General features: G+C 54.4%; 37 protein-coding genes across 37 annotated transcripts; 16 read left to right on the forward strand and 21 right to left on the reverse strand.

Moving 5' to 3' along the window:
- Positions 1-2,718: 2,718 nt before the first annotated feature.
- SPBR_03020 (uncharacterized protein) lies at positions 2,719-3,753 on the forward strand (the record flags this gene model as incomplete). The annotated part of the gene is made up of 3 exons (XM_040761323.1): positions 2,719-2,944; positions 3,219-3,339; positions 3,450-3,753. 3 exons carry the CDS (start codon positions 2,719-2,721, stop codon positions 3,751-3,753), a joined length of 651 nt encoding a protein of 216 aa, XP_040620731.1.
- A 2,607-nt stretch (positions 3,754-6,360) lies between these two features.
- Positions 6,361-9,733, forward strand: SPBR_02240 (La domain family protein; the record flags this gene model as incomplete). Its single annotated transcript, XM_040760543.1, has 2 exons — positions 6,361-7,836; positions 7,922-9,733. The coding sequence occupies 2 exons, from the start codon at positions 6,361-6,363 to the stop codon at positions 9,731-9,733; spliced, it is 3,288 nt and encodes a 1,095-aa protein (XP_040620732.1).
- A 1,587-nt stretch (positions 9,734-11,320) lies between these two features.
- Positions 11,321-11,948, reverse strand: SPBR_03255 (uncharacterized protein; the record flags this gene model as incomplete). Its single annotated transcript, XM_040761558.1, has 2 exons — positions 11,321-11,798; positions 11,857-11,948. 2 exons carry the CDS (start codon positions 11,946-11,948, stop codon positions 11,321-11,323), a joined length of 570 nt encoding a protein of 189 aa, XP_040620733.1.
- A 2,397-nt stretch (positions 11,949-14,345) lies between these two features.
- On the forward strand, positions 14,346-16,529 carry SPBR_02449 (uncharacterized protein; the record flags this gene model as incomplete). The annotated part of the gene is made up of 1 exon (XM_040760752.1): positions 14,346-16,529. The coding sequence occupies one exon, from the start codon at positions 14,346-14,348 to the stop codon at positions 16,527-16,529; it is 2,184 nt and encodes a 727-aa protein (XP_040620734.1).
- A 1,753-nt stretch (positions 16,530-18,282) lies between these two features.
- SPBR_02462 (glycyl-tRNA synthetase) lies at positions 18,283-20,415 on the reverse strand (the record flags this gene model as incomplete). Its single annotated transcript, XM_040760765.1, has 3 exons — positions 18,283-18,672; positions 18,738-19,850; positions 19,957-20,415. 3 exons carry the CDS (start codon positions 20,413-20,415, stop codon positions 18,283-18,285), a joined length of 1,962 nt encoding a protein of 653 aa, XP_040620735.1.
- Positions 20,416-22,570: 2,155 nt separating this feature from the next.
- SPBR_02410 (crooked neck) lies at positions 22,571-24,924 on the reverse strand (the record flags this gene model as incomplete). The annotated part of the gene is made up of 4 exons (XM_040760713.1): positions 22,571-24,248; positions 24,314-24,425; positions 24,510-24,786; positions 24,871-24,924. The coding sequence occupies 4 exons, from the start codon at positions 24,922-24,924 to the stop codon at positions 22,571-22,573; spliced, it is 2,121 nt and encodes a 706-aa protein (XP_040620736.1).
- Positions 24,925-25,325: 401 nt separating this feature from the next.
- On the forward strand, positions 25,326-27,299 carry SPBR_02525 (U4/U6 small nuclear ribonucleoprotein PRP31; the record flags this gene model as incomplete). The annotated part of the gene is made up of 2 exons (XM_040760828.1): positions 25,326-25,625; positions 25,788-27,299. 2 exons carry the CDS (start codon positions 25,326-25,328, stop codon positions 27,297-27,299), a joined length of 1,812 nt encoding a protein of 603 aa, XP_040620737.1.
- Positions 27,300-32,714: 5,415 nt separating this feature from the next.
- Positions 32,715-33,533, forward strand: SPBR_03157 (uncharacterized protein; the record flags this gene model as incomplete). The annotated part of the gene is made up of 1 exon (XM_040761460.1): positions 32,715-33,533. One exon carries the CDS (start codon positions 32,715-32,717, stop codon positions 33,531-33,533), a length of 819 nt encoding a protein of 272 aa, XP_040620738.1.
- Positions 33,534-34,089: 556 nt separating this feature from the next.
- On the reverse strand, positions 34,090-35,421 carry SPBR_02839 (acetate kinase; the record flags this gene model as incomplete). Its single annotated transcript, XM_040761142.1, has 1 exon — positions 34,090-35,421. One exon carries the CDS (start codon positions 35,419-35,421, stop codon positions 34,090-34,092), a length of 1,332 nt encoding a protein of 443 aa, XP_040620739.1.
- A 1,293-nt stretch (positions 35,422-36,714) lies between these two features.
- On the reverse strand, positions 36,715-37,685 carry SPBR_03065 (uncharacterized protein; the record flags this gene model as incomplete). Its single annotated transcript, XM_040761368.1, has 2 exons — positions 36,715-36,907; positions 37,012-37,685. The coding sequence occupies 2 exons, from the start codon at positions 37,683-37,685 to the stop codon at positions 36,715-36,717; spliced, it is 867 nt and encodes a 288-aa protein (XP_040620740.1).
- A 6,930-nt stretch (positions 37,686-44,615) lies between these two features.
- Positions 44,616-46,199, forward strand: SPBR_02717 (uncharacterized protein; the record flags this gene model as incomplete). Its single annotated transcript, XM_040761020.1, has 2 exons — positions 44,616-45,579; positions 45,730-46,199. 2 exons carry the CDS (start codon positions 44,616-44,618, stop codon positions 46,197-46,199), a joined length of 1,434 nt encoding a protein of 477 aa, XP_040620741.1.
- A 398-nt stretch (positions 46,200-46,597) lies between these two features.
- Positions 46,598-50,229, reverse strand: SPBR_02221 (uncharacterized protein; the record flags this gene model as incomplete). The annotated part of the gene is made up of 2 exons (XM_040760524.1): positions 46,598-47,197; positions 47,389-50,229. 2 exons carry the CDS (start codon positions 50,227-50,229, stop codon positions 46,598-46,600), a joined length of 3,441 nt encoding a protein of 1,146 aa, XP_040620742.1.
- A 676-nt stretch (positions 50,230-50,905) lies between these two features.
- On the forward strand, positions 50,906-52,360 carry SPBR_02780 (THO complex subunit 3; the record flags this gene model as incomplete). The annotated part of the gene is made up of 5 exons (XM_040761083.1): positions 50,906-51,090; positions 51,164-51,237; positions 51,302-51,934; positions 52,060-52,104; positions 52,194-52,360. 5 exons carry the CDS (start codon positions 50,906-50,908, stop codon positions 52,358-52,360), a joined length of 1,104 nt encoding a protein of 367 aa, XP_040620743.1.
- Positions 52,361-55,077: 2,717 nt separating this feature from the next.
- On the forward strand, positions 55,078-58,185 carry SPBR_02275 (c6 zinc finger domain containing protein; the record flags this gene model as incomplete). Its single annotated transcript, XM_040760578.1, has 4 exons — positions 55,078-55,874; positions 55,974-56,907; positions 56,994-57,236; positions 57,301-58,185. The coding sequence occupies 4 exons, from the start codon at positions 55,078-55,080 to the stop codon at positions 58,183-58,185; spliced, it is 2,859 nt and encodes a 952-aa protein (XP_040620744.1).
- Positions 58,186-59,281: 1,096 nt separating this feature from the next.
- SPBR_02266 (verprolin-like protein) lies at positions 59,282-62,470 on the reverse strand (the record flags this gene model as incomplete). Its single annotated transcript, XM_040760569.1, has 1 exon — positions 59,282-62,470. One exon carries the CDS (start codon positions 62,468-62,470, stop codon positions 59,282-59,284), a length of 3,189 nt encoding a protein of 1,062 aa, XP_040620745.1.
- Positions 62,471-65,088: 2,618 nt separating this feature from the next.
- Positions 65,089-66,001, forward strand: SPBR_03106 (RNA binding protein Tma22; the record flags this gene model as incomplete). Its single annotated transcript, XM_040761409.1, has 4 exons — positions 65,089-65,152; positions 65,249-65,268; positions 65,367-65,454; positions 65,550-66,001. 4 exons carry the CDS (start codon positions 65,089-65,091, stop codon positions 65,999-66,001), a joined length of 624 nt encoding a protein of 207 aa, XP_040620746.1.
- A 300-nt stretch (positions 66,002-66,301) lies between these two features.
- On the reverse strand, positions 66,302-67,688 carry SPBR_09124 (uncharacterized protein; the record flags this gene model as incomplete). Its single annotated transcript, XM_040767250.1, has 3 exons — positions 66,302-67,016; positions 67,086-67,389; positions 67,490-67,688. The coding sequence occupies 3 exons, from the start codon at positions 67,686-67,688 to the stop codon at positions 66,302-66,304; spliced, it is 1,218 nt and encodes a 405-aa protein (XP_040620747.1).
- Positions 67,689-68,298: 610 nt separating this feature from the next.
- SPBR_03021 (26S proteasome regulatory subunit N10) lies at positions 68,299-69,331 on the forward strand (the record flags this gene model as incomplete). Its single annotated transcript, XM_040761324.1, has 2 exons — positions 68,299-68,589; positions 68,681-69,331. 2 exons carry the CDS (start codon positions 68,299-68,301, stop codon positions 69,329-69,331), a joined length of 942 nt encoding a protein of 313 aa, XP_040620748.1.
- Positions 69,332-69,757: 426 nt separating this feature from the next.
- Positions 69,758-70,391, reverse strand: SPBR_03253 (sybindin-like family protein; the record flags this gene model as incomplete). The annotated part of the gene is made up of 2 exons (XM_040761556.1): positions 69,758-70,184; positions 70,258-70,391. The coding sequence occupies 2 exons, from the start codon at positions 70,389-70,391 to the stop codon at positions 69,758-69,760; spliced, it is 561 nt and encodes a 186-aa protein (XP_040620749.1).
- A 392-nt stretch (positions 70,392-70,783) lies between these two features.
- On the forward strand, positions 70,784-71,083 carry SPBR_03367 (uncharacterized protein; the record flags this gene model as incomplete). The annotated part of the gene is made up of 2 exons (XM_040761669.1): positions 70,784-70,913; positions 70,989-71,083. The coding sequence occupies 2 exons, from the start codon at positions 70,784-70,786 to the stop codon at positions 71,081-71,083; spliced, it is 225 nt and encodes a 74-aa protein (XP_040620750.1).
- Positions 71,084-71,244: 161 nt separating this feature from the next.
- Positions 71,245-71,761, forward strand: SPBR_03301 (DNA-directed RNA polymerase II subunit RPB4; the record flags this gene model as incomplete). The annotated part of the gene is made up of 2 exons (XM_040761604.1): positions 71,245-71,426; positions 71,515-71,761. 2 exons carry the CDS (start codon positions 71,245-71,247, stop codon positions 71,759-71,761), a joined length of 429 nt encoding a protein of 142 aa, XP_040620751.1.
- Positions 71,762-72,327: 566 nt separating this feature from the next.
- On the reverse strand, positions 72,328-73,827 carry SPBR_02753 (uncharacterized protein; the record flags this gene model as incomplete). Its single annotated transcript, XM_040761056.1, has 4 exons — positions 72,328-72,812; positions 72,894-73,408; positions 73,467-73,632; positions 73,680-73,827. 4 exons carry the CDS (start codon positions 73,825-73,827, stop codon positions 72,328-72,330), a joined length of 1,314 nt encoding a protein of 437 aa, XP_040620752.1.
- Positions 73,828-76,804: 2,977 nt separating this feature from the next.
- On the reverse strand, positions 76,805-78,981 carry SPBR_02452 (uncharacterized protein; the record flags this gene model as incomplete). Its single annotated transcript, XM_040760755.1, has 2 exons — positions 76,805-78,762; positions 78,855-78,981. 2 exons carry the CDS (start codon positions 78,979-78,981, stop codon positions 76,805-76,807), a joined length of 2,085 nt encoding a protein of 694 aa, XP_040620753.1.
- A 447-nt stretch (positions 78,982-79,428) lies between these two features.
- Positions 79,429-80,196, forward strand: SPBR_03185 (uncharacterized protein; the record flags this gene model as incomplete). The annotated part of the gene is made up of 1 exon (XM_040761488.1): positions 79,429-80,196. One exon carries the CDS (start codon positions 79,429-79,431, stop codon positions 80,194-80,196), a length of 768 nt encoding a protein of 255 aa, XP_040620754.1.
- Positions 80,197-80,671: 475 nt separating this feature from the next.
- On the reverse strand, positions 80,672-81,970 carry SPBR_02857 (TPR domain protein; the record flags this gene model as incomplete). Its single annotated transcript, XM_040761160.1, has 1 exon — positions 80,672-81,970. The coding sequence occupies one exon, from the start codon at positions 81,968-81,970 to the stop codon at positions 80,672-80,674; it is 1,299 nt and encodes a 432-aa protein (XP_040620755.1).
- An 810-nt stretch (positions 81,971-82,780) lies between these two features.
- On the reverse strand, positions 82,781-86,497 carry SPBR_02215 (uncharacterized protein; the record flags this gene model as incomplete). Its single annotated transcript, XM_040760518.1, has 1 exon — positions 82,781-86,497. The coding sequence occupies one exon, from the start codon at positions 86,495-86,497 to the stop codon at positions 82,781-82,783; it is 3,717 nt and encodes a 1,238-aa protein (XP_040620756.1).
- Positions 86,498-90,056: 3,559 nt separating this feature from the next.
- On the reverse strand, positions 90,057-91,790 carry SPBR_09120 (uncharacterized protein; the record flags this gene model as incomplete). The annotated part of the gene is made up of 1 exon (XM_040767246.1): positions 90,057-91,790. One exon carries the CDS (start codon positions 91,788-91,790, stop codon positions 90,057-90,059), a length of 1,734 nt encoding a protein of 577 aa, XP_040620757.1.
- A 138-nt stretch (positions 91,791-91,928) lies between these two features.
- Positions 91,929-92,345, reverse strand: SPBR_03339 (DNA mismatch repair protein mutl; the record flags this gene model as incomplete). Its single annotated transcript, XM_040761641.1, has 1 exon — positions 91,929-92,345. The coding sequence occupies one exon, from the start codon at positions 92,343-92,345 to the stop codon at positions 91,929-91,931; it is 417 nt and encodes a 138-aa protein (XP_040620758.1).
- Positions 92,346-93,199: 854 nt separating this feature from the next.
- Positions 93,200-93,952, forward strand: SPBR_03190 (6,7-dimethyl-8-ribityllumazine synthase; the record flags this gene model as incomplete). Its single annotated transcript, XM_040761493.1, has 2 exons — positions 93,200-93,402; positions 93,538-93,952. 2 exons carry the CDS (start codon positions 93,200-93,202, stop codon positions 93,950-93,952), a joined length of 618 nt encoding a protein of 205 aa, XP_040620759.1.
- An 886-nt stretch (positions 93,953-94,838) lies between these two features.
- On the reverse strand, positions 94,839-98,116 carry SPBR_02248 (uncharacterized protein; the record flags this gene model as incomplete). The annotated part of the gene is made up of 3 exons (XM_040760551.1): positions 94,839-97,707; positions 97,765-97,821; positions 97,875-98,116. 3 exons carry the CDS (start codon positions 98,114-98,116, stop codon positions 94,839-94,841), a joined length of 3,168 nt encoding a protein of 1,055 aa, XP_040620760.1.
- Positions 98,117-106,103: 7,987 nt separating this feature from the next.
- Positions 106,104-108,244, forward strand: SPBR_02459 (cation diffusion facilitator; the record flags this gene model as incomplete). The annotated part of the gene is made up of 5 exons (XM_040760762.1): positions 106,104-107,434; positions 107,505-107,603; positions 107,662-107,720; positions 107,794-107,940; positions 107,991-108,244. 5 exons carry the CDS (start codon positions 106,104-106,106, stop codon positions 108,242-108,244), a joined length of 1,890 nt encoding a protein of 629 aa, XP_040620761.1.
- Positions 108,245-108,798: 554 nt separating this feature from the next.
- SPBR_02518 (uncharacterized protein) lies at positions 108,799-110,789 on the reverse strand (the record flags this gene model as incomplete). The annotated part of the gene is made up of 3 exons (XM_040760821.1): positions 108,799-109,510; positions 109,622-110,353; positions 110,740-110,789. The coding sequence occupies 3 exons, from the start codon at positions 110,787-110,789 to the stop codon at positions 108,799-108,801; spliced, it is 1,494 nt and encodes a 497-aa protein (XP_040620762.1).
- A 1,013-nt stretch (positions 110,790-111,802) lies between these two features.
- SPBR_03002 (methyltransferase type 11) lies at positions 111,803-112,863 on the reverse strand (the record flags this gene model as incomplete). Its single annotated transcript, XM_040761305.1, has 3 exons — positions 111,803-112,245; positions 112,314-112,399; positions 112,475-112,863. The coding sequence occupies 3 exons, from the start codon at positions 112,861-112,863 to the stop codon at positions 111,803-111,805; spliced, it is 918 nt and encodes a 305-aa protein (XP_040620763.1).
- An 875-nt stretch (positions 112,864-113,738) lies between these two features.
- SPBR_03114 (uncharacterized protein) lies at positions 113,739-114,638 on the reverse strand (the record flags this gene model as incomplete). The annotated part of the gene is made up of 1 exon (XM_040761417.1): positions 113,739-114,638. The coding sequence occupies one exon, from the start codon at positions 114,636-114,638 to the stop codon at positions 113,739-113,741; it is 900 nt and encodes a 299-aa protein (XP_040620764.1).
- A 1,558-nt stretch (positions 114,639-116,196) lies between these two features.
- SPBR_02373 (uncharacterized protein) lies at positions 116,197-118,735 on the reverse strand (the record flags this gene model as incomplete). Its single annotated transcript, XM_040760676.1, has 3 exons — positions 116,197-116,904; positions 116,987-117,669; positions 118,111-118,735. The coding sequence occupies 3 exons, from the start codon at positions 118,733-118,735 to the stop codon at positions 116,197-116,199; spliced, it is 2,016 nt and encodes a 671-aa protein (XP_040620765.1).
- Positions 118,736-121,884: 3,149 nt separating this feature from the next.
- On the forward strand, positions 121,885-125,120 carry SPBR_02257 (COPI vesicle coat beta' subunit; the record flags this gene model as incomplete). The annotated part of the gene is made up of 8 exons (XM_040760560.1): positions 121,885-122,041; positions 122,122-122,209; positions 122,311-122,439; positions 122,535-122,721; positions 122,792-123,940; positions 124,022-124,192; positions 124,312-124,504; positions 124,579-125,120. 8 exons carry the CDS (start codon positions 121,885-121,887, stop codon positions 125,118-125,120), a joined length of 2,616 nt encoding a protein of 871 aa, XP_040620766.1.
- A 1,963-nt stretch (positions 125,121-127,083) lies between these two features.
- Positions 127,084-128,268, reverse strand: SPBR_02927 (uncharacterized protein; the record flags this gene model as incomplete). The annotated part of the gene is made up of 2 exons (XM_040761230.1): positions 127,084-127,404; positions 127,495-128,268. The coding sequence occupies 2 exons, from the start codon at positions 128,266-128,268 to the stop codon at positions 127,084-127,086; spliced, it is 1,095 nt and encodes a 364-aa protein (XP_040620767.1).
- Between the last annotated feature and the right edge of the window lie 6,249 nt (positions 128,269-134,517).

A 134,517-nucleotide genomic window follows, 5' to 3' on the forward strand; every position in this document is an offset into this window, starting at 1 on the left:
GGCTGCGTCTGTGAGATCTCCAACTTCAGTGCACACACCCTGTATAGACAATATACGGAGGTCTAATTTTGGGCGTGGCCAGTGGGGCGGCTGTCAGTAGTGGCGATCCGCGAGCTGACACGCGTGGCTACTATTGCGGAGAGGACGAAGAGAGAAAGAGAAGCGGGGAGAAAAGACGGAGAAGGCACAGAAGAAGGAAGATAGGAAAGGGACGAGAGGCAATATGGAAATAAATAGGGCAAGCAACACCGAAACTGGACGTCCGAGAGGCGAGCTGTATTGACGCGGGCTATTGGACACTTGCTGGATGCTGAGCCAATCGTCTGGTCTCTGTGCCCTGGTGGTTTCCCTTTCCTTTCGTTTGCAGGATTCTGGCAGACAGCAGGTCGTCTGGCCGGGTTACCAATTCTGGATTATCTGACTCTTCAGATAGGTAGGGGGGTTGGTTGATGTCGGATGTTGGCAAGAGGGTGGCCGCTTAATTAAGCAGGCGGGCTGTAGTACACAGTTCAACACACGGTGCGTCCGCCTGTGCTGGTTGTGCGCAGGGGCAGGAGCAAATGGCGCTGGAGAGGTGGGATGCGACAGTCTCTGCGTATGCGTATGTATGTAGTGTCTGTGTGGTGTACGACGTTTGTGTCTGTGTATGCGTGCTTGGGTCGGCTTCGCGTCTGTTTGGCTGGCGTGCTTGATGGTAAAGGGCAAGAGATGGTGATCATTGGTCGGCGCGCGCATGCGGCGCGAGGCAGATATTTATACCTTTTATTGTCGTCCTGCATGTCTCTCGCCATGTCGCCTTGTTAACTGCTCGAGATGTCCTTGTTTTGACTTTACGTCGTGTCTTCCTTAGGTGATGACAATAGGATAGGCTGGATATGAGCACGGCGAGTGCACTCCAACGACCCATCGCCCAGGCCTCGTTCGTGTCCTGTGTCTTCTGACCAAACTCCACCTGGGGAGGGTGTGCAGGCCAGACAGACAGTCCAGAACGAAAGAAAAGACATGGCAAAGCTTCGATGATACCTCGATATGTGGGAGTCACAACTACAGAAACCAGGCACACACCCTGGAGAATTGAGGGCGGGTTCCGATATCAAGACATTGACCGCGTCTTGTCTTGCTGTAGGAGAGCGAAACTAGGCCTCAAAAAAGGAGATAATAGCTACCGCGAGCCTCAACAAGCGACTGAGCAGGAGCACCGCTGTCTGGTCTTTTACTCTTCGCGGTTTGTCTGCACCCCGCCTGGTTCTCTCTGAAATTAATATTTCCTTCCCACCCATCGTCCGGTAGCTGCGCTCTTGCCAATGACCACGTTCTCCAATGCTCGTTGTTTCTTTCGTAAACGTGGGCTACAACGCGAGCCATCCGCACATTGGTCGTGACCTGCATCGGCATGCTTAAGTGAGACAGCGAGCCACACCGCAGCCTGGCCCTGCCACACCCTTTATTTGCTCCCTTTGTGGGAGTGACACACCGCAGCCTTTGCTCAGCAATTCTTAGCAACTCTTCTCTCCTTGCCTTGCCTCACTTGTGTATATTGTATGGCGTGCTGCGCCACAGCCTCGAGAAGAGGAGGGATAGACTGGACGATCATTTGCCGTCGTGTATCTTGTGTGTCTTGGTCTGTTTCTGGTTTTGCCCTTTGCGAATGCGTGCGCGCCGTGCGCGCGTGTGTGTGTATGTTTGAGGCAAAGGTGTCTACGACGTATGGCCTTGCCTGCACGGCGACCAATCAACGGCAGGCGCACAGACGCCTGCTGATGGAGAAGGTTCGGACCAATCATATCTGCAGGTGCTATTCGTAGGAGCCTGCTCTCCTCCTCACAATGCCCCGAGAGACGAGCAAAAGGCAGTATTTCGACCACCACACACCCCCTCTTCTTAGTTCATCCTGTCCGACGTCGTCACGTTGACCTTTTTCGACCGTGCTGCAGGCAGACATTATTCCGCACTGCACCCATCACCCCGTGGCCAGATTCTCGCCGCCCGCTACGATTGCACACGCGTCGACTTTACAGGCAAACCACCAAGCTTCCTACAAATTACCCCCGTCACTCTCCACAGGCCGCTCGATCCTTTTTCATCCCTATTGATATCGGAAGAGACCTTGCAACGACGACATACGTTGCCCACCCCGTTGCGCTGTCTCGACTAAGTCGTCAAACTCGTAGAGCGCACCGTCAACTAGGTACGCTTGCAAGCATTGTTGCTAGGCGCCTTGCCTGCCTGGTAGGCATATTCAGTTGTCAACTTGTGGGCGGCCTGCTAACAGTTTGCTTCTGCACCGATATAGTTCTGGCCCAATAACAGGATACGCTTTCCCGCGCCTTTCCTGTTCGTCCCGGCCCTCGCACCTGCCCTGGCCCGCGCCTGGGATACGTCCGTCTCCGTGTCGGGCCACACCCTTCTACAACAACCTGTCCTACCTCGACACCTTCGCGGCTCTCCATAGGTCACACGCCCACCCCTTTCCCACACACCCACTTCGAACACATCGCATCCCGAGACAGACCTTACTGGCACCTTTTCGTATCTTGTTTGTCAATTTCGGGACTCTGGGAGTGTTGTGTAGATCACATTCGCGCCCTCTGCTTCCTTCCAAATACCGACGTTCCAAATACCGACGTTCCAAATACCGACGTTCCCGCTCTCTCCCGGCGTGAAGAGAACTATCCTTCTCTCACTTTCTTTCGAGACTTCCCTCTAAGATTACCCGACATGACGTCACAGTCGTTTCGAGACTCTCTCAACTCGCTAGGCTGGTCACGGCGCGAAGCCGATGTGCCTATCAACACCACACAGCGTTCGGGTCTTTTGTCCTCGCTGCAGTCCCTGAATCCGTTTGGCGATGGCGGTGGCTATGTTAGCCTGCCTACAAGCGAGGGCGCCGGTGCCCCGCTGCCTGCGCCGACCAGGCGCGAAGAAGAAGAAGGCTGGTTTGCCTGTAAGTTTGTTGCATCTTGAGGAGCCCATTTCTCTCCCTGTTTCTATTGTCTTGTCGCCTCGCGCGCGTTTTCCTCTATGGCAACTGGTGGATCATGCATGCCCGTCGGGTGTGCCTGGATCTTGCATTTGACTCCCGTGCCTGCATGTTCATGAGATCAGCACGCCGTCCCGCTACCCTCTCCTCTAGCTCGTCCACCTATAAGACACATGTCCACGTGAATAGAAAGTTCTGTGATAGGCTGACCAGAACGGCACTTTGCCTCCATGCACAGTGAGTCGATGGGACCGACTGTTGATCTTCGGCGGCTGCAACCTTGGTGCCCTGGCGTGCTTTGTAATCTGCTTTGCTTTGTTTCCCATTGTCGCGACGCGCCCACGCAAGTTTGTTATCTTGTGAGTCTCCTCAGCTCTGGGATTGTCGCCTCTCAGCCTCCTTGGACCTCACGGGGTCTTCCATCTTAAAAGACCACAGTCTGCTGACCCTTTGCCTTCCCTTTGACTAGATGGACACTTGGGTCGATCCTTTTCTTGTCGTCGTTTGCGGCTATGATGGGCCCTTGGGCCTATGTGCAGCACCTGGCCTCAACGCCGCGGCTGCCATTCACCGCCGCCTACTTTGGCTCCATCACCCTGACGTTGTACTTCTCGCTTGGCCTTCACAGCACCATACTCACATTGATCTCGGCAATCATCCAACTTGCCTGCTTGTTGTGGTACCTCGTGAGCTATTTCCCGATGGGCTCAAGCGGTCTGCGACTGGCCACGACGTTCGGCGCCCGCCGGGCCACCGCTTGGATGACATCCTAAGGGCCGGCGACCGACGGAGGGAGATATTAAAGTGGCGCACTCGTCACAGCTTGATGGCTTGCTGTGTCCCAAGCGGCACACTTCCACTTCAAACGCCCCGTCACATATTACATACCTCACACCCCTACAACAGTGTTGAGCCTTTCCTGGGCTTTTCGTCTGGTGGATAAGCTCACATGTTTTTTCTCTCTCTGTTGTCTCTCATGTATAAATGTTGTAATTCTGAACTGCGTCCTTTTTGTTTTTGTTTGAATAAAAGGCATTTAGAAATCCTAATTTGCAAAAGGAGATTGGGCGGAGACCTAACAGACCAAGCGAGGGTGTATCCTACTTGTAAGTATTCCCGGTGAGCCGAGCCGCGGCTGTGATGGGGTGATATGAGCTAGCTGCAAGAGTCGCATAACTGCTGCAACGTCGTCACTTGCCGTGTCTTGGTTACATATGGAGGGCATCGTCTCAGCCTTCCCAAAGCACATTACGGTTGAAGGCACCAACGACAATTTACGAGCTTGACAGAACACTGTAAAGAGCATACATATATATTAGACTCTTAGGAAGAACACTGTTCATAAATAGTCGCTTTCGTTCGCTGCACTTGCGCCTCGGAAGTGACCTGCAATTAGGCGGGGCTGTCACGCTTGGCCAAGGTATTTATTTGTTAGTGCTTGGGCTCCACAATCTGCACTCCGAATCCGTGTTTTTCGACTGTTGTACGCACGACAGCGCGATTGCTACTACCAGCAAGCCGCAACTCCGCTACGACCAAAATTGCCGACTCATATTCGCGCACTGCACGGCAGGCACGAGGGATGTATGTTGTAGGAACAACTGCGCTCTGTAGCCCCCAAAATTGCTTTTCCTGTGACACGGCGCACGCCTTCCGTTGTTAGTCTGGCCAGGATCGCACCTGCTCTTCGTCCGCGTGCTCACAACGCTCCTGCCTCCACTTTGCTGCGTCCTTCTTTTGGTTCGATTGCGTTCTTTCGCTCGCTCCTGCCCCTCCGCGAATTAAGCTCACTGTCGCCTCCTCATCGGCACAACCCACACAATCAACCTACCCGCAAGCAACCACCGCATTCACTACAACGCACTGAGAGACACTACTCACTCAGCAGCGACCCGTTTTAAAAATTTAGTAGGGAAAAAAGTTTTACTTTGCACACACAAACCTGCCCTTGTTCTTTTCCCTCCACAATCCCTTGCCTCTCACACGCACACTCTCGGCTTGAGTCTTGTCTTTTTGCCTCGCGAGACCATACCTCGTGCATGCTTTTCTTTCTTCGTTCTTTTCGACCTCACCTCCGCATGCAATAGGAAGCTTTTGCTCTCGCCCCTCACAGCTTGCATTCCCATCTCGAATTGCGCATTTGCACACCATTTTCTTTTGTATTTGTTCTCGCCGACAGACGGCCATTGCCCTTTCATTACGCTTTTTCTTCTTTTCCTCTCGTCTCTGTCGGCCCTTCCAAAAGTTTTTTCCTCTTGTTTTTTTTAGTATTATTTTCGTTCGAAACAGCCGAGAAAAAAAATAAGGCAAACACATCTTTTCCGGAGCCCACCGCGTTTTCCGCCCTTTTCCTCCCTGCCTCTGCACCAACCATTTGCGTTTTGCATTTCGAACTCGCCATTTCCACTCCCAGGCAGCTTCGATTGCTAATGATTTCGCATCTGTTGCCTTTGTCACAGCGTTATTTCGATTAGCATTACACCTCACAACACCAGCACCCATCCAGCAAAACCTGTCGCGGTTTGACACACCCCACGCAACGTTCGACAACCGTCGTGTGCCATTGTGTTTGTTTTTTCAGACCCTGACGCACACTGTCTTCCTCCCCTGCCGTACATCTCGACGATTATTTGCATCGTGCTGCTGCCGTCTCGATTTTCGATACCGTTTGCTACTCGAAAGCACCTCCGGAGTGGCGTACTGACGAACCTCATTCGAACCGCATCTTTCCATCGACGGTCAATAACCAAAGGCAAGCACTGCTCAAAATACAAAACTCGCATCGTCGGACTCTCGGGGCGCATCAGGAAGAGCATAGTCGGTAATAGGCAACCACATCCGGGGCCTACAACCGCTTTGCTTTGTCACGCGTTTGGCCCTGGGTCGCGTTCCGATACTCGCATCCTTCTTCGTGCCTGGACGTATATTGGGGTCTAGTCAAAGACGCGGATACTACCTATGGACAACAGTTTTGCTAACTTTTCTCCTTTTTTTTTCGCAGCTGCCAAAACCAATCCGCTTCTCAGACACAACACCACACGTTCATAATCACCACTTGAGGCTGTTATTTGTGCCCACGACCGACCCGGCTGGCATCGGCATCACATCTCGTCTTGAATCCAGCAGACGTGTCGAGCACGAACCAACTTCTGGTACTCCTGCAGGACACACAACGATTGGCGGCTGTGCCCGGTCTCATATCGATTGGAGAGCTTCCAACATAGATAGCAAGCTGCGAGGCTGGCGGACAATCTAGGCCTCTAGTTTTTCAGGGCCAGCGCATCACGCAGTATTTGCTGAGCGTGCGCTCTGATTTCTCCTGTGTTGCTCCTCGCATCCTTGTTTTGATCACCTTGGCCATCACTCAACCCGCAGCCATTATGTCGGGTTTCTCATATGCCCAGGCCGCACGTGGCCAATCCACACCATCATCCCAAACGTCTGCTCCGACGTCGAATACGACGGCTGCTACTCCGCAAGCTACACCGGACAAAACTAACGAGAACGCCGCCTCCGTTGTACAAAATGGAACCACTGCCTCTTTGGCTCTCTCTACCACGACCGACTCCAGCAAGGCGTCCGCACAAACATTGAATCACGATGCCAATGCAAGCCCCTTGAAAGTCGGTTCCGAGGCTCCTTCATCTCCTGCAGCGTCGTCTACCTTGGCTGGCACGACCAACGAGTCCACGTCGAACTTCTCGCTCGACGATGCAACGGTCCTTGTGGCCTCCAGCGACAAGCCGAGTCGCGTTTCCACTCCCGGCACACGATCACCGGCTGTCGACGATGTGGCACGGAAAGGTGGCCGCAAGGGCAAGGCAACAGCCAAAGCCGCCGCTGACAAAGATGGTTCACAACTGGCCCAGGCCGAGGAAGCCGATAAGGGGAAAGAGCCCGTTAAGATCGAGCTGGCTCCCGCGCCACTCCCAACTGTGAACATCTGGAGCCAGCGGATGATTGAGCAGGCCGCAAAGGTCAAACAGAGCCCGCCTGTCGCGACAAGCGGCAAATCGACGACAGTAACCACGGCCACTACTAGTCAGGAGAAGACCAAGGATACACGCAAGCAAGGCAACGCGTCTTTAGGAGGCGACGCTGCCGTCGATGCCAACGGCACCGCATCTTCTGGGAATGCCAAGTCGCAGACAAGGCGGCTGAACGAGAGCACTCGTGTTGGTGGAAACGACCACGCACGCCGCAATGCACCTCGTGGTGCTAGATCTACGGACAGGGACGAGAAGCTCACTACGGCCACACGCGATTCCTTGCCCCCTGTTCGTGATGCTGTATCTTGGCCGACGCCTGACACGGCCACCGTCTCAGAAGAGCCCAAATCGAAGCTACCTCCGGTAGACACCAAAGTCGAGGCTCCAGTCGATACTTCCCAAGAGGATGCGGGTTCTGCAAAGTCCCGTAAGAAGGGCTGGACACCACTACCATTTGTCCCCACCGTTGCCTTCCAGACGCCCTTACCGAATGTACGCGGCTCCAAGCCGAAGGCAGGCAACCGAGCCAACCGTGAGACTTCATCGAAGTCCAGTGGCCACAACAACAACAACAACAACAACAACAGCGCCAGCGGTGCCGCTACGAACGGCACTGCGCCGACGGGCACCGAGAAGGCCTCTGCGACGACTACTGTATCTTCCCCTGCTCATAAAGCCGATTCTGATGCCCGCGAGACGACGAAAGAGACGAACGGAAGCACACTACCCAGTCGTCCATCAAACCACACGACAACCTCTCATAAACGCTTCTCGACTGATGCGTCGCACGCGCATCCTCGGGAACAACGTAAACCCTCCGCTTCCACACTGCCTGAGAAGCCTAAGGAGACTGCCGCCGACCACACTGTACGCAACCCTCGTATCCTCCTCGCGTTGTCTCATACGGTGTTTCACAAACAGTGCAATTTTTTTTACTGACATCTACATGTAGGCTACTGGCAAATCGGAATTTGCCCTCAAGGGCGCCCACCACAACAACACCCACACCACTGCTGCCAATGGTGACGCGAATGGACAGCACCACCAACCCACGCCCTCTGCGCATACTGATCGCCGCCCGCCGTACGCAGGGAAGAATACAAGTCATTTCAACTCTGCCGCGAAAGATTTCAACTCACAGGAGCACAAGGATCAACATGGCACGAACCACCGAGAACGAACCGAGCCGCGGGGAGAGCGTCCTGGACGTGGTGGTTTCCGCAGTGGGCGTGGCGGTGTGGCTGGCGGCGTCACGCAAAACAGCCAGCACATCGGTCACTCCACATACCAACCGAACGGACAGAGGCTGCCACCCAACTCCTACAATAGCAGTGCTGCCGTACTTCCACCCACAGCAGCCCCGTTCAACCCACTTCACCAGCAGTATTCATATGGGGGCCAGCATAACTCCGTGAGAATTGGAGGAAGAAACGCCTCGCGGGCTCAACTGGCCGCGCAAGGCCCGATGTCCTTCAACAGCCGCCTGCAGAATGGCGTGAGTAACAACCCGAGAATGCACGGCCACGCTACTCATGGTGTTATGAACGGCCCTACTGAGTTTCAGCCGCAGTATCCTATTCAGGCGTTCAGCCCCTACATGGATGTTGAATTGGTCCACGGGTTGACCTTGCAAGTTGAGTACTACTTTTCTCTTGATAACCTCGTCAAGGACGTTTTTCTGCGGAGAAAAATGAACGACCAGGGCTTTGTTCCACTGTCTGTGATTGCCAAGTTCAAGAGAATGTCGGAACTCGCTCCATCAATCGATTTCATTAGGGCCGCTTGTGAGCAGTCCGAGAACCTGGACTATGTTGTCGACCAGGAGCAAAACGAGTGGATTCGTTCACGGTACCTGTGGAGTGGATTTGTGATGCCCCACGAGGATCGCGATGAGGAAGCACGCAAGCCCGGCCCAGATCTTAGAACGGTCTTGTTCCGGTCGGTGAACCGCCCCAACCAATCACCCTACGTTCACCCCATGATGAACGGTGCCTATCCGGCGATGCCACAACAGCCCATGTTTTCGCCACCCGCGTACCCGGTGAACAGCAACGAGATGCTGTACCAATCTCATGACAACGGCGTTCACGACTACACGAGTCCCACCAGGGCCGGCAACACCGAACCGAACGGTCGGCCGACTCGCAGCGGTGAGATCCAGCTCTCTGCCACGGTGCCGGATTTCTCACCTAGCGGAAGCAGTGGAGCTCCGACGACGCTAGAGGACTACCAAACGTACCCGGACGAGCAGGTCGAGAAGCTGGTTGTTCTTGTCGGATCCGAGCTTGACTCAGCTGCCACTGGTGGGGAATTGTCTAACCAGCCACATGTGAACGGATCCGGTGCCAACGGCGCCAAGAGCTCGTCCGATGAGTCGTCGGACCAGCAGGCCACTGGTCGCAAGATCGGAGAGGAACCCTACCCCGACATGCGCGCGAGAGCTCTCGAGCAGCGGGCGAGTGCCAAGGACAACGAGGTCCCAGCAACGATGAAGCATCTGTATCGGTTTTGGTCGCACTGCCTTCCTGACAAGTTCAACGTGCGCATGTACGAGGACTTCCGTACCTTTGCGCTCGAGGACGCCCGGCGCGGCGCGCCGAATGACTTTGGTCTGAAGTGCCTCTTGCAGTACTATGACCGGGTGCTGTCCAGCTCTAGCAACGCAAAGGCCTATCCTGCCGTTTTCTTGCCGCACCAAGAGGAGGCCAAGAAACTTTCCGAATCTCAGACCTCTAAGCGAGCCAACGGTGACTCTCATGCTTAGGGTGCATATCCCAATATGGTGTAATGCTTTTATTCCGTCTCGGGACTAGACGATTTCATTCACAATTTCGCATTTTTTCAGCACTTCCTCACAGCATCGGTTCCTTGTTGTTTTGCCGACAGGGAACAAGGAGACCACGAGCAAAACACACAGGCAGTTGTCCAGCCTTCCGCAAACATTCTTATTTATTTGACGAGCCCTCGGCATCTGGTGTGGGATGGTTAATTTTTTTCTACGTCTCAGCTCTGGGAGTTAGCTTGTATCCTTGTCCTGACCATTGTGCCTCTTTTGTGCGTCTTGCCTAGCCCTGGCGCGAACCACATCAGAAGGTTATGGCAGTGGGACGATGGATTCTGGAAACATTTTCGTGTTCCTAAGGCTTACAATTGCTTTTCGTTGATACGAATAGCCGCTTTTTCAGCCTATTGGCCAAAGTTGATTTTTTGTTCCATCTGGTCACAGACTGCGGTCCTGTTTGAGGAAAGAGGGATGTGGATCCAGTTATGGACGTCGGAAATCAGGGCCACTTTCTGTTGGGCTCTGCCTATTCTCCATCAAGGGGCCACGTCTGCACTGACTGTGTGACCTTCGCATGCTTGGTGTTGCACGACGAACAGGTTTCTGCCGTCTTCTTTTGGTCTTGGTATCTGCTGTTGTTTTCGGCGATCGGCGGCTCACCATTTGAGCCATGTTTCCCTCCTCTCACCTTTTTACATCTCGACTCTTCCCAACCCAATGCAGATTGTGGCAATTCGCAACAGAGGACATGTCTCCCTTGTCTGGACATGGTCATGCAGAGACTTTGCATCCATTTGCAAACTCGGCAAAAATGCCCAACCACTAATCAACAACAACCCAAAAAATACTACAACTAGAAAAAGGAACGGGTCTGACTTTCTTTACGTTATCTAAACGATGTCATGACGCAGATTGCGTTTTTTTCGGTAATTTTAGACAGGGAAGGCAAAAGGCTGGCTTGATACTGAGGGTTTCGGCGCATGCCAGCTACAAAAACTACTCTCTCTTCGTTTACTTCATTTTGGCAGCAAGCAGAGGGCGGGGATGGCGAGGCACAGTGCATCATTGAAAATGGTCGCAAAGGTGAGAGAGGGAATATCGTTTGATTTTTACATGTCCTGCAAAAAAAAAAAACGGCTTACGCGGTTAAGCCATTTGTTATTCTATCTTGATACACTTTCTGCCCCCGCCAGAAAACTTGTACGATTAACAGAGGCGAGTCATTCTATCATTTTCCCTTCTATTTTAAAAGGATTATAGCATAAAAATATTGTTTGTTTTTTTACTTTTAAATTTTGACAGGATTCAATCTACATTGAACTCTCGAATTTTTCTATCCTAGCTGGTAATAAAGTAAGTGATGTGGTTGGAAGAACTGCAAATGTAAATAATCTTTTTTTTTTATTAAAAAAAAAAAAAAAAGGCCCCGTCGATATCCATTAGCTACCCCCGAAATTACGGACATAAACGGGATAGTAGGCCGCGTTTTTTGAAGCCAACAAAGAAATATCTTATCAAACGGTTACAACTCAGAACAAGTCCCTACTCATGTATTCCAAGAGCATCGTATTAGAAGATGGCCACCAGGCCCAAAGCGAGAGCCGCAATACCCAGTCCAGCCTGCTGCTGCGCACCGGCGGTGGGTGCCGCGGCGTTGCCGGACGACGACGTCGTGTGCGTCGTGACCGGAAACGTCGACGTGTAGCTCGTCGTGACCGTGCTGCCCTGGCTGTTGGTGGTCTGCGTGACCACGAGGGTCTCGCTCGTCGCTGTCGACGAGAGCGTGGCCGCTTCGCTGCGCAGCGGTGCTATGGCCGACTCGAGGGCGGCAACGTTGCTACTAAAGTACGGCGGGACGGCCGAGCTGAACCAGGCAGGTGGCGCCGTGGCCAGAAGCGCCGATAGGAACAGCGAGCCGGGATCACCAGTGACAGACGCAGCCGACGCGGCGGCGGCCACCGAGGCGGTGAGCTGGACATAGGCGGATGCTGGCACGTACTGGGAGACCAGAGAGGCAGCATCGTCTTGCACAGTCGGGGTGGTAGTGCTGTACAATGTCAATGATGTGTTAGCTCGCAATGTCTCCATAAACGTATGCAAGGGACGAAGGAAGCCCATACGCAGGCTGGCCTTTGTCTGGCGAAGCAAAGACGACCGGTGCCAGTAGTAGGAGGGACTGCACGTGTGACAAACGCATCGTGGCGGCGTAAGGGGAGAAACAACAGATGAAGGTATGGTGATTAGACTCTGACTACTTAGCGTCTTTCGTTTCTTTTCATAGACGCGAAGTGGAAAAACGAGCGTTGGTGACGAAGAGTAGAAGGGACGGAAGAGATAGAAGACATAGGATACGAACGAGATGCAGTGTCTACGAGTCAAAGGAAGGAGGAAGAGAAGGGGAAAGAGAAGAAAGACGGAAGAGCCCAGGAGACACTGGTGCTTAAATACGCTGTTCACGAGGCAATGAAGTGAGGCATGGGGGCTACGCTCCCTCATAGAACGAAGCAGCCAAGGGCCTTTTGTCTGGTGCTTTGGTACACTCGTGTATCGTGCACCCGCAATACCGTTGTGTCATATTGTGCCAGGTGGGGAGCAGACGGTGATGTTTTGCTGGTCATATCTGGTGACAGAGCGAGGTACAGACACGGCAGGGGAAACGAGAGCATCCGCGGTGGAGGGTCGTGCGATGGAAGCGAGAAAGAAAGAAAAAAAAGAGAACAAGATGAGAACCAATGAATCGAGACAGATGAACAGAGACTGCTCCTGCCTCCCGTTGTGGCTCTCGGTCGGGTGTCACGACATGGAAACAGGAAAGGCATCGCCGGGGGACAATTGGCCGACACAGCAGGCCGCGGAGGACAGGAGAGTGAAGAATCTATAGCTCATGAGAGCAAATTTGCCATGGAAACCGGGCACGGCAGGGTTGAGAAACGACCGTTATACATTAACATCGCGCTCACGTCTGTACGACGGCACTGAGGTATGGCATAATGGAGTACGGCATGTGTGTACGAGCTGGTGATAAGCGAGACAAGACAAGCAAGGACGAAGAGCGGTGGACGAAACAAGACCGTGGCGGCATCGTGGCCGGTGGTGTCGAGTGTGCTCTGGATAGTGGGAGGTTGGACGTTGGGTTCTGATGGGCGAAATTTCTCCTACATTACGTCATTCGCGCCTCCCCTCCGTTTAGGGCGCGCCATGGCAGACCTGGCCAGAACCAGCAAGCACCTGCCCAATGAAAACGTCGACCTTTTCATTGGCCTCGCCAAAGCGGCCTCCGTTTCGGGCTCGCCGCACAGTTTTGATACTGCGCCACGACTCACCCGAGCATCGCCCATTGATATTGAAGCAAAACGGCTGCACAGACCAACATAGTGTGGCCAGACACCGACGCTCCTTTGCGTCGTCAGTCTGCTTGGCTTGCAGCTGCCGCCTGTCGTAGCGGCCTCCCGCGTGGCTGTGGTGGGCAAGGACGGGTGACAGATGCTTCCGTCTCGAGATGTAATAGGCCGGTGGTCTTTAAGGGGGTGACATGTAAAAATACAGACCTCGTGCCGTTCCTCTGACAAAAGTACTCCGTACACTGAACAAAGAAAGACCGCTCGCAGCCTAGCAAATAGCGTAGAACGGTCCGCCTGGTGCCCGTTTTGGCGCCCTGTCTCAGTCTTTCGACGTGCCGCTATTGTTGGGGAAGCTGCCAACGGCGCCCATCTGGTCTCCTGTTAAAACGGACACTGCCGAGCCAACCATGACGCGAGACGCTGTTGCCAAACAACATCCACAATAGCTCGTGGTGCACTTTGCAACAGGCTCCCTCCTGCCGCCAGGCCATCCTTGCCCATCCCTGCCACCGTTTTAGCATCCTGGCGGTGCCTGCGGATTCGCAACTTCCGTATTTGATGTAATTACATGGGCAGAAGCCCACAAGTACTCCCAACCGTGTCGCAACCATCGATCGCCCCTTCTCTCATTTCCTGCCCAGCCGTCTCATCAACAGAACATACAAAACACAACCCCTCCGCCCCTCCCAACCCCGCGCCACTCCCTCTTCTGCCCCCAAACGAACGCTCTCCAGTTTTCTTCCAAATTCTTCTATTTTCCTAGCCATCGTCGGAATCGCTGTTCGATTCTTCTACTCTCTGGTGGCCTCTCGCATTTTGGCAACTTTATTTGCCCCCGTCATCTGCACTATTCAACACTTGCACGGCTGGAGATACAGAGAGGCATCTGTACGCAGCCCAACGGCTCCACCGGCAGAACACTGCAAAAGCGCACCTTATATTATTCTGTTTTTTTTTCTTCTTCTTTTTTTCTTATCTTTTCTCTTTTTTTTTTGGCGTTGGACGGGCCTCTACATCACCAACCAACGTCCCCTGCCGACCACCGTTCCTGCTACTCCTAGTCTATATACTCCACGTACGGCTTGTCCTTCCATCAGAAACATTCCTCCCGCTTCTCCCCCTTCTACCACATTACATTGCTTTTTTTACCCCCTCCCTGATTAAACGGCCTAGTTCTCATACCAACTCAGCGTGCATCTTAGACAAGTCCCCTCTTAGCAGACGAGACACAGCACTTGCTGTCGTTGCCCGCCATGGCTTCGTACGACAACTACGATGACGGTCGCAGCGACTACTCGTCAACCCGCTATTACGACGACCGTCGCCACACCCGTGACGCCCGCGACTCGCGAGACTCACGCCATGCCGACTCCCGTGACGTCGTCACTAAGTCGCATCACACCACATCGCGCGACTTGATCCCCCGCTCGCGCGAGGACAGTGACCTCTCCGTCGAGGAGATCCGCCGCGAATTCCCACCACCGACGTACTCGAGAGACGTCTACCGTGAATATGTCGACGACCGCCGTTACGGCAGAGATCGTGGTGGCTATGACCGGGACAGGGACTACGACCGCGACTACGACCGCGACTATGATCGCCGCGATAGTAGAAAGTCGCAAGGCTACAACGACGAAGAAAAGAGGCGCCGCCGCGTTCTGAGCAACCAAGAGAAGATCATCGCCGCCGTGGTAGGTGGTGCGCTCGCCGTGGGCGGCAAGGAGCTCTTTGACCGCCGCGAGGCCAAGCAGGAGGGCCACGGCGTTCAGCGCAACGCCCTTAGCTCGGCCGCTCTCGGCGCGGCCGGCGCCTTTGCCGCCTACCAGGGTGCCGACTTTTACAACAAGCATGCCGAAAAGAGTGACAAGAAGGCTCTCGTTCATAAAGGCCGTGGTGGATACAGCGACGACGAGAGCGACGAGGGCGAGAAGAAGGGCCACAAGAACTTCCTCGAGAGTGCCTTGGCCGCTGCTGGTCTGGGTGGCGCTGTGACCGCCCTCACGGGTGGTGGCCACGGCGACAAGGACAAGCGCTCCGACACACGCAGCCACGACAGCCGCTCGCGCGCCGGTTCGCCATCGGGCGGCGGCAAGGGCAAAGTGGCTAACAAGGTGCAGAAGGCCGCCATGGCATCTCTGATTGCTGGCGCTACGGAAGCTTTCCGCGTCGCCAAAGAGCCCGGTGGCTGGAAGGGCGAGAAGGCTAAGCGTGTCCTGACTGTCGCTGCCGGTGCGGCCACTGTTGATGCTGCCCAGGACGAGAAGCACGGAAAGCTTGGTATTGCCGAGTCAGTCATTGGCGGCCTCCTTGGCAACCGTCTTGTCAATGGTTCCCGGCACAACATTGAAGAAGACAAGCGCACGGGACGCAGTCGGTCCCGCTCTCGGGCCCGCTCAGATGGCGGCGGCGGCGGTGGCGGCGTGAGCGGCCTGGCTGCCCTGGCGACCGCCGGCCTGGGTGCCTTTGGAGCTAAGAAACTCTATGACCAACACGAGGACCGGTCACGCCAGCGCAGCGTTGACTCGCGAGACGGCTCCCGTGACCGATCGCGCCGAAGCCGAAGCCGCAGCGTGGTGGACTCGGCTCGCCGCGGCCTTGCTAAGCTCGGTATTGGCAACGAGCCTGACGACTCCGACCGCGACCGTGACGCTTCACCCCGTCGCAAGTCGGGATCCTCTCGCCACAACCGCCGCCGCGACGATTCGGCCGACAGCTACGATGACTATCCCTCCGATCGCCGCCGCAGAGGCGGCGGAGGACATGATGACCGTGACCGCGACCGCGACCGTGACCGCGATCGCGGCAGCGTCCGAGACTATGATGATGGCGGTCGCTCCTCCACCCGGCGCCGTGGCGGCTCTGGGTCGCGTCGCAACCGGAGTGGCTCCGGCTCCGAGTCTGACCTCGGCAGCTCGTCTGGAGATGAGAAGAAAGCAAAGAAGATGAAAGGTAAACAAGTCCTGACAACCGGCTTAGCCGCTGTTGCCACCATCCACGCGGCCCACAATGTGTATCAGAGCATGGAGAAGCGGCGCTCGCGGCAAAAGGCCGTGCGTGAAGGCCGCCTGTCGCCCGAAGAGGCAAAGAAATTGAAGCAAAAGGCCCTACTGCAGGATGCCGCATCTGTGGGTATTGCTGCTCTGGGTATCAAGGGTGCCATCTCAGAGATGAAGGAGGTCCGCGAAGTGAACCATGAGATGAAAGAATGGCGGGAGGAGAAGACACGGCGACACGAGCGCCGCCTCGAACGGCAAATCAAATCGCGCAATGACAGCCGCGAAGACGACGATGGTAGAAACGGCACTTTGTCAAGGCGACCGAGTGACTATGACGACGGGCCTCACTACAATGATGACAACCCATATGCCGCTCTACCCGCGCCAAGGGCGTACGATAGGGATAGCAGGGACGACAAATACAGGGACTATCGGGACTGAGAACACGCAGAGTGCGGTCACACGTTCTGGTTTCCTGACTGGTCGTCTCACCTCTCACATCCTTCGCCTTGTCTTCTCCCCTGAACACGCCGCGTCGCCGTTCTTTCATATCCCGTGCTGTCACGTCTCTTGTTGGTGACAGCCAGAGCTCTGTGCCTCAGAAGTGCTGTTCTGTCCTTCGCTGCACGGAGATGGCTGCGAATGACACAAGCTACAACGCAGACACGGGGGCTCGTTCGATCACATCGCGCACCATTGCCTCTGACTTCTACATGAGATACGACCATCCCCCCTGATACACAGAGCACGGCACCCCGTTGTGTCCCTGTGAGAGATGCGATGAGAGACAAAGAAAAGAGATCAAGAGACAGCGTGTGCAAGATGTGACAAAAACACAAGAACCAAGGACGAATTGAATCACTTTTCCAACCAAAAAAGTGGCAACCCTGGCGTGCAGTAGCACGAGAACCAGACAACTTGTGCTTGCAAAACAATTGCCGTTGCACCTTCTGTCAGCAAACGACCTTGTTGAACTCAAAACAGAGACAATGGCGACAAGTGCACACCGTCTCTTCTTCCTCTTCGTCGTTCTCTCTTTACTCTCTCTGCCTCGCTCCTTTGCGGTTACACATAGCACGAAAGACGCAGATCTTTCCTCTTTTCTCCCTGTTTGTTAATGTATTACGGACAATATCACTGATTCTTTACCCTCTTGTAACAGACGGCCGCCATCGCCACTAAAATGGACCGCGACTCAAAGTCCCCATCGTTCCTGTGGGCCTGGCCAACAACGCCAGAAGAGAGGTGTGTGTGAACTCGCGCGTCCCGATTTGCACGGTTCTACACAACGGCGTCTGCGGCTACAGCAAGTACACCGCAGATGGTTCGGAATGGACGGTTTGTGGCGTGCTTCATTGAGTGGGTCTGGGCTTTCCAGGACGCCAGCCATGTTATGCAAGGAGACGGAGGAGGGGGTGCTGCGTGTCATGTAGTAGGGTGTGCTGCAAAAAGCCCCCTTGTCCGTTTTTTTTTTTTTTTTTTTTACGTTTTTTTTTCAATGATTGGTTTTGCTTCAAACGAGACGAGCGAGAAACATTGACTGGGTGACACAAGATGAGCAACAAAAAAGCGGCAACGTCAGGGGTGGAGACACCCAATGTCTGTGACGACATACAGAATCGGGGTGGAGCGAAAGAGGGGAGCCAGCGGCAAACGGGAGTGTCGAAACGGTCCTTGGAAACGGGGCAACTGAGTGGCTATTAATGTCTTTCTATGTCTTTCATGTATTACATGCTTTTCACCTCTCTCTTTTTTTTCTGCGAGTTGGAAATCTATATTTGCTCATCGGTTCTGACATGTATGTTGGATGTTGTTTATGATTTTATGAATTTACTTTTCTTATTTTGCGAAAGTAGCTTACTGTATTGGCCAATACTACTGCAGTTTTTGGTATTTGCCTCTCGAGTTTTTCGATTTTCGTTTTCGTTTTCCTCGGACCAAGTACTCCTAATCGTGGCAGCCCCCCACTTTATCGGTGATCGCAAAACTCGCACCTACAACAGTAGACGCGCCAAGTTCGTACTAAACACATAATTTGCGTGAAAAGACAGCGTTGTCTCAAAAAGGCGGCGCGGGCCGTTGAGATCCGAAGCTCACTAGATTTGTGTTTGTGTGTTATGTGCTATTTTCATTTGCTACGTAGAATGCGTACGCGGACTCGTACCTTTGAAAAGGGGGGGTTGCAAACCTCAAATCATGACTCGTCCTGGTTCTGGCCCGTAAACGGCGGCAGCCGCTCGTACACAGCTGCCCAGGACTCTCTCCCCTCCACAAGGCTGCAGATGGCCTCGATAATCTCATCCTCGGACGCCCGCACCTGTGCCATGGAATCTCGCTCGCGCAGCGTCAGCGACCCATCCTGGACGGTGTCAAAATCAATCGTCACGCCCAAGGGCGTGCCGAGCTCGTCATTGCGTGCATAGCGTTTGCCAATGGACGTAGACGACGAATCGACATCGTTGGCAATACGCAGACGGCGGAGGCGGGCGGCCAGCTTCTTGGCGATGGGCTGCAGAGTTGCGTTGTTCGAAAGCGGTGCAATCAGCACCTTGGTCGGGGCCACCAGGATCGGGAGAGACAGGACCTAGACATGTTAGCAGCTGCATTTTGTAATAGAAATCATGACATGCAACATTGTTTTTTATTTACCCCCCGCGCGACGTCATCCGGCCGGTGCCAGTAGACATGTTCAAGGACGCTGTACAGAATGCGGCCGATACCAAAGGAAGGCTCAATCACATTCGGTGTGTACTTGCGCGTGTGTTCGATGCGCTTCACCTTCTGAATCGTGCAGATGTCCGCAGACAGCTCTACAGACGAAGCGCCAGTCACCAGGGGTTCGGTCGGCACGGTAATGACTGCTTTTTGCGCAAGCTCGTCGGCAAGGCTGGCCAGCGTCGACTGGTCGAGCGCCGCGACGGCGGCTTCAATCGTCTTTGCGTCCTTCTTGAACCGTGGCCCAAGGACTTTCTTTTCCAAGACGGCCTGCCATGCATCGACTTCCACCGGGACCGGCCGGGTCACCTCGACGTTGAGCGGCGAGCCCGTGTGCTTGGCGTGTACCGTTAGGTCGTAGGCGCTGCGGTCGGCGCAGCCAACACACTCGATCCAGCCGTAGCTAGTCAGCAGCTCCGCGTCCCAGCAGTCAGAGGCGTAGTGCGCCATCTCGTTGTCCAAGTGCTGCCGGAAGCGCACGCGGGCGGGGTCGGCCCCGATTTTCAGCAAATAGAGGTAGATGCGAACAAGGAAGTACCCAAGCGTTTCGTTGTCCACCAATGACTTCCCCGTTTTTGTGTCCCCGTGGACCGCCTCACCGATTGATAGCAATCGCACGTCGGTGCGGCCTGAGAGTTGTGTGCCGCGGTCCAGGAGTGGCAGCTGCACGTCCGCTACCTCAACGAATCGCTCGTGGCTCTTGCTGGTGTCCGGGTCGACAAAGTGCTCGATCTCGGCCATGAGGAACTCGCGCACCCGCAACAGCCCCGAACGCGGGGAGATTTCGTTCCGGTAGGATTTGCCGATACAGGCAGACGCGAACGGCATCGCACCGCGACGGAATTCAAGCAGTTTCTGGAAGTTAAGGAACTGCCCCTGGGCTGTTTCGGGCCGCAGGTAGATGGGCGCGGCGGCGCTGGGGCCAATGGTCGACTGGAACATGAGATTGAAGGGCACGGGAGGGAGTACTTTGCCGTTGCCGTTCGGATTCCGAATGTCGTATTTCTCGATAAGCTCACCCAGCTCTGGGCCGCCATAGTTGTCCAGCTGTGGAGGAGTTGTGCGCTAGTTAATGCAAACCGTTCCCTCAAGGGATGCGTTTGGGCAGCCAACCTCCTCGTCCCCCCAACCATCAACAAAGGGTACGGCGTACCTGGGCGAGGATAGACTCAAATTCCTGTGCGACGGCGCTGTCCAGCTTTGTGAACTTGGCTTGGCCCGCCACGGCCTTGGCATGACCCTCCAGCCGGGTCTCCAGCACGCCCTTGACAAGATGGTCGGCTCTCAAATACTCGCCCTTGGCCGGATCACGACACATGTGGTCGGCAAACTTCTCGACGTGGCCGCTTGTCTTGAGCACGTCAGCCGGCGTAATCGCCGTGCAGTCTAGCTCCATGATGTTCTCCTCGATCACAAAGTGGCTGCGCCACTCGCTGACGATGTTCGCCTGCAACGCACAACCGGGCGGGCCATAGTCGTAGAGGCCACGGTTGTCGCCCTGGAAGTTGGGCGCCGTGCGGTAGATCTCAAAGGACTCTGTAAAGAAGAACCGACGCTTGAGCAAAGACTCAAACTGCGGCCGGCTGAAGCCGCTCTTGGCTGTAGCATCCATGATAAAATAGGAGGTGGTGACCTTGATGGAAGCAAAGTGTTGTTACACACTCAAAGTAAACAAATAATGGGAACGAAATAGACATTCAGAAGCTCGTTCCATGGGCAATATCACGTGCAAAGCACTCAACAGCCTATGAGTCATCAGAGGTGCACACATACAGGCTGACAGGTCTACGGGTTTCAAGAAAGAGCCACGCATTATCACAAAGTACAGCCCATCAAATATATCACTCTTCATGCATGCCTTCCCGTGCTTATAAAATCGTATTGGAGAAGACGCCCGTCACACACATCGTACTATCGTATCGAAGTTGCCTTACTGTGTTTCTCTCGTCTTGGTGACTTTGTTCTTGTTCGTGCGTATCATGTCGAGTTTCCGGTCATGACGCGCTCGTATGCATCATTCATGACATGGACACGCCATGTCATGATCGGCCGAGAGCAGATGGGGCCAAGAAAGCGAGGATATCGTGGCTGTCTTGCGAGAGTGGCCCGTTTGACTGGTACTGGCTTAGCGTACGTCGTAGGCTTCAATTCTACGGCTATCAGGAACGCATATCATCGAGGCATTTCGCCAGTGTCTCCTTGGTCCTGCGTCGTGGTCTTTTACCGTGATTTATTATTATTAGTAGTATTATTTTGTTTCACTTCTTATTTGCCTGCCTAAGTGGAACGCTGCGCAACACTGCATCATGACCAACCAGGATGTGGAAACGAAAGAAATAAAGTAAGGAGTAGGAAACGACAGAAGAGAAAGAATAAGGGCAGAAAAAATATTGGAGAGAGACTGCCAGCAGGAGATGCCCTTATAAACCGACTATTTCTACTGATTTTTATTCGAAACTTATTTTAAATTCTTATTTGAATTCACAGCTTCCTCTTCTTTATCTTTACAACGGATAAACACGCTTAACATGATAGCAAAATCAACGAGAATAAGACCATGGCCATACTATTGTGACGAACGCGTCTCCGTTGCGTTCTGATGCTGCTTGCTGGCCTCCTTAGCACTTGTTTTTTGTCCTCCTTGTCTGTTCCAGCTGCGGGGATAAAAAGACGCAACGTCGACGTAACTTTCACGTAACAAATACCAGGGGAGGAAGCACAGCGAGAAGCGGTGAAGGGACGACGAAAAGATAGGTCAACGACGGATAGAGCGGCAATGAAGTCTGGATTCATTGGCTACGTGTCCTACGATCCTACATCGATAAGCTGTTGCCAGTATTTCCGCTCCGTACGAATTAATTTTTGGTAAGAAAAAAGAAAATAAAAAATAAAAATAAAATAAAATAAAAAACGTGCGTGAGTAGGTGGTTTATTTGCTCCGTTTTCTTCCTGTCAACAGCCTCAGCACCCGTTCGCGTAATGCAACACTCTGAACAGACTGGCAAATGTGCCGGTTGGAAATGGAAATGAGCATATATCAAAACACAAAAGTGCAACCTCAGAATGAAACTAAATAACGAAGCAGAGCAAAAACAGCACCTAACACACCCATTCAACACACATCGTCAAAAGACGTAATCAAATGATCGCCAATTTGTTGGAGCGCATCGTCCGCTGTCTCTGATTCTTCCTCTCGGCCCTGTCCATCGTCGCATGTCGCCAAGACCACAGCAAGACCATCAGCGAGCGAGCGATCGAGATAGATCGCCGACCAGTGTGTTTGCGCCTTATATAAAATGTGGATTAAATTACTCCCGAAGCATTCCATAGTTTCCGCAACTTTTCCTGCACGCAATGACACTATGTTGCGTAGCCGCTTCGGAAATGGGAGATACTGTCTGCATTGTTTTTTCCTTGTGACCCAATCTCTCGTCTGCAAGGCATGAAACTATGCGTGTCAAGCCCACTCCGGCTCTTGCGTCGCTTCGCTTCTTAGAGCTGTGGCAGGGGAATGGGTGCCTATGCAAAATGACACGCCTATAGCGTAGATATGCCGTACCAAATAGCACACAAAGGAATCATATGCGAGGACAGCAAGACAAAGGGACCGCACAAGTAAGCAGGACGCCACGAGTGAAAATCAACATCGTGGCGTGTAGTGTTGTGTAGATTGAGCATGGTATTATTATCATTATCCTGATCCTATTTCGACGCTTGCTGATACACCCCCATGCCATATTCCAACCTCTTCTTGCCGTCACACGCGGTTACTCGTCTCGATCATCCCCTCGCGAAGACACAGATGATGCAGACGGACTGGAGGCTGCTTCGGGGCCCTCGGATGCGGCCGCTGGTGCCGATGCTGCGACCGTTCCGCCCGTCTTCTTCCACGCCTGGGCCATCGCCAGCAGGTTCATCTGGTTCTTGGCCTGCCGGTCGTCTGCTGGGAACACGTAGTCCACGTACTCCTCGAAGCTGCCGTCTTCCATGCGCCGCTTCTTCTTTGTCCGGCGCGGCATCTGCCGCTGGATCTTGGCCGCGTCCTCTTCGCTGCCATGCGTCTTTTCAAATGCCAGCCAAGCGTTGAGCAGCGCCACCCGCTCCGCCTTGAGTTCCTTGTCGCGGAAGCTGTCATGCGCCCGCTCAAACACTTTGCGAGCCCGCGCCTTGGCCTCCTCGCTGACCGGCGCGTCCTCCTCTTGCTCCTCGTCTTCGTCGTCGGGACCCGCCTCAGGAATGTTGATCTCAAACTGGGCGTAGCTGATCCAGACTTTGGGGTGGTCCGTCCGCTCCAGCAGCCGCTCGTACAGCTCCCGTGTGCGCTCGTACTCGCCCTCCTCCTCCTCAAAGTCAATGTATGCTTTCCATAGCACCTCGGGCATGTCTAGCACCGGCTGGCTCACGCCCATGTCAAAGATGGCCCGCGCACGGTCGAGGTCGTCCAGGCCGCGCTCCAACTCTGCCCATTGAATCCACGTGCTGCAGTTGGCCGGGTTGTAGACAATGTGCTTCTCGTAGAGCGTGCGGCACCGCTGGAACTCAAACAGCTTCTTCTCGAGCTCAATGTAGCCCTTGAACAGCCGGTCCTTGGGTGCCATGCCAATCGCCCGCCCCAGCGTCTTGCGTGCCGCAGTCAGCTCCCCCTGCCTCACCTCGAAGAGAGCCTTTTGCAGCCACACCTTGGCGAACGTGAACTTTTTGTGTGGGATCAGGCCCAGGCAGGTGTCGTAGATTTGCCGCGCCCGTTCCGGGTTTTTGGCGTCCGTCTCCTCCCACAGAGCGTAAAAGATCCACAGGAAAATATACCGACGCCAGAGCCGCTTCTCCTGTGCCGGCGGGATCTGCGCGACGGCCTTTTCGTATACATCGCGGATGCGGTCAAAGTCGCCCGTCGTCTCTTCGAGCCGGGCCCAGTCGAACCAGACGTCGTAGTTCTTGGGGTTCTCCTTGACCAGCTCCTCGTACTGTCTTCGCCGCTTAGACACCACAATATCCTCGATGCCCTCCCGATCGCCAAACTGCTTCTCAAATGTCGTGTACTCCTTGTGCAGAAGCATCGACCGCGCTCGTGGTAGGTTGTCTAGGCCGAACTTGTAGATGGCGCGTGCCCGCTCGTATTCTTTGAGCTTGGCCTCAAAGCGCGCATAGCTCATAAACAGCTTCTCATCCACATATTCGTCGCCGAGCGACTCGACCGCCGTCTGGAACACCTCGCGGACCAGATCGCTGGTGCCAAAGTCCTCTTCAAACTTGGCCCATTTGATCCATGTCCGAGGATAAGGGTGCACAATCGTATACGACCGGAAGATGTCGCGGGCGCGTTCGTATTCGTTGTACCGCTTCTCGAGCCGGATATAGGCGTTCCAGACCTCCTCGGCTGGCTCCCACTTAAGCCAGCGATCAAAGATTTGTCTTGTACCAGACACATTGCCAAGCATCTCCTCGCTGTTGTCATATGTTGTGTCAGCAGATATTTCATAAGGAGTACTACGAAAAAAAGTCAGTCTTACACGTAAAGGTACTTGTACCAGAGCTTGTCTACCCGCGGTAGACGGGTGACGGCTCTGTCCAGCAGATTCCGGGCATGGGCGATGTTGCGGTTCTTGATTTCGGCCTCAATGTCTGTTGCCATATGTTAGCACTTGATGTACCGCGGGGGAGAAACCGCAGGGGAAGTGAGAATACAGCAGCCGCCTCGAAACGTACACTTGATCCAGAGAGGCACGCTGTTGGGCAGCACATCGAGCGCCCGCTCAAATACAGATCGCGCCCGTGCCAACTCCTTCTGCTCCAGTTCGAATTGCGCGTACTGGGCCCATGGCTTGAGACTGGTCCGCGATCGCCGCACATAGTTTTCGTATTCGCGCCGCTTGCGGCCCTGGTACTCGTGCAGCTCTTCGAGATCTTCGAATCGTGTCGTCGGTGCCTGGAGCGGCAGTTCTTGGCGGTCAACCGCCTCTCGTAACAACTGCTCGGCCGAGATCTAATGCGACAGACAAAACGGTTAGCATTTTACAATACAGACGCGGCGCAACAACAATACGAGAAGACGCTGATTTGAACTAACCTGCACAGGCGCGGCGGCCTTGTTCTTGACTCGAGGAGGTCCACGCGACTCCATCGTGACTGTGTCTGTCGTCGGCTGTGCGATATAAAGTTGTCCAAGTGGTGCTGAGAGATGTAGTCGTGGTCGACTGACGCCGTTTTGGTGATAGGCGCTGGTTTTTGCCTTTTGGTACAAGCGCCTTGCTGTTGGAGGGCGCTCTTGTCAACACGTGACTGATTATGTAATCATTTGCCACCCAAAATTTAGTGACATCGCGGTTGCTGCCTCTTTGTCGCGTTCGCAGCTTTTTTGCTTGACAGTCACTTGTCTTCTGTTTTCCCTGCACAGCGTTCATTTTTGACGACATTTGATCTTGGTTTCATCGACCACATAGACGATACTATTGACGCCTTTAATCTACACTAGCATCTTTAACAAACGAAATTAGCGCCCCTGGGTGCTGCGCACCACACAAAATGTCGACCCTCGCAGACGAGCTGCTTCAGGACTTTGAGGACTCTGGTTCTGAGAATGGCGCGCGCGTGGAGGATGATGGCGAGGACAATACGGCGGCCATTATGGGCCTGTCCGGAGGCGACGTGCCAATGGACGACACAGACCTGGTCAGCTCCGATGACGATGACGACGCCATGGGGGCCGTGAACGAAGACGACGAAGGAGACGAGGAGACCAATGGGAAGGCAGACAAGAACGGCAAGCCAAACGATTTGCGGTCCGCAACGAGCCTCGTCAAGACGCTCGATTCCATCTTAGAGGTTCGTGATCATTCTTATCCCTCAAACTACTTCGTCCCGCACCGGTCTTGTGCCGAGTGTCGTGGACGACCAAACCGAGATGCAGCGTTTACATCTGTCCTCTCTTCTTTCTCTTTTGCGCGAGAAATAGCAGCCCTGACCTGTCTGGACCACACCCTGCAGAAAATCAAATTCTACCAAGCACAACCGAGCGAGACACGACACGAACACGTCGGAAACGTCGAGGAGCACCCCGAGTACCACCTATTGACACAGGCCAACGGCCTCTCAACGGCCATTGACAATGAGGTGGTCCTTGTGCACAAATGGGTACGCGACCACTACTCGGTGCGCTTCCCCGAGCTCGAGACCCTCGTCACCAACCCGCTCGAGTACGCCAAGACAGCCGCGGTGCTCGGCAACGGCCCACTGGACTCGGACGCCATGCGCCGGATACCCCAGTCGACGGACAACCCGCTCGGCGTGTCCCTCGACTCGGTGCTCGACAAGCCAACCCTGATGATTGTCACGACAAGCGCCATCACCTCCAAGGGCCAGCCCATGGCGCAGAACGACCTCGACGGCGTGGTGGCGGCCTGTGGCGCGATGGTGAAGCTCGATGTGGCGAAACGGGCGTTGACCGAGTACGTGCAGTCGCGCATGACTATCTTTGCGCCGAACCTAACAGCGCTCATTGGCTCCTTGACGGCCGCCCAGCTTCTCAACACGGCCGGGGGTCTGACGGGCCTGTCCAAGACCCCCGCCTGCAACATTGCGGCATGGGGTTCAAAAAGGGGCGCCAACGCCAGTGCCCTGGCGACAAACGTGACGTCACGCCAGCAGGGTTACCTTTACCAATCGCCCATCATTCACACGATTCCGACAGACCTGAAGAAGCAGGCGATGCGCATTGTCTCGGCCAAAGTGGTACTGGCCGCGCGTGTCGACCGGATCCACTCGTCGCCGGACGGCAGCCAGGGTGAGGAGCTCAAAGACCAGTGCCTGGAGCGGCTGGAGAAGCTTCAAGAGAAGCCACTGAATACAGGCGCACGGGCCCTACCGGCACCCGACGACAAGCCGTCGCGGAAACGCGGCGGTCGGCGGGCGCGGCAGGCCAAGGCGGCAACAGCGATGACGGACCTACGCAAGGCGCAGAACCGGATGGCGTTTGGCCAGGAGGAGAAGGAGGTCGGCTACGGCGTCGGTGACGAGACCGAGGGCCTGGGCATGATCGGTGCGGCAAGCGACGGTCGCGTGCGCGCCCTGCAGGTCGACCAGCGCACGCGAGCCAAGCTGAGCGCCAAGAACAAGGGCTGGGGCGGCCTGGCGTCGTCGGTCAACGGCGGCAGCGGTGCAGCATCGTCGCTGCGGGGCATTGGCCAGGCGGCCGGCGGCCTAGATCTACGCGGACATGGTTTGCGGGCATCTGGCGTTGGCACCACGGTGGGCAGCCAAACGGCCGGTACGATGTCGTCGCTGGCATTTACACCCGTGCAAGGACTGGAGCTGGTCGATCCCAGCGTGCGCGCCGAGATGGGTCGCAAGAGAAAGGCGGAAGAGGACCGGTATTTCAAGGGCGGCACCTTTACGCAAATCGGCGGCAGCGCAGGCGGCGGCGGTGTTGCAGACGGCGTGTTCAAGAAGCCAGCGCTGCCACCTGCCAAACGCGTGGATACAGGCGCGACAAAGAAATGAGGAGCGCGTGATACATAATAGATAAACCTGACGACATTGTTCCGGCAGGTCGGCACGTACATAATTTTGACAGGGCATATTTCGCAAAAGGGCTTTTGGCGTTCAGGAAGGCCTGTGGCTGGGCGGCCAGCGGCAAAAATGGTGTCATAGACAATTTTAATGGACATGGGTCAGCGACCCCTTCTGTATTTATGCACGATGTTTTTTTGTATTCCGTACTCAAAGAAAGATATCCCAACATTGCGACGACACGACTACATATACGAAGCAAAACCAGGATACCGTTGCTATCTGTATTTCTTCAAAGCGAACTGCGGGAATGTTGTGAGCCTTGAGCTGCATGGGCCGTTGGCACCGCGAACTGTCGACGTCGATGAGGAACGTGCCTGTTTCGAGACGTTGCACTCTTCTGCAGCATATGTACTCCGCACGGCGTATGACTACGGCGTACGAATGTAGTTGCTGTTGTGATTGAAGGCGGAGCAAAAACTCCGCTGTCTGGTACGGGAACCTGTCACACAAGACACTTATTCCCTTTTGTTTTATTTTATTCATTTGCGCCCATTCCAGGCGCTAAATGACAAAAGGGCCCTGAACCTGGGGCATGGCACTTGTTGAGGAAGCGAAAGACAGAAGCTTGGATGGCACGGGATCGACAGTCTGCAGGGTTCACGTTTTGGACCCCAATTGGACTCCACTACGGGGCGACGCTGTGCAGGGCGTGCCCAGAGAGGCTGGCGAAAGTCCCGGAGCAACACTCCGCACAGAGCACTCCGTACGGAAACAGCGGGAGTACAAGAAGCAAAGAGCAGTCGTTTTCTGCACAGTACGGGATGCGAAATACACGTGAGTGCAAGGATAAGGCGTTACGGAGAGAATGAAGCTTGCCGGCAAGCCGACGAGGGTCCGGAACAACCACAACAACACGTCGGTCGTCGAGTCTATGAGGAGGAAGCATCGTGTGTTGTTTTGAAGGGACATCGCCTCGACTGCCCACACTCGATCATGGACCCGTTGTCTGCTCTTGATACAGGGTCGCCGATAGACGATATTTGACAATGCAGGATGCTGTTAGCCAATCGCTGCACAGCATCGCGATGGCAGCAGGGTAGACATGCAGGGCATTGTATGATGCATGATAATATGCAGTATCACGCCTTCAGTTTTTGTTGCGTCTCGGGTTTATCACTTCTGTCAGTGCACTCTGGCACAGCTGTGGCAACATCGGCTGCGCCGTCGACTGGTGCTATTTAGTATGGGACTCTTCTTGGGGGATCTCGATCGCGATCAGAGAAATGACTGATTTAGTTGAAGACTGGATTCGCGCACCCTGCCGACAGGACACCACCCTGGCAGCCACAAAGCCACAGGTGTCGTACCATGCTTAGCCCAGACTGGAGAGAGCCCAAAGGCGTGGCCGACAGGGGTCCATTGAAAATCAGGGAATAGGGAGGGCAGGGGACCACCAGGGACCAGACAAGTGACAGAAGAGACTTTGGACGAGAACAAGATACGTGCGGAGGTGGCAGGCAGGGTGGCAGGGTGGGTGGATGGATGGATGGATGAGGACGAGACCCTTTGCTCCACAGCAGTCAACGGGCATCGAATTAAACGAGGGATGGGCCAGTCAGATAATGAACAGCAGGGCCTCGATCGATCGATGCGGGCCAGACGGCACATCGTGACTGCTTTGGGACAATAGGAGGATATATGGTGCATCGAGACCGCGAGCGAAGTGGACAAAAGAGAGGGACTCGAGCCAGAGAGGTAATAAACCAGAGATTGCAGAGGCAAATAGTGATCGCGAGTACGACATACTCAAGAGAGAAGTTGCAAGTGGTGGAGTGAGGCGTAGGGGTGGGCCAAGGGGACTCTGCCAAGAGAACAGGGTCCTGTGAAAGAGCGATAGTGCTACGGGTACCCCGTAGTCTGGACTGAGGACAGAGGTGTTTATGTGGATGTTTTTTTATTTTTTATTTTTATTTATTTATTTTTATTTATTTATAATTTATTTTATTTTTCCCCTTCAATACTATTATTTTTTGGCAGTCTGGCAGTGGGTCTTGGCGGCGAGGAAAACGTGCGGGCATTACGATTAGAAGTGGCAAGAAGTAAAGGAAAACGACCAAATCGAGTAGGCACGAAGGGACCGATAAGTGGACAGAAAATGGGGAAATGGAGGACGGAAAGAGAAAAGACAAACAATCAAGTAACGAAAAAGTACTCGGCAGAGGAAGATGGAGAGGGAGAGAACGGCCCCCGCTTGCAAGGTGCATCGTCGATCTAGGCGCAAAATTTCGATCGTTTTGGCAGCAAAAGAGGGTGGGATGTGTCATGGCCCAGAAATGCATGGCCAGCCAAAAAGTCCGGCCGGGAAGGAGCACCCTGGCGAGCCTGGCTTGCGCCAGAGGAGCAGGAACCAACGTTTCCATTGAGAGCGGGACAGTGCCGCCAACACCACGGCTGCTGAACGGCCACAATGGAACGGCCACAATGCCGTCGTTGCACAGCGTGCCTTTCTTGGTTTGCTGTCGTCTTATCTCGCCCCTGGGGGGGCGCCACACTTGCTGGACCTGGGGCCTGGTGTTGGCTGGTTGGTGTGTGCCGCTACTTGCCCTGGTCGCTGCCACGGCTGCCCTGGAAATGATGCTAAAATGAACCCAAGTCCACAGAGGTCATACAAAGGATCAGGGCCGTGGGGCGGACAGCTGTCGGACTCACTGGCACTCCTGGCGCGGGGGGCTGGGGGCGGCCGCCGCAAAAGTTTAGGGCAGAAAAGTGCGAAGCATCGTGCGATAGGGTTGTCGGACTAGAGGTGCCAAGGGTCCTCGGTGCAGGCACGTAGAAAAAGTACAAAAATGCACCAAGGCTGACTCACCCTCTCACCCTACTGCCTAGTGCAACTCGCCTCGACTCACTCATCAAAGGCCAGGCCAAATGGCATGCGGGAAGGGGGTTCCTGATGATCAACCCCCGGGGCGGCTTGTGCAGCATCCGTCTGCGTCTAGTTGACTACGAGACTAATTCGTACTTCACGGCCTCTTTTGGCTGGGTCTGGGCCTAAAGTGGGTCTACCAGCAAATAGTGTCTTGTCCTTCCATATGCAGCGCTGATGGACTTACTTACACTTTGCTGTCTCACGTTGTCGTCGTCTTCGTCGAGCACATACTTCGCTTCTGTTTTGCGTGTGCGCCCATTGGCCTGCCGCACCGGCCTTTCCTTGTCAATTCTTCAATTCCCCGTTTTTGTTTTGTGGCTGCGCGGCCGGGTCTGCTGCGCGAATGCCGGCCACTTCTCCCCTGGAAAAGTCATGACATCACCACTTGCAGCTGCCAGTTGCGCCCACCCACCCTCGACAGTGCCATTTTGCTAGGCCATTGAATTGATTACGGCCATACCTTGCCCTGTTCCTGTCCACGGAGTACCTGTCTCGCCTGTCTAGTGGCTCTTTTTTCTTGTTTTTCTTTTTCTTTTTCCCTTTTTCTGCTCCTCCATTCTCTTGTCTTCTGTCATTGTCCCTTGTTTCATTGTTCTTTAGTGCTCTCGACTTGTCACCAAAGACGCCCTGCATTCGACGCTACGGTACGAGGGTACGTGCTCCGCGGTTGCCAAAATCGATCTCTTTATATGAACGTAAAAAAAAAAGAAAAAAAAGAAATCAGGAAAACGAACGTAGAGACCAGCCAAAATTAGAGCTTGGAATCAGTGCAGCGTTCTCTCCAAGCTCGCTGGCTATTTGGATGCCCTTGCCTTTCGACTGTGCTTCCAATCGATGTCGTAACTGCGCTTGCTTGCTCCTGCCGTTGTCTCCCCCGTTGTGCTCCTTCCTTTTCGTGATCTCATCGTCTACGTGCTTTCTTCATTCTGCGCCGGCGTACTCATCTATGCCCACCCCTACCTTCCATATTCGTGCCCTCTTTCCTGATTCCTCCATCGCTCTTTCCCTTCCCTGCTTCTTCTATAGTTTACTCCACTTTGCTACACTTTTCCCAGAGGTCCCTCATTCCTCGTCCTAGTACGTTGTATATGAAGAAAACATCTTGACGCCCCCGGATTTCTCAAGATCTTCGTTTTTCTGTTTCTCTTCAACTCGTTTTTCCATACACCATCGTGCCACCAACACCTCGTCCCCATCGCTTCTCTTTGCCTCTGCACACCCAACAGTCGCTCTTATCCTGCAAACCCTACCCAAAGGTGCCTGACAGATACCCGGCAGCAAATTTAGATAGCCTGTCAGATAAGAACAGCCACTTTCTCTCGTGATCCCCAAAACACGCCCGCTCTCCACCAGGTGTTGCGCCCTTCTCAGCAAAGGTCTCACTTTTTTCACCATACCGTTTGCATTGCATTTGTCTGCGCCGTTTGCCCACGGCCACCATATTGTGAGTTCCATTTGCGTTTGGTAAATTCCCTTGTTGCCGTTGCTGTTTTCCTTACTGCCTCCTTCGTTTTTGTTTTCCTCGCGTTCTTCAAAACAAAAACTTCGTAGCTACCATCACGTGGTTCCACGCATCTTCTCTCCTCGACCTTGCAAACAGGCACCTTGCTCTGGCTCTGCTTTTCCCCTGATGTCCAATTTCCTCCTTGCCGTGCTTTCTGTTCTTTTGCTGTCACTTGGTGACATTTGTTAAGGCACTCTCGCTTCATCTTGTTTGCTCCTCGCCTCTGATAGTGTGTGCGCCGCTCTTTATTAAGCGCCCTTCATCCGCCCACATCTCTCTCTCACAAACTTGCATTTGTTTTTGCGTCGTCTCCCTTCTTGTCATATTGCACCGCCTATCTGTCAAACTTACCTTTTCTTTCTTTCTTTTTTTTGTCGGTTTTCATAATCCGTCTTGTCACTGTGAAAATTTTTACGAGTCTTGTTGTCTTGGTTCTCTTAATTTCTAGGAGGGCATTACTTGTCTTGTTTTACATTCTTTCACATCGCTGTCGATCTGCATGGCTGCTTGCGAAGAGCAAGACACTGGCTCTTTCATAAACCACCAGTCGCTGACAAGAAAAGTGAAACCTCACACTAAAACGACCTGCCTTATATCCAACTCAGACGGCCACCTTCTCTCACTCACGTACAATATCGCATTGTATCTGCCCACGCATTTTACACCTGTCGCAAACCTGTTGGCTCGCCTTGCCGTCTTATTTTTCGATCACCATCTTCTACAATATATCCAAGTTGATTGAATCATCCACCCCCAAGGTGACAACAAAGAGGTTCAAAGGCAACGATTTGCACCGAGCAAGCCGAAAATACCTTCCATTGACCACCTCCTCATCCATAAAACACGGGGACTCCTTCTATGCACACTGCTGCAGATAGCTCTCTCGTTTTGTTTATACATTCGCCGTCACGCCGAGAACCCAAATCTGCCCGACCCAAGATTCACCAGCACCAACCACCCAAAGATCAGTGTCATGGACGGCTACAACTCCTCTGGGCGCAGAATTTCCCTCCTCGTGGAGGACGACTTGCACACCAACGACTACAGAACACACTCGCAATCGATGAGAGGATCCAACTCTGGCTCTGTCTACTCACAGTCCTCCAACGCTCCTGAGCTGTCGCGCTCTTGTTCATTCGACTCGCAGATTTCCCTTGACCCGGCGACTCCCCTCACGCCCGAGTCGGCTCACCGCGAGCATGGCACGGCCTACGCCCCGGCAAACGTTCAGTCACCCTACTTCACCTACAAGACGGATGAGCACCACTCGCATGCCGACTTGACCGAGGCAATCTACATGAAGGATTCTGGCGCCTATAAACTGGCACATCACACCGAGAGAGAGGCCACGTCGGACCGGAAGGGCAAGAGATACCCATGCCGTCTTTCGCAGCAGTTCAACTGCGACAAGACGTTCACCACGTCGGGCCACGCTTCGCGCCACGCCAAGATCCACTTTGCCGTGAAGACGATCCCGTGCTCTTTCGAGGGCTGCCAGAAGATGTTCACGCGCACCGACAACATGAAGCAGCACCTGGAGACACACTACAAGCGCGAAAAGTCCAACCGACCTGGTCACTCGTCCAGCTCGTCCAAGAACCGCAACGGCGACTCTCGGTCGTCTCGCCAAAGCTCCTACTCGCCGATGTCCGAACACGTTGAGTACCCCATGGACATGGAATACCAGATGCCCATTCGGTCGTCATACGGCCGCTCCCATTCTGGGTCGAGCATCGACAGTATGTCCCTAGCTGCACTCGCTGATGCTGCCCGGCAAGTCGAGGACATGTGAGAAAGTGCTTCTCTGGTCCAATGGCTTTTCTTGTTTTTACACGGCGTTTATTTAGGAGGCACGGGCAACATGGCTTACTGGTTGGGTTCCTTTTTGAAGTCGGAACCCTTACGATCCTTTCTCATAATTCTTCATTACCTTCCTTTCCCTTAATTGTTATATATTGGAACTGCGGCGTCGCACAGGAGTTTGTATCGTATTTAATTTCACCAAAAAGGAGTTGTTGATATAAACGAGGATTCCCGTCAACGTTTTCTGCTTCTTGTTTCATTTTCTTCTTCTTTTTTCATTTTGTACAAAACTACACAACGGGTTCCCAGAACACGGAAGGAGTTGTGTGATATGCGGACGGCCATACGGACTGTATCTTAGTGATTTGGGGGCCAAATGGCCGTATACGATACCGACTTTCAATTACCAAGTCAACCAATCCTAAAAAAATCATACAGTTTCTAAGAACGCTACTGCGTTGTGATCGCAACTCATGAATACAGCACGATGCATAAAAACACAACGTTAAACTATGTCTAACAATTACTGCCCCATCAAATGTCGTCTATTTGCGATCGGCCCATAAGCTCTCGTCTGCTGAGCCCTCCCGGGCCATCTCAAGCTGCTCATCGGTTTTGCACACCACCACCCGGCGCCGAGCTGTTTTGCTTCCATTGTTGGTCTCGCTGCCGGTTGTTCCAGTAAGGTCGGTGACTACATCGCTCAAGTGGCCAGCGCCGTTAGCTGCCGAGTCGATAGCAAAGCCGAGACAGCTGCACTGGTCGACGACGGCAGCACGCAGTCGGTTGCTGTGCTCGCCAATGCCGCCCGCAAAGACGAGGGCGTCGACCTCGCCCTTGAGCGCCACGTAGTAGGACCCGACATAGGCCGACACCCGGTCGACAAACAGGTCAAACGCCAGCTGGTGCGACGGCTTGTCGGAGCCCGCAATCTCGCCAAAGTCGGTGGTGCCCGTCAGTGCCTTCCAGCCGGCTTCCTTGTTGAGGATCTCCTCGGCGCGCGAGATGTGCAGGTCTTTTGTCGACGCAGGCGACAGCTTGCCGACATCGGACGCATAGTGGAAAACCAGACTCGGGTCGACGCTGCCGCTGCGCGTGGCTCCGGGAAGACCGGCCAGCGGCGTCAGGCCCATGCTCGTGTCCCAGCTCTTCCCGCCGCGGATGGCACACGCCGAGGCGCCGCTGCCCAGGTGCAGGGCGATTATGCTCGTCTCGTCCACGGGCTTGCCCAGGAAATCGGCGACGGCGCGCGTGATGAAAGCATAGCTGAGCCCGTGAAACCCGTACTTGCGCAGCATGTTGCTCTTGGCCATGACCGGGTCGATGGGGTACGTGCGGATGTGTGGCGGCAGTGTGGCGTGGAACTGCGAGTCAAAGCAGGCGACGTTTGTCGCCTGCGGCAGCTGCTTGAGGCACGACCGCACAATCTCGAGGGACTTGGCATTGTGCAGCGGCGCGAGGTCGTTGAGGGCCTCGATGTGGGCATAGGTGTCGTCGACGACAATCTGGGGCGCTGTGTAGTCACCGCCGTGCACAATACGGTGCGTGACAATGGCAATGTCGTCGTGGCTATCGATTTCCTGGAGATCCTTGTCGTCGACAAAGAGGCGCAGCAAAAACGCAAAGGCGTCGTCCTGGCTGTCGATGCTGCCGGCCTTGTCGTCAATGTCCGTCACCTTCTTGTCTTTGTAGACGACGTTCTTGCCGCCGTTGGTGCTGCCATCGTGACGGCTGTAATCAACCTTTGGAGGCGGTGCTGTGAGGCCGTTGACCTGCGCCTCGGCCAGCTGGCGTGGCTCCGCGTTGCGCGCGGCGACGGAGTAGACGGAAACCTTGACAGACGATGAGCCGGCGTTGACGGAGAGAACAATTTTCATGACGACGGTCTTTTGGTGTGACCTGGCTGTGAGATGGCGGTACTGAGATGATGGCAAGCGTTGCAAATTAAGAACGGAATATGATATGAGACATGGGACGTTCGCTCGTGCTGATATGGCTGTCTTCCTGATGCCAAAGAATAGACGAGAATGCAAAGTAGACGCTGGCAAATTGCACTTGTAGTACGCACAGGAGAAATCACCTGTAAAGCAGGGCGGCGCCCTGACTCGGATGCTTTTTTTGTTCAACAGAGGCTGGTGGGCTGACAGAAGGCTCGAGACAGGTTCAACGGAGGTGTGGATGACGTAGCGCTGGTGTACCTCATGTATTACTGGCCTTCCCCCACCTACAGCCACCACTGATACTAACACAAAGCTCAATGCCCCACTTTTTGCCCTTATCATTGGCGGCATCATCACTTTGACGTCGAGTTGCTTTGTTTGGTGCCATCCTGGCACGCAAAATCGCACTCAATTGTAACTGATGTTACAGCATATTATACCAGCCGAGTCACCTTTAATCGCTCAGCAGCTGGCATCCCTCGACGCCACATTTTGGTTGCTCGGTACTTGGCAATTGCAACCAGCGCCCACAAAGGGAAAACGCCACTGACGAGTTGCATGGAGAAACATGCAGTTAACCCCTCCTCTTGTAAAACAGAGCCGCACTTGGTCTCTTTACCTCCCTTGCACAGAGTGCAGGTGGACAGCCGAGTTTCATTTTCCACGAGGCAGCGTCTGTTGGGAGCTGCAGATGATAAGCGCGGGCTGGTAACCAACGTCTGACAACATCCCCCAACATCCGTCTCAATGTCCGCAGAACTGCTGGCCAATAGACACTTCTTTCCTCCCCGGCCCTAGTAGCTAGGCCTGCTAGGCTGACCTGTCAGACGGTCTCGGTTCCTGACCTATTAGCTGATGCTTATCCTTCATTGTTTTGTCCCAACATTCACACCGCTAGCGCAAACGCATGATATTTCAAGGGCAGCCGTTGCAAAATTGATGAAATATGGGAAGAATGTGGTTTGACTCCGGAATAAAAAAGTGCTCGCACTGTTCGTGGTTTGAAAGCCCATTCTCTTTCGAATGTGTGTCTATCTATTTACATGTATACATGTGATGGTCATTGCTCATCGTCAAAGTCGTAGTTGATAATTTTGGTGTTTTCTTGGGTTACGTTTTGTTCGTTTCGTCGCTCGTCTTGTTGTGATCGTTATTGCCGGTGTTGTGCTAGAGCATTCGAGACTCGGCTTTCCGTTCCCTCTTTTTGTGCCTTCTTGCCCTAGCCGCTTCTTAGGATGGGACGCTCCTTGGATCGTATCCCTCTGGAGGCTCTTCCACGATAGACAGGCCTAGTACGGATGACGAAGCCACGTTGCTCCCGGGGAAGATTTCAGGAGACGGAAGCTCGAAACGGTCAGAAGGGAAGGGGACACCGCGAAACTCTGCATCTGCGTTCTGGGCAATCGTCCACTGCTCAATGAATCTATAGTAGTCTAAGGATCGGGGGTCAGCATTATTTGAGAATAGTCAAAACATAAGGATTCAAGTGTCGTACCGTCAGCTCGGCTAAACTGGATACCCAGATACCGGATGTCGAGTCCGCTGCCTGGAGAATAAGATGATGTCGACGAAGGTGGCGAGACTGTTGAAGCCTGATCAGAGCTCATGTGCGAGCTGCGTGAGCTGGAAGCATGTGATGAGCTGCCATGACCGCTGCTATGGTGGTGACTACTAGAAGTGCGTGGTCGCTGTCGTAACGATGTCACGGAGAAACGACGACCAGAACTACTACCGCCTCCGCCACTGCTGCCGCCATGATTGCTGCTGCCACTGTCGGTGGCACTACCGCGGCGTCCGCGCACTGTGAGACGGAGCCGCCGGTGGCTGTCATCGCGGTTTTTTATTTCGGCATCAAACGAATACACCAGGTATTCGCGGTACCGCCGGTCGGTGCGATTTGCGTAGAAAGTGAGGTAGTGATATGTCGTATATCGGTCGCGCCACATCTTCATGCGCTGGATAGCGCCGATACCACGGACGCTGCCAAACGAATCGGTGCGGCTCTCCTTATCGGACCATATGACGTCAAAGTCGAAATGGTCGATCAAGTCTTGTCCACGGAGGTCTCCTTGAAGGCGATGGGATCCTTCAGTCGTGGTGAACTCGTACCGTGCCTCGACATGGTCGTCGTGTGCGATAGTGTTGTCGTTAGTGACATATCGGATGCGATGTGGTTCAAGGAACGACAGATAGAGTTCCATATCACAAGGATCACCATATGGGCGATGCCGTGCATGTAGTGTGTGTGGGAAAATGTCGGCTGGTGTATTAGATGGCACTATGATGACTAGTCAGTGTGATTGTATTCTAAAGATATATGTGTAAGTAGCAACGGTTCAGATGTCTTACAAAAGTGCTCCAGCACCTCGCCTTCGTAGCTGCATTGCCACCGGATGCGGCGTGGTTCCGTGTTTACAATCTCCCATGGTCCAAGATACACGGTAGACTCGTTTGCGGTACGCTCATATAAGATACTGGACAAGTAGAAAAGGGAGATGAGGTTAGCATACATCTGACACCATATAAGAAAAAATGAAGAACGTAGCATACACAACAGCAAGTAGGTGGGGGGTAAGCGATGGAACCGGGGAGAAGCAGCTGTTATAAAAGCAAAAAGTAAAGAGCAAAGCGCAAAGAGTAAAGCGACCGCAGAAGATGTGTGGTATTACATTGTTGCTTGATAGCCTGGCGGCCCCAAATCAAGGGGCCGCAACGGCGTCGGCGGCGGGGCCGAAGAGTTGGAAGTCACGGCGGACACGGCAGAGGAACTCGGGGTGCGGGTAGAGGAACCGTTTCGGCTGGTATGAGTATAAGCATAAGACGAGGCGTAGCCGTTAGAAGAGGCAGAGAAAGACGAGGAGGATGACCCAGACGTTGCCATAGTTCGGCGGCAAAAGCAAAATTAATGCGCGTGTCTGAGACGCTGTGCGCTACGGGTCGGGGGAAACCGGTGACGCACAGCGAATAATCTCAGCTTCCGTGGGGGTCGGTCGGACGACTGGGAAATCGGCACCGATTCAGAAAACACGGTATCGGCGACGGTGAAAGCTGTCTCGTGTAGCAACCGTGAGACTCTGTCGAGGTCAGGCGACGGCGGCAGATCGGCGCAACGATGCCGACCAAGGCAAGTTCGATATCCTTGCCCGGAGGCACACTCTGCCGAGAACTTTGTCGAGAAGAGGGAGGCCAGACGGCTCCATCCAGGGCAAGGAGCGCAGACAGACAAAGAAATCGAAGCAGGAGGTCGACGAGAGAGAGGTGCACGGTGGGACGAAGGAAAGGGTTGTCGATGATTGTCGATAAAAACGAAAAGCGCAAAGAAGGAAGCTAGATACACCTAAGATAGATGTTGGCCACCAGTTGCCAATCGAACTGCATGGGCCGAGCATCCACGGAGAGGAAGTGAAGCTGATCCGCGCTTTGATCGCCCACTCTACCCTCTCTCTTCAGAACCAGAGTATGGAAGTGGTCGGCCACAAGCCAGAATCGTAAACGTAAGACGATTGAGAGGTGGACGGGTAACGAGTCGTGCCAGAGGCTCTGCCGTCCTTTTATGGAAAGAGTGCCCAAGATCAGAGGAGCTCAGAGGAGAGCAGGGGAAGGGCCGCTCCGGAAAGGGTGGGTGGAGAGAGCTCGAAAGAAGGAACGAGGCGAGAGGGAGGCAGCAGGACGTGGCAGCCGAGAGCGAGGCGGCGATGCTCACTCAAGTTGGTCAACAATGGGACAATGGGACCGTAAACACAAGCAACGTGAATGGATGTATCGGTGCACTCAATCAGGTGGGAGGAAATAGGACAAGCTTGCTGCACGACAATCCGGGCGGCAAAAATGCACACAAGAGATCGATAGGATGACAGTAACCTGTCGAACTGTCGAGCGCGGGGGTGACGAGCGGGACGAAAGCTGATGTCGGCGTTGACGATGTCGTATGCGTTGGCGTAGGTATGCCTGTGTGTGTGTTTTCTGGGCGTCTTGCTTTACAATACTTCTTTGGGGTGAATTTATTTTGGTCGTTCATGCTGCGGCGGACAGCCTGCTTCCTTTCGCCGTCCCCTTGTCTTCCTGTAGAAAGAAGAAGCAGAGGAGGGGGTGTGAGACTAGAAACGAAGGTCAAAAGGCCGGCGAGGCATCCATGACGACGGATTGGCGGATATAGGAGAGATCTGACTGAGAAAAGCGAGGAAGAGCTTGTGTGGCGTTCGCAATCCGTAACGGGTTATTAACATCCAAAAAGGCAAGTAAGATATATTCGAGAATCAAAAAGAAAGCGCCGAAACGAAAGTAGGAACCCCCCCCCAAAAAGCTGAAATAATCCAAATGAGAGTGAGGGGCCGTTGATGTTATGCTGTAGTCCCCGTGTCCTGCGGCTTCTGACTGGTCCCAGCTCACATCCAAGCACGCACCCTACCTGCCTCAGACCGGGTCGAAGCTTGTGGTCTTTCGAAATGGGACTCCTGCGCAGAGGGACGACACAGGTTTGGTGGCGTGTGAATAGGCATGGGCGTGAGCAGGAGCAGTTTGGCCGATACAGAGCCTCTGCTTCTAATCGTTTGTCTTCGTGTCTCGTGCGTGCTACAGAGCACGCCCCCGTGTCCTCCATTCTGCCTGCGCTGCCCCCCCGTCCGCGGCCCCGCCCTTGACGTATTTGGCCAGGGTATCGCATCGTACATCGTACATCGTACACCTGTCGTACGGAGTGCATGCCAGCCCTGGTGAAAAACGTGTCGATGGGATTAGGAAGCAATGGCGAATTTACGCGAGACCAAATATGCATTCACAGGGCAATGCCCATCAACTTCATTTCGCAGTTCCGACGGTCGGGTTTATGTGGTATGCCAGATTCATGGACGAAGCAAATAAAGAGGGATAGAATCCCGAAAAGCGTACGGCGTCCCAGATTGGTATGTTTTGTGCGAATGGTCGTGTGAGAAGCCATTGCACTCAAGTCGTTTTCAACCTGGCTTCTGCATGGTGCAACTGAAGTGTGTGAGAAGCTGTTTGGCAATGGTTAATATATTAGAGAGAATAACACAAGGACTTTGGTCAACCGCAGCACATATGATGGAGGGGAGGGTAGAATCTGCGGCACGAATTAAGAGAGCCTTTGCAGCCCGCCGTGGGAAAATCAAATGGGAAACATCAAAAATAAAGAGAGAAGGGAATACAGCACCAAAGGCTGGTAGCGGCTAGCAGGGTGGGACTGAAGGGCCAGACTCCGCATTCACACCATTGATGGAACCTAACAAGTGAGTGGGAATGAGCTAGTCTTTGGACGGCTCTCTGCGCATTGGGCGAGCACATGGGCAATTCCGACGATGGGATTTGTGCAGACGATTTGAGTGTCGAACAAGGATGGGGGTTCGTGACAGGGATTTTGGCTTGGGTGGGGAGCTTGGACGGGTGGGTGGAACCCATTACGTGGGGCTGGCTAGACTGAGCGGAAGCTGGTTTGAATTTTGCGTGTTAGTCGCAAAGTGTGGTCAATGTGAAGAGAAGAAGAAGGGTGTGGGCAGCAAAAGCGACGGCACAGTTAAGCAAGACAAAAGTAACGGCAACCACCCGGGGTTGCGGGAGTGACAGGAAATAGTCGACTACGCCGGTTAGGGCGCACGTTGTGAGTGTGGGCTTGGAAAGGTGTGGGCTTTTTGCGGTTTGTGTACTTAGGCCTGGGCATGGCGAATCAGTTGAGCACATGGCCAGACGCACGCGTCTAGTCGTACGGGCAAGTTGCTGGGCGAGGTCGAGACAAGACAGAAGAGCATTTCCGAGGCCAGCGAGGCGAAAGGCACGAGGCATGGTGGGTTGGGCATAGGAAGCCGAGACGTAGTTGAGGACGGGCCAAGAGAGACAAGGCGGGAATTCCGTCTGTGAGCGCGTGCTAAACGAGATGACGTTTGCATGTAAGTGTATGTGTGGGTGGATGAGGTGGATGAGGTGGATGAGGTGGATGAGGTGGATGAGGTGGATGAGGTGGATGAGGTGGACGAGGATGGAAAGGAGATGGGAGAGCGACGAGTTGGAGGGGAGGATGAAGGTCCAAAAACAAAAGAAAGAAAACAATAAGGACGAAGAAATAGGGGAAGGGGCGGCTTGATGACGAAAAGAGGTACAGGTAGGACACGCAAATATGTTGGAAAGAGCAAGCTACATGACTAAGATAAACAAAAAGAGGCAGGAACGACGAAGAGTCAGACAGGGAAGGCGCAGACCACCAGCTCAGCGAACTATAAAAGGGAGCACAAGACAGGGACTGAAAGCGACTGTATCCCAGTGCCACGGAATTGTCACACGGGTTGTACATGTACAGAGACGCGAGTATTTAAACTTTTTAAGACACGGCTGCGGGAGACGGCGCTCGGTACACCAGTAATGAAAGGATATGATATCTCGAAGGATACTTGCGAGGACAGCCTTGTCTGGGGTCCAACGGTTAACCGGTCGCGGGGTACAGCATCGACGTGTGTAAGAGTTGACAGGCGCCTGTCTGTGGTTCAGAGAGTCCAGACTAGCCTTTCCAGAGAAGGCTGGGCCCTGCAGAAACCTGAAGCTTGGATCAGGACCAGAAAGGGTCTCGGTGAGCGGATGGGGAACAGTGGTAGGTTCGAAGTACGCGGTAGGAGGGCCAGACGTTGCGACCGTGGCCGGTTGCCGCTGGCGGAGCTTTGCTGTCACAATTGCACCTTCCTCTTACCCCGGCAAGACCAAATGCACGCAAGCAGGGAAAGAAGGGATAAGTACAACTTGCGGGGTGATTGTTTCGAGCATAAAGTGCAATGTGACGGAAGGAGCAACCAAAGGTTCACAATAAGGGGCCAATCCCGTGATGCTAGAAGACGTAGAATACGCAACCACGACAGCCTACGAGTGAGCTTCAATCAGCGGTAAGTACACCGTAAGCGAGAGAGATTGTCCTCAGAAGTGGTCAATGCTACAAGTCCGAGCATAATCAGCATGTCGCAACGCCGTGGAATCCCAGGGACCCGTCTGCGCCCCTCGGGCCCTAGGCTATTGGGTTGGCATAGGCTTCCCTAGCGCTGCGCCAACGGCGCCCACGATCGAACCTGCCCCGGTCGGTTTTCTGCACCTGCCTCGCCTCGAATGCTCCTCTCTGTTCTCTCCTTCGCTCTGCCTTCCCGTCCTCATCCGTTTTGCGACGCCCGCCTCTTGCTTCCTCCTGCTTTGCCTCGTCTCCTCTTTCTCCTCTCTCCTGGTCTCTAATTCTCGTCACCGTCGAAGTCTTGGCCTTGGCCGACACCATTCCACTTTGTGCATCGCTCGTGCCTGTCTCTCCTTCTTCCTCGCCGTAGCCAGCCACACCTCAACCAGCTGCTCTTTCCTCGGCCGCTGTGCCCTCTTTAAGGACTCGATCGTCCAATTTCCATGTCTCTCCATCTGTCTTCCTTTCTTCCTTCATTTTGCCTCTACGCCAGTCTGCATCCCAATTTCTAACCATCACGATAACTTTAATTGACCCGCCCGTCCATCCGCCTGCTGTCCCGTCCACACGTACCTCAAAATCAGCTCTCTCCACATTGTTTTTCTCGTCCCTGCTTCCCTGCTGCAACGTTCGCTCCCGCGATGGACTGATCGTCCCTCTCGCCACTCCCCATTCTGCCCACCGCCTTCAGTTCTCACTGTCGATCTTCAGCCCAGGTCAGTGGAACCCTCTTTATTTGCGCTGTGCTGTGCCTGGAGGATCGTTTTCTGCGAATAGCAATGCGACTTTTGCCTCCACCTCCTGGCGTCACTCCTTTTTCGCAATAATCTTCTTGCAACCACTATTTTTATTCCCTTCTGTTCGTTGCTCTCTATTTCATACCCTCTTCCAATCTTTTCTCGTCGCAAGGCTGCGTTGGGGCCGCACCACCCATCGTTAACGCCGCCTCCTTCCGACTCTTCGCTTGCTTGCTCGTGACACGGCGACGAGCTTCGTCTCCCTCTCGACCCTTCTGACACTCTCTTGTCTTGCTTGAATATTCTCTTCCACCTCCCCCTCGTCGCTTCCGATACATCCCATTATGCCCTCACCTTGGACTGTGTCACTGTTTTAACATGGCCGCAGCCATGTATCCAGAACCAGAACGGAGGAGAAACCGGGGGTTCCTGGGCTCTGATAGCTCGGCGTTGTCTCCTCAAGATCTTCAGGTATGTGGTATCTGCTCGGTTCTTTACTGTATTTCTCGTGGTCAGGGTGTATTGCCTTCTGTGCTGTTGAAGCTCTCCGTGCCACCGGTCTCGTGACGTTCCCTGGCCCTATAAGCATCTTGCTATACTCGACGCCATCCCGAGCCGCTTCTGAGCTTCCCTGGTTTCTTATTTATCCCGTGCTGGTTTAGAGATCATAGATTAACCGCATGCCTCTTCTCTGTCGCCTCCGCTCTGCAGGACCGCAGTCAGCTTCGATATGAGTTGGATCTGAACTCGTGGAACCTCCGTATCTGGGGTGTCGCTGCCTCAGGCTTCCTCACCGACTCGTATGTCTCCATCCTACTACCAATCCCTTGTTCGCCGTACAGCAAGCTTTGTTTGTCGTCGCTTTTTGGCTCTTTCTTACCTGGGTTGTCTTGCTACCTCTAGATACAATCTCTTTTCTACAAACGTCATCCTCGCGTCCATCTCCTTCGTGTACTTCCCCGACTCGAACTACAACTATGTCGGCACTCTCATCAACGTCTTCACTCTCCTCGGCTCTGTTGTCGGCCAGCTTAGCTTTGGCTTTCTCGCAGACTACTACGGCCGAACTCGCCTCTATGGCATCGAGCTCATTCTCGTAATTGTCTCCACCATCGGCGTCGCGACCAGCAATTATGGATACCATGATCTTTCTTTTCTTGGCCTATTTGTTTGGGTAAGAGAAGACCCAATACAATCGTTTTTGTCGGGATATGTTACCGTCCTTTGTTTATTTCCCCTTGTTTGCCACCCACGAATTATATTGGCTGTTGGCTTGAACCCCCGGACTAACAAATACTAGTGGCGCTTTGTTATGGGCATTGGTTTGTTCACCCGATCACCATCGTTTCCGCCCCCCTCGTTGATACTAACCATCTATATTTGTAGGGATCGGAGCCGAGTATCCATTGAGTGCCGTAATAACGTCCGAATGGGCTAGTACCTCGTCTCGAGCAACGATGATCTCATCTGTCTTCCTGATGCAACCCGTTGGACAAGCACTGGCACAACTTGTTGGCGTTTGGGTCGTTCTCGGCCGTGAGAACATGTACCATTTACAGGAGATGCAGTGCGGCATCAACGACAAGTATGCCGAGGAATGTCGACGAGCTGTGGATGGTATATGGCGTATTGTCATTGGCTCCGGCGCCGTGCCTGCTCTGCTGGCTATCATATTCCGCTTTTTCCTGTACGACTGCGGTCTGTACACCTTGGAAGTGAAGAACAAGCCTGGCACCGCTTTCCGTGATACACAGCGCATATATGGTGCCCCTTTAAGCATTGCGGGCGGCGGAGGCGGCGGAGGGGGTGATAGTATCAACGGCGGCGCCGTGTCGCTTTACTCTCCAGGAGGTGCCCACTCTGACGAGCCGATGCCGGTACAGTTCTCGATCCAAGACCTGAAAAATTACTTCATCCGGGATCAAAACTGGTATTACCTCCTTGGGACTGCCTCGACATGGTTTTTTCTCGATGTGAGCTTTTATGGCTTCTCACTCGATAACCGCGGTGTCTTGGCCGATCTCTGGGTAACCGGGAATCCTCCAGAGCTCAACTCGTCCCTCAAGTGTTGGAACTCGAGCCTTGATGGGGGCAATTCTACGTTGCCGACATGGAGTGCCCAAGGTCATATGCCCATTTGGCAAACCGACCCAACCCGACCATGCGACACAATATACGACATCCTGCTCCAGCAAGCGAAACAATACCTCTTGACGGTTTCATTAGCGTCAATAGCAGGAAGCGCTTGCTTCATTTTTGCAGCAAACCGGATACGGCGCCGTCAGTGGCTGACGACGTCCTTCATCTGCCTCTTCTTCCTTTTTATGATTACCGGAGGCGTATACTACGGCATCGCGCACACAAAATACGCTCCGGCTACAGTCACCATGGTTGCCATTTGCCATTTTGTCTTCAATTTTGGTATGGATGTTTCCAGACTCTTGTCAAAATTTGATTCCTAAGCCGGACTAACAAACAACCCAGGCGCAAATACCCTTACATTTATTATCCCAGCAGAGGTTTTCCCAACATGCTACCGCTGCACATGCCATGGCATCTCAGCCGCGGCAGGGAAATTGGGATCCATTGTCGCCGTACTCATTGTATACGGCGTCAGTTCGGGCTACCACTCGACAACGAGGCAGGGTCTTCTTTTTCTCCTCTTCGGCACGTTCATGGCCTTTGGAGCCCTCTACAGCTGGGCATACTTGCCCGACGTCCAGCGTATTGTTGGCAACCGACGCTCAGGACGTGGCGGTGTGCCCGGCAGGTCCGGGCCCATTGGCATTGGGGGTATTGACCTCGGCCCACCCAGAGACATTGGCGCCAATAGAAACGGCCGCAATGTGCATGGCTATGGTCGGCGCTACGGCGGGGCCAGAGACGGCACTACCCTGCAAACGAAGAACCTCGAGGATCTTGGTGAGGGTCGTGCCAAAGCAAGACATGAAGGCGAAGTAATCACCATTCGAGATAAATGGAACGAGCTCAAGAGACGGCGTGGGAGGAGGCGTCTAGGATCGTCTTCTGCTGCCGCGTGAGTAGAGTCTCGGCATTTCGTACAACCCATATTCATCGTTAAATTTCCCATATAATATCATTATTTAATAATTTTGTTCAATAATACCCCTTTACCAGGCCGGTATTGCACAACGTCTTGCAGAATTATTGCATTCGCGGTAAGGAGACAGGCGTGGTACGAATTGGCATTTATTTGATGTACAAGGGAAACCCAACAGGTCAACTCCATAATGCACTTCCATACTTGCTTTCCCTTGGGTCTGTTTTGTAGCCAGACACAAGGACATGCTGCTTAAGGCAAAAAGGACCGGGGGGAGTCTATGCAAATAAGAAATACGAACGCAAGACAAGGCTCAACAAACAAAAGAAAGGGTATCCTGAAACCTTGTTGTAAGTCTCAGGGGGACCGTTGGTCGCTTCAATGCCCACTGACCGTACTTGAGTCAATGCTATTTCCATCATCGCTAGTAGACACAGCATCCGATTCGGACTGGCTCGTATTGCTGTTGCGCCCTGGAACAGCAAGACGACTACTGGCTCCAGTCGCCGCGAGAGAAGACGACGGCCCGCCTGCATGACCAGACGCGACACTGCCTTCGCCGTCGTCGGCACCTGCGGTGTTGGCCAACGCCACAGCCTCCTTCAGCGTCTGCCCACTATCATCCATGGCCGCTAAGAAACGTGCGAGTTCTTTGCACAGCTCCCAGTCGCCCTCCTGCATGGCCTGTCTCAGAAGCCGAACACCTTGCTCACTAGCTGTGGCGAGTGCATCAAATGTGTGCAAGATCAGCAGGTAGCCCCCGGCCGTCTTGAGACTGCCACGCAGCAACGACTCTTCAAACAGCTCTTGTGGCGGCGGAAGGTAGGCAAAAAGCGTGCGCCAGGATCGCACTTCAGTCTTGCGGGTGCATTGCACGACAATATCGTGATACGCACGGAAGCTCGACAAAAGCGAAAGCACACGCGGCAAGACGGCTGCCTCAGGCTTTGGTGCCGAATCAACTTCTTCGTCAAGAACCTGATGCAGGAGGACCTCCAATGCGTGTGCGAAATATGCAAGGTGCTGATACTGCTGTGCGAGCCGTAGGGCAGGAAGAGCTTTATTTTCGCCCAAGTAGGCACGGAGAACGTCAGGCAGGAAGAGATGCGTCTACGACGCATGTTAGTAAAAACGAACTAAGCAGCGAGTGGGTAAAGAGCAGTACGAACCCGTATGTTGTACCGAAAAAAGGAAAAGTTGACGTCCCGCCGCTGCACTAGGTCGGGTTCAACGCCCAAAACAAGGGCTTTGGAGAGAAGGATGGAGAGGGGGTAGAAGTCCAGATCGATGGTGATGGGTGGCTGCACGGTGCCGTTTGCCACCGCATCGAGGGCAGCGTGGGTGTCAGTCCACAGTTTAAGCTCGCCGGCGTCAAAGAGCCAAAGAGAGTTCTGCAGCGTCTCGTCAGAGTCGATAGATCCGGGCGCGACAGGTGTCTCGGTAGCGGCAGCGGGCAAGAAAGAAAAAGGCTGGTCCTTCATGCAAACGTAAAACTCCACCGTCTGAGCAATAATGCGCATGTCGTATTTGATTCCGCCGTGCTCATTTCTAGACGGTTGGAAGAGGACGAGCTTGCCGTCAACCAGGAACAACACGGATGCCATAGATACATCCAACGAGGGGTCGCCATCGTATAACTGGCCTTCTGGGAGGACCCAGCTCAAGCCACGAACACGCGCAGGACTGCGTACAATCCCATGAAATCCAATGTGGCCCATGCGCATAAGCCGCAAAGATCCATTAGCTGCAGGGACAAATATGTAGTGATAAAGGATGTTCTCGTAGGTATACACCAGCAAGGAATCTTCTCCGGTTGTGGTGATAAGGACGATGGGAGACTTCATGGGTTCCCTAAAGACGATGTTATTGTTGTCAAGGATCGCCTCGCGTTCGTAGAGCCGCAACTCGAATGATCGGTTTGCCTCTACGGCAGCGATAAGCGTATTGCGGTACCAACACATACCGCCACGAACTTGAAACTCATCTTCCGCAGCTTTATTGGCGAACGTTCGCCAGCGACCGCTGTTGATACTGTAGTGTGCGAGACCCCTGCGCCCGGAAACGGCCACGTAGCGGCCGTCTGAGCTGATAACCGCACAGCGGATGGGCCATTGGTTTAAGAGATAGTTGGCAGGGATGCGAGCTGTATGCCAAAGCGAAGGTTCGGCCGAGATGCTTGTCATATCCGGTAGGTCGTAGCCCCGGTACACCATAATGTTCTGGTTGGTGTGCAATACGGTGCGAAACAAATTCGAGTGACTATAGCAACCGGCAGAGGCACTCCTTGCCATTTCCAAAAACCAGATGGCTGAGCTTTCTTTAGCGACAAGCAAGACGTCGCCCGACTGGCCAACCCACGATACATCCCGTATACCGGTCAACCACTCCTCGTTATTTTTGTCTGCCATGGCGCGTTCGCTGTTAAAGGAGTGGCCCAGAAGCTTGCCGTAAACACTCCATGTCACCCAGCCATTTTCGTAACCTGCAAACAGGCAGTACCCATCGGGCGAGTATGCCATTTTTGTCAGGCGGCCAGTGGTCAAAACCGATACGGGCGGCACGTGGGTATGGCTTAGTGGAATACTTCCCACGTAGTCTTTGACAGAATATACGCGCACAATTCCATCCACGCACCCCACGGCAATAAGAGAAAAACGGGCGTTGATGATAGCCCGTATGGCATGCTCGTCATCGGAATTGGGGTGGTGGAGGTTATATCCCCGGAAGAGCTTTTTGTGAGACGAGGTGGAGTGTGTGGACGAAGAAGAAGACGAAGAAGCGGAAGTGGTTATTGGGGCATCCGTAGTAGTAGATGTAGTACTGGAGGCAGTTGTTGTCGTGGTAGTTATGGTGGCAGGTGTGTCCAGCGTGTCGGACGCCGAGGGGGGTGGAACTATTGTTGACGGCGCATCGGTGGTATTTGCAGGTGTCGCAGACCGCGACGAGGAGTCTGTGTTGCGCTGCACAGCATAAACCTTGCCGTCATTGGTCACCCACGTAGAGAGACTCATTGGCTTGTCGAAGATCATCTCACGGACGGTCGCTTTCTTATCCAACCAGCCCATGCGGCTCAGCAGCTCCGTGCTGGTCTGGCTTCCGTTGTTGTCCGGCGCCCAGCGAATGCACTGTACGGCAGCAGGCTTCGTTGTAGCCACAACAAGCTCGTCATCCAAGGCTAGAGCACTCTCAATGCCTGCATCAACCTTGATCACCATTCGAAATCGGATGCTGACATCGCGTATGCCGGGTCCCTCGCCAGGGCCCCATAGAATTTGCTCGGGATGATCGTGGCCAGGGTCGCCAACGTGGTTCTGGCGACGGCGTTGGATGTTGGTGGGGTTGGTGAACTGCGGCCGGTAGACTTCTGTCTCACGGGAGGTGGCCATGGAGTAGGTGATAAGGAAGCCTCGACTTGTGTACACAACTAGAATGGCACAGTCGGGGCGGACGAAGAGGTCAACATTCTCGCCGTAGGATGCCAGAGATCCTTCCGAGCGCACAATGACAGCCAGAATGACAGTCGGTTTTGTCTGCCAGATCGTCATTGACGTGGCTGTGATTGTGGCGAAGAATTGGCTCGTACGAGACATTCGCAAGGCAAGGATGGGCTCGGATGACGGCACGACAAGCGGCGACACACGGCGCGGGTAGAGGCCGTCGCCGAAGCCATCATTCCCGTAGTAGCCGTGCTCGACAGACTTGATCGCGGGTGTCATGGGTGTTAAGGGTGTGGTCGGTACCCGAGGAGAAGCGGCGGGAACCGGTATGCCGAGGGAGTCGTGATTCGAATGCTGGCTGGTATTGGACGCGGTACGGGACAACTGCGGTTGGTTGGCCGAGAGAGTCGATGGACGCCTGCTCTGCTGGTCCTGCGACAGCAGTGGCGACGCAGACGGGCCCGAAGCGGGTGGAGGGGGCAGGCCATCATGAGAGATCGTCACGGCGGGCACAGCGGCCTCGGTGCTGGTGCTCGTGCTGAAGACACGCGGGGTGGCAGCCGGCCAGTACATGGCCTGCGCATTGACCGGGTCCAGAGTCCGGAGAGCTCTCGTGCGCCGGGATTATAGGTAAGATGGGCAGTGCGCGAGTCTGGAAATGCTGGTGAGGGACTGGACGTAGTGTCGTTTCTGAAGTATCGTGTGTTTAGTGTGAGGTTGTGGTAATGATGGTCGGGTGATGATGAATTGGCAGTTTCTGGTGAAGCTGTGGCCCCTTACGGTGACTTTGAGGGTCGCAGCTTCCGTATCTTCACGTGTTGTTGATGACACAGGGGCTAAAGAACGGGGTTGAGCCTGCTAGTGGCTCAACATAGCGGCAGGTGCGACGCGGCTGGGTTTCTGCGGGGGGAAGAGCTCGCCGACAAAGGCTAAGCCATTGGCTCGGGTTTTTGAGACTGCAATTCGTCACTTTGCGCTTTGCACATCTTCTGCCGTCGAGCAACAGCATCTGGGGACCCCATTGCAGGCTTGGCAACAAAACCGCTACGAAACCTCTCTCAATCAGTCCATTACTCTGTCCAGTACAGAAACTTCGATTTGCGTCTGGAACACAGCTCTCAGATAGCTATACCCGGAGGCTTACGCTCAATCTTTGCCTCGAGACTGCAAAGACCGAGACCGACCACACCCAGCACAGCCTTACCCTTCCTTCCTCTGCCGACGGCACAGCCGACTCAGGGCTTGCACGATGCCTTCGTTTGTGATCAAGCCTCGCGAGAGGCTAGCAAAGGAGAAGTTTCCGAATTACTTCTCGGGCTTCAAGGTCCAGGCATACCAGGATCCGGCAGCGTCAAGAGGCATGCAGTTCCACAACCCAGCAGCAGACAAAGACAAGGGCAAGGACCAGGATACGGATGAGGCAACTATCAATGGGTGAGACGATGTCTGGTCCACGAAAGGAAGCCGTTCAGCATGAGTTATGCGGCTAACGCAAGGAACGGAACAGCGTGCGCACAATAGCTTGGAACCCGCTGAGCTCACTGGTTGCAACTGGTTCGAGCGACAGGACTGTTCGCGTCTGTAAGACTTCTTTCCATTGCACCGGCCACCGTCCGACTTTGACAAACACTAACAAATGCTTTAGGGAACCCGGACAAGCCTGTCGTTCGGCAATCTACAGAACTCAAGGGCCACACAGCAGCCATCGAGAAAGTCGCATTCAACCCCATTAAGGACGCTGAGCTATGTAGCTTAAGCGCGGATGGTGCCGTCAAGTTTTGGGATGTGCGGACAAAAACATGCACAAATGAGGTCCGGGTACCTGGCGAAGCAAGTACTCTTGTTTGGGCACCCGATGGTGACTACCTGATCGTGGGAGGGAAAGAGAAAGGCAGCAGTGACAGCCACAAGCTTTTCATCCTCGAACGGACACTAACTGCACCGACGGCGGTCAACACGATGCCAGCACGGACAAACGACATGGCTTTTTGCTGGAGCGGGAAACGCGTGTTTGTCGCGACGGGCGACGGTCGCACACGCATCCTCTCCTTTCCAGAGCTGGAGCCCGTCCTCAAGGTCAACCACACGGTCGGCGAAGGCGAGTCGGACGAGTTTTCGCTCAAGGGCCATTCGGCGGAGTGTCTGTCGGTGGCTCTCAGCCCTACAGGACGGACATTGGCGACAGGTGGCACTGACGCGATAATAGCACTCTGGGACACAACGAAGTGGACGTGCCAGCGAACAATCACAACTATGGCTGGACCAGTAAGGAGTTTAAGTGAGTTGTTGCCTTGAGCTGTTCTTGATACAGGGAGCCTTCTTGGCGTTATGCCATTGCGTTATGCTACATCGCGTCTCTCAATACGAAAGCGAGCCACCGGCTAACTCTTCTCCTCCAAACAGGTTTCAGCTGGGACGGAAACTACGTGATTGGTGGGAGCACAGAAGGTGAGTTGTCTCGTAGTACAGCGCCTGATACAAATTCCAATAGTCTCATGTGCAAAGTTTATTTGCTGACAGCAGGACGCGAAATACAGGTGCGGGACTGGAGGTCACGCAAACAGAAAGTGGTGAGCACGTCTACACGTTCAAAACTGCACAACCGGTGCCTGTTGTGGCATGGGCGCCGACGCGGTTTTTCTTGGCATACGCGGAGCTGGGCAGCTTGCGCATCGTCGGCGTCGACACGGAGAGAAAGTACTAGCTGGCCGCCATGGAGAATTGGGCAATGCGACAATAATGAACGCGGCGGAAGCGGAGGGCGAAACCAAGAAAAATGATCCGTGGTCTGCTCCTGTGCCAGCAGCGCCACAACCAATGCACCTCTGCAAACAACTTCCTTGATCGTGGTCTTTCGTGTAAAACAAGAGACGGCGGCGTGAGGCGCCGTGTGCACGTATTAAGCACACTACGATACATGCAAGGCTTGCTCTCTGTGCTCAAAACAGAGATCAGTGATAAGCCTGGAGCAGTCAGGTCGAATATGGCTTTTAACGCGCCGCACGTGCAATATCCTCTTATTGAGACTGTTCAAGAATAACTACGAGCAGAGGTGACGACAGATGAACAAGCCAACAATGTCGTCACTGAATGAGCGCCGATGAAAGCAACTCGGAGCAGTCAAATAGCCCGAATAAAGACCAGATGACCTCGGGAAGCGTTTCCAGGGATGCCAACAACTGCAAAGGCACCATAAAGCTATGATGGACCCATATGCAAGGAGGCTATGTATCATCCCAGCCCGGGCGTTAGACGAGTCGAGCCGAATGCCATCCGCGCTTCTGGGATTTGGTGGGGACATCAAGCAAACCGAACACGAGAACGATGGGGCACGATACCGGCCGGACACAGCAGCTGCTCGTTGGGACGAATAGAACCACACAACCATACGAATTACCACAAATGACATTTACTTTTGTTTCCAGTACATCTGCGCCAAAGCTGAATATTACGAAACGCTGCAGAACGACGGCTGCTCCGAGGCCGGTGACTCTTACAGCAACCCCCGATCCTTCTCAGTTGGGATAAGGTCAGGTTTCGACAAACGACCAAATCTGTGCATCGCAATTGGTCTGGATGTGCGCAAAGAGCATTGACAATCATTCGAGGTGCACCGCCCATGCCCAAAGGCTTCTCGCCACTGAGACATTTCACAACTCAGCATTGTCCAACAGCGATCGACGTGCGCTGTACGCACCTATTTCATATTCAGATGGGCCAAGCATAAGAGCCCCGCAGTGAAAACCGCTGCACTGAGAGTGACACTCCATGTTCTCGAATGGGGATCAAAAGCGTTCTCGGCTAGCTTCCTTCTTTGTCTCTTCTCGTCGCTCCTTCTGTGGCCTCTTTCCGGCTTGTCGTAACCGCCCGGCTGCTTTAAACCCTTTCCAACGGTTTGTGCGAACACCACTCCACCAGTTTTGTCGAATGGTGGCCATGTCTGGTGGCCCAAACAGGTTTCTTGGCGTGACCTGCGTGTGTTGCCAATGCCCCCCAGTTCCAGCCCTTATTTTGTGGGCGGTTACAACATAGTCTCTAAAGTGAATCATTCACAATGTGTCCTCGGCTGGGTACATGACCGCCAGATAATAGTAGTTTTACCCGCCGGTCATTTGATCTTCTCCAGTTTTGCGCGCCGTGCTGCCCTATCCGGCACTGTCAAGTTCAGCTACCAAGAGTCCGGTCCAGTCTGGATGGCTCCTCGACCCGCAGTTTTACCCTGCAAGGAACCAGAAGCAGCAGGGGCAAGAAAGTGATGGCCATGTTGCAGGAAAACAAACAGTGGTGACCTGCTAAAACTAGCGCAACTGGTGCGAAGCAGCCTACCTTCTCTCCTTCTCTCTTATCTTGAGAGTTTTCTGTCTTTTTGCACGAAGAGCGACGTCTGTGGTATCTGGAGCTCGCTGCCCCCAGAATTTGTGATTTGTCGTTGCATCTTACCGCCGCAAAACATCACACCACACACCACTTTCAGGACGCCGTCTGGGACAGAGGCATCACTAGACAGAACGGTTCTCGTGGTTGGCAGCTCGGCTTGGACGTGTTCCCGTTGGTGGCGCAGCAGGCGGTAATTCGTTAGCGGCACGATGTGGTCGTAACGCAGTGGTCGTAAAGATCTCATACCCCCCTCCCATTGCTCAAGTGGGAACAAAAGGATGAGTTGAAAAGGCGAGGGGGTTAGCGCGATGGCACGGGGCTGCCAGGTATGGGCCAGTACAGTGCGGTACAGTGCCAACCATCGTCTACTTCGCGTGCGGCTGCTCCATTCACACCGTGCCACCCATGCGGACTGCTGCCTTAGGTTTTCCTGCCACAGAGCCTTCGTCAGCAATCTGGCTGCCCTTCGCTCTTTCCTTCCTTCGTCCGAATTCCTTCGTCGGCCGTGCTGCGTCTGTTTTGCCGACTTAAACTTGTGTCTTCTGTCCTTTCGTTGTTGTGAGAGACAGGATTGTCTTCGTTTTTAATTCCGCATTGTTGCATTACGCGTGTGTTCTGCTGCAGCACAACAGGGTGCCTGTCCAGGCATTGAAGAGCGCCCCATAGTCACTTGCCTGTACAACATACTCTTGCCCCTCTTGGCCCCGAAGCACTACGGCCACAAGAAAAGCAGCAGGAACGACTGACGGCGGCGACCGCCAACCGACGATAACGCAACACAAACGACCATACTGTTGCCACATCCCCAAAGCAAAAGCACCGACGCACTGGCAGCCTTGTCTGCCATGCCGCAGCGTCCACACGATCGTGCCTCGCACCTCTGCTGCTACCTGGCCATCAGCTGTGATCGGCACGTCCGACGAATTGTACGGCCTTTGGGACTCGGCTGACGAGCGGGCCCGCTTATCGACGGTAGATCGAATCCCTTCCGGGCAGTAACGGTGTAGGTTTCTTCATCCACACTGTTCTCTCCGAATTATCACAATGTCGCCATCAATGTCGCCCGAGGATAACGCGGCCGACGGCCTTGATGCCTCCAACGCGCGCCCCGACGACAACCCAAACGCCAACATCCCCCGCCAGAAGCGTCTTGCCTGCTTGATCTGCCGGAGGCGAAAGCTCAAGTGTGATGGCCGCCGCCCCAGCTGCAGCACATGTTCCCGTCTGGGCCACCAGTGCGCCTACGACGAGGTCCGGAAGAAGAGCGGGCCCAAGCGCGGCTACGTCAAGGCCCTCGAAGAGCGACTTAAGCAAGTCGAGGTCATGCTCAAGTCACAGGACGCAGGCCCGGCCAGCTCAGCCGCTGGTGACACTCTCCATGGTTTCACGGCGGGCGACACCCGTTCCGCCGGTCTCAAGTCCGGTGCAGGCCCGAATGCGTCCAAGAACGGTTCCCTGTCCAAGTCTGGGAACGAGCGGTCGGCCTCGTCGACCACCGTGGGCAGTGCGTCTGGTGCCGGCGGCCGTGGTGATTTCTCCATGGCCGACCCAAACGCAATGAATCTGGCAGGAGGCATCGGCCGTGACTTGGACACCTGGCAGTTCAATGCCGAGTCACCACAACGCCCAGGCTCGCTTGATGATTTCAACTTTGGCAACCGCATGGCCGGAAACATGAGCGGCATGGACAGTAACCCGACCTGGGAGATTGTCCAGCTGAATTTGGAAGAGCCTTTGCCTGACCAGGGTATCATTGATGAGCTGACGGAGGTTTACTTTGACAAAATCCATCCGTCGCTGCCAATGATACACAAGGCCCGTTATCTGGCCGCCATGAACCTGTAAGTGCTTACTGCCAGCCTTTACCATCTTGCACGTGGGAACTAGAAATGCGTTTTCCACGTGTAAGACAGGACACATGTCTAACGCGTCGTCTTCAGTTCTGCCAACCAACGGCCTCCCGTATGCCTGCGATATTCGATGTGGATGTCTGCCTGCACAGTTTTGGACAAGTACAGCGACCTCAAGGACCTCTTTTACCAGCGGGCTCGTAAGTACCTCGAAGTTGACTACATGAAGGGTTTCGGCGAGCACATGATCTCCGTCGCGCATTGTCAGACGCATGTTATCTTGGCCTCGTACGAGTTCAAGATGATGTACTTCCCCCGTGCTTGGATGAGCACCGGCCAGGCCATCCGCCTTGCGCAGATGATTGGTCTGCACCGCCTGGACGGCGCCGGCCTAGAAGTCAAGCAGTGCATCCCGCCGCCCCGCGACTGGACGGAAAAGGAAGAGCGTCGCCGCACCTTCTGGATGGCCTTTTGCGAAGATCGATACGCTAGCATCGGCACAGGATGGCCCATGACCGTGGACGAGCGCGATATCAGCACTGTTCTGCCCAGCTCCGAAGAAGCCTTCGAGATGAGCCGCCCCGAAGCGAGCATCCCGCTACATGACGCCATGTGCCCTTCGGGCATTGGCCAACTCACTCCTTTTGCCGGCATCATCCTAATGGCCTGCCTTTTCGGCCGCAACCTCACCCATCTCCACCGTCCGGACAATGACGATAAGGACAGCGATCTAAACGGCGAGTTCTGGAAGCGACATCGCAACCTCGACAACATCCTGCTCAACACTCTCCTCGGCTTGCCAGCCCAGCTCAAGCTGCCCGCCGGCTTGCAAAACCCAAACATTGTTTTCACCAACATGTGTATACACACATCGACGATCTGCTTACACCAAGCCGCGATCTTCAAAGCTGAGAACAACTCCCTCGACGAGTCCGTCAGTCCAGAAAGCAAGATCCGTTGCATCTCGGCAGCCAACGAGATCGCCAGCATCATGCGCATGGTCTCTCATATGGACCTGTCTACTGTATGCCCAGCGCTCCATTCATATTTTTTCCGCGATATGCATTTACAATATGCATGTACATCTGTTCTTTTCGCTAACACCGCTAGATGAACCCCTTTATTTCCTTCTGCCTCTACGTTGCTGCGAGAGTGTTTGTGCAGTACTTGAAGAGCCGCCCAGACGAGAGCCGAGCCGCCGACTCGCTGCGCTTCCTTCTCACTGCCATGAGTGCTCTGAAGCGCCGTAACCCGCTGACCGAGTCTTTCTTGGTGCAGCTGGATGTTGACCTGGAAGCTCTCGGCGAGCGGATACCACAGCTGAAGTCCGCTTTCCCCATGAGTTACGATAGTGTATGTTACCATGTTACATTTATCCGTACAATTTGTTTTGCCCCATGCCCTAACACACTCATAGCCGTCAACAGGCGTCCCTCAGGGCGCAGCCAATCGCCCAGGTGCCGTCTGCGATGATGGTGCCGTCGACGGCATCCTTTCGTTCCAGAAGGAATATTCAAAGTCTGACAACGCATCCAGCCAAGACAACGGCGACGACAGTTCAAAGGATCGAGTTTCGGATACAGCCTCCACGAGTATGAATAGCGGAAGCAGCAGGTTCCGGTCTAAGCCCACCAATGAAGGTGTGGCTCCCTCCGCGTCTAACAACTGGGCCTTTTCAGAATCTCGCCTGCCCACACGAGACCGCAGCAACGGGCAATCACCAATGTTCAACATAGCAACTGGCGGTTTCGCGGATCCCACCGTCACCAATATTTTGACGGCAAGCGGCCGACCAATGGGCTTTGTCGACGAGATTCAGGACATGTCGACCTCACCAGGCGACGGCCTATCCACGCGCCCGACGCCGAACTCCAGCAGTGCCTCCGAGAGCCGGCAAACCCTAGCGCCGCCACAACAGCCAGGTGCCATGCACTCGGGCGGAAGCTCGTTTGACACCAGCCCCGTGTCACCACCTCGTGGTCTGGTTGGTGGGCAGCAAGCTTCACAAGTCGACCGCAGCTCGTCTGGTGGCTTCTTTGCCGCCGCCAACGGCGGCGCAGCCGACTATGCCACTGGCCAACCAGTCTCTTCTGCGGCCGCAGGTATATCTATGAATGGCAACGGCGCCGGCTTAGGTGGCCTGATGTCCGCAGATCCGCCCTCAAACGACTACATGATCTCCGAGGGATGGAATATGAATGGGCAGACGGGCATGACGCCCGTCTCGGAGGGTGTGCTCCGAACGATTATCAACATGGGTCCAATGGAAACCATGGATTTGGGTTGGGGCGCCAATCCATGACTTCATAAAGTAGGATATCTCGTTATATGGCGGTTTGCGTTGCATCTCTCTCATTTTTTTTTGGCATACCTTTTGCATTTGATTTCTTTTAACGACCGAACGTCTGCATTTCATCCCGGCTTTGGGCCCAAGAAAGAGTACTAGGGAAGGGCACGAGGATGAAGAGTGGCCTATTGGACGCGAGAAAATTGCGCTTGTTGTGTGGTTGATTATATCCAGGTTCTCTCAGTGTCGTGTGTTGGAGGAAAATTCGTGGGACATCTATGTCTTGTTTATATGGCTTTGATTTTTGGTATCTGCACTCGTTTTGGGTAACGGTTTGTTCTATTGTCGTTTTTATTTTCTTTGTTGGCTCCCTTACTTGAGTGGTCCTCTTTTCTGGAAGACGGCGGCTGCAACAGGAGATGCTCAGGGCACCATAATGGCTTGGGTTTCCTGCAACGATACAATCTCCAACTCTTTATGATTAATGGACGGCGTTCCAACTGCGAATTGGCATTTTGTACCAAAAATAAATATATCCGATTAATTCCATGGACTTAAAAACATTGTTTTAGAATAAGCATTTGTTGCACATACCAGCTGTTTCTTTTCTTTTTTTTTTTCTTTTTTTTCTTTTTTTTTTTTTTGCCATTTTATGCTTTTATTCATATTTTATTTGATATATGACACGTGGTCCATGAACCAAATTATTAATTTTTAATAAAGTACAGTAAATTTTTATTTTATTTTATTTCGAAGAAACAAAACAATAAACGTTAAACAGGGTTTTGACTCAAAAAGAAAATACTCTTATTGTAAGTATATCAAATTTATTCCTCTTACCAGCTCGTCCAGTGTCGTTATTTTAACTGGGTATATATTACATATAACTAAGAAGAAATAAAAGAAAAATAGAAAGAACCCTCTTGACGACTGTCAACCGCCTGTCTGTCTTCCAGTCTAACACAAGGAAAAAGGACAAAAAAAAAGCGTTGTAAGCAGATGGCAATAGAACATAGGGAATAAAACGAAAGCGGCTACATAGCACACCAAAAACATGAGACAAAAAAAAGGAAAAATGACCTTGCAACGCACAGATTGCAAACGATCTCACCTAGAAACTCATATCCAACACCATGTTGATCGTCCCAACTTCAGACCGCGGCTTCCGTGCGTGGCCGCGCAGCATACGCCAAGCCGCACCGGATGTGCGGCCTTCCTCTAGGATGGCGTGCACACCATTGAGGCCCTTGCTGGCCTCGCGCATCGCCGAGCCGGCCGTGACAGTATCTGACAGACGCAGGTCGCCGGCCGTCTTCTCCATCTCCGCGCGCAGCAGCCACCGTTCCCAACTCCAACTGCCGGCCAGGCCTGTCACAGCGGCAATATTGTCGGTCGAGCCGTGCACCATGGCATCGAGCTGGACCGTCGGGATAACGGCACCAGTTGAATCGCGCGCGGCAGTCGGCTTGGTCAGCGACTCGGGGCGGGGACCCACGGGCAGGCACATCCAGGCACGGCGCACGTCGGTGAAACGGGCGCGGTCGAGGCGGCCCAGGAACATCTTGGTCGGCGACGGGTCGTAGCCGAGGGTCTGCAGGACGAATCCAAACTCGACGCTTTTGGCGTTGCCGAGAGGGCCTGCGTTGACAATGTCGGAGTCCAGAACCGTGAACTCAATGTAGCCGCCGGGTTTGAGCACGCGGTAGCACTCGCGCAAACACGACTCCCACTCGTCCTCGCCGTTCTCGCCGACAAACTTGAGGATGGAGTACAGTTCGGCTGCGCGTACCAGGTCGAACTGGTCGTCGTCAAACGGCAGCTTTGTCAGCTTCTCCACGGCCACCTGGCGATGGTTGGAAGGGCCGCGAATGTTGGCGTTGGACAGTTGGCGGATGGCCTTGGTGGTCACGCTGTAGACTTTGGCGTTGGGGTACTGCAGGCCCACGTGCCAAGCCCAGTCGCAGGTCGCTTGGCCGCCAAGGTCGAGAATCCGGGCGCGGTCACGGTACAAACCGTTGGGACCGGGTGCCATGCGGCTGATGCGCGCAAGGCGCTTGTGCATGGGTGCCGAGATCAAGCGTCCGCCGTTGAGAAGCCTCAAGGCAGCCACATGCCATGTAGTCAGAGCCATTTGGTTCTGAGCATCGGACTCTTTGTCAGCGCGGATCTTGGCCGGGTCGTCCACAAGGTTGTCGTCGCCGCGGGCGACGTTGGCGCTCATGCGCTTCTTAGCTGACTGCGGAAGCACCGTCAGCTGGTACTTGCCGAGAAGCTGGTTACGGTGGGCCTCGCGCAGGAGAAGGCGCTGGGCCTGCAGGGCTTCGAAACGGGGCAAGCGGTAGATGAACATGTCCGTGAAGCTGGTACGAACCAAGCAGTCCGTAAAGGCACGAAAGTACGCCGATTCCTGGTGCACCATGGTAGATGGCAGCGTGCGTGGCAAGGCGGGAGACTTGACCGCCTCGGAAAAGCGGACAGTCTTCTTGCGAGCGATAGCCGTGCTCACTGCCACCTTCAGGTTCTCGTCCTTAGGTGGAACATTGGGAGCCTCCTCCTCCCCAGCTTCTCCAGGAGACGGGAACTCCTCAACGTTCTCAGTCAGGTCTGCGACGCCGTTGAGGTATGCTCGTTGCGCCACAAGCCACATCTCAGTGCGGTCAAGGTGGCCCAGAGCAATCTGCTGCATCTTCTGCGCGTCCATGGCAAGGTAGTCGTTGACGATCTCAGTGGCGATCACCTCCTCAGCGGGAAAGCTGACCTCCTCTGACTTAGCGATCTCCACAGATTCGACGACGGTCTCCGAGAGAGCAATCGGATCCTCATCGGCCTTCACAAGCTGGGCGGTAACGGGGGTCTTTTGAGCACGGACGGCCGTGGCGGGATCGTCAGACTCGATGATAGGGGCTTCAACAAACTGCTCGACGGGCGAGCTGGACTTTTCGGCACCCGGCATGTGGAGCGGCCGCTCCTTCATGATGCGGGGCATCGGAGGAGCAGATGTGTCAGCCCACGGCAGTCTGTAAAACTGCTCCGCAGTACCAGACGTAGGAGGGTGAGCCGAGTCGATGGGGGTCATGGCGGTCATGTTCCACGTGTGGCGGGTTCTGGGTGAGAGGCCCGAGAAGAAGCCGCCAGGAGACGGGATCTCGAGGCGGGTCAGGCCAGCAAGCGAGCGCTGCTGAGCCGGGGAGAACGGGACGGTGTGGCGAGGAAGACCAGACGTGATGAGGTTCAGGACAGGTTGCGAGCGGTTCTCAGACATCTCTTCGACCGGCTGCTCCTCCTCGGCAGGCAGCTCAATCACGCGCTCAGGCTCCAGATTGATGTCCACGACAGAGCCGGCGTCCGAGCGAGCTAGAGACTGAAGAGTGGCAAGGGCGTCAGGCTGCAACTGTACGCCAGACCAGCCGCCGTTGTTGTCGTTGTCGTCATCCGCAGCACCGATGATAGGGGTCGGAGGCGCGGACATCTGAGCAGACATCTGGGACATCTGCTCGGAAGTCAGGCTGCCGTCCAGCGACGGAGGTGCCGAGACAGTGGGTAGGTCCAGGGCGTGATGCCTCTGCATAAAGGACATAATGGCAGGTGACATGGGAACCTGGGCAGACGGCGTGGGGGCCATCGGCGACGTGCAGAGCTTCGGGTCGGGATCGGCCAGAGAGATTGTTGGGTGCTGGGGGATGGTGAGCTGAGGGAGCATCTTGCGTGACTCCTCAGAGCTGCTGCTCAGACGCGACATCGCGGACGAAGTACGGCGAGAGGCACTGCTGTAACGACCAATCCCGGATGCCCGCAGCTTCTTCTTCCGGGTCGTCGACTCGTCATCGGAGGCGTTGTAGATGTCGTCGAACTCTGTCACGTCGGTGGATACGCTGCCGTTGTGGTGCCATGGGCTTGATGGTGAGTTGCTGCCCGGGGACGTCTCGTCGTCGATGTCGGCCTCGTCATCGATGGATGCGGAAGACGGGGACGAGGGTAGGATCGGGGCGGACAGGAAGTTGAAACCGCGAGGTGTGGGAAAGTGGTCGCTCATCGGCGAGAGCCACAGGTCGATTTTTTGCTCTCGCTCCTCATTGCCGCCGTGCCACCGATCCTCGCGCAAGCGCTCTTCGTGAAGCCGTTTTTGATGCTGCTGGTAAAGCTGCTGCTGCTGAATCTTCATCGGGACCTGGGAGCCGACGGGTGAGGCATCGCTGAAGTCGGCTTCCTCCATTATCGTATTAAGGGTGCGGATCTCTGCCCTGCGGTCCTGCGCAGGGTTCAGAGTACCGCGGTGGGTGGCGAGTGCGAGGTCGGACATGTTGAGCTAACAATGAGAAAATGGGACAGAAAGTAAATGAAAGAAATAAAGAGACACAATGCAGTTGGTCAACGAAGGACGTCCGGCGTCAGCGAGTGTTTTGTCGAGTCCAGCAACAAGTGAGAAAGGAGTGTCAAACGATGGGATGGTCTCGATCAACGAGCCTAGAAACTCTATACGAATAAAATAGTACACGCACACAAGGAGCGGCAAGAAAAGATGACGGAAAAGGATCAGAAGAGAAGGCAAAAGAGAGGAAAAGAAAAGAGAGAAAATAAATAAAACATGTCGAAGGAAGAGAAGGCTGAAGGGCGACCATGGAGGTGGTTATAGGATTTGACCGGGTAGCAAATACGCAAGATGATGGCCAGGCCAGGCGACCCAGTACAAAAATAGCCACGGCACTCAACCAGAAGCCGGGGTGGTCATGGCGTGAAGACGGACGGAGGGAGCGTTGGGGGCTGAAGGGCCATGACGAGCTGCATGGCATGGAATGGAACGGGACGTCTGCACGTCGACTGACTGTAGCAGCACGTAGTATCCATTGCCAGCGGCTAGCACGCGCGGAGCAGCAACTTTGCTGCAAGGCCAGGACATGATTCTCTCATTCTTTCTCCATGCCTGTGACGGTAGCGTGTGACTGCATGGCCCTCGACTTCTTCAGCCTCCTGTTTCCGTTTCGACACTCACGGGCTGCCTGCCTGCTTCCCGATGTGGTCCCCATGCCTGACGACAGTGTTGGCAGCATGTTTCCTCAAGAACGATCTGGAGGGTGGTCAGGCTCGCCAATTCGCTGGATTCTCTTGCGTCCACCCCCATCAGGCTCCGGAAGAGGGAAAGAACGCTGTGTTCTGCTTAATGGGGTTTGAGTGGGTTCGACGATGGTGTCCAATCAGCTCACAAAGGCGTGACGTTCATTTCAAATCTAGAGACGACGACAGCGACGAAACAAGTGGGATGGACAGAGGTGGGTGGCTTTCCATCTGCATGGTGGGATGGCGCGCGCCAACCAGGAAACACAGAGACAGCGCTCAGTGAGATGGCCGGGATGTTTGGAGGTTTCTCGGCGACGTTGGGAAGTAAACAATACCCTGGTTGCAGATCAGCGAGCCAATGGCAGCGTGCGTGTGGGCGACTGGGCGCTTAAATTCGAGCAGCGAGCCGCCGGGATGTTGGCTGTTGCACAGACAGCCAATTACGCGCGGGCAGTGGGGTGCAGATAACCACCGTGATGTCCTAGAGATCTGGTTAGCGACTTTGGCATTGTATGTTTGAAAGGTATGCATAGGATCGCAAGGAAGTATCAGACGGCCATGTATTAACGAGGTCTGTAAAGAGCATGAATAATGACGACAACAAATCCTAAAGGGCATATTGGAAACGAAAATAACAATGCAAAAAGGCGTTAGGATAATCATTACAGGCAGGTGGCATTTGATTGCTTCGGCGCAAATGACTGATGTTTGGAATTGCCAACAGTCGTTCGCTACTATAACATCCCGAGTTTCGATGACACGACACTCGAGCGCGTCTTTGCCTTGATATGCCTTGATATGCCGGTGACAGTCATGCAACGAGGGCCCGATAGTCGAGATGACACCCATTTGAATTGCTTTATGGTTCTCGATGTGACGAGCCTTTGGGGGCATGGGAAATGAATTCTGTCGAGAGGCGCCCTCCATGTATCGACTATTGCCAATATCACGCTCGCCATATCTGCAATTGACAAGGAGGCGACGCGAAAGATCGGACAATAAAAGGGGCGAGCCGCCATCCAGGGTCGTCGTCCAGGGTGGGCGGCAGTTGGGCAGTGCTGGGTGTGATTGTTGAAAGAGGCAATTTGACAATGTTGTGATGTTGGCATTTGGGCTGAACTGAGAAGGAAAGCTCGTTGTGTACATTCGTAAGCGCTGTGGATTGTGTTGACACTGCATCGTCACTTCCTTTTTGGGCAATAGTTCCAGTGCTCTGGATTGACGGTGAATCGCGGTACTTTTGGTTACAGCGACTTACTGAGAAATTTGAAGTACCTTCTGCATGAGCATCGTTGGCCCCAGCGTCTGATACCTTCCCGCGAAACGCCCACGGCTCCCACTATCTCGCGCCCCACGGCGGGCGAGCTAAGCTCCAAATTGGCCCGTCACCAGCGCAGCACACCCTACGAGCCTTGTTACCCCGCCAGGCAAGAGCTTTGCTTTGGCGGCGAAAAGTAAAAGGAGGGGCAAATACCAGTCTTCGTTAGGCCTGTGGCCAGGGCCGAAAAAAGCCTGTATCACGCGCCGCTGGTAACTAAGAAGCTCTCGTTAAGCCGGCGAAAATGCATCACCAAATCCCCATACCTTGAAACGACGACAATACTGACGACTGGACGACGCCGACACGTTCACAAGAGGCGCCCGCAATACGCGCCCCTACACGGTAACGACACGACGAGCCGTCAACTCTGAGCACACCTGGCAACCGATCCACTGCGAAGCAGACGACTGCTGCTTTCGGCGCATTGCATCTTCCGCACAACGCATCGTTTAATCGTGATATTGTGACCAAACGCGCTCTGTTCCTGGCAACTCTACGACCGCTCCATCACCCTTCACACACACCTCACTACCCCAGACAGCATGGCGGATACAGAGTCATCTGAAGTCCTCGAACCCCAGGGCCGCCATGTCTTCTACTGTGGCGGTACGCATCCGCCCCGAGCTGTTTTGTGCAGGTCGCTGCAGCCTTTCCCCATTGTTGTTATTATTTCTGACCTCCTGATTTGTTGATCAATTGCAGTATGCACAATGCCGCCCGAGGTACGCACGCCACATACAAACAATGCTTCTAGCACACGAACGCCCGCACGGCGGGATGCAATCGCTGGAGGAGCATGCTAACAACGGGGATCGAATAGTACTGCGAGTACGGAGGCACCGTCAAAAAGTGCCAGGAATGGCTAGAGAAGAACAACCCAGAGCTGTACGAGAAGGTCTGGTCACAAGGTATGTGACTGCATGGAGTCGGTGTGGTAAAGATGGATGCAAACGTGTTTTACGAGAGCCGTATTCTGACCACGCGACGTCTTCCCTTGGCATAGAAGCCCTTGAGGCTGCAACGGCCGCCCTCTCGATCGATGCTCAGAAGCGTGCTGCCAAGGACGCACAGAAGAAGACGGCCAAGGCCGAGGCCGCAGACAAGAAGCAAGCGAGCCTGCTGGCCAAGAGCGTCGTCACAATCAAGCGCATCGAGCGCAACAAGCGGAAGCACATTACCTCCGTGTCTGGGCTGGAGGCCTTTGGCCTGGACCTGAAGAAGGTGGCCAAGGAGTTTGGCAAAAAGTTTGCTACGGGTTCCTCGGTCACAAAAATGGCGAGCGGTGGCGAGGAGATTGTTGTGCAGGGCGACGTCAGCCCCGAGATTGAGGAGTATCTGCTTGAGAAGTACAAGGAGATCCCCGAGGACAACATCGAGTTTATCGATGAGAAGGCAAAGAAGAAGGCTGCTGCCGCCGCCGCCGCAGCGGCTGCCAACGCCGTACCACAACAGTAGCGTTGTTGCATATTGCCAAGTCATATGGGTTGTATAATAAAATATTGGTCACAATTTGAATACAAAAGCGTTTCGCTAGTATATGGTGAGAGATGTATAGCAAGACCACAACCACACAAAATCGCGTCGTTTGTATTGGCCCATTTGATAGACGGTAAAGCGACCTGATGCAAAAACAAACAAAAAACGCCACACTGGAAAGCAAGTATAAAACTAACAGCCCCAAACAAGTGACCCGTATGCAACGATCAAAGTGATTGGTGGCAGCCTCTCTGTCCTACCGTCGTTCATAACAGATGATCAATCTCTTTTTCGCAGGACTCTACCCGAGCGAGTTGTTGCCGATGTTGTTGTGGTGGCAGCCGTTGCCTTGGAAGCCGGGGCTCTCTTCGTCGTAGCACTGGCTACACCCTTTTTAATCGAGCTCATGACTGTCTTCTTCGTCGTTGCGGCTGTCGCTCCCGTGACCTTCCGCGCCGTAGACGCTGTTGTACCAGTAGCCGGTCTCCCGACCTTACGCACTACCGTAGACGTGCTCGCATCGCTGGACTCGCTGATACCACTAATTCTCCTGGCGTTCCGTGCTGCGGCTGCTGCGGCCGACCGAGAAGCTGGGGCCGCAGTCGTTTTTGAAGCTGCGCCCCTGCCACGCGTGCGAGCGGCTGTTGCTGTCGCACCACCAGCAGCAGAGCTGGCAGTCGACGATGTCGTCGGCTTTCGGGTCGTGGCGGCACGCGTAGCACGTGCCTTCTCCACCATGGAGCTGATCAAGTTCGTGGCAGACGCCTGCTTCGTTGGTGACATGGGCCGAGCAATAAAAGACTTGGCAGGGGACGGCGGAGCCGGTGCACCACGCTCGCGGTCACGAGGGTTCATGCGGGAGTTGGACGATGCTGGCGACAGGACTTGCCCGGGCTGTGTGCCATGGGACGTCACTGGCGCACCCCGCTGCCGTTTCTTGGGGCTGTCGAGGTGTGAGTTTTGGTTCTCCTTGTCGCCGCTGGCCAGTTGGTCACTGAGGAAGGCGCAGGTTAGCGGTCGTAGGGGTAACTGGGTAGGCTGGTATAAACAAGGAATGACATACCTAAGCCGCTTGAGTGGCCGGTTGACTGCCGCTTGAGCTGCACGAGGGGACTCTGCGCGTGAAACCACCGACCGTGCCGGGTTGAAGTCTTTCTCTGGGACTGGAGGTGGTGCCCGACTGGCGGCCGTGGTCTGTTTGGGTGCAAGGGGCTTCTGCTGGTCGGTCGAGTGCTTCAGGAGGAGATCGGCCATCTTGAGCTTCCGCAGGGCCATCGGGATGCGGTTGACGCGTATTTCTATACGCGTCCGCAGTCCCTGTGCCTGAAGGTTGTACTGTGCGCGCAGTTTCCGTGCACGCTCGGTCACTGTTGATTGTCAGTTTTCGTTGTTTCGACGTTTCGTTGTTTCGTCTCTTTGTCCCATGTTGTCCTCGTCGCGAATGTCGTCCTCGCATATGGAACTCACCCTCGAGCTGAAGATTGTCAATTAGAGCCTGCTTCTGGGCAACCGTCACGCCCACCTTTTGCCGCTTGCTGGAGGTCTCTTCTGTCTTTGTGGCCATTGTCGTTGTCGTTGTCGCTGTCGTTGTCGCTGTCGTCGTCGCGTCGTCGACCTCGGACGCGACGGACTGGTCCGACTTTCTCTTTCTTCCGCGAGGAGGCATAGTGGAGATAACTGTGCTTTTTATAGTAGAATGCAATAATTTGAGACGCAGGTTCTGGAGAGAACTGTTGAGACGTGTTTGTGATTGTTTGTCGTTCTTGGACAACGCGTTGGTTATGGATGAGAGGTTGAAAGCTGCACTTCCAGTCGACGCCCTGTAATACAGTGCAAAGAAAGTAAACAAACACTAACGAGCTTTGGTGGGCGCTGCAAATCATGGCCTTATGGCCCGTGCACGGCGTAACCACTCACCGCCTTCTGTAAACAGGCTAGTGTGGATTCTGCCGCTCCTGCTCCCGCATGCAACATTCTTGCTGTGCTAGGCTGACCTTTGCCTGACGACAGCTGTGCGTGTCGCCTTTGGCTTGGTTCGACCTTTCCACTGCTTCCACTGCTTTCGGCGCCTGTTTCTCAGCACTGCTTGCATCTACCTACAAACCACCTCATCCACCACATCTACCACACCCCATCACATTACATACCTCCACGCATACCGCGACAAAGCAAGCTCCAAATCGAAATTGACGTCCGATTGTCAAAATCCCGATCCTCTTTTCATCAACCAATCCTAGCACAAAGGGCCGACCAGCCCCCCACCAACACCGCGCAAGATGCCGATGGAAGCGGTCATGATCCTCGTGGACAACAGCGAGAGCAGTCGGAACGGCGACTACCACCCGACGCGGTTCGAGGCGCAGTCCGATGCGGTCGGCGTCGTGTTCCGGCACATTACAAACGGCAACCCCGAGTCCGAGGTGGGCCTGATGAGCATGGCCGGCAAAGGCCCCGAGGTGCTCGTGACGATGACGACCGAGCAGGGCAAGATCCTTGAGGGCCTGCACCGGACGAAGAAGAAGATCCAGGGCGAGGCACATCTGATGACGGCGCTGCAAGTTGCACTGGTACGTTGGGCAACGAGTGAAAAAGGAGGGCCTTGTTTTCGTTTACATCATGACGTGTTCCGTGGATACCGTCTACTGACAAATTTGTTAGCTCGCTCTCCGCCATCGCAAGAACAAGACGCAGCGCACGCGCATCGTGGCCTTTGTGTGCTCGTCGGTGCCCGAGGACGACAAGTCGCTGCTGACGCTGGCCGGCAAGCTCAAGAAGAACAACGTGTCAGTGGACTTTGTTGTGTTTGGCGACCTTGACGACGAGACGCAGCACAAGCTTTCCAAGTTCAACGAGAAGGTCAAGGGCAGCGAGGGCAGCCACATGGTCGTGATCCCGCCGAGCGGCAACCTGCTGAGCGACCAGCTCAAGCAGACGCCACTGCTGGCGCGCGAGGGTGCCGGTGACGGCGGCGCGGGCGGCGGCTTTGGTGGCGATGCGGGCGGCGGCGCAGCAGGCGGCGGCGGTGGCGAGTTTGACGAGTTCGGCTTCGACCCTTCGACGGATCCTGAGCTGGCGTTGGCGCTGCGCATGAGTATGGAGGAGGAGAACGCGCGGCAACAGAAACGGCAGCGCGAAGAGGCCGAGGCGGCGGCCAAGACGGCGTCGCTGGAGTCGGTCAAGGAGGAAGACGAGTCTGCAGAACCGCTGCTGAACAAGACGGGCGGACCGAGTGGCAAGGGCGGCGATGACACCGAGGACGACGAGCCTACGAAGAAGGGGAGCAAAGACGACTCGATGGACACGTCATAGTGGAAGTAGCTGCGCCCTCCTCGATCGACGGGCGGCAGCTGCCGGCTCTCTGTCCCTCTCTCAATCACTCTCTGTTATACGTTTGCATGTTCAGAGAGCTGTTTCGTGTTGTTCTTCCGTCGATATTTTTTACTTTTTTTTCTCGCTGCCGAATGGGTACCCGGGGACTGTCTACCCCGTGCGAGATACCATTGTATGATAATAGACACATAAACAAAACTTCACAAGCACGTGCGACTTTATGAAGCACCACGTAAAGCTCGAGCTTCAACGAAAAACTCTTCTAGTTGTTCTATTGCGTTGCTTAAACATGACATGTGGTATATCCTCTTTTCCGAACTTCGTCGCGACCAATACCTTCTCCCAAAAGACGCAACGGCCACTCTTTGCGCAACGCCCCGGAATTCCAGGTATACCTGGTCGGGACTACCGGTTGTTGATCTCGCGGATGTACGAGTTGAGTTTCCGGTCAAACATGTCGCAGCGGATGGGCATCTCCAGCTGGTAGAAAGGGTTCTTCATGACGTAGTCAGAGTACATATCGTAGACACGGCGCATTGTGGCATCGACGTTTGCTTGTGCTGTGTCGGTAAACAGCAGGAATTTGGTGCCTGTCAGAGTGTTGAAGCACTGCATGCGGAAGTTTTCCGTCTCGAGCACCTCGAGGCCCGATGGCGGATCAGGCCGGCTGGGCGCCAGGCCGGCCGGTGTCATGACCGTGCCCGGAGGGGGTTTGCCGTTGGCGCCTGATGTGCCGCCGACATTGGGGCTTCCGGATGCGCCTGCTGCGCCGCCCGTCGCGGCTCCCTTGAGGTGCTTGAGGGGATTGAGGCGGGTTGTGATGGCATGGACACTGGATGACGTTAGCATATGGCCATCGTAGCGCGGAAGCAACACCGCGAAAAAGGAATACAGAAGAGACCTACCCATGGAATGTACCTGCTATTATCAGGTAGTCGTTTGTGCTCAGCTGGTTGAGGCCACCTTCTGTGAAAGACCGGTTGTAGACCAGACCGCCGGCCTTGTTGATGACGATGAGCGCGAAGACCGTCCTGGACATTGTGAGCAGAAGTGGCAAGACCGAATGGGCTGCGCAGCTCGTGAGCGCAGCGAGAGCCTCATATACGGTGCCCCCAACTCACATGATGCTGTTCGTCGCGTCGTGTCTATGGTCTCCTCATTATGAGATTCATCCAAGGTGCCCTATCGATGAGACGACGCTGCGGCGTGCGTGGAATGCCAGTCCTTGCCGCCGTTTTCACCGGCAATGCTTCGCAAAGACAAAAGGGTCGCAGTCGATCACCGGTCTGTGGATGCTGCTTGGTGATGGCGGAGGCCGACGTTTGTCTTGGCCTTTGTCGCTTCGATTTGGGAATGTCGTCGCAAGGTATTTCGTACGACGTTTTGGTTTAGGAACCGAAGCCCCAGCACACTCCAAAGGGACACGCTAAAATGGGGAAGTGGAAAGGGGCCAGGCTCCAGGCTGCATGCGGAGAGGACCTTCTGGCTCTGGTGCTCCAGCGCACGCGACGTGCTGGCGACGCCGCCCCTACGCGCACTGTATTCTGGTGCGACGGCGCTAGTGAGCCTTCTCCGGCCCATTCTGCGAGGCCGCGTGCAACTTCGAACTGTCTTTCTCTTCAAATTTCGAAAGCAGGTTACTTCATCGTTGACAACTTTCCTGTCGACAACCACGCAACCCGCACCAACCACGACGATAGCCACGACAGCGAGACGAGAGCGACGCAGTGACGATACACGGACAGATCCACCAGCTTTAGCGAAACATCTCGGTTGTGCTTGTGTCCGTCCCGCGTGCGCTCGCGCCGACGGCACTCGGATCTCGTTTTCGCCAACCTTGCCCTCCCATTCTTCCTTCCCACGCCCCGTCTCCTTCCACAACTCCACACACTATGCCCCAGGCACCGACATCGCGGCCCAAGCCGCCTCCGCCGGGCGAGGAGGAGGCCGGCACGGAGCTGAAGCTAGGCGAGTTCGAGGGCGTCGAGACCCTGTCGCTGTCCGAGGCATGGCTCGTCATCAATGCCCTCATGGCCAAGCGCCGCAACGACCGCAAGAACGTCAACGAGACAGAGTGAGTCCACGCGGGCGGAGGGCGGAGGCAGGGGAACAGAGCCCTAGCGACGCCGACGGAGTGAAAAGGCAAGGCTAACCGACAAAAGGGTCCTCACGAAAACAGTAGACTACCTCGACGCGTTTGCGCGGTTCAAGCGCAAGGAAAATGTCGAGGCAGTGGAGCGGCTGCTGGCGTCACACACGGAGCTGACCAAGTTTGAGCGGGCAGCGCTGGGGTCGCTGTGCCCAGACGGCGTGGAGGAGGCGAAAACGCTGATCCCGTCGCTGGCCAACAAGATTACGGACGACGACCTGTTGGAGCTGCTGGAGGAGATGGGCAAGCTGCAGGGTTGAGCTACTCATCTATGTGTCTTGCATTTCCTATCACGTTCCTCCCTTATGACACAACCAAAATGGGCCATCTCACGACGGATGTAGGCCCGAGGCGTTTACTGAGATTTGGGGTTGAGATTTGCCTTTAATTTTTTATTGATTATTGATTTGTGTTTTGCGATTTACAACCCAGAAAAAAAAAAAAAGGATCAGGATCAGGATCATAGAGACGGGCAATGAGATGTTTTGTCGCCCTGGATTCACCAGTGGCCTATTTTGTCTGCATGGAGCGGCGCTTGGGCGTTGAGCGTTCATAAAAATGGACTTTTCTGGATATACAATGGAGTAGAAACAGCGACAAACGGTGTTACGACTAACGAAATTTGATGTCGTGATATCTGGAAGTAAACTTGAAATAGTATATTTACAAAGGAGTGGCATAGGGCTACGAGTATTAGGCCTCTTGGGTATATCGATGGTACGTCCATGACAAAAGCGGCCTCTTATGGGCCAACGAGTCCATCACTGACAAAAAGACAAAATAAGTAACAACGACATTCGCAAACGCACAACCACATAAAAGACTCTCATGGTTTATACGAACCCCAGCTCGTCACGTTCACACCCCGACTTCTCTCCGTCTGCGACAGATCGAGCGTGGCCCGTGGCGGTTCGGTGGTTGACACGCTGCGCGAAGGCGAGTGCGGCGGCTGCAGAGACGGTGACGGAATCGGGCTTGGCTGCAAATAGGCTGCACCGCCCGCTGCCGCGCCGCTTTCGCTGCCGCCTTCCTCAGTGATGGTGTTGACCTCGCTATTCAACGTGCGACTGGAGTTGCGCCAGGGCGAGACCATGGTCGACCGCCCTCCGACATGGCTGCTGTCGACGGACAGCGACGGCGAGTACGAGCCAATGCCCGGTGTGGACATGGGCGTGGGCTGGGGCGTCTCCAGCTCAGAGACGACGGCCGGCCGTTGGCCGTCGAGCTCAGCAACGTGCACGTTCGGGCCTACGTGGAGCGGCGCCGGTGCAATACCAGGTTCCAACTCTGAAACAGGGACCTGGTAGTTTCCTACATATTGTTAGGATACATGGCAAACAAAGTAACAGGGAGAAAAAATACAGCAGAAGAAGAAATATTGGCGGAACATACCTCCATAGTCAACGACTGGTTCTACTCCTTCGGCACCTGCGGCACGACGTAGTCCCGCATTGTGCAGAGCCATCATGCGGGCGCCGTGCAAACCCCACCGGGCAATGGCTTCTTCTTGGCTGCCGGTTGTTGCTTCGCCAAAGAGCGGTATGGTTGTGCTGGCCGGCGAATTGCCTTGCAACTCGGCAACCTTGGCATTCACGACACCATTTGCATCGTTGATCATTAGGATCTCTCTCTGGGACACATTGGCACTGGAAAACTTTTCGTCTATGCCCGGTGTGCCTAGCGGATTGGCCGGTGATGGGGTTAGCTGGGGGAACACAGAGCCGTTCGTCGGTGGGTGTTGCTGGCCGGCGGCGGCGGCTTGTGCGGCTTCTGCCATCTCCTTTAGTTGCTGGTTGCGGCGGCGCATCCGCCAGAGAACGAGGCAGAAGAGCACTATAAAGGCAATCACACCAGCGGTCACGATGCCTCCAATCGCTCCACCAGAAAGATGATGCGAGGATGATTGGCTGCCGTCATTGCCGGAAGCATCAGTTTCCTTTGCAGGCGGTGCACCAACTGACGTACTCGCAGTTGAGGATGGTGTGAGCAAAGAAGAAGAAGGGGGGCGTGTAGATGACGAGGACGAATGCGAGGAGGAAGAGGAGGAGGAGGGGGTGGCAGATGGTGTAGGCGTTGAGGAGACTGAAGAGCTTGAGGATTTCGTCGGCGTTGCAGTTGTAGCCGGCTTCGTCTGTGTTGCAGTTGTAGCCGGCTTGGCCGGCGTTGATGTCGACGCACCCGGCGATGAGTTGTCCGGGCAGCCATTGTCGAAGTCACAGGCGTCCACCGTACAGCACCCTTTGTAGTTGCTCTTGGCACAGGTATAATACTGGGTGCCCGACGGACACTCGGTGTTATCCCGGGCGAAGTAGAAAGGAATATGCATGATGGATAGTGACTGTCGACTCGTATCTCATCAAAAAAAATTTCGGAAGTTGGATGTTGTGGTGAAGAGCGTCTCCGCTTACAACCAGACTCGTTTCGAGTGGAAGTTGTTATACGACAGTGGCGAACGTAAAAAAGCCTGTTTGCGGATAGCTAGACGGCCCCATGCAGCTGCAGAACTGTGATGCCACGGTCTTGGAGACGACTTATATGGCCAAGCCGTGTGGCGGAGGAGGAAGCCGTGATGACCGTATTGTAACTATATAACCATATGGCAATATAGTTGCAACCGGCAATGGCGATGTAAGGAGGAAGACAACAACGCACGAGCAACGTCGTTTCCAGTCTAGCCGGGATTGTTGTAGAGATAAATCCGCTTCCGCCGAGTAGTGCTGTCTGGAGCCGGCGGTGGCGCAGCTGAGTAGTGCGGCTCTGGTTCTATCTTGGGATGGAGTTATTACCCCGTGGGTGGATAGGGCAGGTAAACGAGAGACGATCAAGTAGCGCCCGTTGGAAATAAACTAAACTTGGAGGTTGATAACGACAGACTTGTAAAACGAGAGACGAGGAAGTGGAACTGACGTGCAAGAGGTAGTTGAGGGATGGAAGGTACAGTAAATCAAAATGAAAGAGAGCAAGACAGAGTCCGATTGAAAAGGCAGGCAATTCAAATAGGAGACGCACAAAAATAAGAGAAATGAAGAAGGGGAAAGCTGGATACAACCCAACATGGGCATTCTGGTCTACCAGTCATTTGTGATAGGAGGAAATAAACACGCAGTACGGAGAGTACGGACCCTCGCAATGGGTTGGTTCTTTTCTCGTCCCCTTCGTTGCAGATCCCCTCATCCGCGTCTCCGATACCAGCCATCGTATTCTGATCATCAAAAAATCAAAGGAGGGAGAGCCATACACTCACATGGTGATGAGTGGAGGAGTATGCAAGCCTAGTATGCAGTTGCCATGGATGTAGAGCAGGCTCGACGCATTGGAGGGTGGAATGGACGTGTGTGGTTGCGGCTGGGATGTACACGTCGACCGTCTTTCTTTTTTTTATTCTGCTTTTGTCTATTCGTCTATTCGTCTCCCCTCGTACTCGTCTTCTTGCTTGTGTGTTCGTAGCCTCGTCAGAAGACGCCTGGCAGTCATCCGTGCCTCTTTCTCCAGACGCTTTTGCTCGGGGCAGATGGGGCCAGATATTTTATTACCGTCTTATGCTTCCCTTTCTTCTTGTCTTGCCTTGCCCTTTCTGCTATCCCATCACCGGCCGCATTCTCATACGCACCTGAGCAAAGCACACGGACGGACTCTGTGCACCCAAGGCTCGCAGACCAAAGCCGTAGTTGCTGGCATGGCGCTGCAGTTGGGTGGAGGGAACGTATCATGGGTAATGTGTTGTGAGCTGTGATACTCTGTTGGGGGATGAGAGGGGGATGAAATGGATATGAGGGTGTGGGAGCAAAAACGGGTGCCGCCACACGCAGGGTTGCATTGCAAAGAGATGGGAGACGGGATGTGACGAGAAGCGAGGAACAACAAAGACCACAAGACCAGAAATAAAAATCAGGGAGAGAGTAAAGAGCGAAAAGCTGTGATGAGAGGCAGAGAAGGCTGGCGCTAGTGGCGGTGGAGATGCACCAAAGGCTGTTCCAGGAAACCGCAGGGGCGCAGGTTCTTTCCGCTTCGGGCATGCCGCCAACCCTACTTTATGACGCCTTTATTTTCTCCCCTTTGTGATCACCTTTGCATTCGACATTTTCCTCATTTTCAGTTCCGAAATTGACGCGGAGACGGAGTAAACCAGGACCATCGACGTGCAGGACGGTTTCGTTTTCGGCCGCACCTGCAACTTGGGGGCCAGAATGTTGTCTGTTGGCTGCACAGTCCCACAGAACAGCAGTCATTGGGTGGCCCGTTGCGAAGGCCTGCAGAGGGATTTTCTGGTCAATGTGATGTATTTGTCTCTAGTTTGTGCTGTCGTCTTCCATTTATGCGAAGCGATTTTGCTTGCTTATTTCTGTTCTTTCTACTTGGACGTATCCCCCTCTCGCAACATGACGTCCGTCGTCGTCGTTTAGGCGTATTAGTGCCCAAGCGCCTAATTCTTAGTGCTCCCGAACAGCCGCCGCCGATCCCCGAATCGCCATTTGTTCGACCATACAGAAATGTCTCCCGAAGCCGCCTCTTCTTTGAATTCCCCACCATTCATGTAACTTGCCCTCTTGTGTCAACATGGTGTGTGTGTGTGCGCGCGTGTGTGCGTACTTCGTATGTGTGGGAGGACCCGTACCCCTGTCCCCCTCCAGAGAAACAGCACACCCTTTTCTCTTCTCTCTCTTCTCTTTTCTGTTTTGTTTTTACTTAATCTTGGCCGTCTTCACCGTCTTGGGGGCCAATACACAGCCATGTCTAATTTTGGCAACAGAACCTGACAGGCTGTGTGTAGTGTATATGCAGCTTGCTGGGTGGTTGTTTGTCTGCTGCTCTCTTGCTCGCCTCTTATTCGCCAATCCTCGTACTTTTGTCCAATTATTTGCCCGTGATGGTTTTGTGCAGTGAAAACGTCTTGCTACATTTGCACTTTGGACTGCGGCGTAGTCCTTTTCAAGACTCTGTGTTATTTTAGGAGATAATTTACATGTGTTGCACAGGAGAAAATAGAACAAAGCTAGAAGCTAGCAAGGTAAAGATCGGTGCGGTTATGCTGGAAGGGACAGAAAAAGAAAAGAAAAGAGGAAGCAAATCAGGAAGTCTCTCGACCGCGGGACTTTAGTCCTGGAACCTCTTCTGGTGTCTCATAACGATTTACTTTCAATCAATTTCCAGAAATCCAAGCACAATACAGTTGATTGCCAAACGCCACGCAGAAACAACTATTTTATACATGTATATGCGATGATAAAAAGAAGCCAACCATGTAGAGTGAATAGCAACGAAGAATACAAAACGTGTAAAGCATGTCAAGAGTACCGCGCGGATCATGCAAGCTTCTCCAGAAGCAGCTTGGCACCCGCATTGCCTACGGGCCGTTCCGGTGCCGCTGATGCCGCCGCCTTTTTCTTGTCGGCCTTCTTCTTGTCCTTTTTGTCCTTCTTGTCCTTCTTGTCCTTGTTGTCACCGATCTCGGCCGCCGCCTCCTTGGCTGCCGCTGCTGCCTCGGCCGCCTCGCGCTTGGCCTTTTGCTCCGACGTCTCCTCCACAGACGACTGCTCCAGCGCCTTGCGGTTCTTCTTTTCCGACAGCGTCTTCTTCAGCTCCTTGGCGTGCTCCGGCGCCAGGTCGGCCGCCTCCAGCAGCGCCACCACCACGAACGAGCTGGCCGCGCCCGTGGCCCACTCCACAACGTGCTCGCGGATCTGCGGGTACAGCACGTCGGCGAAATGCAGCGGCGGGTCCACAGGCTTGACCTGGCCCGTCGCCTTGTCGAAGCGGCCGCCGGCAACGAGCGTCTTGAGCAGGCGCGTGCCAAAGGCCGACTGCGACACGTGCGGCGCCACAGCGCCCGGAAGGTCATTGTCGTCGCCGCCGCCACTGCCTGTGGTCGTGGTCGTCGTCGGGCCGGCTGCCGTCTGTGCAATCGCAGCCAGGGCTTCGGTCTTGTCGCCCGTGGCGAACAGCAGCACATCCGTCACCAGCTGGCAGCCAAACGACGTGGCCACGAGCTCGGCGGGTGCCGCCGCGATGGCAGCCAGCAGCTGCGGCGACACGGCCGCAATCAGCTCCTTGCGCCGGACCTCGGGATCCTTTTTGCTCGTCGTCGTGCGGATGGCGTGGATCTCCTCGAGCAGCGCGACGTCGGCGGCGTGGCTCGCCGGGAACAGCGCCCGCGACGCGCCCTCAAACAGGTACAGAATCGTCGTGCGGGCGTTGAGGTCGTTGGCCACAAACACAACGTTCTCCGTGCCCGACTCCTCGTTCTTGCCCAGGATCTCCGGGAAGATGGCCTTGCTCGTCAGCTTGGTGTCGTCGACCAGGTCGCACGCCGCCAGGATAATGGCGTGGCCGTGCGGGTCGCCGCTGAGCAGCTGGAACGTGTCCTTGTATGTGCGTAGAAGGATCTTGCGGTCCTTGGCGTCGCCGTGCGCCAGCAGCAGGCACACCAGCCGTGCCCCCGACTTGGTGAACGCCATGTTCTTCAGCAGGTCGCCGCCCTCGTCGCCCTTGATCATCTCGACAAACTCGCGGTGGTCCTCGGACCCCGCCGGCACGTTCAAAAAGTACTGCAGCATGGCGTCGTGCAGGATCGTGAAACCCGTCAGCTTCTTCTGCACCAGCGCGTTGATCATGGCCAGCAAGTGCGTCTTGATCACGCCGCGCCTGCTCGGCTCCTTCTCCAGAATCTCCGTCAAGTCTGCCGTCGGCTCCGTGCTGCCGGCGACGGGGTCGCCCGTGGCCGACGTGTTGGCCAGCGCAAACTCGGGGCCGTACCACTCGCGCAGCAGCTTGGCGCGCTGCGTCTTGGTCGCCACCGTGCGGTAGACGTCATCCAGGATCCACGACGCCTCCGGGTGGTTGATGAGCTTCTTGACCTTGCCGTAGAACTCGGAGATGATCATGGCGCGCGTGGCCTCGTCGTTTTGCACGAGCAGCTTGCCCACCAAAAACTTGGCATACTTGCTCTCGGCCATCTGCACATAGGCACCCTGCAGCTCCTTGGCAATGTCCTTGCGCTGCTCAGGGGTCGAGTACTTGACGGCCGTCTGTACTGCGCGCACGGCGTCGTGCTTGAGCACAAAGTCACGCATCCGCCCCGTGGTGATGCTGAACAGCTCGTCCACCAGCTTCTGGCGCTCCTCCTTGGGCACGTGCGACTTTCGCCGCAGACGCTCCCACAACTTCTTTGACCGTGCGAGCTCGTCAGCCAAAGGCTTGGCCGCCCGGCGCTCCTGCGCCGTCTGCTTCTGTTTTGCGTGTGCTTCGCGAGACGTGGATGTGCCTGTTTGACAAAAAAAAAAAGAGATGCTGTGTTAGAATGGTCCTTCGACCGAGAATGTATATGTATTGCGTCAGGAGACCACGGTAACGAACCCTTCTCGTACGGGCTCGTCCCGTTCTTGCCATCACCGCCTTCCAGCCGCGGCTTCTTCAGCCACTCCTTCTTCGTTGCCCGATACGGCTCGGCCTTTCGTTTCTCGCCGCTCTTGGAGGTAGACATGTCGGCTATCGTCAAATCGTCAATTGGGCGGCCGTTTGTGGTGTTGCGTTGTGCCGAAAACGAGGCCAAATGGGGCGTTTCGGAGGAGATATAGGGAGAATCACTTGTCGGGTTCGCTCTGGACAGCCTTGTACTCGAAGCCTAGTACAGAAAATTTCCAGAGAAAATGGATAGTGAGATTTTTTTTTTTATCTGGCAGAATTATGCCGGGCGGTGTACCGATACGGACGGGAATCTGCCCCACACTCTTAGGGCGACCTTTTCTCTCCAAAGACGTTCCTGAAGCCGCTGAATTAGGGCGCTGTACAAGGCATGCGCCTGCCCCGCAGCGCAGTCCTGCTCTCTGGCAAAGAGCTTCGCGTTGGACGATGCTTCACGACATTGCGAAACGGGGGACCTCTACTGTACGACATCGTCCATCTCTCAACGCCCCACACATCCCTCACCATGGGTCGCGAAGACCAGATCGAGGAGACTGAGGTCCTCGAGTCCATCTTCCCCGACGAGTTCACCAAGATCGAGGACAATGAGTTCCGCATCTCCATCAAGCTCGACCTGCCGGACGATGTCGTTGCGGCGACACGACCTGCCGACGCCGACCCAGACGACGAGGACGAGCCGCCCGTCATGGTCCTCCACGTCAAGTACCCCGACGACTACCCAGACAAGGCGCCCCACCTCGATCTGGCACCACCGCCTCAGCAGCACGAGCAGCACCCGCTCTTCAGCGTCGCCGGCGACAAGGACGAGCTGCTGTCGGGCCTCGCCGAGACCATTGAGGAGAACCTGGGCATGGCCATGATCTTTACCATTGTGTCCGCGCTCAAGGACGCCGCCGAGCAGATGATTGTGTCGCGCCACGAGGCCGCCATGAAGATCAAGGAGGAGGCTCTGCTCGCCGCCGAGCGCGAAGAGAACAAAAAGTTCCACGGCACGCCGGTGACGCCCGAGACGTTTACCAAGTGGCAGGCGGATTTTTTGGCAGAGATGGCCGAGCAGCGGAAACGCGACGAGGAGCAGCAAGCCGCCGAGATGGCCAAGAAGAGCCGCGGGGCCGGTGGCAGTGGAGGCCTGCTGGGCAAAGACGGTTCAAAACTCACCGGTCGGCAGCTGTGGGAGCAGGGCCTTGCGGGCAAGACTGACGATGATGACGAGGCAGATGAAGACGAGAGCGTGCCGACAGGCGACGTGCAAAAGCTCAAAATCGACGCATGAGCCACAAAAGGTGTCGAAAAGGGTTCTTGGTCCGACAATGATGGCTAATGATGGGACACATTGTATTCCATAATCTTGGATATGGCTAGCGAGCCTTGTCAGTACTATTCTTCTTGGTCCAGATGCGGGATGCCGAGCCAAGATCAAGGAATCGCATCATAGATAGTGACCAGAAGTCAAAGATACTGCAAGTCAAAAGGTACTTGTGAGACTCAAGAGCGACAAAACTACATGTACATAGGGCGCGAGAAAGGATACATTTATCCAATGGAGGCATGGGGCCAGATGAAACAAACTTGAATTCTAAAGACAATAGACGTCTTTTTGGGTCGAAGAAGCGACCTTCCAGCGCCCTCGTACGAATTACTCGTAGCTTTTCGAAACCAAAACGCCATTCTATAGCTTCGCAATGATACAAGCCAAAAAAAATAATAAAATAAAAATAACAGCAAAACGAAACCCCGTACTAAACACTCTAGTCCTCCATTTCCTCGTCTTCGTCTTCGTCCTCGTCGTCTTCATCGTCATCCTCTTCGTCGTCCTCCCATTCCTCATCCTCATCTTCTTCCGCGTAGTCCTCTTCGTCCTTCTCCTTCTGAGTCGCGGGTCCGACGGCCGCCTCCATTTCCCGGAACAGCTCGGCCGCGTGTTCGCCCAGACGCTCATCCTCGTACTGCTGCTGCTGGAACCGCCGCAGGCAACGGCCCAGGCACCGGCGGGCCTCAATCCACGCTCCCTTCCACAGGTCCTTCTTCTGCTGCCCGGTCGTGTCTGCTACGTCGGCGTCGGCCTCCTTGAGCTGCTGGCCCAGCAGGTAGTTTGCATATCCTGCCAGGTACCACACTTCGACCGACTGCTCGTCCTCACGCAGCAGGTTCGACGTCACCTCGATCGCCTTGGCCAGCCAGCCGACCGTCATGAGCATACGCGCTAGACTGACGCGCACACTAAACGCGGGCACCAGGGGGTGTGCCGGGTGCAGATTCTCCCAGAGCTCCAGGCTGCGCCGCAGCGCCACCCGCGCCTCCTCGTCGCGGCTCTGGCTGATGCGCACATTGGCGAGCGTCTGCCAGACTTCGGCCGACGTTGGGTCGACGAGCGTGGCCTCCGTCGTCAGCGCCTCGCACTGCTGCTCACAGTCGTCCTCAAACGACAGATCCGTCATCCAGACCTCGGCCATGGCACACAGAATCTGTGCCAGTTTCGCATTGAGGTTGCCCAGTTCGTCATGAAGCTCGTTGGCTTCCCTGTCGTCGCTGTCGCTGCCACCCGTCTTCTTTTGTATCCGGCCGGCCAGGGTCCGCAGAGCGCCGGCGCCCCGCTCAAACCACCGGATGCTGTCTCGGCCGCCCTCCTCGCTGAGCTGCGCCATGTACAAAAACTTGTCCACGCCGCCACCCAACGCCTCCGGGAGCGTGCCCTCGGGGTCCAGGCTCACGGATCGATCCAAAGCCGCACGCGCATCCTCCACATCGCCATTCTCCAGGTGAATCTCGCCAACCAGGGCGTATACGGCCGCAAGGCCAACACCGTCCAAGACGATGTTGTTGCTGCCATCCCCGCTGCTGGCGTCTTCGAGAACCTTTTGTGCCTTTTGTGCCGCCGCCAGTGCAATATGAACATCGCCCTGCGTCATGGCGGCCTCGGCATCCTGGACGAGGGCCTTTGGTGATTTGCTGGGCCGCGATGATGCGCCATCGGGCTGTGTGTTGTTTTTCTTGTGAGACTTCTTGGAACGGCCCTTTTTGGAGGAGCCGGGCCTTGTCTTGGCCATTTTTTGTGAGGTGTATAAATACACTGATTGGACTAGGTCATTGGATAAGAACAATGAAATATCAGGCCAACTCTGATTTATGCCGTTTCAATTGTCGACATGCTTGAAAAGGACGAACGCCGTAATACTGGTGCGGATTACATTGGCACCTGGGACCACCAAGAAAAAAATCTTATCGCTGATAAGTTGGCGACAAGAAAATCGCACCTTGTATGCAAATCGTTTATATGCATAATACCTTCCTTTGTGCATATAACCGAGCGTGTTCTGAACATTAAAAGTCAACAAAGACGTCGTAGGGGCACAAACATTGGGAAATAAAAAACACTTTAATTTTGTGTATCCTGTCTCCTCCCGAGAAGTAACCAAAATGTTTCCGAATAAAGGCACACGTCGAATGTAATAAAATCAATTTTCATCGCCAAGTCTGGCTCAGGTGTATTAATAGCAGCATCGCCCTGTTTTGGGGGTTCGTATGCTTTGGTGTGATGCGTGGCCAGGTCCCCCGTTTCCGTAATCCATTCCGTTGGTTGCGCCAAATCGCTGTGTGAGTAGAAAATCAAATGGTGAAAGCCAGAGTCCGCCCAAAATATAAACAAGACAGGGCTTAAAAAAGAAACTGAAAAAAGAAAATGAGAGTGTATACAAAGCAGAGGCTGATAACGATGAAAGGAAAGTATAGATTTTGTAGTCCGTCATGTGTCCGCACAAGACAATGCGCGTATAAATAGATCATTTCCGTAAAGAAAGCACGTGTTGTGTGATGTGACTGAAAACGGACGAATGTAAGACAGTGGGTTCAGGAGCAGTTTAGTGGTGCTCATCGACGACTTCGGCAGATGATCCCAGCAAATCCGGCTGCCGCTCGGGGTCGATTCGGCTGATGCTACCTTGCTGGACATACCCATAGCTTGTCGGCCGGTCCTCGTTCGAGCCTCGCCCGGCACCGCCGGTGTTGTTCGACGAGTTGTCGTTCAGGTCAATCTGAGCAAACTCCTCGGCAGTATGCGCATTTGAGGAACCCTCGGACATCTGCCGCTGAAGCGAGTTGTTGCGGTCAAAGGGCAGTCTCGCAGTCGCGAGCCCTCCACCACTGCTCGCCGAGTCAACCCGGATGGCAGGCGCCAGGTACGGCTGCTGCTGGTATTGGGCGCCGTGGGAGGAGCTCATGGACGCCGTGCGGCCTGTCTCGGATGGAGTGGAGAGCGACATAGGCTGGCCTTTCCCATCGTCTGACAAGGGACGCTTAGAGCTCTTGCGGGGCAGACTAGGGACTTCAGCCAAGACGGGCACAGTCGCAGACGGCAAGGCCCCATTGTTGTATCCGTCACCAGCAGCAGTGTACCGGCTGGCCTTGGACTGGTTGCGGCTCGGCAGCCTGCTCGGCATATGGATGCTGTCACCGCCGTCAATGCTGGGCAGCAGCGGGGGCACATCAGAGACGCGCAAGAATCCAGCTTCATCGGCCGCCTCGCTGTCCTCGCCAGGGTTGCCATCCTCGTTGAGCAGATCCGACTCGGCCGGTTTTGGTTCACTGCCTGCTGGGCGGTCGCGGCTACGAAGCGTCCGCCGGTTCTTGGCCTGGGCGTCATCTTCGTCATCCGACTCGATCGGGCCATTGCGGATCACATCCATGGCCACAGGAACACCAGGTGGCGGGCCCTCGTCCTCGAAGTCGCCCCCACGAGCCACCATAGCAGGCGGCATCCGGGAACTTCTGACAACCTCAAAGCCCTTGCCCTTCTCCTTGGTCTTGCCGCCGATAAGAGTCCGGAACCAGCCGGCAGCCGACGCCATCGGGCCTGTAGGATCCGCAGGTCCCGTACCCAATCGCCGGCCAGGCGCATCCGAGTTCAGGCGCTGACCTCTCACTCCGTAGTAAAAGTCGACTTCACGCGTGGAGTAGTCTGTCCTCGGCGAGAACGCCGGTTGGCCGTATGGTGCCGGCGTGGCTCCACGAGACGGCTGGCCGTCGACGTCACCATCCCCAGTGATGGGAGGCACACCACCCGCTATAACCGCAGCTACTGCGGTTGCATTGGCGGCATTGTTGGAGCTATGTCCCACAGCGGTTGCGGCAGGAGGGGCCGGGCCGCCACCAGGAGCCTGCGCACCCTGACCCCAGTCACCGCTGGCCCATGATCCACGCGTCCGGTCGGCTGGAGACGGCACATTGTTTTCTTGACTGAGCGTTGGGCGTCTCGTTCGCCGCGGCTGGCGGTAGTATGGGTCACTGGCTTCCACCGGAGTGGTATTTGCGCCGGCAAAAAGAGCGGAAGCGCCCGACAGGCGGTTGCTGTTGGGGTTCGGTGACGGCAGGACGGAGAAGTTGCTCATCTCACCAGCCGTAGTCGGAGTATACGATCCGGCACCACTCTCCAAATTCCGTCCACCCTGGGCCATGGTGTTTTCCACGCTGAGATTGTCGAGGGCAGACGAGCTCCGTTGGCCAGGCTTGCCACCCATGAGAACGCCGATGCTACCGGCGGACTCACTTCGCAGGCGGCCACCCGGCATGATGAATCCAGCCTTGCTAGCCTCTTCAGAGTCCAGCATGCCCGCATTCGACATTTGGCTCTGGCGAGACGTGGCACCGGCAATACGGCGTGGCATGCGTCTCGATAGCTGACGCATGCCAAAGATCTTGGAGAGACCGCCGCGCGTCTGGCCCATGACATCATCGCCGCCAGCACCGGCCATGCGGGCAATCACCTCAAGAAGTGTCTGAATGGCGTTGAGGAAAAAGCCGAGGATCAGGATGCCGGCGTGGATCACCAGAATGACGTAACCAATCCAGCCCTTGGGGCCCTCGGTGACGCCCAGCGCTGGGATGAATGCAATCATCAGCATGATCGTCACAAAGCGGAGAGCTGCAAACAAGGTGTGATAGGCGTTCATGGAGGATTGCTTGTGGAAAGGGAGAATGGCTTGCAGCGTGACAATCTGGACAACCTCGCAGATAGCCAGAAGGATGATCTGGGCGATACCGGCCGGCTGCACAGCGCCAATGGCAATGCCTCGTATGAGCGTCACCATGAACGGGCACATGGCATAGGCGGCTGCCTCGTCAGAGTACGTGTTGTAGAGCGGGCCGTAGAGGAGCAACGTCGGAAGGTCGTCGAACAGGACTGCGCGAGGTTTGGTACTCGTGATAAGGTACAGCAGCCAGGCGGCAAAGCCGAGGATCGCAGCAAGGGTCAAGGCAGCCAACGCCACAGTATAAGCTGGCGACTGGGCCGCGACGACAAACTGGAACGTCGACAGAGACACGAGCGGCAGCAGGAAATAGTTGAAGACAACGCGGACGAGGTTGCCGATAGAGAACGGCCAGTTCTTGGAGCGCAGGTCTTCCTCGGGGATCCGACGCACAGAGCGGTAGATCCACTGCAGGGCGAATCCGAGCTGGAAGAGAACCAGAGTGCCCACAACAATCACCATCAGCCACACCATCATACCGGCCCAAATGTCCTCTACGTTGCCCATGCCAGCGAGTTGGCCCAGATTTTGCAGACCATAGGAGCCGTTCGTGGAATAGATGCCGTCAACAACGTCAGGAATGCCGTCCTCCTTGCTCACAAACGTCTGGTTGAACATGAGGGCAGACCACGACGCCTGGCTCACTATGGGTTGGTAGAAGCCGGGGTAGCTGAGGGTCAGGCCGCCCGTGAGAACGGCAAACTGGAGGTACTGCAGGCAGTCGCCAAACCCGGGTGTCACCAGGCGCAATAAGTCTGGATCGCGGCCGTAATTGCTCGTCCAGTGGAAGATGTCAGCCGTGCCCCACGGACTGTACATGCCAGCAAATACGGTTGCAAAACCGACCGCCAGCAGGACCAACAAAGGCAAGAACTTGATGATCCAGGCTAAGTAACCCAGCGAGGGCGTGATGGTGGCCGAGACACAGCCAATGGTCGTGGAGGCGGCGTCGCCGTAGCGGATAATGAAGGTCGCGGAAAAGGAGGTGAAGGCGTACGACGTGGTGAAGACATTCGACATGGACACGGACGGAAGGTCGGTGTAGGAAATGACTGACGTATTGAAGACGGGGCCCAGTGGGCAGACGCCATTGGCCAACGAATCGGCACAGAAGTCGGTGTCATTGCTCCAGGGCTCGTACGTGAGGACCTCCATCTTGCTGTGCAGTGTCGTGAGTTTGGGATTCGCCACGGACGTGTCCGGTGCGCGCAGGATCTTGCCATTCGTGTTGGAGGGATCGTTCCAAAGAGGGCTATCCCAGGCTGGCAACGGCGCGGAAGAGCGTGTGCCAGTGACGTTGCCGTACATGGTGACAAGCAACTTGCGGCTGTCGTCCGCCGTGGCGTCGAACGAGGCTTCGACAAGGAGTGGGACCCATTGCAGCAGAACCGGGTCCGTGTTGTCGACATAGTCTTCGGGCATGCAGTTTTCAAACTGTACCGAGACGGCACGCGCGGGCTGGATGCCGATGCACGCCAGGAGAACCAGGAGAATAGTGGCCAGCAGGTTCATCCTGGCCGCAGCTGGCCGTCCCAGGTTTCGCAGGGCCATCGTGGGCATTCGTGGCTGTCGTCGTATTCGAGGTGGGCAGCTAGTCGACGAGATCGACGAAGATGATGCCAGTGGTCGCGTTTGGAACGGTAAATGTTGCCGGGGTGGCCGGTCTGGAGACGGGCTTGGTGGGTGCGCGAGAGACGGCAAGGATTTCGCAGCCGCCGTGCGTTGTGTGTTGCACTGGGTGTCCATCTTGAGCAAACAAGGGTATCGGTTCGAGCTTCTGCGAGGATGAAGCGGAGCGGACAGAGGAGTTCGAATTCGTGCGGGTTCAAAGGCGAGGCGGCTTGAAAGAGGTAGCTATGGGAACCCCATCATCCCGGATGGGCAAACACGCCTGCCGAAGACAAAGTTAAAGTTGAACCAGGTGGTTTGTCGTTGGAAGCAAACTGTCTTTCGCGAGCTGTTGACTTGGCCGCGCTTGCGTGTCGGCGATGGAATTGTCACGATAGTCGCGGCTGTTGGAGCCTTTGAGAGAGGCGCAGTATCGCGGACCAATCGCTTCGTCGGTTTCCTTGAAAGAAAAGCAGATGCAGAAACAGAATGCCAACCCCCAGGCTGCGTGGCTGCGGCGTTGTGTTCGCGGCCTGGATTCCAGCGATTCCAGCTGCGATCTTCGACCCCCTAAATTAGGACTGACAAATTAAGATGACAACGAAAGGAATCGCGAGTTGGGTGCTGTATCAAAAAGAAGAGAACGAGAGGCGGCGCCGTGATCGGCAAAATAGGAAAGGGCGGGAAGCCAGAGAAAGTATGAATCGGAGCATGAAGAAAAATCAGGAGGAAAAAAGAAGCAAAAAGTCCGCGACTCTCGGGCACGGATTGAGGTGAGAAAGGACATTTGAGCAGTGGAGATTCAGATATAGTGAGTACGATACGGAGATGCAGAGGGCAAGGGTGCCCTTTCCCTATTCTTGGGCCTGAAGACTAGCAGAGAAAATCCCACCACAGTTGGAGCCCTTTCAGCGAGCCTGGACGGGTGCTATGGCGTTAGCTGAAGCGAGGTACGAATTACACTGCTTCAGGCTTCGTGTTGCAGTGCTAGAATGGCCCGAAATGCCCAGACAGCGTCAGTGTCACGGACTTTTCGGCCTCTGCCTTGCAGAACCAACAGCAGCGCGCAAAGTGCCCACTTACGCGGACATGTACTTTTGGAGGTAAAGAGTGCGAGGCGGATTAGAGCGAAGGTGGAAAAGTGGGGTCAATGAGCCCTGTTGCTTTTTTTGGACGTTTGTGATGCTTCCACTGCGTCGACGCACGACGGTCACTAAAATGGCAGGAACGACAGACATCAAATGGCAATGCACATATGCGGACAGACGTATCCTCGACATATTGCTTGAAATCACTTGTACTGAGTGCGGTTGGCCCCGTCCTGTCTCCAATCCAGTCATGAGCTATGCCGTCTCTTATGAAGATTCGTTTTCAGTCCCTCTTCACGCTGCCGCTGTGCCTGTGCTGGCAGGTTCGTATTCGTTGATGGGGCACTGTCGACAGGAAAGGGGCGGCTGGCTGGCCAGCCTGGGCGCTGGGCTCACAACGAGAAAGGACATCCCAGCCTCCCCAGGCTTTGAGCGGAGTAGGGCCAATAGCATTCTGGTTACATTCAAATACGAGGTACGAGATTTTCTTCCTGTTTCTGGCTGCACGGCGACGGTGCATCGCTCGTTCCGTGCTGGGTCAATTCTTGTTTGCGCCGGCCGCCCTTTCTCTGAGAGCGAGGCTTAGACCCCTCCCTGGTGGCCCCTTCCTTCCGGTACTCTTCGTATCGAGTTCTTGGCGCTAGCTGTCACCGGAGCGTAATTACTGTGCAGCTCATGAGGCTTTCGTCGCAACCGCTGTCCACTGTGTTTTGTTTCCCGCAATTCTGCGACGAAACTTCGTCTTCAATGCTTGTCGCGCGGTCGATTCCATGCGGGCTCTGGTCTGACGTTGCCGATGCGGAAGTCCGTCAGCACTTTGTTCAGTGACAAACGTGAAGGATACCCTAACAAGGACGAAAAAAAAGGAAGGTACGATCTGCCGTGCCTTCCAAACTATGCCGCGTACTTGGTGTCCCCATTTCCTGGCTCAATCCTCTTTCCCCTCTTTTTTGTCTTCGTCTGTTGTGTTCCTCTCAATCGTTCCTTCTGTTATTACTCGTTGTTCTTGTGTTGTTGGTCGCCCTATCCCCCGACGCTTTTGGAACAGTGACTCGGATCGTATGCCACTAACGAGCTCTCTTTCCTATTTTTTATTTCTTTTTTTTTTTTTTGGGAAGGAGAAGACACCGAAACGACCCACTTCAGGTCCTGCATCCCGTGTTGCTCCACTCCAAGCTTGTTATCGTGAACGAAAGTGTGTGAATAATGTCGTTTTCTCAGACTTGAGACACCATCTACGCGCCACGCCCGTTGAGGCTGAAACTTGAGGGAAATTGACAGTGCCATCAGACAGCTATCAAGAACCTTGAAGTCAAATCGGGTAAGGCAGTATCTGCAGCTTTGACTTTTGTCGTTTCAACTCATGAGCAACTTTCGTGTTTCGTTATTCGAAACAATTCGACTGCTAATATTATCTCCGGTTTTGTCGTGCAATCTGTTCATCTCAATCCGAGCCCGCATAGACGCACAGAAAGGCTGTCCTCTCTTGAATGTGTAATATCCCGTCAGACGATGTCGTATCAGTTGCACAGAACGGCAGTGCATTGTACTAGTCATTCTCGTGCTCCGTTCCATGGCATGAGACGAGGTGGCCCACCGATGGCATGTTCGCGAACAATGTTTCACTTGTCGTAATTTGTAGGAACCGAAATAGCATCCTAGAACAGCTGGAAGAGAGGGAGAGAGAGAGAGAGAGAGAGAAAGAAATCACACAGATCTCACGACGAAAGTAGGACGGGCCCTTACCTTGTGTTCTGGCTTCTCCGTAAGGCTATGGCCGTGAACTGCTGTGAATGGCGCTCTTTGAATTGTTCCTTGTGGCTGTAGCATGGGCAGCGACATTCTGTTTATTCTTCATTCGATCCAACAAGATTGTGGGCCCTGACGGTGAGATGCTACGGCCAGCGTGAGAAGATCGCCATACTGAGCCTCGGAGCCCTCTTTGGAGCAAAGTCATTCGTCACTCTCCGTGCCGATGATCTGGCGTTGTCAATCCATAGTGCTGCTCTACGTCGTTCATGTATGCGAGAGTGCATGCTGAAAGACGAAAACTGTATAATTCCCAGCCAGGTCCCTTGACAACAGAAATCGGCCATAAGAGAGGACTAAAATTAGACACAGCCTGTCATTGTTGACTGCCAACAAGGGTTGTCCTTGGCCTGGCCCCTAGTAGTCGAAACTTGATACCAGAACAACGCTCGAGGCATTTAGTGAAAGTTATGTTTTCTCCTTTCTTTATCCTCCCCTTCAATTGTTGGCAAATGCCGTGGGCTGCGAAGATGTGGCCCTGGAAAATTCTATGGATAGTATTGCCAGCCATAGACGTGCAGGCATAAGCCGCCGGTCAGCCACCAGGCCCAGATGTTATGACACAACACAGCGATTCCATTTCACGTCTGATACACAATAAATGCTTACTGCTGCCCCAGACCCCGTACCAAAAGTGTCTTTAGCTTTAAGCTCTTCCGCAGGTAGAACTCAACTTGAACAGATCCCGCCCCGGCCTCTTTTCTCTTTGCCCTGCTCTTCGCCAGCCAGTCAACAACGGCCGCTCTGAGTCGACTCTCAATGCTCGAGATATCTGCCATTTCCGGGGACAGATATTCAGGCTCTTCGTCCCAAGACTTCATATTGCGTGCGAATATGGCCGTAGTCCGTCGTAGTCTGTTCCAATCGACCATCATTGTGTGAACTGGCCGTCCAAGGGGCGTTTCTGGCGACGGTGCCGTGCAGCTGACAATAGGAGCATCTAAACGCCCTTGTCCAGTTGGAGACATATCAGATACAGCCCTGGCAATGCGTGGCGGCCCGGCTTCGGAATGGCCCTCGAAGAAATGATCTCGGGCGGAAACGAAAGAAGGGCGGGAATTTTGCCGCCGGCCTGTCGTTTCCTGACCGGCCTCGGCAATACCATTGTTAATGCGACAGGGGTCACCAAATGATATAGTCGTTTGCCGAAAGTTGTCATTAGAAACCAGGCCAGGTAGTCTCGGGCTCTCAAAGCCACGCTGTCTATGGTGGCGAGAATATGGGCGTTGATGGTTTCCAACCGGGCTGGACGACGGCGGTGTTTTTAGTCCCCCGACTGGCACGCTGCGTATTGGTGCTCGCTTCCGGATGGGCGACAGCTGGGTATGGCGCGAATCCGAATGAGCAGAATCTGTGCGGCGCTGGACGCCTGCACCTCGCGACGTTGTGAAATTGTATTCAATCGGCCCACCAACAGGCCTGATAGTCTGTCTCGCCATTGATATCTCCACCTGGGAATCTGGAGACGTGCTGTTGAGCTGAGAGACAGGTGATTCGGCCTCAACATAGCGGGCCTCGCGACGAGCTACAGATCTGTGCAAGTTGCTAGCAAACAAAGGCTGCTTAGGTCCTTGAGTCAACATGACGTTGGTGTTATGAAAAGGCCGTTGCTGCAATGGCCCGACCCTGCTGCTGGTCACGCCGGCTCTTCCCTGAGAGTCCCCAAAAGAGAGTGTTGATTGTTGAACTGCGGTGCTTGGAGGATACTTGTCAAAGCCGTAGCTAAATTGATATTTCATCTGATCAGTTGCCACATATGTCTTTGCACAGAGTCTCGCAAAGGCGTCGCAGAGAAACTTCTCGTCAACAAACAGAACGTCCGTCTTCGATGAGTCGACGTTAACATCGTAACTGCCGGCAGGGCACTTGATGTTGAGCCGCATGAACGTGCCACGGACTTTTGCCCGTTGCGGCGAGGCCATCTGACCTAGGAGCCTTCCAAGGCTGGCATGGAATATTGCCAGAAGCTGGTCGACAATGCCATTATGGTGAAAGGAAAGCGGCCGTCCGTCGACAGAAATAAATCCACCAAGTCTCAACTTAGCCAGATCGGCATCAGGCTGGGGAAGGCAGGCCTCGAAGATGAAGTGATCGACTTTTTCGTTCGGCTGGCTGGACAACGATTGAGATAGCGAGAGCTGTCCGTCAAGTAGTCCATCTGTTGACGTGACAATCTCTCGGCACTGACGAGCCACTTCAGCACTAAAGAGCATCGCAACGGCCTCTTTCATGCCAATGTTGCCTCGTGGTGCCGAGCTATTCGTTGTCGGCCGGTAAGACCACAGCGGCACGGCTTCCTTCATAACCTTGAAAGAGAGCCGCAAGTGAGGACGGGCCATGGCATAACCGCATAAGAGTGCCTTGTTCCCGGATAATGTCTTCGAGGCATCTTGTACGGCAGTTTTCCGCCTCACTGGCAGTGTTGAGAAAAGGCAAGTCACTGACACTGTCGTGCCGATCGGTGCAGGTCCCGGCTTCTAGCCGTCTGGGGAGATGCCTCCAATACTCGGCACCAACCGAAATTTCGACGCAATTGCCTCTTCTGCAGTACGCGTCGTTATGGCTACGAAGCCTAGAGTATTGGCGCTGGCCAAACCCTCGCCGCGAAACCCAAGTGACGTTCCACCCACAGTCATGAGGTCGTGGAACTGACGAAGCTTGCTTGTATGGCCACGACGGCCAAGAGCATCAAAGTCTGCGGTACTGATTCCGTGGCCGTTGTCACGAACTTCGATTTTGTCGACCGTGTTTGGGCTTACAAGCACATCGATGGCCGTTGCACCGGCATCAATGGCATTGTCCAAAAGCTCCTTGACGAGGCTTACGGACGTGGCGATGACCGAGGTCGAGCCAAGCAGATGACAGGTATCTGCAGGCAGCGCCTTTATTGACATCGCCACCGTTGAGAAAGGTTCGACAGCAGTGAAGGAATGGACCGACAGGGGAGCAACGGGCTTCGAAAGGTGAGTTTTTCTTAAAAGGACGATTCGATCATCCAAGAAGTGTGGTGCAGAAACACTGACACGGGAAAAGGGGGAGGGGAGGAGGCAACTTGGTTCGTATTTGATCCAAAAAGAATACGTTGAGTCTGTAAGGAAAGAACGGCCGACTAGAGCTTTTCATTTCGTTCTAATGCGAGGCAATTCCCACTTTAAGGAGGTGCGCATAGTAAAGGGAAAGAGCATCCCATCTATAAGTTTGGAGCAAGGGAAAGAACATCGCACGCCACAGACCAGTCGATTCCACGGACCGAGCAAGAATCTCTTCTCTGTGAAGCTAAAGTTATCACCAAGACATACAGATCTAAACAGGGCCCTCTTGCTTTCATCTTGGGGAAGGGGGCATGTCCATATTAATGACATGGCGAGACGTCGAGCATTCTTCACACATTGACGCACCGGAAACGTAGCAGAATGACGCGACTGCCGTTCTAAACTATCGTACCATGCTCTGTTTTTAGCTAACTAAGGCTAGCAAGTATTTGCCTCAAAACAGCTGGAAAGAGCTCCCCACCTTTTTCCACTAGTAAGTACCCCGTGCCCCTCCAAAAGTCGTGGGACAGCCATGACTGTAGTCGTACGACGTACAGCGCCATAATTGATGTTACGACGACCTTGTTTGCTGCACGCACTCTTCTCCTTACACCAGAATCAATCCAGCTCTCCGAGCCGACACCGCGTATCCAACAGTTCCTTCAGCATCATCAACCTATCCGCCCACACCCTCCAAATCCGACAAAACCTTCACAATGCATGAGAAAGGCCCCATCTCCCAGAAGCACGACGGCTCTGGCCTCCGCATTGGCATCATCCACTCCCGCTGGAATTGGAACATCATCGAACCTCTTCTGGAGGGCACCAAGGCGAAGCTGCTGGAGAGTGGCGTTGCCGAGTCCAACATCGTCGTCGAGTCTGTCCCTGGCGCTTGGGAACTACCTGTGGCCGTCCAGAGGTACGAATGTACTCCCTTCCATCGTCCCCGAACTCTTCCCCTGCAGTGCAACAAGAACTCCATCCTTTTGTCTTCATTGACGCTTTGAACGGACCCGGAAAATGGCTAACAGCAACTCCTTTTCTCTACGTGTAGATTCTTCGATGCCTCGCAAGTCCAGTCCGCCAACTCGGCCAACTCCCTATCGGCCGGCGACCTCCTCCTCGGCGGCAGCACGACCGACCTCTCCGCACCGGCTCCGTCTTCGGGCTCGTCGTCTACCAAGTCGACCCTGCAGTTCGATGCCCTCGTTGCCATTGGCGCGCTGATCAAGGGCGAAACCATGCACTTTGAGTACATTGCGGACAGCGTGTCGCAGGGCCTCATGCGCGTCCAGCTGGACACGGGTGTGCCGATCATCTTTGGCGTGCTGACGGTCCTGAGCGAGAAGCAGGGCCTGGCACGGGCGGGCGTCATTGAGGGCAGCCACAACCACGGTGAGGACTGGGGCTCGGCGGCGGTGGAGATGGCCGTGAAGCGGAAGGCTTGGTCCGCGGGCAAGCTCAACTGAAAAATGGGAGCAATTAGAAGCAAAAACGGATTGGATACTCGGTAGCCATTGAAAAATAGACGGAGGACCTCTCTGCCTCGAGCAAGATATTAGCAATCTATTTAAATCAAAGGAAACAAAATGTCAAGCGTTCCTTGTTTCGACTTGAGTTTTATGTCGCCACGCTCTCAGCTAATACAGAATGCCGTCAACAACGGCCGAAGTGCTTTTTTTTTCAGTCATGTTTTATCAAAAAAAAATTTGCGCTTAACGTTTTTTTTTTTTTTTTTTTTTTTTTTTTAGACAAAAAGAAAGAAGAAATAAAGATATAGAAGGTAATTTTTGTTTATAATTTATTGCCATTTTATTTCAATCACTTCGACGAGGAATTCTTTTCGATGATAAAAGCGGTTCTTAAAATGTAAAGTGAATATTTAGTGACATTCAGGTATCAAATTAACCTTGCAAGACATGCTTCTATGTGATCGATTTAGATTCGAAGAACGAGATTGGAGAACGCCCACTGATGAAGGACAAACAGAAAAGGCAGAAGCAAATGAAGAGTAAAAATGCAAACCATGTATTAAAATGTGGCTGTATCCAGCTCTTCCTTCGATATACAACACAAGTCTAGTTGAGAGAATAAAGCAAAACCAAGAGAACAGAACACCTAGTTTTTCCTCCCCTGAATTACCGCAAGCGTACGCCCTGTACTTGCGCACGCATCACGTATGATGTTATAAGGAATGACCAAAAACCACAGCGTAACGAAAAAAACAAATACCGGCTATCCCAAAATTCTAGTAGACCCAAATTTTGTGCAGATGTGTAAAGTAGAAAGAAAAGTGTGCGAGATGGAGAGCGTGAGCATGTGCAACACTGATGGCTGGCAACCGATGAGCATAGCTTAGCTGATGAGGGCACCAATCTCGCTGGAGAGAGTCTTCTTCGACTTCCATATGGACCGCTTCTTATCGCGCCTGGCCTTCATGGCGGCCCAGCCCTGCTCGTCATCGTCGTCATCTGCAACATTGCTTTGCGCGAGAGGCGAGGCGCTCTTCTGCTTCCTAGAAAGATCCCAGCCAGTCGGGCTCGCGCCACGGCCATTGGGCGTGTTGTTCTCGTTGGGGCTCATGCTGCCGCTCGTGTTGGGTCTCGGTGTCGACGTGGCGCTGGTCTGGGCATCACCCGTCGAAGAGCTGATGGCACCGGACATTGTCATCGATTTGCGCAGCTCGGACGGGGCAGGGCCGGCAGGAACGTGCGAAACAGGGCGGTAGCGGCCGGGGAGACCGACGTTGCTGCGCTCAGAGGGAGCAATCGACGGAGCATAGGCGTTGGCACCTTGAATTCGGATAGACGGGGCGTAACCATGACCCTGCGGCTGCTGCATCCACGATGCCGAGTTGGGCTGGACCATACTCATTGTCCGCATGTGCATGTCAGGGTGCGGCAGCTGCATATCCATCACGGAGCCGTTGTCAACGAACGAATGGCGGCCCATGTCATTGTTCATGCCGTCCATACCACCCATCATACCCATGTTCATGGGCCCACCGGGTCCGCCATACTGGCTGCTCATCGGCCGCTGCATGCCGTTGGCGCCGCCGTTGGCCATCATCTGCATGAACTGCATCTGCATCTGCATAAACTGTTGCATTTGCTGCGTCATCTGGATTTGGGCCTGGTCACCTGGGGTGAGCATCGGCTGCGGCATGCCCATACCAGGGTACATCATCTGCGGTGGGATACCGGCAGCAGGGTCGAACTGCGGACCACCAAATCCCATAGGGCCCATATGTGGGACAGGCTTGTTGATCGCGTCGGCATTCGGGCTGCCTCTGCGCATGGCACGAGAGCGCTCCTCGCTGGCAATGACGCCAACAAGTCCGCCAGGGGGCAGACCACCGCTGTTCGCCTGCGGGGATACGGCAGGGGCACCACCGGCAAAGTTAAGGGTCTCACGATTGTTGGAGTTCACCAGACCGTAAGGGTCCTGAGGCAGATTCCGGGCAAAGACTGGAAGACGGCCGCCGTTGGGAGGTGCGGCAGGGCTGTTGGCCTCGCTACCCACAATCGACTGGGGGCGCTGGAAGCTGGGGGCGGCGGCCGCACGTAGGTTGGGATTCGACATCATTGTGCTGAGACGGGCCGGCGGGCGGTTCTTGCTGGGGAAACCATGTGCGGCGAGGATAGCCAGAGGAACCTCTTCATCTTCGTCTTCGCCTTCGTTTTCTGAGCCGTTTTGCGGTGACAGCCTCGCTCCGTTGGGGGTATTGGGGGCAAGAGTGCCCATCGTCGGCAGGTTCGGTGTCGACAGGGAGTAATGCATGCTCGAGCGAGCAGGCGTTCCTGACGCGGCCTCACCAGTGACCTTCATCATCTGTTGGCGGTACACAGACATGTGTGCCTCTTGCTTTCGCCGTTGTTTGGCCGCCTGTCTTGACTTCTCAGCCTCATCTTCGTCATCCTCGTACTTGTCATCGTCATCATCGCTATCGCCGTTGGCCTCCTGCTTTGAGGCGCTCGTTGTTTGGCCACTCTCCTCCCGCTCCTTGTCCTTCCGGTAGCGCTCAAACTGGGCGGGCGTCATGACCTTGTTCCGCGGCGGACTGGGCTTGCGAGCCACGAAGCGCTGGGCCGTTCGGCTCGAGCTGATGAGGTTGGTATCAAACAGGTTGTCGTCGTTGTCGGCGACGACCTTGGCACCAAATGTTGGGGAGGTGGATTCCGTCGGCACTTGGCTGTAACTGACACCCAGGGCATCGTCGCGTCGACCAAAGCGGCTGCTCGGTGAAGACGTCTGCTTGTTGTTGGACAGGCTGGCACCAGCAAGGAACCTGTTGACAGTGGAAAGTGAGTCCTTCAAGAGAACGGTGTCTTCGTCATCTGCGGCTTCGGCAGCGTTTTCGATGGTTGAGCGGCGGCGGCCAAAGAGGGCACTCGTTCTCTTAAGACTGGATTCGGTACGAGAGGTGGGGATGGGAGGAATGGTGCTTTGTGTGACGTTGGGACTGGTTCCTGACGACGTCTGTGGCCGAGCAAGGGGAGCCGCGTGTCTCGGAACGGGTGGTGCGTTCTCATTTGGCGAGGAGGCAAGGAGCGAATTAGCATTCAGCAGTTGTTCATTGGAGTGTTGGCTGCCCCACGAATACGGCGACGGCTCAACCTTGGCGGAGCCATCAACGTGAATGGGGGTTGGCTGGTTCAGCCGGTTGCCGGTCAACGACCGTGGCACCAGAGCTGGCCGGCCGTCCTCCCGAACCGTCATCACGCTCGCTCGTTTGTCAAAGCCACCGCCGAGCATCTTGCTGAAGTCGCCGCCCAGATCAAGTGTAAATCCCTCCTCCAGCTTGGGGGGTGTGGCGGTCGTTACTGTAGACTCGGTTAGAGACCGATCGCGGCTGGTAGCGGTGCTGCCCGTGTCAGATCGCTTGGGTGGCGTCTGTGGAAGAGGAGCATCGTCGTTGGGCAAGATCGGGAGATTCTTCTTGTTGCCGCCAAACGAGAACGTGCGGCCAGCAGATTTGAGAAAGCTGCTTGTGGTGTTCGACTTGGGGATCGGAGGCACAGGGACGTCGCCGTACAGCTTCTTGTTCGCTAGACGGTAGTCTTCTTGATGCTGCTGCTGCTGCTGCTGGTGAAATTGCTGTTGGAACTGTTGCTGCTGCTGCTGTTGGGCGTTTAGGTCAGCGGATGAGGGTGCTGTCGACACGTTGCTATGGCGTGAAGAGTCGTCAGATGTCGTCTTCGTCGTATTTGAAGAGCCGCTGCCCCTGGTTATTATATTAGCACACGGACACGGACAAGGACACTGGAAACGGCACACGGACACGCCCTCCACTAGGTCGGCCTCCATTTCGAATCCACTTCGGTCGTAGTGAAGGAGCCTAGAATGCATTATGGCTAGTCCAAAGCGGGCCTGTCCATTAGGGGTACGTACCGATTAACGTTGAGGTTGGCAAAGATGTTGTCGTCCTCGGGATCCGCAACCATCAGGGCATTGGGCATGCTCTGGGATTTGACGGCCAAGCGAGCATTCGGGTTGGGGGCATCAAAGTTCTTCGTTCCCGAAAATACCTCAGAGCGATCCAACACGCGAAAAGACGGGCTTCCTACCGATGCATTATCGAGGTTGTCGGCGGTAGATTTCCGCCGGTTGAAGGCGACCGGAAATCTAGGCATGTAGAAAGAGACGAGGAGGAAAATGAAGTAAGCGAATTGTTGAGAAGAGAATCCCGGACCGGAAAGAGATCGTCGAGAGAAAGCGGCAACACAATGAGGAGGCGACGCCGCTGCGGATGGGTGATTTGTTATTATGATTATTGTGGATGGCGGTAGAATTGAAAAGAACCGAGACACCAGGGGTCGACAACCGGTGGGTAACACGAAACAAAAGGTGGTGGCGTTGTTGACTGTGGGATGGGCTTCCGGGATTCGATACCGAGCGTCGACAGGAGCCAGACAACGTAGAGTCGACTGCAGCAAACGAACGAACGACAGTTGTGTTCGTCCGCAGATTGAAAGGGGAAAGACGACTATGACGCTATACGGCGAGCGGCTGCAATAGCGAGGACAAACCCGGGTTAGCAAAGCAGGATTTCCAGTTTTCGTCCGCACCGCTTGCGTGGTATGCATATGCTTGTGTGTGTTTGTTTCGTGCGAGATGGTCCAATGTGTGTAACGATGCAGGCTGCCGGGATCCAAAAGTGCATGAGGTTGCGTGTCCGGGAAGGGGGACGCGGACCACCCAAAAAGTGAAAAGCAAAACAGCAGGGACAGACGGAAAAAAACAAAAGGTGGAATACTTTGTGTGTGCAAGTGACGACCTTGTCGACCTTTGCACCAGCGGGGCCGCCTTCTCCAACACCTCGGACAAAGATGTGATAGAGCACAAGCTTCTCGACAGGCGCACAGGAGTACGAAGCTCTTCCACGCCACCGGTTCAACAGATGAGACACATCGATGGGAAACAGAGGCTGTGTTATTGCGATGCGGCTTGGGCCAGCTTGGTGCACAGGGTCGTAACCACGAGCCGTAGTTTGTGTGACGAACCGGGTAGTGAGTGGACTGCGGGAGCAAGAACCAGATCGACAGTCTGCAATGCCGCTTTGCTTCGAGAAGCTTTTTTTTTTCTTTTTTTTTTCGTGATATTCGCAGGGCGGGCGATCGAGAGACGGGAACGAGAAAATACAACAAGGCAAGGGCAAGAGACGGCCTCAACAAGTCCAACAGCATGTGATGTTGGGAAGGCACGCCGTTTCAAGAATACCATCAACGGGAGAGGGCGGGAGAGGCACCATGCGGGAGGGGGGGGGGGGGGGAGGGACGGGCGAGCAGGAGAGTGCAAACAACACCAAAAATCCAGGGAACGTGTTTGCATGCGAGGCAGGCGACAGAGACAAGGGCATCGACGACGGAAGACGAGAAACGAAAGGGGAGAGCGTGGAGCGTGTGCTTGGAGGACTGTTGACTTACGTGGAGGCACGTAACGATGAGAAGCACAAGCCGTCGTATGTTGAGGTGCGACTTAATTACGAGGTCATAAGAGACACGGGACAAAAACGCAACGGTATATAATCGTAGGCCGAAAGACCGAAACAAGGGAATAGGAAGCGGAAGAAACCGAAAGAGATGAGACAGGAGGGAAGGTTGCGAAGCTGTGTCGAGGCAGCCACGAGGTCGAAGAAGAGACCGAAGAAGGGTGCTTCGATTCGAGGGCCAGGCGAGGGCGCGGGTCGAACGGTCGTGACGAGTGGTGGCGCTTCCTGTCTGCAGCTGCAGTCGGTGATGTGAGCTCTTTGTCAGTGTGCTGTTTGTTGATCGTCTGCGGCTGAAGTGGGACGGCAACGAGAGGCAAGCCGGGAAAAGGACGTCGATACGAAGAAGAGACGTTGCCGGGGAGGACAGAAGAGACGTATGCGGAAAGCGAGAGACACAGAATTTGGCCGGCAGAGCAGCGAGAAATGGCCAAGAAAGGAGAAAGGGACGAAGGGGAGAGGAATATTAGAATAGACAGAAAACGGCAGAGACACTGGCAGTTCGCGAGGTCGGGTTTATTAAGGGCCAGCGAGGTCGAGAGGCGACTCGTAAGCAGAACATAGATTGAGGTGCAAAACCAAGGCACGAGCAAACAAAAACAGACAAGTAAAAAAAGAAGGGCAGTGCTGTGAAACGAAAGGCGGAAAGTTGGGAGAGAGGAAAATCGTATACGATGTGTTCTGTTTGGAGGTGGAGAGAAGAGAGAGGAAGAAGGAACAGACGCGAGAGAACACGAAAGGGAAAGGAAGGTTGGGACGAGGCGGGCCCGGAAACAGCGACCAAAAAGTAATAAATTAGATAAAATACGGGCTACAGCACGTCGTCTATGGGGGAAGGAACTGAGCAACAGGGGAGCATGCAAGCCGTTGGGCTCCGGTGGGTATTTTTAAGCACGGAAAGGGGCTTCGGGCGCTTCGATTTAGTGGGGTGAGGGGATCGCTCGGGGGGGCCACAGGTGGACGGGTCGACACAACGGGAAGCAGCGGCCACGATGTGCGTGGCCAACAGGAAATTCAGAGGAAGGAAGAGCTGAAAAAATCGCAGTGGCAGGCACCGAGTGCGAGGACAGCCCTGTGGGGGCAGGACCGGGGCGGATCGTGTGTGAGTGGACAGGGGAATGCTAAGCAACGATGGTTGGGTGGCAGGAGCGACGAAGACACCAACAGGGAAAGCGATAAGTAAACAGCAGGCGTTTAAGGCATGACAGACGGACTGGCCAGCCAGCCACACGGCGGCAGACCAACAGGCAGCGCAAAGCGGGCAGCGAGGCCCAAGTCCAAAAGTCAAAGCGAAGACGGGCCCAGCTCGGCAGAGCATGTGCGGTGGAGGTTGAATTCGGCGAGAAAGCTGGATGCTCGCTGGTGGCGCAAGGGAGGCCGTCTGAGGGTGGTCCAGTCCATGTTTAGGGGCCACTCGACCTCGTATCATAGCCGCAGATTAGTGGACAAATATAGCCTAGGGTAAGATACATTGTTCTGCTTGCTATGGGGCAATGCACAGGGTGGACCAGGAACACGTTTACGAAGTCTCTCTATTCGCGTTTATTAAACACTGGCATTGGATATCGAGATCCCGTGGACTCTGGCTGCTACGTCTGGTGGTGATGGGTGATTGTTAGGTATAAATGGGATGTGAACGTCGCTACGTCTGGTTCGTTGAGGCTCGATGCTGCGTTCTCGGTCACACTTGCTGCAGCAATACAGGCACGGACAGGAACCGCTAGGGGCGATCAGGCACAGGGACGCACAGATAAGGGGCGACAGCGGCGGTTTCCATGCAGTCAGCGACATGTAGCAATGCCAAGCTTTGGTGTGGGCAGCAGATAGTGCTGTACTCACAGTTACGCAGCGCCCGCGCCCCTGACAGGTCCTCAGTCAGCAACACAAAGTCGGCAACTGTCTTGCGCCGTTTGCAGTTGGCTCTCCTGGCAAATGTCTCACGAGGCTGCCACAGCCTGACTTGGGGCATGTCTGAGCCCAGAAATGAAGATACGAGGTGCGGTGTGGTTGCTCTGTAGTTGCCCCTCGGGCTGCTGGAGGGCATTGGAATGACGCTTGTTCCTGTTCTAGGCCTGTGGGCGGCTGGGGTTGGGAATCCCCCCTTTGTAATTACCCCGTACGTCGGGCGAGCTAAAGAGGAGAAGGGGCGCTTGGAACAAAGGCGCGCGTAGCAGAAGCTGCCGAAAAACTTGGTCTCCGAGCAACTTTTGAGCAATGCTGAATGTGAGCTCGAGCAAGAAACATACGAATGTATATTTGTGCGGTCTGGTTGAACACAGGCCAGTGCCACATTGCCAAAAAAAAAAAAAAAAAAAAAAAAAAAAAAAAAAAAAAAAAGGAATGGGTCGATGTTACGCTTGGCAAAAATAAATTCTGACAAGCAACGGACCGACAAGGCTGGCTGTGGAAGCCCCAGTAAGTATCTTACATACGAATTAGTAGATTCGTACTGCTTGTAAATCTAGCTAGTTCCGACCCCTGCTACGGATGCAGCCACAGCTGGATGGAGCGAACGATTAGGAGGCGCAAAAGTGAAGCGCCAAATGGAAGGGTACCCTCTAGCCCTGACAGTGGATGAACGAGGCTAAAGAAACAAAAAAGACGGTTCTTCCCACCGGTTCTGTGAGAAGGGCTATTATTTTATCATCGTGAGTCTCAGTGCTTTCCGGGCAGTTGCGCGCGTTATTTTGGAGTTTTCATCTATTCTGTCTCTTCATGGCAGTAAACTATATTATCGATGGTGGCGCTAGACACGCCAAGAAACCCCAGCTAGAGGACCCTGAGAAATTATGGTACATCGTACGTCGTAGTAAGTCTCGACTTTTGTTACAGTTCATCTGCGACGATTTTGGTCGTATAGCTGTTCTGTGTCCACGACTTGCGACTGCGAGCCAGTTCCGTTCTGCATGCAAATGTATGACTGCTCGCTCGCGTCCTTGGCCAACGCCCTTCTACATAATTGTGTGCACCATCAGACAACGACGAACAGGACATGCTGTCGGCATTTATGTCGTAACAAACATCCACAGAGTTAACGCTTGGCATGTGCCCTGTTGCCCGGGCGTGGTGGGTGGGAAGGCCAGGCATGTAGCATTTATTTCGGCATACACCCAGCAAGGCCACCAAGACTACTACTCAAAGGCCCTCACGGCCCTGAACAAGAAAAAACCTGATGAACACGAATCGCGCCAGATCGCATTTACATGTGGGGCATGGCCTGGCAAGGGGAAGAACAATTACAGATTTGAGCGAGCAGGGGTTATCCGGAGGCGTATTGACACTAAACGGAGAAATTGCTGCATGGACCCTGCTTTGGTGGAGTCTATCGACTGCTGGAAAGATGCCCGCAGGCATCTCTTAAATCTCTTCTGACCTTCTTTTCGTCGCATGTCCGGGGCCCACGTGTGATGCGGCCTCGACTGGTTTTGGTTAGCCAGGTCATTGGTGGTGTTCAGCTCTGCAGGGATTGCCAGTATTGGTCGTGAAGGGGAAAGGCAGCGGATTTTAAAGCTTCCGACTTGTCCGAAGAGCGGCAGAGTCGCGAGCTAGCAAGATGTACACAGTAAATCGTATTAGCAGGATACCATGTAGGACGTGCTCTTGCGAGTCTTCGTTGTTTTGCCATTGTGAGAATTGCACTTGTTCTGGGGTCGAGGCAGCTTGACCCCCGTTTGCACAAGATTTTTTTTTCTCCTGGGCAAAATTATTCAAAACAAATCACGACTCGCCAAGAACGACCTGCAGCACGGTCCAGACCAACCGGTTCAGCTTCTCGCCCATTGGGATTGTTTTGCTTAGCTGCGCATATCTGATCCACTGTTTCCGAGGTATCCTGGGCTCTATTTTTATGCACCGCATGGGATCTGTATTTTCACAGCTCTTTTGCCTTGCCTTCGCCAGTGATATTTTAGAATTTTCTTTCCCAGTTTGGACTTTGCCACAAAAATACTAATTGCCGTTGCCCCTGCAGGTCACTGCTGCATGCTTATTCGGCCTTGGCAGCAGGTGTGGGCTTTTGCAGGAAGACGTGACGGTGTGCGCGAAGAGGTGTTTTACACAGGGCGTTTTTAGCGCTTGTTGGTTTTCCTCGACTGGTGTGCATTTGCATGAGAGTATGTTTTGATTCCTTTTGATCTTTGTCTGGTGCCATTTTCTCTTTTGTGTCCCGTCCCCGGACTGGTCATCTTGGCCATCTGATTAAACTCAACCGGATATACGGCGCCAAACCGTTGCTTCGAAGACCGTGTTGTAATACCGTTCCCAGCAGATATATGTCCGTCTTGGGATTTGGAGGGCATTCTGAATCTAAATGCGATGACTGTCTCGGAAAGCCAAATCAAGAAATCGAGACATGAAAACACTCATCTATTCCAAGTTTGATGCGAGTCCCATATTCCGCTCCGGTATTATCTGCACCACCATCCTGCAGGTTGCCAACATGTGCGTGATTCGGGCCCGAATTTCTGCCTCGTATTCTATTCCTGTTTCTTCCAGTCCACCATTCCCCTTTCCTTGCTCCGTGCGACTTACTCGGGTTTGGTAGGATTGGTATGGACTTGGCGTGCCACCGGACAAAACTTTGACGCAGTGTTCCAAGCCCAAGAAGAGCAAATGTAAGAAAGATGTAGCGTAACGAAACGCCATAAAACAAACTTATAGAAAAACAAACCCACCGAGAAGAGATATATGGCAAAACACAGTTTTTCGATGCATCCTTGTCGCACTTGTAAACATGCCTTTTCAACGCGCCACACAGTACTGGCCGGGAACTTTGCCATGTTCGACTGACTCGTAAAGCAAAGGTCAAGTGATGCTGGAATGGCTCGATGGCTGGATGGATTGCTGGTTCAACTGCTTTGTGTCACCAGAGGTGATGCAATCGTCGCGGTGACGCCGCCAGTCCTCGAGCAATGAGCAAAGGCATACTGCTGCTGTGATACTGTCCACCTCGTCAACTCTTTGGCCGTTGCTGTCGTCAGCAAGAGCCCCGAAGCCTGCACTTGTTGCTGGCACCGCTGTGCACCTCGAGACTGTGCCTCTCGCTCTGCCCGTTGCTGCCATGTCGCATCGTTGGTCATGTGCGTTGTAGCCTGCACATGCACACATGTGACTCCCTTGCTGTGTGGACGGAGTGTGTTGCTATGCACTTGCACCTCCTCGCAAGGTCATCCTTGGTTCTTGCCAACAACGTTTTCTGTGCTGACAGCCCAAGTGGACGTCAAGGAAGCACATAAGACACGCAAGCACTCGCCGTCATCGAGTCTGCTTTTCTTGGTGCGGCAAGTCGATTGTTGATTCTTCACCGCGATCGGCGTGAAGCCGTCATATTCACTGGAATGCGACTAGCACTCACCCGTCAACTGCTTGAGGAATGTGCACCTGGTCGGTGCTATTGTTTCAGCCACACATGCCTGGGAGCAATAATGCCGCATGGGAGACTAGATGCGAACATGTTTGTATGGATGGCCATGTAATTTTTTTTTTAAAAAAAAGAAGAAAGAAACAACAGGGCAACCGGGTTGGTTGTCTTCCGGTTTTCACCTCTGGTTGTAGCACTGGGCAGCCAACTGGTATTTTCGACTCTGATAAATTACTTTGCGCACCGCTTTGACGTCGATGCAAGGGCGTTCTTTCCTTGTGTCTGTGCCTGCGTGCTAGTTTGGTCGTTCCTTGGTTGTTCTTTGGTCGCTCTTTCCAGATTTGCGTTCCTGGTCTCCTTCCGGAAGAGTGTACATATAAAACTGTCGATCCCATCTTCCCATCGCCCTAGAAAATCGACAAAGAAGGAGCGATCAGAATTAAGCTGTTTTTGGAATGGCAGACTCCATTCATCCGCTAATTCACCAATTCAGATGCTCTCCGCTTTCTAGCGTGCCTTTTTCCCGTGTTGTGTACGTCGTAGAGCTTGCCAGAAAGGCGTCCTTCCTGAATTGTCCCTTCCTATTCTGTCCTTGTTTTGTTAAAAAATTGTGACGACACAGCCAGCAACAGCAAAATGGCAAGAACTTCAAACCCAGCCAAGTGCAGGAAAGAGCTACCCGCGCGCGAGTGCTTAGTAGTGAATCACGTGGGCCGCCAAGTGGCTTGGAAGGAGAGCGAGGGAGATTTGAACTTGTCTTGCTGACTCGACCCCTTTATTACCTCTTTTTACGACTGGGCGCGTTTTTCATCGGCCTATCTTGTGGTTTTTCTACTCTAAATTTTGTCAGCTGGCGCAGCTAGTTTCCCAGCTTGGCCTAGGTTCGCAGGTGGAGTGTACGTCGATGTGGTGCCGTATTAGTTCCCTTTGTTGGTCTTACAGATACTGCGCTATTGACCTCAATCATGTTTCATTTTTTTCTTTTCCTATCGCATCTTGGCGCTATCGTCTCTGCTATACGATCCATCTCGAATCTTACTTTGGTTACGTCCGAGCTTCTCTCTCGTCGCGACCTGTGCTGTCCGTCGTTCTGGCCCGGAACGTGCAGGTTGCAGTTTATGTGCGGGCAGATCACGTCGATCGCCGCACGCGTACTGCCGTGACCACGGCTTCAACTCTCAAGGTCCAGGGCGACCTACAAGTACCAAACGACTGACCCTGGCCATCCAACATCTCTTCATTCGGACCATTTCACCGGGGTGCAGCTCACGCCATGGCGTCCCCGACTCATGTACACCGCCCGGTCTCGCTGCTGCATGATGAGCCTTACACGCCGCGCGGGTCTCTAGCCTCGCTTATGCGCCGGCGGTCATCGTCGAATCTGTACGCCTACGGCCGTGATGAGGAAGAGGCTGCCGGCGGGGTATTGACGCCCTCGGGCATGATGACACCTGGTGGCTCTTTTCTCGGCCGCCGTGACACGTTTAGCGACGAGGAGGATGCGCGCCGCGCGCACGACGAGCGCCGCCTGAGCGCCATCCTCAACAACCCGCAGATGCGCAGCATGCGGCTGATTGGCAAGGCCAAACGCTACCGCTGGGAGCGGTATTGGAAGACGGCGGAGCAGCTGTGTACCATGACGAAGCCCCTTCGCGAGTACTACGAGCGGAACAACATGTTGATCCAGCAGTACCTGTACATTGACCGACTGCTCAACTCGTCGCTGCCGCACGACCTGCTCAACGAGTACAACGAGCTTCACTCGGCAGCGAGCCGCAACGTGGCAGTCCCGGCTACCATACGGGAGGAGTCTTCGTCGGTGTCGCCATCCAACGCCGGATTCGCCCAGCTACAGGAGCGCGAGGCGGCCCGCCTTGGCGTGACGGGCGCCAGTCCCTCGACGCAGGCGGCCGTCAAGAAGGTTACCCGGACGCCCAAGGGGATCTACCGACCCGCCGAGACGACACCCCTGCTTGAGGCCCACGAGGAGGACGATGAGGACGACCACGACCCCGACTCTGACGAAGAGTTCCGCTCCCGCACACGTTCACGGGCAGCTACCGAAGGCACGGCCACTTCCAATGGCAGCTCGTCCGTATCTCTGGCGGGCAACTATCTTTCTGCACCCTACGGTGCGACAGCATCCGACAGCGCCAACCAGGCGTCCGCCCGGGCGAAAGCAAGCTGCGTGGACACCGGCGGCCCCGGTAGCAAGTCCCCGACGCTGGCCGACATCCCGCTGCTGCTCGAGGACGATGAGAACGTGGACAGCTCGGCGCCCATTGTCACGCTGGCCATCTACATCAATCTGGCCGCCAATGCCATCCTGTTGGCCGGAAAGACCGCCGTCGTCGTCTCCGTGCCGTCCATCTCCGTCTTGGCCAGTTTGGTGGATGCCGTGCTGGACTTTTTGTCGACGGCTATTGTGTGGACGACGACGTGGATGATCAGCAACCAAGACCAGTACCGGTACCCCGTCGGCCGGCGGAGACTGGAGCCGCTGGGTGTCTTGGTGTTCTCGGCCATCATGATCACGTCGTTTGTGCAGGTCATGCTGGAGGCTGTGCAGCGGCTGGCATCCGAGGACCGCGAGATCATTGAGCTGTACGCTGGCCCGCTTTTGCTTCACCTCTTGGGAACGTTACGTGAGCTTGACTGACACTATACTTTGTAGGGGCCTCCCTGCCATCATCATCATGGCAAGCACGGTCGTCATCAAGGGTCTTTGTTGGCTGTGGTGCCGACTTGTGAAGAACTCGAGTGTGCAAGCATTGTATGTAGAGTCTGTTTCACCGTCTTGTGGCAGTTTGCATATCCTAACAATAGTCTAGGGCGTCCGATGCCATGACGGACGTTATTTTCAACGCCGGTTCTATTGCCTTTCCTATTGGTATGCTATTTCGCACACGACCACACTCGTGGCATCAGAGTACGGGATCATGACGAACTGACCAACTGTCTAGTCGGCTTCTATGCACGCATCTGGTGGCTCGACGCCCTCGGCGGTCTGCTCCTCTCCATGGTTGTCATCTACAACTGGTCACGGACATCCATTGAACACATTAAGCATCTGTCTGGCTTCTCTGCGACGGCCGACCAGAGAAACATCTGTACGTCATCTTGTCCACGTATTTGTCGTGCACCGCCTAACCTTTGTCAGTGCTCTACTTGACCATGCGCTTCGCCAAGACGATCAAGGCCATCCAGGGCCTGCAGGCATACCATGGTGGCGACAAGCTGATTGTGGAGGTGGACATTGTGCTCGATGCCAACATGTCGCTCAAGGACAGTCACGACTTGAGCGAGAGTCTGCAGTACGTCATTGAGTCGGTGCCGATTGTCGACCGAGCCTTTGTGCATGCTGATTATGCCGACTACAACCTGCCAACGCACATGGAGCAGCAGGCTGAGTAATGGAGAGATGGAAGAAGATGTGTAGGTGACCTGTAGACGTCGCTCGTGCGCCAAGCCACAGTTTGATTGCGTCCCCGTTTGGTTTCCCTTTGGCTACAATCTATTATATCCACTCTCCCTGTACATCATACCTGGCGACGAATCTTTGGGTTGACAACACTGTACTATTACGTAGCATGTTTGGGACGCTGTCATCATATTTTGCTATTGAAATCAAATCCTCATCCATACATCTTCTCCGCCGTCGGTGCAATCGCCGTAAGAACTGGTTGGAGTTTTTCCTGCTCTACATTAGAGTTTCCATTATTTTGTCAGAGACACGACGCGATATCCAAGCGATCTTGGTAGCAGAGAAAGCTGTGAATTTGACGGAGACAATAAAATCCCATAAAATGACTAAGTGAAACGAAAGCGAGGTACTTGAAAACGCCGAGAACAAATGAATGGACCTGAATCGTGGAGCTAGGAGTCCGTAGCAAGAATCATGTGCGAAAGACGATATCAATGGTATAATGTGAACAAGAGACAAACAGCCGCCAGAACACCGCGGGTTCTTACATCCCCGAATCAGAAGCAGCCAGGGTTGAATTGGCTCCGGTGGCAGCGGCTCCGGTGGGTTTGTTGCCATTGGAGCTCATGCGTTGGTCCTTGCTGACGAGCTGGTTGTCGGCATGCGCCATGATCATGCGCTGCGACACGAGCATCATGAAATCAACCTCGAACAGCGATGCGCAGTCTGCATACACCTGGGCGGGACAGTTGGCGCAGGCGGCGACAATGTCGTTGACAAAAGGCAGCTCCTGGTCGCAGCAGTAGTGGTAGGCATCCTGCAGGCGGCTGACACGCGACTTGATGTCGGACGAGGGGCGCGTGCGGTAGAGCTTGCGCCACTGTTCGACCGAGTACAGAGACAGGCGATGATGGAGGCTCTCTTCGGCCATGGCGGCGAGGGTCCGATTCATGAAACGGTCAGAAAGCTTCCACAACGTCAGGATCTGCATAGTGGACAGCGTGCCGCCGGTTTCTTCTTTGCGCAGAAGAAACTTTTCCGGTTTCTGAAAGTGGCTGCGGTAGAGCAGGTCGACCCAGAGGCCAAAGTCTTCGACAGACACGTCCTCGTCGTTGATCTCGATACGCTGGGTCTCTGCCTCGGCAAAACCGCCACGTAGGCAGCGTGTGAAGTAGTCCGATTCCTTGCAGAGCAGATTGGCGTGAATGAAGAATTCACGGCCGTTGACCATGATCGTGGCGATGGAGAGTGGCATTCTGAAGGGGTATCAAATCAGCGTCAAGTTTACCTCGAGGCGTACAGAATTTCGTTCTCTCCACCCAGCGACGTCAGTTCACTGTGCCACCCTGGACTTGGTTTACACGTACCGGAACATCAGCGGCCCAGTGATGAGCTTCTCGCGCTCCTTTGCCCGTGCTGTTGCTGCCGCTGTCGTGGCGGCCGCAGCCAACGGGGGTACGTCAACAACGGACTGTGACTTGGAACCGCGTTGAGTAGAGCGCCCGGGGCGTGGTGAGATAACCCGCTTTTGTGCGTTTGGTGACGGAGTCTCGCCAAGAATGTGACCGGAGGCTGCCGCGATGGGTCCTCGAGGAGGGGAAGTGGAGGGATTGCTACTGTTGCTCGCAACATTGGCGTGCGAGATGCCGGAGTTTGTCGCCGGTGGTGGAGGTACAACGGAGATTGAGGTTGACGCTGAGACGGAGGGCCCTGGCGGCGGAGGTGAGTTGAAGATGCTCTCATGCTGCGTCCAGTCCTCGGCGCCCGCACCGCCGTTGATGCCGCTTGCGTCGCCGCCGTCGACATCCATGTTGTGGGAGATGCCGAGAGATGAGTCCTGCGAATGATGGCCGGACATGCTAGGGCCGGCCTGGGTGGCGGCAGCGACTGCTTCGGCACTCGTCCTCGCCGCGGCTGCACCTCCCCCAGCGCTGTTGCTTGGTCGGCCGACCGCGTCCCGAACGATGCCCTTGTAGGAGCTCTTGCGGGACGTCTTTCTGCGTTTGCGCAGGCCTGGGCGTGAGTCTTCCAGCACCGCTGTGTGCCTCCTGGCTGGACTAGTGTGGGTCGGCCGCTCCTGCGACGTTGTGGCCTCCAGCCTCGCAGTGTAGCATAGACAGGCACCGATCGGGGTGCCTGTGCCAAAGACGAGGAGAGCTTCTATAAAGGAGGTTCAGCCTCCAGAGGGGAGTCTGTGGGGAAAGAAACAAGTGACTCCGGAGAACTCCCGGTGGCCGGAGCGGATGTCGTGATGCCGGAAGTGCGGAAATTCTAATGCCCAGAGTTTCGCCGAGTCTGGGGTAAGTACTGGTGTGAATTCTGTTCGCACTAGTTCTTGTCTCACAGGAAGCTGGACAGACTCAAAATGACGAGTGACGAGGTTACTTTATTTTGTTAAAAATGGAATCGTGACCCGTCGACAGATGGGATAGAATAGACATAAACGGCAAGACCGCTTCTTTGCACGACGACGGCAGTCGCGAACCGTTGCGTCAGTTGACCGGAAATGGCACAGAACCAACGGCGCTTAAACATGGGTTGCTCGGATCAGGCCTTGAGCCGGTCGGATCGGACGGCTTATGTAAAATTTCAGCGTACTGCGGTCGCTAAATGCATTTATGACTAAGCATGCTTCCACACCTATTTTTCCAAGACCAGGGCCAGGTGCGAACCTCACCTTGCAACTCTCAAGCGGCGAATCACCACGCAGGCCACCCACGACCGTCAAAGCGACAAACCTGCGTCGAAATCGAGCTACCTGACAGTGCTACCATCAACGGCCTCTCCACGCGCCGGTCATAGCATCACGCTGTAACTCTCGAAACGTGAGGACACGCTGAGCCTCAAGCATCCCAAGAACCACGACACTGACGGCGACTAGATCCACAGCACTCTCACCGTGTCAAATATACCTGCTTCTGTCGACATGGAGAACGGCCCTGGTAGCGGCCAGGCGGAGGGCAAGGACCCCAGCGCGTTCCTGGGCGAGATCATTGGCAGCGCGGTGGTGGTGAAGCTGAACTCGGGGGTGGTGTACAAGGGCGAGCTGCAGTCGGTGGACGGCTACATGAACATTGCGCTGGAGAAGACGGAGGAATACGTCAACGGCGTGAAGCGGAGGACATACGGCGACGCGTTTGTGCGCGGCAACAACGGTACGTTTGAGCATGGACTCGAGACACGGATGGGTCCCTGCATTCGCCATTGCAGCCTCACATGCTGACATTCTTTGACAGTGATGTATATTTCGGCCGACGCATAGACGCACTCAGAAATACGAGCGTGGTTGTGAAGGACGGACGCGGCCGTGCATCTATTTGCAGCTCGATATCTCGCGCTGCTCTGTGTGCCGAATACAATGGAGCACAAGCGCAGAGCAGTCTCTACGCAGTACCCTATTCTAATGCTGTACCAATTGATTAAGTTCTGCAAAGTTACTTACTTTCAAGCTTGTTCCGTGCTGTGCATCAGAAAGTATAGACCAAAATACGGGACAAGATAAACGGCTATGGCTCCCCTTTGACCAATTGCCCCTCCCAAAGGGCCGACTAAATCTTCTGCGCCCACGCAAAAAAGGTCAGTGCGTGGATCGTCACGTCGCCGCTGGCATCGCGTGCCACGTCGTCGCGCGCCAGCACAGCATCGAGCCGCCGGCGCACCGTCGCACGCGAGGTCGGCTGGGCCGTGCTGTCGGCCGCTTCGTGCGCATCGTTGGTGCCGGTCTCGGGCAGGTTCGCAATCTGGCTGAGGGTGAGCAGCCGCTTCCACAGGGCCTCGGGCGCGAGCTTGACGGTCCAGTAGACGCGGTCGTCGGCGAGGGGACTGTAGAGGGCGGGCTTGTCCTTTCCCTGGGAGCGGGCAGCGTCGTCAAATGCCTGCTGCCACTTGCCGTCACGAAATCGCGGGCTGCCGTCGCTGGCAAGGGAGCAGATGATGTCGTTGAGGCTCTGCTCCCAGGCGGCCTTGGCGGGCCACGCGGCAGGCTTGTTGTCTGGGAACGGAACAGTTAGTGGACAGCGTGGGCAGTAGACGCTACCAGTGCGTCGCCTGTTACCGTACAGTCTTCAATGTTCCAGATGACACCGACAGTGGCGCCGGGCTTCAGCACGCGGTGGATCTCCTTGAGTGCGTCGTAGTTGGCGAACCTGGCCGGTCAGCAACCTGCTTCATGTTTCGCAGGGAACATCGCTTATGAATCGTCGTCCCGAAAAAGCACTCACCAGTGAAACGCCTGTGCCACGATCACGGCATCGGCCGTGCCATCTGCGACCGAGCCAAGGCTGGCGCCGTGTCCGTTGACGACGGTGACGCGGGGCAGGCTCTTGGCGGACAGCTGGGCGCGCATCTGTTCATGGGGCTCGACAGCGACAATGTCCAAGGCCGTGGTGCTGGCGACGGCTTGGCGCGACAAGATCTCGGTGAACTTGCCGGTGCCGGCGCCGATCTCGACAATCTTGAGCGGCTTGCCGTCGCCGGCGGTGCTGCCCAGAATGTTCAGGCGGCCGATGAATGCCGTGACAGCCTCGTTCGTGTACGACGGGCGGTGGGCATCGTAGGCGCCGGCATCGTGAAATCCGCTGGATGCGGCCTGGACAAGAGGCGTTGCCATTGTGCGTCGGCTGATGCAGACGGCGTGCAAATGCAATTAACTGTGGGAGAAGGCGGCCGGATATTCAGTACAGTGAAGGCATATGGTCGCGGTGACAGCTGACGGTCTTGGCGATATATAATACCCTTCTTTTCATTCCTCGAGCCCGAGAAGCGTCTTATGTTTGCTTGCCTTCCTACCTGTCTGCCGCTCCTTTCCTGCTTCCCTGGTCTGTCCTGATCCGATCGGAGAAATTGGCGACCGCGCTTGCGCCATCGCGCGCCCCAACATACGGTGCTTGGCTTGCCGGCGCCCCGCCCCAGGGCCCGCCCTTAGGCGACGTATTTCCAGCATATTACAGCGCATTACAGTTCAGTACAAGCTTTTCTCACTTTTCACACTGGCCACTAGTGCGTGTCATTGTTACATTGCCCGATGCCGGGACCGAACGCAACGATTGTCTCGTGGCCTTCGGGAGAGCTTTGTAAATACTACGGACTTGTAGGACTTTTGTTGAGATTCACAGTCTTTCATTGTTCGTTTTGCTCCACATGCAACTTGTAGGACTGGTTTTATACAACGGTCATTATTGATTTATCCTGTTTTTCTTAGCTTTCTAATTTATAGATTCGAACACGATGCTAAAGCGCAATTGTTTTTGACAATGGTTTATATTCACTTCTGCGAAAGAATCAAAACAGTAACCTAAAATGCAAGCAGTTGTACATGACAAAGGGAAAACCTCGTATATTAATTAAATCCTCCACCACTATGAAGATGACCCAACCAATAACAGAAGAAAGACAAAATAACGCAACGCGAAACTCCGATGCTGATGTGATGATGCTGATACAGTCAAAACAGAAGAGATACAGTTCCGTTGCAAGCAGGCCCGTTTAGAAGACCACAATGCGGCGGGTCTCGCGCTTGGCCTTGGGGATCGACACGTTCAGGATGCCGTTCTCAAGGTTGGCGCGGACGTTGGCCTCGTCCACGGGTACCGGGAAGCTGAAGACGCGCTTGAACTGGCCGACGGCGCGCTCCTGGACCCAGTAGCGGTCGCTGGAAGCAGCAGCCTGAGCCTGCGCTGGGGTGTCGGCCTCCTCGGGGGCAACCTCAGCCGGGTCAGCGACCTCAGCCTCGGCCGCCTTTTCGTTGGTGACGTCCTGGCCACGTTCCAGAGCGTCCTCCGTGGCCTCGTCGGTCACAGTGGCGCGGTGGCTCCGGGCCGGCGACGGCGAGCGGGGCGCAGCAATCTCGGTGAACGGCTCGTCCTCCTCGGCGGGCGTACGTGCGCCGTCGGGCAGGATAGGCTCATCCTCCGACTCGGAGTGGGTGTCGGCGATGGCCTCGGGGACGGCCTCGGGTGCAGCGGCCACCGCAGGCTGCTGCGTGGATGGCGAAGACGAAGAATAGTTGCGCTCCACGTTGCCGCTAATCACCAGTGTCTGGGGCTCGGTGAACTCGAGCGAGACATTGTTGCGGTCGACGCCGGCAAGCTCACCGTGCAGTTCGTAGGTGGAGTCGGTCTCACGGACATCGAAGCGCGGGTTGAAGGGCCGGGCGACGCCAAAGACACTGGCAAAGTCGTTCAGGCCAGAGCGGCGGTGGTGTGCGGCGTGCTCGTGGCGCGGCTTGCAGACTCTCTGCTGCTTCTGAAGTTGGGGCTGGGGCTTGCAAGCGGGCGCAGACGCCTCGTGCTGGTAGCTGTCAATGTCGTTGATCAGCTGAAAGATGTTGGTGAAGGCATTGTCGGCCACGGCCGGGTTGAAGAATGCGCGCTGGTAGAAAGGCATCTTGGCGAATGTGGTGAGGTGGATGGGAGCTGTGAAGAAGGGAATGTTGGTAGAAGTGATTGAAGGTTATGTGTGAGGTTTGTTGCTTGTCTTTGATTTAATGTCTGAAGGTGACTGTGACTGTTCTGGTGAGGATGAGGCAAAGAAAAACGGAAACTGTCCAAGAGCAAGTCGGACATGGCTTTTTTATACACAGAGACTTGTGCTGTGACAATGGCCGAAGCCTCGCCATGCTTCCCGAACCTACCGCCGCATGGCGCAATATTGGCTGCCTGCCTTGCAGGCAGCTGGAAAAGGCGACAAAATGGTACGCAATCACTGCAAACCTAGGCGGAGGCGAGATTGTTAATGGTGATTTCGTGGTCTCGATGGTCGTCGATGGTTCCTGAATCTGCTAGATGCGCGGCTGAGCGCCGTCGGCTGAGGCAAGCAGCCTTCTAACCGCTTCCTTGCAGCTCTCTATCAGTGGTCTCGGGAGCCCTGGTGTAAGTGCTGGAGGTGGCGGGCTAGGCCCAGAATGTGCGAGAAGCTTCTGTAAGCTCTGGCCAATCAGAGCGCTAGAATTTCTCTTTGGCCGTCCTGTCCCCTGGAAATTCAGGGGATGTCAAAAAACGGTCCTTAATTCAAGAAAATTATCAGTTTCATTCCACGTGCTCATCACGCTTATTTCAGTGATTGCGATTTGAATTTCCGTCTCTGTGAATCTATATTTTGTCCTCGGTGTATCGTTTTGTGAATTTCAGGGACGTTGTTTGTACCACAGCCTCCCCCCCTGTGAAAGTCGCTAAAGGACGCTAAATTAGGGAGTAGTTATGACATAATACAGAGGTCGCACGGCCTTCTGGCCCGGTCCCTTTATTTCCGGCGCGGCTAGTCCCTTTCTCCTCCCTCCCCGACAGGTTGGCAGCCCCACACGCAGGCCCGCAAGAGGTTGCTTTCGTCACTATGGATAGAGAACTTGTTTTTGGCTGGCAATGCTATCCCTGGCTCACGTCCCGTGTCTTCTGGGCACAGCCCCGACGGCTTCATCGCTTCCTGATATCTTCGGACATCCTCTCGCCGCTTTTTATACTTGTACACGTGACGGAATTCGACAACTATACTCGCTCGTTATGGACTCCCGTGGGGTCACGCGATATAGGGAAAGATTCTCTTGCACATGTGTCCATTGACTCTGGAGACAGCCGCCAATGCTGGACGAAAACCTCCGCGGGCGTCCATTGGATAGGAATTAAGTATTTGGACTTTTGACGCAAGACGCACATGGATCACGCCTATGAGCAGGGGCGTCTGCATGTGCAGCTGACAACCCAGATGCCAGAATTAAAAAAGGAAATAAACGGGTTTTGTAGTAGACTTTGGTGACGACCCAAGGAACCAAGAAATAAATGAGCATCATAAGACTCCGATTTGATCCCATTACCGTGTGAGAACACCGCCCCTCTCCCTGAACCCCATGAACACCCAAAATTCCCTGCTCCATTGCGCCGTTCTGCAGTTCCGACCCTGAGCCGAGCAAAAGCGACACTGTAGCTCGTCGGCATCACGGAACGGAGCCCTATGTGTTGGAGGCGCTCAAGGTGCTTTGGTGAAAGAAGCTCGTCAGCTTCCGTCCAATGGCTGGGTCGACCTCTGTACCGTCTCGTGCAATCTTGATCTCTCGGTTGGCGTTGAGTGGGTTGCGCATGCCCCGAGTGCGGTAGAAGGGCAGGCGCGCCGTCGACAGCCATTCGAGCTGGAACGGCTTGCCCCAGACCTTGGGATCATCACCATCCGCACCGTCGACGCCGTCGGTTCCATCTGTTGCATCTGTTGTACCAGCGCGAACGCCTCCGTCGACTCCGTCGACTCCGTCGACTCCGTCGACTCCGCCCGCGCCGCCTGTTTTGTCTGTACCGTCGACGCCGTCCACAGTGTCCACGCCATCGACACCATCAACGCCATCGACGCCATCGACAAACTCTGCGCCGTCTACTCCGTAGGTGCCCTCCTCTTTCTTATTGTCTTCCGACTCCTCGTCGGCATCATCGTCCCGTTGTGCCTCCCAGAATATGGTGCCACGTGCCGAGTCGTCTATAATGCGGCCACGTGGAGTCGTCTCGATTGCGTCGGTCGGGATCGCCTTGGGAAGGTCGACTTCGCTAAACGTTTGGGAGGTGGGTGCAAATGCAATAGCGGCGGCGGGGTCTTGGTTGATCTCGGACGTCATGCGTGCGTAGCCAAAGTATTCGCCTGACTTGTTGGCTGAAAACACGAGGTAGACATTCTGGCAGGACTGGGAGTTTGTTTTTGTTAGACAGCTGTCGCAGACGGAAAATAACTCGAAAGGATCGAAATCTTGCACCCACCTTAAAGGCATCGTTCAGCGTCTCCTCGTTGTGCGATTGTGTTGCCCAAATGCCCGTTCGAACGCTCAGCTCCAGATCCTCCACGGTCAAGCTCTTTAGGATAAAGTACCGGTCGCTCTTAGTCGCAAGCGAGACTATAGTGGTTGTCGGGATTGTCGGGATTGTCGAGATGGCGGCAGCAGCAGCACGGTCCGCTTCATAGCCTGCTAGTCTCCGTGATGCACCGGATTTTCCAGAACCGTCTACTATAACACTCGTTTGCGTAGGTGGCTTTTTCGGCGCTGCTGGTGCATCGTCAGAGCGGCGTTCGTCGACAGTCACTGTCTTCGCACTGCTTGCTTCTTCTGCCTCATCAGCTGTTTTCTCGTCGCCGTGTGGAGGCGAGCTTCCAGTCGATGGCCCGGTCGATAATGCTGTCGGCTTTGTTGGGGACATACTGCTTTGCACACCCTCCACTGGGTTTTTGCGCAGCCGGCTCACAAGCCGCACCGACATGTACGACGTATCGTTGAGCTTCTGTTGTGCCGCCAAACTCCGCTCCTCATCCGGGTAGTTGGCAAACGCGCAATTGCTCTTGGAAATCAAGAACAGCGACTCGAGGCCGTCTGTTTGCTGGCATACATGGTGTACGAGGCTCATGAGGTTCGTCTGCGGTGGTAGATTGCCTATCCAGATCGCATGGCCTATTAGGGCGAAACAGGGGTAAGATTAGCATTCTTTATGTACAAGGGAATGCAAACACCACGCAAACGCAAATGCAAGCAACCATGAACACGCAGCATATTAAACACAACACACAGCCGCATCTTGTCGCGTAACTAGCCACAACACCGCAACTAGGACTTACCACTTTGCTTCGGCTTGCGAGGAGGTCCTCGTACGACGCTGGTCGGTTGGGTCTGGCCATATACTAGAGTGGCGGGACTTCGTTAGTCAATTGTGCCTTTCAGCAGTACTGAACTACATCACGAACACAAATGTTTGTCATGACCTCCTAGGTTTCCTTTTTTTTCTCCTCGTTCACTATTATCCTACTGTACTGTGCCATCGGATTGCACCCATTATCTCGGGTTTGGCGGTGGTTCGTATCGTCTCCCTGCCGTGTCAGCTGAAGGGTTCCTTACCTGGACGGGGTGCTTTGTCAATATTTGGCGAGCTTTTTAGGCCATCTGCCAAAGGTTTGCTGGTGACAACGACTGGCTGCGACGGGCGCCTAGGTGCATTGGGCGCTGGCGCGTAGATTCCAGGCGCGCTGCCGCCGGGGATGCCGCCGCCGGGGATGCCGCCGCCGGGCAGCACCCCTTGCGGGTGAGCGACTGGCTGGTGGTGTTGGTGCTGAGGTTGGTGGACGTATTGGCCTGGGTGTCGGTAATAGTAACCTGTCGACGACGGTGACTGGCCTGCGTAATAACCATAGTCCCCGGTGCCGCCAGCGTGTCGAGGCGCCGTTGTCGGAACTTGGCCGGTGCCGTAGTAGTGTTGCCCCATCATCGGTGGCTGATGCGGAAGGTAAAAGCCTTGTTGCGCTGGGGCCGGGCCGCCCGGGTGCGTATTGTAGTGAGCGCTAAGTGAAGCCCCGGGGCCCATTGCATAGCTGCGAGGTCCGGCGCGGTTTCCGGCGGCGCCGTACTGCTGTTGTTGCCGGTAGTCTGCTTGTGGGAGGCTCTGCGCCATGCCGTGCATGTCGAACGCTCCGTGGCTGTGAGGGCCGCCACCGGGTCCCGGAGGTCGGTAATAGGGCTGTTGCATGTTGCTAAGAGCGAACTGGTGTTGTCGCGGGTCCTGAAGATTCTGGTAGGAGGGAGAATGGGACAGTTGTGACTGGCGGTGGGGGAAGCTGGAGGATGGGCTGGTGGGTGAGTGCACAGGTGTGTTTTGTTGCTGTGCCTCTTGCTGTTCTTGTTGACGAGACTCCACCGGAGCCAATGGCTCCTGTGATCTCGTCGGGTCGGCCATGAGTGTCATCCGTGGGTGACAATTTCAAAATTACGTGTCCTCGGCCTCGTGCCTCCCAAAAGCCGATCCGATATTCGAAGTGTCGCCGGATTCGCTCGTCCTGGGTGCCGGTGGTTGTCGGTCAAGTTTGTCTTAAATCGTGATGAGTGTGTCGATTGGGTCGCTAGGAAGCGCCTGATTTTTTGTTTGCAAAGTCCATCTCCGCCCTATCTTGGCGGTGATTGTCCTCGTGCAGCAGCTGAATCAAGTATATACAGAAAAGGAGAGATGTGGACGTTAAAAGAAGGACGATACTGCCAGATCTGCTGGTGTTGGGAGGGAAGGCACAACTCAGGTGCACGTGCGATGTTCAAGCCGACGGGTAAGGAAGGGGCGAACTGTTTCCAGGGGTCATTGGCGATGCCGGATTTGCCACCTCATGTGTTTCCTTCCCAATTGAAGAATTGCATTTGTGGCTTCGTAGACGTACTATGCTTGTTTTCATCCCGACTTAAATCAGGGTTAGACGCGTTGGGTTGAATGCAATCAAGGCAAGGAACATGTAAGAGGAGGCGAAGTGGGGGGAGTGGACACAGCTCTGCCTTTAGCTGTGCGTGCGACCGGCTCAAGTGCCATGAACCCGCAAAGTAAAATACGATCTCCTACGGAATAGATGCCGGGCAATTCATTGGGAATTATCGTGGAGCCCAAGGGCAGTAATGCCGGACATATCTGTATCCTACGTGGCTTATTGAGCTTGAGCAAGGATGGTGACTGGCGCGGATAGGTACCTCGGCGTGTTTTGTGTAAGTTTATTTTGATGATTTTTTTCTTCTTTTCTTTTCTTTTCCTTTTTCTCTCGTTTCTTTTTCTGGTCATCTTCATTTCGTACGTTTTCGAAAAATTCTTGCTTCAAGTGTGAGCAAACCAGACTCACTGGCTGGCTCCCACTGTGCGAGTTTTGCTCCCTGTTTTGGTGCTCGTTTATGAACGGTGGCCAGCCAGCGACAGGTTTTTTGACACGCACGGCATGGCCCCAAGTCCAAATAGTTATGCAGACCCGGCCCGTGGGCCACAACCCGCAACAAAAATTGCCAGCCGAGCAGCTGCTATGAAGTAATAGCTGACAGTAGTCAGGGCACCGCGAGCCCGGGTGGCGATAAACATCAACGCCTGCCGAGCAGAAACATCGGTGACTTGGGAGCTTGGATAGACATGTGGGTTTGGTTCTGGCAAATGTGCAAAAGGAGAAACGCAACCAGGCAAACTGTCAATGCAGCGAATAATCCCTGACCATCCCTTGCTTTGTATCCGGTCGTGGCAAAAAGGCCATAAAAGAAACCCCCAGTGCCCCAGAAAAATCACATCCAGCAAGCCACAATGGTCGGCTGAGGTGGTCATGGATTACGTGCTCAGGTGCTCTGCCAGCGCAAAGCTCGGGAGCGCCAAGTCGAGCTCTTAGTTTTTCTTATTCTTTTTCTTTTTTTTCTTCTTTTTTTCTGCGAAACGATCCATGGTCGAGGTGGGAGATGCCAGGATTCGTCGGACGTCTTCAAGTCCTCAGGTCCTGTCCTGTCGAGCTTGTGTACTCCTTTTGCTACCCCTGTTTCCAAGTCTCTGTACTTACTTCACCTTCCATGTTCTAGACCAGCGCGATGGCTATCACTAGGCTGTCTCGCGTGCGGCTACGGCTCACGATCCCCGCCCTAGGAGGAAATAGAGCCGCGTTTGAAATAAAGCTTGGGTGCAGAATCGGCCCCGCCGCTCTGTTGGGCATTGGTCGCCCTTCAACCTCTATTGTCTCCGGGGACGATCGGTCGCGAGACAAAGGACAGGTCACCAATTTAGGAAGTTCCCTGCTGCGTCGATCATCGACGCGTGGCCGGTAGAGTGATGTCAACTGTACGTCGTACTTGGGCCGCTCTGCCGCTCAAAGGCTTTCCTAATGAGGACAATGACGATGTAGGATCGTCGGTTGGTTATTGCGTGCCTTCATTGTAAGTTGTGGAAAGTAAAATGACCACTGTAGTGAAGCTTCCACCGGACGAAGTCCTCCGCTGGCCGCCTGACAGCTCGGAACTGGGGCCCGTGGAGAGCTTATGAACAGGGGAACCGCATCTGTGGAGGTAATGGAAAGCGAAATGAGACGAAATGAGACGAAACGATGTACGAATTAAAGGCCTGGTGTGTGCGTAGTGGCTGCTGACCGGCTTGACCTTCGAGGGTCGCCCACATCGCACAGTGGGCTGTATGAAGTATTGGAATTGATGCTTCTGTGTCGTAAGTGGGCAGGCCTTTCAGTTCTCTTTTTTGTCTTTTCCCCTTTTGCTTTTTTTTTCTCGCCCCTTCTGCTCTTTATCAAAGCGATCACCAGCGACCTGCCAGTGCCTATGGATTGGGTGACTCGGCACCACGGGCGAGTATTCTTGCCGGCCGCGCCGAGCTGGAAAACAGGGCAGAAGAAACGACGCCATTTTCGACCCAATGATCAGGGAAATTGGTAGATGGAGAGAGGCAAAAGTCGTAACCAAGGAAACTGGGGCGTAAGGGAAGCTAGACCACACAGTCCCATATTTCACGTGATTAAACTTTACAGATGACTAAGTCCACTACCTCAGGCAGAAACATAATTGCAAGCCACACGTCACAAGCCACAACCCCACACTAGAGACACTGCGGCCACATTTTCGAAGGGACACAACAGCATATTGGACGAGCATTGGATTGGTGTCGTGGCCGCCGACCGCTACCCCTTTCTTGATACCATCGTCCGTCCGCCACCACCATCTGCCGACCGTCCCCCGTCCACATCTACACTACACCTCCCGGACGCGTCGACTCTTATTCTCCATAACAATGCGGTTGGACGTCAAGGTACGGCAGCTCTGGCCTCCTTTACGTGCCGATACTTCGGCGTGATTAGCTGTTTCCCCGCCATTTCGAGATGCTCGTGATAGCTTCACATGGCAGCAGCAAAACCACACGCCCGCTTGGTTCAGGGCCACGCAGCTGCTAACGTCGGATTGTTTCTACAGAGAAGCCTCTTCGCTCGCAGCGAGCGGGTGAAGGGCATTGACTTTCACCCCACCGAGCCATGGATCCTCACGACGCTGTATTCCGGTATGGCTTCTCCACGTCGATGATGCAGATTTAATATACCCAGAAAAAGCTCTAACATTGCGTGTCCGTCCCCACGACAGGCCAATGCCACATCTGGAACTTCGAGACCGGCCAGGTAGTCAAGACATTCGAGCTCACCGACGTGCCTGTCCGCGCCGGACGCTTTATGTGCGTTGACCAAAATCCAATCCCAATCGGCATACCGTTATACGTCTGCCATGCCCGACTGCCGGCAGAATACATTTGTACTGACTGCAACATCCATGCAGCGCGAGAAAGAACTGGATTGTCTGCGGCAGCGACGACTTCCAGATGCGTGTCTACAACTACAACACGTCCGAGAAGATTACAGGCTTCGAAGCTCACCCCGACTACATCCGTGCCCTTGCCGTCCACCCGTCAGTCCAACCCCGTACCCGTGCTGTTTTCTGCCTTCTGCCTTGTATCTTGTCGATACACCGGGACCCCATATCTAATACGACTGCCTATATAGAACCCAACCGTTTGTGCTGTCCGCTAGTGATGACATGACCATCAAGTGCTGGGACTGGGAGAAAGGATGGAAGTGTGTCCAGGTCTACGAGGGCCACAGCCACTATGTCATGGGCCTTGCCATCAATCCCAAGGATACCAGTCTGTTTGCGTCCGCCTGTCTCGATAGGACTGTCAAGGTCTGGTCGGTAAGTCCGCGAGTGTCGTGTCTGAATAACCTGAATGAGGTTTTGCATGCTCCTAACACGCATTGCGCAGCTCGGCTCTAGCACCGCCAACTTCACCCTTGAGGCCCACGAGACGAAGGGCGTCAACTATGTCGACTACTACCCCCATTCCGACCGCCCCTATATCCTCACAACGTCGGACGACCGCACCATCAAGGTCTGGGATCTGACCACCAAGTCGTTGCAGGCCACTCTCGAGGGCCACACAAACAACGTCTCCTTCGCCGTCTACCACCCGGAGCTGCCGATCATCGTCTCCGGTTCCGAAGACGGCACCATCAAGATCTGGCACAGCGGCACCTACCGCCTGGAGCAGTCCTTGAACTACGGTCTGGAGCGCGCATGGTGCGTGTCCTACCAGAAGGGCAAGCAGGGCGTCGGTGTTGGTTTCGACGATGGTGTCGTCGTGATCAAGATGGGCCGCGAGGAGCCTGCCATCTCCATGGATGCCTCCGGCAAGGTCATTGCCGCCAAGAACAACGACATTGTGTCTGCCATCATCAAGCCCGATCCATCCACCAAGGACAACGACCCCATCAACCTGCAGACCAAGGACCTCGGCCAGTGTGAAGTCTACCCGCAGACCCTGCAGCACTCGCCCAACGGCCGCTTTGTGGCGGTCTCCGGCGACGGCGAGTACATTATCTACACTGCGCTGGCGTGGCGGCAAAAGGGCTTTGGCAGTGCCTTGGACTTTGTCTGGGCCAGCAAAGACAACAGCAACGACTACGCCGTCCGCGATTCGCCGACGTCTGTCAAGATCTACAAAAACTTTGTTGAGAAGTCCGGCGGCCTGGACGTCGGTTTCCAGGCAGACGGCCTCCACGGCGGTGTCCTGCTCGGTGTGCGCGGTGCAGGCGGCGTGTCCTTCTTCGACTGGGCGACAGGCAACCTCGTTCGCCGCATCGAAGTCGAGCCGCGGGAGGTGTACTGGTCCGACAGCGGTGAGCTCGTATGCTTGGCGTGTGAGGACACCTACTACGTCCTGCGCTTCTCCCGCGAGAACTACATCGCTGCCGCCAACGCTGGCGAGGTCGACGACGATGGCGTTGAGGCAGCCTTTGAGGTCATTACCGACATCAACGAGACGGTCCGTACCGGCAAGTGGGTCGGCGACTGCTTCGTCTACACGAATAGCACAAACCGCGTCAACTACCTCGTCGGCGACCAAACGTACACTGTATGTTCTTCTATACCATTTGCTGCCGTTGTCCGATTTTATTTACTCTCTGATGTGATGCTAACATTTTGCTTCTTACAGATCTCGCACACCGATTCTCCCATGTACATTCTGGGCTACATCCAGAGAGACTCTCGAATTTACCTCGCCGACAAGGATCTGAAAGTTACGTCTTTGGCGCTGTCTGTGAGCCTGCTGGAGTACGAGACATTTGTTCTCCGCGGCGATCTGGATGCGGCTGCTGAGCTGCTGGTACGTCTTTTCTTACTCTACCACCCGAAACAACTCTCCCTAGATGATGTTTTCTGCCAGCTTGGCAAACGATGGACTATGGTTCCCGGACAAACGGTACTAACAATATGTGCGTGTAGCCAACCATCGAAGAGAGCCAGCTGAACAAGGTGGCACGATTCCTCGAGGGCCAAGGTCTCAAGGACCTCGCCTTGGAGGTCGCCACGGACCCCGACCACAAGTTCGACCTCGCTCTGTCGCTTAACCGTCTTGACATTGCGCTCGAGCTGGCAAGATCTGCCGCCGTCGAGCACAAGTGGAAATCGGTTGGTGGTATGTACTCTGCATCTTAATTTTTATTGATCGCCCCCCAAGTTTTGTCTCGCACTAACTTCTGTTCCAAACAGATGCTGCACTCACGGCATGGGATATCAACCTCGCTACGGAGTCGTTTACGCACTCCAAGGACCTGGGCTCGCTCCTGCTGCTGCACAGCTCCACGGGCAACCGTGAGGGCCTCGAGAACCTCGACAAGCTGGCCGTCGAGGCTGGCGCCTACAACATTGCCTTCAACTGTCGTTGGCTGCTGGGTGACGTCGACGGCTGCATTGATACCCTCACCAAGACCGGCCGCCTGACCGAGGCTGCCTTCTTCGCGCAGACCTACAAGCCAAGTGCTGCGCCGGCTGTTGTTGCTGACTGGAAGCAGAGTCTCGAGAAGGCCAAGAAGGGCCGCGTCGCCAAGATGATTGCCGTGCCCGGCGAGGATGACGAGCTGTTCCCTGCCTGGGACGAGTGGCTGCAGCTCGAGAAGGAGGGCGGCTCCGCTGACCCGACGACACTAACGGCCGCTGCGGCCGCCAACACCAACGGCGCGGGAAAGGAGGCGGAGGAGGCTGCGAACGATGGGGAAACGGCAGCAGACCCCGAGGAAGAGGACGAGGAGTAACGCAAATAAGAAACCCTTGAATAAATATCAAAAAGGAGGAGGGGGGCATTTGCGATGTACTCAGGATAGATGGAGGAGTGGATGGGAGTTTTCATGTCTTTGTTTCTTGTTCTATATGTAATTTGGTAGTCGGGGAACGTGTCGAGTTCTTTACGACTGCTTTCTTTTTCTTGCCGCAAATGAAAACATTACAACAGTACCTTGCTGGGTATTCATGCCATGCTACCTGTAGTTTCGTGAAACGTACTGGCGTGAAAGTGATCTGTGGGTCATATTTTCATAGACATTAAAGCAAACGTCCCATGGTCTCTTCTTAAACTTATCCTTAATCAGAGTGCGTATTATTGTACTTCTTGTTGATATTGATTCTAGTTAGCAACCCATGTAGATGAGATTTGGATATTATTTATCGGAAGGCCTTCAGATTACAACGAAAATATCAATGGATATTTTTTGAAAAGTAAAAAAATTAAGATAACATAAAAAAATAAATAAACATATTCCAGCAATTTCTTCACGAAAATATAGCACCGACAATCAGCCAAGTGTTCGTTATTTACCTTTGTACGTGGTACATAATTTTGTGTGTACAGACCAAGTACGACAATTTATTATTAAAAATTTACTTTGATTCCGCACCCATACCATCGTCACTAATTTGCCGCACATATTGATCTGGTGGATTTTACTGGCTATCCTCTCAGAGGTATAAACCAAATGAAATACAACACGGCTCGATATCTTACAAAGGGATAACCCGCCTCTGCTATTTCGTTTCACGATAAATGATGAACCAAGTTTATATTGGGTTTCAATGTCAACCCGGTTCCTCGGAGTAACTGTCGGCACAAACCAGATACACCTGCACAACATAAAATTGAAAAGGCGGTTGTCCAGCCTCTCGGTTTCCCCGATGTCCTTAGTTTCATGTAAGTGTCTTCTTTGGTAGCCACACCGAATGGTCTTTTTCAACACACCCTTTCCTACGCACCTCCATTGTCTCCCTTTCTCCAATTATCACATGTGAGGCAAGGAAACGCCGTCTCTTTGTCTGCAGCACGCGAAACTCGTATTGATTCCATTTCCCCTCTTTTGCCAGGGCCTCCTTGCTGAAAAAAGTCCTCTGCTGCTGTATATGCGCCCCTGCCACCATAACCATTTTGGTCGCTGCGCAGAACCACACACTTGGGGTAATTTGTTGAGATTTGGTGAGATTTGTTGAACAAATTGTGATACATCCTCCGTGATACCCGTGCTCACCGTCTTCTACTTCTCACATGCTTTTATCGCTGCTTCGGGAGGTACTTTGTTCATGTTCATATTTTTAAAGTTTTTAAATTTATTTTTGGTTCTCTTTTTTCGATCTTCGTAAAAAGCCATCCCCCAGGTTCTGTCGTCTCCCTTCCCCTGTATTGCATCTTCATAAAGCATACATTGACATTGTATCAAGGAACATGAAAAAAGACAAGTATACTTGAGATCCGTGGCGATTCCTTTCACCCTTCCGAGGTATCATCCTGGGTTTTAAAACGGACAAAAAAAACATGGCAAATAAATCAGCCAGAGACATAAAAAATGAGCGAAAATCCAAAAGTATTATATAATAAAAAATATAATCGATCCAGACAACTGATGAGAACCCGAGTGAAAAATAACAACCAAGACAGACCATAAAGGTCAAGGCATGTCTTGAGCCGGAACGTGAGTGCTTAGATGGGAGTCCTGTACCGGCAAGTGCCCCCGTCTCTGCCAGCGGGAGTGTCCCGCGGCAACGATCCTTTGGGTGGGTGTATCAAAAAAATGAAGTAATAATAATAATCCAGTATAAAACAAAACAAAATCGACGAGTCACGGGGCAATGAAGGCGTGAGACGTCGCGATTGGTCCTGTCACGCGGCATCCGTAGGGCGAGAGACGGGGGGCGAAATCAAGACCGAAGCAACCCTTTAGGCAGCGAGACCGTTTAGCTCGGGCACTTGGGGTTAATGCCCAGGGCGCGGAGCGGCGTGCCAAGGTCGAGCGGGACGGTGGTGTTGTGCGTGGAGAGGGCATTGGCAAAGTACGCGAGGGGCTGGCCGTGGTTGTCGACGGTCTTGCCAGACAGGTCCATGGGAACGATGCCGTCCTTGCACGAGGGCTGGGTCGTAACGGCGGTCAAGATGGGGCCCTGCTGGATACTGGCGCGGAAGGGGAAGACGTTGTCGCCAGGGACCAGAGTGACGTCGTTGATGTACGAGGTGCCGACAAAGCTGCCGTTCAGGTAGGTGTTGAAGGTGACGTTGCCCTGGGAATGGTTAGCACGGTTGGTCTCGTTGAAAACTGATATGGGTAGCCGATATGGGTAGCCTGCTGCATCGACTGCATCTCAACTTACAATTTCAAAGGTGACCAGGGACTTGTTGGGGATGGTGGCCGTGGTGTGGAAGTTGGTGCCATCGGTGAAGTTGGAGGGGTTGATGGAGCTGTTTTTGGCGTTGAGGCCGTCAAAGCCGTTCAGGCCAGGCATGGTGATGGTCTTCTTGAAGGTGACGCCGTACTTCTTGCTGATGCCGGGGACCTTGACGTTGGGGTAGCCCAGGACCGTGACGCGCAGAGACTCGTTGTTCAGCAGCCAGGTGTTGAACATGGTAAGAGCTGGGATGTCGGCGATGTCCACGTGCTGGCTGATGTTGACTGTCTGGAACGGCTTGTTTTGCGTCTCGGGGAAGTCAATGGTGACAAACGGCGTGTGGCTCGGCTCGTCCTCGAGATACATGACGCCCTGGAACGCCTCGACGGTGGCCTTGGTGGTGCCCGACTTGAGTGTGGTGTTGATGCCGAGCGTGAATGCGTTGGTTTCGGTGCTCGTGCAGGAGATGCCCTGGACGTCAAGCACGGCGTCGTTGATCTTGCTCTGCGCAATGTTCTTGACACCGATGAAGATGGTCAACATGACGGCCAGCACAACGGCCAAGATGCCAATGATGGCATACAGCCACCAAAACCGCTTGAAGTGCGTCCAGAACTTGGACTTGCGCGAACCAGGCGCTCTGGACTTGCGGCCGTCCTCGAGCTGCTCGGCGTTGGCGACACCGCCCTCAGCGTACTTGCTGGAGTTGGGCGGCGAGGGCGTGGCATGGATGCCGTCGTTGTGGACTGCGCCAGACATATTGGGCAGATTGGCGGATTTGTCGAGTGTTGTGAGACGGGAGAAAGAAAGAAAGAAACCAGAGTGAGACGACACGACAGAAAGAAGACGGAGGCCGTGGGAGAGAAAATAAACAAGGGGGGTAGGCGGCCAAGCGAAAGTTTAAAAGGAAAAGAGGATGACGGGGGGGAGAAAAAAGAAGAACGGGAGTGAGATTTTGAGACTCGGGGAGGGAAGGATCAAGACCAAATAGGAAACAGGGAAACAGGGAAACAGGGACTGGGGAGGGAAATTACAAAGAGAGATCCAAGATCCGGGGCAGAACAGAAGAGTGGTAGGTTAAAAAAAGAAATCTGCGAGACAGACTGACTTAAGCGGACCAAAGTGGAGGATACTGAAAAGAAAAGAGAAAAAAAAAAGAGGAAAGAAGAAAGGAAAAAGAAGGAAGCTACGGGGTAAGGTATCATATGGGGAAATGAAAAGCAGCGAGGGGGGTCCGGTATAAGAACCCAAAGGGGGAATAGTTCTAGAGAGCAGGTGCGAAGGTGGGTTCGACGAGCGAAGAGGGGAGGCAAGAGCGGAAGGGAAGGAAGGAAGGAACTAACGACGGTTTAGACGCGGAATGCGGAGAGCAAAAGACGACGCCAAACAGTAATTACTCAAGGCAAAAAAGGACTGGGGAGAGATACGAACTACGAGGACGTATTCGAACTGAGAAGATTGTCGGTGGAGCTCAATGTTCCGGCTACGGCGAGAGACAAGACATTTGCCATGAGCTTTGCGACAGTTCTTGCCCCAAAGCGGAGAAGACCAACAGCGAAGGACCAGCAGACACATGGGAAATGTCTGGCATGACGGAAGGAGCGAGGAGTGGCAGCGGATAGATTCAGTCAGGACAGCGTCAACCACGTCTTCTCAGATGTCGGTATGGAGGAAAGAGCGAGAATGCCTCGCAAGAAGGATCGTCATGAGAGGTTCCCCGTGTATGGGGAAAGAGGGCAGGGGAAAAGGGAGGAGAAGCAGGACAGTGAGGACGATCAGAAGCAAAAAAGAAGAACAAACGACAAAATGGAAAGAAACGACCCATGCTCAGACCCCAAGGACCCCAGTCCCAGACTCGCCTGCTGCTCTGCACAGCCCACAACGAGCAAGCTTTTCTCCGGAGTACTTTGTGTCTTCCCATTTTATTTGCTGCTTTGCAGCGTGGTTTCTGCGCGTGCGTGAGGTGGGTTTCCCCTCACGACGAATTTTGCCCCATGTTTTTCGACACGACGCTCGTGAGCAGGCCGAAGTGCTAAGCCAGTTTAGTCCATCTTTCCCAAGAAATACAAAGTCGACACTGGAACACTTGCATGCAGGAAACAAGGTGCTCGCAGGGTCTTTGGATTGGCACATGAAGATAAAGACGAACAAAAGAAGTTGCACGCCCCCCTCCGCCCCTCCCGTCTTCCCCCTTTTCGGATTCGGGCGTGGCGTCCTTTGGCGCACGCAAACTGCCTACTGATCATGCTCCGTACTGGCACAAGACATGCAAGGACGAACACCAAAAAAAAAAGGACAAAAGGGATTGGCTGCGAGGTAGCGTCTGCACTGTCTGCACTCGGGGTGTGGCGAGTAAAAGAGTAGGGGGAAGGAAAGGGGGCGTGTGAGGTTGCACTGGCCAAGCATCGTAGCAAATTGCAGGCGAAATGGGGGTGCAAGCAAATGTAAAATACACATGGGAAAGGGGCAGCGAGTGAATCGAGGCGTACACGTATTATTTCGCAAGATCTTCGTGAACAACCATAGCATAACTAGTCGCACGTCGCAATCGAATCGCAAAAAATGCAGCACAGACTGCAACTTAAGCCACCGACGACTGCCGCGCATGAATTGGAACCCGACGAGGACATAACAAGACTGCGCATTGTGAAGAGAACAAGGACAATGGACCATTCACTTGCCCTTGCTGTGTCGTGTTCCTGTTCCTTGGGCGAAAAGTACAAAAGCTGGCGAGAGCGGGCGATCGTCGCAGTTGGTCTGGGTTCAACCGGGCGTACTTCCGGATCTGGTGCTAGGAGGGCCAACTGGGCTTGCCTGGGGAAAACAAGCTCAGGGCCAGGAGAAACAGGCCTACTTAACACAATCTTAACGCGTGCAATAGAGGGACGGCAAACGTCACACGACTTGAGCGTGGAGGCACAAAACGAGTCAAAACGTCGTCCGATTTTTTTTATTTAAATTTATTTATGATTATTCCGAACAGTCGTGTTTACTGGGCCAGGCCCTCAGCGGATGTCACTGTTAGGGGACTCGGTGGTTAAAGACGGCGACAATGGACAATGGGATTGATACAAAGTCGATTTGTCGATTTGGACGGCTTACACCCCGAACGCAGTGGCTCCCATCACTAAACGCCACAAGCCGGCCCCAAACGGGCCAGTGCAGGTTCCCCCACATCCGCCGCCACCCGCACCTGCAGAGATGCTGTGCTGCGCTGGAGACGGCTGCTTTCGGGCTTTTGGCGACGGGCAAGTGCGGCCCTGGCGCGTCTGTCGCTTGGGGCTTCTTCGTCTGTGCGCGTGCGGCGTGGAGGACGAGGAGTCGACGAAATCAAGTAAGATTACGAAACAGACAAGCAGACAAATAGACAAACGGAGCTTCCATCGCACGAAGCAGCTGTTTATCCTCTGTTGTCTTGCCCCGATGAGCAAGGGATAGCTTATTATGACTTGTTTTTTCCTCGCTCAATGTTCAATATCACGCTTGCGATGTAGAAAATTCCCCTTTTCCCTCGTTTTATACAAAAGGCTCTGCTCTCCAAGAAGCGCAGCCAGGGGAGCCCACTGAGCCACTGAGCGCAACAGGCAGGTGATCGGCATTGCTGACCCGCAAAAGGAGTCGGTGCCAGGCGGGGCACCAAAACTGGGAGGCAAAAGGAGTGGAGGAAATAGGAGGGAATAGTGCCAAACAAACGGGGAAGAAAGAAAGTGTGGCGTGAGGTGACAACTGGTAGGAGATGCACGGCGTGAAAGCTCCTTCCTAGTTCAGCTCTGCAGAGGGTGCGGGGGCTGAAAAACGTTGCGAGTGACTTCCTTTCAGGTCACAGACCAGCAAGAAGATACGTAATAGCTACTCCAAGAAAGGTCACCCAACTTGGCCTGCAGTAGCGCGGTCACACCGGCCGCTCTAAAATTTTTGGAGTCTTTTTGCCATTTGGTCGCATTTTGTATGCACCTCTTTTGTGATGCAAAAGTCGACTGAACTGAAGACGACGAAACACGAAGACTCGCCATCCACTATCTACTTCCCGTGCCCCCTCCCCTCCTCCAAAATGGCCGAACGTGCACACTGGCCGTGCTCTAGCGCCCCCCAAAAACAGCACAAACCAGAGCCAGAGGACCTGCCAGTTGTCGCTCACCATGGGGCAAAAAGGCCCAAACGCTGGGATGCCACCACGAGAAACCGCAGACGCCACAGATGCAGGCCGGGAGACTCGCCAAAGCATCCAAAAAACAGGGGTGATAACAGATTACTACACTTGCCTCCCTTTGTTGAAGTCCACACACACCCTTCCCCTCATTTTGGGCCCCATGCCCGAGGCATCTTGTGAAGGGTTCGCGAGTTGGGACTCTTGTATGGGGAAAAACGACAGCTTTGCGCATGGCAGACGTGCAATTCATCAAATGTGTGTGAGAACGAACAGCATGGAGAGGGGAAATCGTGAGCAAGGACGGTCATGGACCCTTTCCCCACTGGCTGTGTGCCCAGTTGTTTTCCTGCTGTGCGATCTGGCACGAGCACATGCCAAAATCGACTGCTTTTAATTTCTTGGAAGTTCTAGTCTGCTTGGTTTGCTCCACTTTCTGCGCTTCCGCCAACTGCTCACGTCCCTCCTACCATCCCAATTCAATCTTTATTGCTTTTTCGCCGGTCTCACAGTACCCCAGGATCTGACCGCAGCAAGACACAGACATGACAGAGAACGACTTCTGTGCGGAGAGGTCATTCACATTCACGATGCACATGCTGGACCGGCCCTTTTCCACTTCCCGGGGCCCTGTCTTTGGTTCCGGCGTGTTGCTTGTACCTGAACGCCGTTGTCGGCCATTGTGATTCCCTGGTGTTGGCTTGTGTTGGCTTGGTGCTGGCCGATTTGTTATCTTGGACGTACGACGTGCAAAGGGTACTTTTCTATTGGTCTAATTTTACTATTTGTGTCTCATCACGTTTGCCGCACTGGGGCATCCCCTGTTTTTTTCGTGTCTCCCCGCGGGGTGCAATGCCGAGGGATCTTGGGAATGGGGACACGCAAATCTGGAGAGACGCCCAGGGAGAATCCGGAGTGAAAATCTGGAGCAATCCGGGGCAAGAAACGGACGACCTGAAAGCGCCATTTCACGGTTTTTACCAGGCCCATGCTTCCTGGTGGAAGTTGCCGTCAATGTGCTCAATTGTTGACAATGAACATGTCGTGATGTTTTGTTGTCTTCAGTCAGATGCTTGTGATATTGACTTTCACGTGCAAATTGCTTGCACCCAGCAAGCCATTTCCTAATGCGGAAATACGGAGTAAGTGGCCACAATGCAGGCTACGGAGTCCTGGTACTGGCGCCCCTGCGTCGCATGCCACAGAGCCAGCTACCGCCCACAAGCGCTGCTTTCAGTGCGTCGGTTTACAGTGCCTACAGCGGCAATACGCGACCTTTTTCTCTTATTCTCGTTCCATTTGCAGTGGAATAATACTGCCAAGTGTCTCGGCGACGAAGCAATCCCTGGGCTTCACCGCCCTACCAGAGTTCCCACCGCCTAGACCAAGGCCCCTCATGTCGCATCCTATGTTTTGTTTCTCGAACGGCTTTCGCCATCAATACAGTGGCCATGGAACAATAGCAATCAACAGAAAAGAGGGGAATATACGCCTTCGCTTGTTGTCTCCTTGATTGCGACTTTTCTCTTTCTGGAATTATTCTCTTTATTGGAGTCGCTGCTGTCGTTTTGGGAAAAGCAGAATTCAGCTCTGCAGGTATCGTCAAGTGTCGCTCATTTGCAGTTGCCAGCACGTTTGCAGATGCTTCGTACTAAGACACACTGCAAATTCCGATACAGCAGAGGGAGACAACGTCTTACAGAACATGTTTTCTTGGCAGGCGAGTGGCGAATTAGAAGCGCCGAATGGCACTTTTTGGCCTCTGCGGGGCGTGGAGAAGACACTTGAAAGGCCAATAAACAAGAGCTATTGTCTCAGTGATGTCTTGGGCGGTCTCGTTCTGTAATACGACTACCCAAAGGGTTCTTTCAGTGGCGCAGCCTTGGTCTTCGTTCTTTGTTCTTTTTGACGGAATTGTAAGATGCCAAACGGGAATGTACCCATGACTCGACCATGAGCGACACGAACATTTTGTGCGTCGTACGACACCGAGGCGACTTCGAATTTAGCCCATCGAGCGGACTCGATTTCCCCAGACAACGTCTGGAGTTGACGGCAGTCTCAGACGGGCTTTACAACTTGCGACTTGAGATGACGCCCAGGGAACTTCAAAGTTGGAGAAGGAGACCAACACCGTCACTAGCATTATCTGTTGGCTGGGGATAGGCTCATAGGCCAGGCCGGGCCTCCCTGGGGGGCTGTTTTAGTGGACAAATTTGGGGGCCTTTGCCCAGCGATCCAGCGAACCAGTGAGCTAACAAAACCGGCGCAACAGGTCGCCACCTGCAACAGACGCACTTGCCTCATCGGAGATTTGGCGGCGATACGAACAGCGCTGCTCTGATTGGCTGCCGACAAGGTCACATGGTGGGGACGTATTAATGTCTGCGTTTTATTCAGGAGTAAAAGTCAGGTTATGTGTAAGATATCCAGGGCAAAAGAAGGAAGGGAGCAAAAGGACGGAAGAGAGTGACGATCACGGAGAACTGATGAAAACAACAGTTGCGAGGAGATGCGACACGAGGCCAAATCGAGGACGTGAGCTACGTTGCTATTACCAGCACGCTATCGCAGGAAACTACCGCTAAGGACCGCTGGAATACTTCCTCTTTGCCACCGTTCGCCCACTTAATGGATCTTTCGGACGCACTAAACGAAATCCCTACTCCGTACGAGCCCCGCTTCCCCTAACGCCGTCCAATCACATCTCATCTCAACCTGCAAACGACGACCGAACAATCTACCGAGAGCTTCGACGAGAGTTGAGGCTCGGGAAAAAAAAAAAAAAAAAAAAAAAAAAAAAAAGAACGAATCTGTTGAGACAGGAAAAAAAATACAAGAAATGCAACATACAAAATTAC

Source organism: Sporothrix brasiliensis, assembly GCF_000820605.1.
Source record: "Sporothrix brasiliensis 5110 chromosome Unknown Cont17, whole genome shotgun sequence".
Taxonomy (NCBI): Eukaryota; Fungi; Ascomycota; class Sordariomycetes; order Ophiostomatales; family Ophiostomataceae; genus Sporothrix; species Sporothrix brasiliensis.